Source organism: Sabethes cyaneus, chromosome 1 (genome assembly GCF_943734655.1).
Source record: "Sabethes cyaneus chromosome 1, idSabCyanKW18_F2, whole genome shotgun sequence".
Taxonomy (NCBI): domain Eukaryota; kingdom Metazoa; phylum Arthropoda; class Insecta; order Diptera; family Culicidae; genus Sabethes; species Sabethes cyaneus.
In genome coordinates this window covers 146,570,524-146,685,807 of record NC_071353.1, presented here as the reverse complement: position 1 = coordinate 146,685,807, position 115,284 = coordinate 146,570,524, and the positions used below count along the sequence as shown (strand labels likewise).

Genomic DNA, 115,284 nt, shown 5'->3' with positions numbered 1-115,284 from the left:
AGTTAAATGTTCTTCTTCATCTGATTCCGCTTCTTATGCTTGTGGTTATGTATTGTCACATGCCCTTTTAGCTGTGCTTTCAGGTGAAATTCTTCACCACATTCTGGACATCTAAAGATCTTTTCCTGGTGTCTCCGCCGGTTACAGCGTGTTTTAAACCATGTGTCGCAGAGGTCGCACTTGAACGGCTGCTCGGCACTGTGCATAGACATATGCCGCGTAAGCTGACTTACGATTGGAAAACCTTTTTTGCAAACCGGACACCGGTGCAGGCGTTCCGAGCTGTGCCACTTCAGGTGCCTCGTAAGTGAATCTTTCAAATGGAAAGCGGTACCGCAGACGTTACATGTAAAGTTTTTTTCCGACGTGTGTTTTAAAATTTTATGCGGGCCCAATGTTCTGGATGTACAAAGTTTGCCACAGATGTCACATTCGAAAGATTGCGTTGTGGTGTGAGTTTTCATATGCTTCAACAGATTGAATTTCCACTTATATACATTGCCGCAGATATCGCATTTCAACGAACCCTCCGCGTTGTGCCGTTTCAGGTGCGTCTTCAGCAACTTTATCATGTGGTATTCTTTGCCACAAATGTCGCACTTGAAATTCTCTGTTATGTTGTGTTTTGTAATACGGTGCTTCTTCAGTGATTGATTTGAAGCGTAAGCATTACTGCATAAGTCACATTCGAACTGTTCCGGTAGAGGTAGGTGCTGCTTTTTGTGAACTTTGAGACTACTGTTATGGCTGAATCGGGAACTACACTGGTCGCACTTGTAAGGTTTTGGCTCAGATGTGTGGGTTATTTTGTGACCGTGCAAACCGCCACGTGACTTGTATGATGCGCCGCAGATGTTGCAAATGTACTTCGGTTGACTGTTACTGCCAGTAGGAGGGTCCGCTGCCAAAGTGCGCGTGTTGCTGCAACAGAAGAAAAACGATTGATAGACTGGTGGAATAAATACGTCCTCTTTTGAATGGAACTATCTTATATCTTGGGGGGCTGTGTAGCCGCAAGGTTACCGAGTCTGATTCAATAAGCGAAAAAAGTCTTGGGCTTATACCGTCTTTAGACATTACCCTTCTTTATCGACAGACTTCGTAGCCGGCTATCAGAGTACAGGAAAATTACGGGGCCAGTGCAACGATCCTACTGCCAGAGTCCTACTGACTCTATCTAACAAGCACCGCCTAGCCGAGATACGAACATACGACGACTGGCTTGTAAGACCAGCATCGTAGCAGCTTTTAATTTCCATTTCAAAAAACAATGTTTAATGACAAAGTTTTAAAATACTAAACATCGAACTAAACTTGCTTTTAAACCGATTAAAACTTTTAAACCTAACACATTCTCAGATACCATGACGATTCATAATTGCGAAAGTCACATCTTCAATTTAGGGCGCAGATTTCTCGAAACACTATCCAGCTTTTTACGAACCATAATGGCGGACGGTTTCGTAATATTTGAACAGCATTTCTGACATTTCCCTAATACATTCATTTTCGATTCGAAAATAGGCGAAAAAATGGCTGGTAACTTAACTTGTTAGAAAGAGATTGTCAACGTAAACAAAATGGCGTTTATTGCATCCGAAGTACAGTTTAATTGTTCTGTAAACAGGACCGAGAACAGTCAGTCAATTGATACTTGATTTTACAGGCTTTTTGTTGTACTTTTAGGTAGGAGTTGTTTGATCTGCCACCGTTTGCCACCTTGGGAAATATTTAAGCTCAAAGAAGTACTATTTTTCACCAAAAAAGCTCAAAATCTCCGAAACTTTAGAAAATAACATATAATAATGTTCTACAGAAACGTTGATTTTAGCAAGATAAACAACTTTCTAGAACACTATGAACACGTAAAAATTGACCAGAATACGTCAGGGTTTAAAAACTGTTTTAAAGGGTTTGTCCACGAATAACGCTTAATAGATAATTTGCATGAAGATATACAAGTATGGTGTCTTTGACAAAGTTGTTTGTATTAATATTAACAACAACTTTGCTGAAAGTACTACACCTGTATCTCGAATATACGAGAAAATAAATTTCGTATCTCACTTCTAAGGGAATTAATCACCCAAAGATTTCTTTCACAAGAAGGGGCTTATTATACCAAAAAATGTTCCTAAAGACACTACATGCGAAAATCTTCACGTTTCGGCGCAATATCACACGATCACGTATTTCGCTGTTTGAACCACTGTGCATCGGTGCCTTGCGTACTGGGCATCAAATAGACCCTGCAATGGTCCATAACCCAGCAACTCTCAACCATCCCTACCTCCTCGTGGTTTCAGCTGGGAAACGAGCAACCTCGGTGGAGATCGGATAACCAACCCCGGTGGAAACCAAGGTCGTATGCTGACAGGGAATCCTTCGAGCTACGTTAGCCCTCCGGCGATACTGCGGACTTTGCAAGCTTGCAAAGTACCCACGTGCTTTCTAAAAAATTGAAGACATCGCAGCGCTGAACAGAACAGAATAGTTTGATAAGAAGCCTTTTATCACTGACGAACTGACATGACACTTAGAAGAAAATCCATTAAAAACCATCGTCCTGCAAATTTTGCTTGCACACTAGCACCCTCTGTTATGCATGTTGCGGAGTAGCTTGCATTTGCAGGGTTTTATGCTGTAGGGTTTTGTTACATTTGAATGGTTTTATACTGAATAAGCTCAAAGCAACACTCGCGCGCCGCGGTGTGGCCATGTTGCGAAACATGCTTTTTTGAAAAATGAGTGGTTTTTGATTGGACGATGGAATTATCGCGAATGTCTCGTCTGTTTATCTGTGCTTTTACTAATTTAACTAACAAGTACGGTATGTTGCTGCTTCGTCGTAATTACCTATTCCCGTCCTATCCAACACAAATTATTAAAAAGTATAAGGGTCCATGCCTAGTGGCACGGGCGCAGGCTTGAAGTAGGACTACGAATGTAGAGCAATTCGTCTCCCAATGCCAAAGCCGGTGATTTTTGTACGAATTTCATATAAAAGATTCCCCTGTTGCGCAGTAACGGAAGGTTGTATTTTATACAACACCTGTGAACCGTTGACTTTATCTCGGTATATCTCGGGAATCTAGCAATAAATAAAATTATTGTTTTCAGTAAGGTTGATCCGCAGACAAAGATCTTTCAAGTGGTGGAAAAAGTTCCATAAGTTTTTCACCAAGTGGCATTAGTATTCGAGAGAATTCCGTTACTTTTTAGCATGCCTATAGATCGGAGTTGACGCGGGTAACGAAAGGTAAAGGAGTGTGTTCTTACATGTGAGAAATTCATAATTTCAACTCTTCAGCTAATTTAAATAGTGGACCTGAAAAGGTCCGTTTGTTAATCTCGTATTCTCAAATTTCTGACTCGTGGTGTCCATTGTCTACTTTCGTCCATGAGATAGGTTATTGGTGTGTGGATTAATGGTGGGAATACTGTTTATGGGACAAACGCTACTGGTAGAATCTGTAATCAAGATAGACTTTTATGTTTATGATGTTATGAGTCGCAAGCTAGCTGCTTGCCGATGTGTTTCCAACGAAAGCCGATGACCGAAGAAGGTAAGGAAAGGAAGTTTAACCCATAGCTCAACTCGTATATATTTCTGTCATCCGTGCTAGGGAAGCACTGACGTGGGAAGGCAAAAAAATGCAAATACTGAAATATTAAATATTCGACTCATATTTTCTCAATTATTAAACGTCTGTTAGGGAAACATGTAATCTACTGTGTTGTAATGGATTTTTTGAAAAATTTCCAATCGATTGATACCAATATCTCTAGAATCTGTTGACGGACGACTGAGTTATAAGCGTGCAAACTATAACCACTCTTCGTTACATGTTCCCTTTTCGTTTTTCTAAAGTGCACCCCAATATAGAAATCAAAGAAGTAGTCCTACTTCAAAAGTAACCCCGTTAGTTTGCATGAGGAAGCGTTCAAACGAACGGGGATCCAGTGTAGTTGTTCTCGAAGCGTCGAGGTAGAATAGTGTTCTAAGAATCTTGTTACATTGGCCTCAGAGAAAGCAGAACAAGTATTATTTCAACAATAGACTAAACACAGACTAAAAATATGCGCTGTGCGTGTCAACATCCACTAGCCTAGGACAGACTTTTTATGTCACTTTCTATGCAAAATAAACAAATTTAGCACAGAAGTTGTGCATAAAACTGTTGTGCTAAATATCCGATCAATATCAAAGAATCCAACAAATATTGATAAAGATCAATTAGGTGGTGAGCCCTTCCGAAAGTCGATCAAATCAGTCCAACCGTTGTTGAGAAATGTGGTTTGGCAAAGAGCGGGTCAGTCGCACATTCATGAAATTCTAAATTTCGAAACTCTGTGAAACTTGTGCGTAACAGGTTGGTTGCACGTGAGTCAAAATAACGTGCCATCTTTCAGTTCATTTGTGCACACGTGATGGCATTGAATAAAAATGTGCCAGCTAGGGTAGATGTTCCAGTAATGGAGGGATTATGTCGGGGGATAGTGTTTAAAGACAATTTGAACGCTCGATTTATCAGTTTCCAATTGAACTACATGAGAATATGAAGCATCATAATGTTGGCTTTAAATACATACCAAAATTATACCATTCTGCTGGTTGATATATCTAAAATATTGCTTTTCCTGACACCTTGGTTGAATCGGGATAATATAATAAAGCAGACGCAGCAAGGGATTTTTTGCAGGAATTGAATTGATTACGAAGCTGCAATTGAGTGTCCACCGCCCTGGGAATGAACCGACTATATACGTTTATCAGAGCCAGAAATCGTCGGAGTTATTATTATTATTATTATTATTATTTGTTTATTGTATTCATCTAACATACTGTCTTAATGAATAAAAATATCACAATTTTCAAACAGCAAAAACGTCAGATTTAGTTATTCTACGCGAGAAAGTGCTGGAACTTTCACCAAACTCGAACAACTCTTCAACAGAGGCGAAAGCACGTATCATCGATGATATAGGCTCATTGTATCCAAACGCTGTGCGATGAAATCTTGGTTGAAGTAACGTAGCATTCCTAAGGAGCCGCGATGGAATTCTGAGATCAAGTAGCGATAGCAATCGTGGACAGTCGACCTCGTTGTTTAGGAGCTTGGCAACAAAAGTTACCTGTTGAATTTTCCGGCGTCTGGTCAAAGTGTCAAGATTGATTAGTTTGCAGCGATCGCGATAAGGAGGAAGGTTTAGAGGGTCACGCCATGGCAAATTACGCAGAGCAACGCGAAGAAACCGTTTTTGTACTCTCTCTATTCGTATGTCCCATGTTATTTGATGAGGTAGCCATATAAGCGCTGCATTCTCCAGAATGGGACGTACCAATGAGCAATATAAGGCTTTAAGACTGTAAGGATCGTTGAAATCTTTCGCTATTTTCGTTATAAAGCCTAACTGTCGGTTAGCTTTAGCGATGATAGCTCCTCGATGATTGGCAAAAGTAAGTTTCTTATCCATCAGAACTCCAAGGTCACTAATCTCTTCGACTCTGTTGAGCTTAATGTCTTCTATGCGGTAGTCGAAAATAATTGGTTGTGCAATGCGATGAAATGTCATGACGGAGCATTTAGGGACGCTGACAATCAGTTTGTTGCGTTGACACCAATCAACAAAAGTATTTAGCAATCCTTGTAAACGGTAACAGTCGTCGATACATCTCACTACAGAGTATAGTTTTAAATCGTCAGCATAAACCAGTTTACAGTCACCATCGAGCAAAGATGCAACATCGTTGAAAAATATCGTAAACAGCAAAGGCCCCAGGTTGCTCCCCTGAGGTACTCCACTCAAGTTACCAAACGGTGTCGAAATACATGTTCCCAATTTCACGCGTAGTGTTCTATGGCTAAGGTAAGAGCGAAGCCATTCGGTCAAATTATCTGAGGCTCCCAGATGACGCAGCTTATGCAAAAGTATGCGATGGTCAATTCTATCAAAGGCTGCTTTGAGGTCAGTATAAACCACGTCAACCTGACCTTTGGATTCGATTTGTGTGAAACAAGTGAACGTGAAATTCAGTAAATTCGTGGTAACGGATCGGCCAGGCATAAAACCATGTTGATCTGGAGAGATATAGCATTTTACGCCAGAAAGAATACTTTGCGAGACGATTATCTCGAATAATTTCGATGCTGCCGATAGACTAGTAATTCCACGATAATTACGAACATTTCTTCTGTCACCTTTCTTGAATACGGGGAACATGAGCGATTGCTTCCAGATTTTTGGAAATTTACGCTGTTCGAAAGAGCTGTTAAATATCAGGCTGAGTGGATAACCAAGTGACGTAGCGCAACGGCGATAAACGACAGCAGGAATTCCATCAGGACCAGGAGAAAAAGAATTCTTCATTTTGTTAATTGCAGCCAAGATCGAGGGTTGAGTAACCTCGAATGTGTCCAAATCAACGATGTTAGCAGGAACATCAACAATTGCTTGTTCAATTTCTTGGTCTAAAGCAACGCCCGATGCAAAAACAGAAGCAAAGAATTTTGCGAACTGTTCGCAGGTTTCCGATTCCGAAGACGACTGCTCATTATCCAAAAACGTAAGTGACGGTATAGCTGAATTTTTCCTCTTTGAGTTGACAAAGTTCCAGAAGCATTTTGGATTATGCCTCAAATTAGATTGTACGCGCAGTACATACGATTTGTATAGCCGTGAGTTTAGTTTTCGATAGGCGTTGCTAGAAGACCGAAATGCGTTCTTTGATTCAGTAGAACGATAACGCCGAAGTCGACGCTGATGGGCATTACGCACTCGCTTTAATCTTCTCAATTCAGCGGTGCTCCACGCTGGAGAGTTGGGGCGTCTGCTAACCGGTACGTTCAATGACAACCATTCACAAATGCATGAACAAAAACTTTCAGCCTTATCATCTACGTCACTACTGACAAGTAGTCGAGTAAAGCATCGAAGTCGATTTTCCGGAAGTTGAGACTATGTTCAGCACTGGTGTCAACATTCCTGGCAGCTGCATCACCAGAAAAAGAAATTGACAAAGCTAGAGGAGGATGATGGGGATCAACTCGAAGCAGCGGCGCTACACATTCGTTGATATCGACTGAATCAGAGCTAGTGAAGACCAGGTCAAGAGTTCGGTTGAGATGATTCTGTATAGAATTTTGTTGATGAAGGTTCAAAAAATCCATTCCATCAATAAGCGTGCTGCTACACGGTGTAAACATGCTAGTGTTGCAGCAACTGATGCAGCCGTCGTTAATGGACCAATGCAAGTGTGGTTGATTATAATCACCACATACTAGTATGGTTTCATTTGGTGCTGCATTATCGCATATTTCCCGGATCGATGCAACGTGTTGTTCGAAAGCTGCAACCTCACGGCTTTTGTCCGGCGGCAGATAAACAGCACATAACGAAAACTTCCTTCCATGAATTGTGGTCGTAACACATACCTGCTCAATTGTAGCGCCGTTGCGCGTCTCGATGGTCGAGCTGACGTATTTAGCAGCGACTGCAATTAGAACTCCTCTAAAACTAGTCTTATGGCTGTTGCGGGATGAACGGTCGCAGCGGAAAACATTGAAAGCGGAACCAAACAGTTGCACAGAGTTGATGCAGTCATTCAAACCAGATTCAGTTAAAATGATGACGTCATAACCGCAGTCGATTGAAGCTAGGAATAACTCGTCGATTTTTGTCCTTAATCCCCTCGCATTTTGATAGTAGATCCATACTTCATCAGTACAAGATTCGTGCTGCAACGTACAACAACTAAATGCCGGATTGTTTACAATAACGGAAGAATACTCGCCTTTGGCAGAAACCCGAGGATTTCTACCATCCACATCCAATTGCATTAATAAAACATCATTTGAAGCAGAAACCCAAGGGTTTCCACCGTCCACAGTTGAAAGCATATTCGTAACGTCATCTAAATTACGTCGGGCGGGTTTATACCAGTGATCGGTGTACCTCCATGTCTGTTTTTTGGCATATCGATGAATTCCCGAAACATTAATCCAGACGGCCATGCAGATGGAAGCAACGCTAGTTGTTTGAAATCCGGGTCTAGACCAATTTTGAATGATATAAACGTCAGTTTTGAAGTGTCTGCCCCCTTAGGTACCAAGCGAACGACGTCAACAGAACCATCATCATCAAAGTCGAGGCAACGGGAAACGACTTTCCTAACATCAGCGTCAGTTATTGTTGGGTGAAAATCGGATAGGTACAACCACCACCTTGGTTGAGGCGGAGCAGGTAAAATAGATGGAACCGATAAATCACTAAAGTCGATCGAATTAGTGCCACGATCAGCAGTTTCACGCACAGTTTGCCCATTATCAACACGCCGACGTTTAACTCCAGGTTTCGGCCACACAGGTTCCTTGGCTTGACCATCTTGATTTTGCGAAAACATCAAACGGTCGACTTTGTCACTGAGTGACCCAACTGTATCGCACAGCTGTTTGATTTGGCTATTCATTGCAGCATTCATCGTCGCGGTTGGAACATTACTCATCTTCTCAGCTAAATATGCACGAATACTTCTTCCGTTTAATTCGTCTTTGCATATAGGGCATATAAAAATTGCTTTTCCTTGAGCAAACAAATCCTTATGCGCGCGACCGTTGAAACCGCAACACTGCTGTCCAATATGATAATATGCATCACAGAAGCCACAGCGTACCGGTTCCAAATCGTTTATCGGCAGTTGGCATTCTCCGCATTGTTTCTTCTCCATGTCGCTGTGGCTAGGCTACGTAATAGCAGGCACAAAAGGCGCGCGTTTGTGTATTACAAATTGCAATCACCTCAACCGGAGCCGAAAAACACTCGTAGAATTATTGTCGTAGCCGTCGAAATGAATGTGTATTCCAGCGTCAGTAGATCACACACAGTCTAAACAGTAACACAAATTCAGTAACTGCACAGAAAATTGTATATTACACCAAAATAAATACGAAAAAGATAACGATGATAAAAACGTAAACGTAAACAACACAGCACGGTTGCCAGGTTGGAGTTCTTTCACTTTCGAGGGTAATGCATAATCACTTATTGCCTGCACTCCTGTAGGCAATGGTCGAATTCCGTCTTGGCTCACTAAGTATCCGAGAAACTCGACTTGTGGTAGGGCGAATTGACTCTTAGCAACGTTAATTATCAATCCGTTTTGCTGCAAGCGTTCAAAAACAATTCGTACGTGATTCCGATGCTCCTCCCGTGAAGCAAATGTCATCGATAAACACAATTACAAAGTCGAGGTCATGGAATATTTTGTTCAGAAACCGTTGAAAAGTTTGGCTAGCATTACATAAACCGAACTGCATTCGCGTAAACTCAAATAAACCGAAGGGAGTTATTACAGCAGTCTTTGGAATAACAGTTTCCTCAACTGGAAACTTTGATGATACCCTCTTTCAAGATCAATGGTTGTGAAAATCTTCTTACCGTTGAGTGAATTCAGCAAATCGTGAACGTGGGGTACTGGATAACGATCAGGTGTGGTGACGTTGTTAAGTTGCCGGTAATCTCCAACAAATCTCCATTGGCCGTCTTTTTTCGGTACACAATGCAATGGACTAGCCCAACTGCTGCTAGATGGTCGACATATGCCTAGCTCGGTCATTAACGCAAACTCCTCTTTCGCTGCCTTCAATTTTTCCGGATGCATCCGTCGAACCTTTGATGCTATTGGGGGACCTTTTGTAACAATATGATGTGTGACGTCATGTTGAATTTCAGCCCGAAATGTAGGAGGAATTGTAATTTGCAGATACTCTGACAGGAGGTCATGAAACGGATGGTTTGATCCAATTGTGGTGAGACTGTGAATAGTTGCGGTCGTCATACTACCTGTTGCGTGCAATGAGGTTTTCTTATCGATTAGCACTTTGTTTTTTAGATCGACTAGAAGTCCAAAATGCGCTAGAAAATCCGCTTCAATGATTGCATGGCTAACATCAGCCACTAGAAAGTTCCACGTAAACTTTCGTCGCAAACGTAAACTTCGTTGAATACACTTTGATTTCTGTGCCGTTAGCTGCATGTAGCACGAAGGGAATCATGCCGCCTATTCTCTGTTTTCTTGTAACTGGAATTATCGATACGTCCGATCCGTTAGAATTTCGGGACCGTGACGACGACCGGCTTCTACCAGGAACTGGATTCAGCTTGAGGCGACGTATTTCACCACTAAGAACTTCCACCTGCTCTTTTAAATAGTCGATTTCGTCCATAGCATTAGACGAGGATGATGTTAAAACAGCCGCAGCTTGAGGTTCGTCTACCAACTTATCAGCTATTTTAGCTAGAGAACCATCACTAATTGTCAAAACAGGACGAATGCTGGGTGGCATTCTTTTCAAGAACAGCATTTTTAGTAGCTCCTCGTTTACATTCAGACTGGCGGAATCCTCCTGCATTTTTGCCAACAGATGTGTAGGACGCATGTCTCCGAGATCTGTTGTTCCTACACGGAGAAAAATGTATGGCAAAAACAACCATATCTTAGGTTGCTTCAACCAGCTTTTCGCATTGAAATTTGCGTAAATATATACTTGGTTACTTTGACAAACCGCGATGCTTGAAATTAACTAAAATATTAGTTTGTTTTTGCTTTAGGAATTAACTTCAATTCAACAAATATTTGCTTGAAATAACCAGAATCTTGGTTGTTTGGTTTTGACAGTTAATATCTTTTAGGTAATATCAACCAAACTTTATTGTACGATCTAAACAGATTTTACTTTAAAACAAACTGATTAAATCTTTTAAGTCAAACATTGAAACGTTTGAAACAAACTACTACAGGGTGTCGATTACCTGGAAAATCAGGGAAAACCTGGAAATGTCAGGGAATTTCGTTTTAACCTGGAAAAGTCAGGGAATTTCATTTAAAGTCAGGGATTTTTGGCACTGGAAGAAAATATACCGGCGCTTAGCAACAGTCTGCAAGGATAATATTTATTTCAAGTCTCTGGCACCTTTTTGTTTAATGCCTCCGCGTGTGTCCAAATGAAATAAAATATAACACGTTATTTTTACTCATGTGCATCCTATTTGCTGAGTGTATATTTCAAAGAGTTTCGAAATTTAGAACTTCATTAATATACCTCTGACCCACCTAACCAAACAACGTTTCTCAACAATGGCTGGACCGATTTAGGTTTCAACTGGAAGAGCTCACAGCCTAATTGTTCATTATTTACTGTCTGAAAATTCTTCGATGTTGATTGGATATTTAGTTCAAAAGTTGTGCATAAAAATTTAATTATTTTGTATGGAAAATTATATGAAAAGTCTGTACTAGGTTGGTGGATGTTGACATGCCAAGCGCATATTTTTTAGTCTATACAGGACTATTGTTTGAACAATAATTTCTCTGTTTTCTTAGCGGCCAATTTAGCAAAATTTCTATTTCTATTTAGCAAAAGACCATTACTTGAAACTGCCCAATTTTGCATTCAGATAATTCCGGATTTCCAGTCCGAAATCGCATTGTAACGTATTTTTGTATTGTAACGAAGACTAATCAAACTGAACCAAGATCAGACCGTCATTTGTTTGAAACTCGACTCGACTCGGAGATAGAACCCCAAAGTAGCTCCAAAGTAGGATCGAATAAAAGCAGAACGTCAGGTTTTAAATAGTAGAACGAAGTAGTTTGCTTAATTTTCACTTTGCACATAGGAATTTCGCATAAAAAGATGAATTTGAACTAAAAACGAAAAATGTATTCATCAAGAAATCAAAATTGAAGAGTACACAACCAATTTAAATAAATAAACGCTTTGAAAATAGAAATTAACGAGATATTTTGCTTCTGGATTTTTTCGAAATATTCCTGGAAAAACCTGGAAAAGTCAGGGAATTTTATTTTCGCTAGATAATCGACACCCTGTACTATTGTTTTTTAAAATAAACCAGAAATGAACGCTAAATGTAAACAAAAATGTTGTTTGCAACAACCATTGAAACAATTTTTGCGGTTTTAAACATACGTACGCATTGCCGTTGCAGTTCAAAACCGACAGTCTACCAACGGCATTCGGGTTTATTGTTGTTCTGTACGTCGCAAGTTGTGTGTTACAGCTCACCGGTTCCGACTTAATTGCGACACACAAGTCAAGAATAAAACCAAGTATCGCAGGTCGATTACCACGGTGTTCAACTGCATCAGTAATATCTTACAAGTGTATTTTCGGAAGACGAGACAATTTCATGAAAATAAAGTTATAAATTATCACTAGTATTAAATTTATGTCAGCAACCTGTCGCTGGTGACCCAAATCGACTGCTTCGGCTTTCGGTCCACCTCGAAATCATTCGGGTACGTCAGGTTGTACGGGTTCTCAACAGCCAGATTGTTACGATTTCGCCAGATCTCATCAAATAATGCCGCTCTGCTGGACCAAAGAGATAAACTGAAACCGTACTGTGGTTTTTGCCCCCTCGAAAGTAGACGAATGACCACTCTTGTACCGGCTTCCGATCAGTTTAAAGGTTTTATCAGGCCAAAGTCTCGCCAGATTGTTTCTTTTTCTAGTACCGGCGCTGGGACTTCGAACGCCGTAAAACTAGACATCGACTGATAAAAAAACATACGATAACCATCACGATGAACTGGCGAAAGGGAAATCCCAAATAATCCATCCAATCAATGGAAGTTCAAGTCCAAATAGTTCAATCGCTGGCCAAAGGATTTTGAAATTGTATGAACAGATGCTAATACTCTGGCGTTTGAACTCACACAAACTAAAAACGATGATGCCGAAACGCGACACGTCGGCCACATAGGCAAAGGCATCGTTACACTGACCATCCTGGATATCCACCACCAGATTCATATCCAACGAGTCCTGCCTGACTTGATCCGGTAGCAGAACGTACGTCTACAGCACCTTGTCGGTGTGCAGGTCGAAGGTCAAGCACTTTAAGAGTACAAATTTGCTGCAGAATTTTTAGTGGGTCGATAGCTCCGGCGTCCAGAACCCACAGCCGATCGCTTTTTATCGACGTAAATTCGGTACAATGAAACCAACTTGCTCCACTCCGGATTCCCAGAATCCAATTGTGGGGAGTGGTGTAGAAGCTCCAGTCCGGATGCGGACTGCAGGGAGCGCTGGGATTTTCTATCGGTGACGGCATATAGGATAAACTCGCAGGAACACCAAGATTCCAGCGGGGAGTAGCGATTGATATATCGTTCCATGACGGAATATACCATCTGCATGACACCGAAAGGTCGTATGGCAAATCATGTAAAAAACGTGAGAAAACGGAATGAATAAATCTTTAATGAATGTTACATATTTCGGAACTTACCTCCGAGTATTCATACACGATCCAGGACAAACCATATTTCCAAGAGGTTTATTGTTTCAGTTTTCCTCTTGTGACGACGAACAGACCGCGAAAAAGCGAGCGACGCGACGACCTACACAGCAAAAAATAATGACATCATCGCAATTGAAATTCTGGTTGGAATAAACATGTTTATGGTTGAAAATAAATAAACTTTTAGTTTGGATCAACTGATATTTAATTTGAAACAATGCGAGTTAATCAAGTTGAAATAATGTGTAAAAGTCGTTACTTTCAACTAGAATTCTGGATTTAATGCAAACAAATTTCGATGTTAACGTAATCTAAACTTTAGTTTGGCTCCAACCGAATTTTTGGTTGTTTTAAACTAGCCGCATTTGTAAACGCAAACTAAGAACAAGTTTGTTTTGAACTATTTTTAAGGTTGGTATTTGCGTAACCATAAATTTAGTTTATTTATGCCAACGGTTTAGGTTGATTTAAACTAACACCTCAATTTGAATTCAGGTAACATTAACTGTATTTTGCAACCTAAATTTTGGTTGAAATAAACAAGGTTATGGTTGAAAAAAGCAAACTTTTAGTTTGGATCAACTGATACTTAATTTGAAACAATGCGAGTTAATAAAGTTGAAATAATGTGGAAAAGTCGTTTCTTTCAACTAGATTAGTGAATTTAATTTAAACAAATTCCGATGTTAACGTAATCAAAAATTTAGTTTGGGCTTCAACCAAATTCATGGTTGTTTTAAACTAGCCACATTTTTCTCCGTGTAGCAACTTTTCGAGTCGAGCCTGCGGGAATAGTGCAAACCGAGATGTTAGCCGTGCTTTTAGCGCCCGATATTTCTGGTCTGCTGGAGGATCCGATACTAAATCTGCGATATGACATATCACTATTTGATCAACTTTTGCCACGATATGGTAGAATCTGGTGTCATCTTTGGTTACGTTTGCCAAAATGAATTGAGCCTCTGCCTGCGCAAACCACATTTCTGGATCTGTCCTCCAGAATTCCGGCAATTTAACAGACACCGAAGCAGCATTCCGGCCAGCTTCGACGTTTTCCATTTTATTTGAGGTTAGGTAGCACTATTGAACGTCGTCAGAAAAACGCCCGAATAGAGCACGTACTCGAACAAAATTCGATCGCGAATCACGTCGGGGTCACCAATGTGGAGGACGGAAGCGGCCGCAAACGGAAATCGTAGAATAAAATACACTTCATTTAATGACGCAACAAAACACGTGTATTTCACTTCAACTCCACGAATATAATAATCATCTCTCTCTATATATTCTTCTCTCTCTGTCGAGCGATTCTCACCAAGTTTTACAGAGTGACATCCAAAGGGGTGCACCCACAAAGCTTTCCGGTTTGAAGATAGAGTACTTCATATATAGTTTGAATTGCCTAAAAATGCGGTCAAAAGAATACTCCGACAGTAGATTATTAGTTGAAATAAATGTTCTTCCTAGCTTAACTACTACCTTATAGCTTATAGGACCATCTACATTCTTGATGACCTGTTTCAATCTGTTTGGGACGTGGTTTGGGATAAAGTTAACCAATTTCTCAAATATTCCTGTATGAATTGCTAACCATTTTTTACAAGAGCTCGAATGATCTTCAAATCTGGACTGAATGCTGATGTTTTGATAACGCTAGCCTCAAAGCTTTCCCCGGTCATACTAAATTCGGTTCCACAAACCGGTCACCGGTGCGGCCGTTCCGAGCTGTGCCTCTTCAGATGCCGCGTTAGCTGGTCTTTCATATGAAAATTTTTACTGCAAACGTTACAAGCAAATTTTTTCTCCAACGTGTGTTTTATAATTTTATGCCGCCGCAGTGAATTGGGCGTACAAGTTTTACCGCATACGTCACAGTCGAAAGATTGCGTTGTGCTGTGAGATTTCAGGTGCCACTTCAACTGTCTCATTATGTAGTACGCTTTACCGCAAATTTCGCATTTGAATTTCTTTTCCGACGTATGCTCTATAATGCGGTGATCCTTCAGTGTTTGTTTTAACGCGAAAGTTCTGCTGCAAATCTCACATTTGAACAGCGGTTTGTCGGATTTGTTCTTAACCATGCGCTTCTTGCGCGTTTTTGGCGTTCCAGCGTTGGCACTTGACAGTAGGTGTTTCTTTTTGTGAGACTTGAGACTACGCTTATGAGAGAATTGAGAACTGCACTGGTCACATCCGTAAGGTTTTGGCTCGCCGGATGCGGTTTTGTGGATATTCTTGTGCAGGCGTAAACCAGCGCGGGACTTGAATGATGCACCACAGATGTCGCAAATGTGTTGCGGTTGACTGCCGCTGCCAGTTGGAGGGTGCGCTTCCAAAGCGCGCGAGTGGCTGCAACAGAAGAGAACCAATTGATAGACTGGTGGGATAAATACGTGTACTTTTAAGCGAAACTAGCTAGCTGAGCATTGCAAGTCGGCCGCTGAAATATGATCATCTTATAGAAAAAAAGTTGAAGTTAATTGGGGAAAACCCTTCCAATTTAAACCAAAACCGGTGATGGGCGCTAGCAGCAAAACCAATCCGGTTTAATTATCCTTGATCCCGGCCACTAACTACAACTTTTTGGTTGACTCTGGAGCAGAGTTGCGGAGTGCTCTAGCCAGAATCAAGCACAAACTTGAAGCACTTCGGAAAGAAATACAGCTTTTTCTAGAACGCGGCTTTATTCAATCGTCAAAAAGTCCATCCCAGGTAACCAATAAGCATTTAAGTCAATTATTTTTACTTCTTTACTACGCGATGCTCAGCCTAACACCCATTTCTTTCCTTCAAGTGTTTCTTCCTGTGCAAACTAAGAATGTATTTTCGAGCGAACTGCGAGCTGCACTGGTCACACGACCGAGTGAATCTTCTTGTGGCTTGCTAAAGTACGCTGCAATTTGTACGCCAAACCGCAGATGTCGCACTCGAACAATTTTCTCCCCGTTGGTAAACACGCAGTTTTATGCTCCTGCAGTGTTCTGGGTGTTTTACACATTTTACCACATATGTCACACTCGAAAGGTTGCGCTGCGGTGTGCATTTTCATATGCGCCACAAGACCGTTTTTGTTCTTATACCCATTGTCGCAGATATCGCATTTGAACGAACGTTCCGAGCTGTGAACCAGCATATGTTCGGCGAGTTGGGATCGGGATCGACAGCCCTTCCCGCAAATATCGCAGTTGTGCGCCAACTCCGAGCTGTGCAGCTTCAGGTGCAACTTCAACTGTTTCATCATCCGGTACTCTTTACCGCAAACAATACATTTGAAATTCTTTTCCGCCGTATGTCTTATGATACGGTGATCCTTCAGTATTTGATTGGACGTGAAAGTTTTACTACATAAGTCACATTTGTACGGATTGACCGAGTGAATTGTCTGGTGCTTAAGGAAACCGCTTCGCGATTTAAACGATACACCACAGATGTCGCACCGCTCCGAACGGTGAACCCACATATGATTGGCGAGTTTGGATCGGAATAGAAAGCCTTTTCCGCAAATCGCGCACTTGTGCACCAGTTCTGAGCTTTGCCTTCGCGTTCCGGAACCGGAACGTGACCGACAGCGTGTCTTTTTGTGAGAATCGAGATTACCCTTGTAGCTGAATCGAGCACTACACTGGTCACATTTGTAAGGTTTTGGCTTAACGGATGTGATGGATGAGTGGATTTTCTTATGCCGACGTAAACTGTCCTTTGACTTGTATGATGCACCACAGATGTCGCAAGTGTGTTTCGGTTGACTGTCGCTGCCAGTGGAAAGGTCCGGTTCCAAAGCGCGCGAGTTGCTGCAACAGAAGAGAAGCGATTGATAGACTGTTGGGATAAATACGTTCACTTCTAAGTAAAGTTGTATCCTAGAAGGAAGGTAAGTAGAAGGTTATACCACTATGGATCACCCGGAATGGTCGCAGTGGTTCAGTTTTCTAACAAAAATAAAATACGAAAAGGCTAACGTAGAACTACGTTAAGCTCTGTTGATACAGATTTGTTGATATAAAATTAACTCCTTTTTTCGGCTGGCTAAGGAGTGAACATGGCAAATACATCACATCTCTGTTCACTAACTCCACGTGATGCCGGCTGGGGTACACTACCTTGATTGTCGTACGCAGACAGGGAAGGTGTAAAGTAAAGGGTGAAAATCCGTACCGATGATAAATGAATGGCTGGAGGGGTGAAAACATGCCAGCCGTGAACGGAATGCTTTGGGCATGTACCGCGGGGTTCTCGTACGGTCGATCTTTGTTGTCCCTTGCGTTACGTGGGAAGAACATAGAAGTTCCGGCCCATCTTCCTTTTGGAGATTACATCAAGTGTGTTGTGTTGTGGGAACTATCGAGCGATCACCGTTCTCACCGTGCTGCCTACAAAGTGCTCTCCCAAATCATCGAGGGATGGTCAACATTAGAGCAGATATTTACACTGCGGCAGATTCTCTAAAAGGGTTGTGAATACCGAGTTCCCACGCATCATCAACCGGAAAGAGCATCATGAAAATCATGGACGAGAACAGCTTCCCCAGGAAGCTTATCAAACTGATTCGATTTACGATGGATGGTACACAGTACTGTGTTCGGATTTTGGGTGGTCTGTCGAGTTCATTCAAATCACACAGAGGGCTTCGTCAAGGTGATGGTCTGTCAAGCCGACTGTTCTACAAGGTGTCATGAACCGAGCGGATATCAACACGCGGGGCACGATCGTCAACAAATCTAGTTAATTCGTATTCTTCGCCAATGGCATGGGCATTATCGGCAGAACATCTGTGGCGATGACTGAACAGTACAACTGACTAAATCACGAGGCAGAAAAGATTGGATTGCAGGTTAAAACGTCATGTACTTTACATGCTGACCAGCGGAACCGAAACCGACGCCGCTTGGGCAGTAGTGTTTGAGTGTTAGTGATTGACGGTACGATGACCAGCCGCGAGATTCGGAGGTGTATTATTCTCTATTCTCTCTGGCTAAAGCCGCTAAAGCTGGACGGATACGACGGACACGGTATGTTGTAAGAATGCTGGACAACTACCCTGCAAAAATGGTGTTTGCTTCAAATTCGGTAGAAACAAGAGGATCAGGGGCGCAGCGAGCAAGATGGAAGCACATTATAGACTAAATAGGGGACAAAGTAGGAAGGATTTTTTATAGGGCGTTCCCTTAAGCAGGCTTTTCCTTATATTTAGCGGGAGGCATGTGCCTGCATTTTCAAATATCAACAACATAATTTGGCAAAAACAACATATCACTTCTTCATAAATAGATATTGAATGTACATCAAATAGTTTTAGATAGAAATAGTTTAAAATTACCTGAAACTATCAGCTTTAAGGTCTTCACCAGTTGTTGCAACAAGAGCCGCTGAATCAAGTGCTTGTTTCACAAACGGTGTGCCATCTACGGAGGTCGTCGTCTGCATAGTTTCACAGGAGTAACCGTTAATTTTGATTGGTTCTTCCTTTACATCTAACACATCGGTTACGATCAACTCTTCAACTTTTATCGCAGTGGTTTCTTCCAACTTTATTGAAGTTGAATTTTCCATTTCGTTTCGCCTTCTCGCAACCACTATGACAATACACTTCCAAAAGCACAATGTTCAATGGTGAAAATTAAAACTTCTGATCTCGCTAACATCGAAAAACTTGCTTTATATATGTACGTAATTTTAAAAATTAGATTAAATATTTAATAAAACCAGAGTTAAAACCGCGACCCAGTAAACATCAGTTACATCAACACTTTCTCAGCATAAACATAAACATAACGTACACGCTAAGCGAGATTCAACGCAACCAATAATAAAAATAATCTCTGTTTAGGTAAAATCAACTGTGAATTTTATAGATTGAACGAACAAAACTAGGAATAAAACGCCGATCGGCGGTAAGGGCGGTAAGGTCATACTCGATCACTCTGCTGATGATTACATTACAGTAACTTATTTAAATTTAGCTCACAAATGTCAGGTAATTAGTTTTTGTGTAAATTTATATATTATATGAATAGTTTATTTTTTCGACATTTTTATATATAATGTTACGCGTAACAATCTGTAACAGAAATTTAAGGAACCGCTCCTCCTCCTGCGTTACGTAATATTTGAACGAGACCTAAGCCGCAAAATTACAAAAAAAATCGTTAATGGAAGAGCACACGCTTCCGATTTCTCTTTTGCATTTAGCTTGCATGCTTAAAAGGTTACTAGCTGATAAACTTTGTATTGCCACAAATTAAACTGTGCTGTATACCGTGACCGCTCCTAATTCTGCGCAGCTCCTAATTCTGCGCATTTTTCTTTATACAAGTTTTTTTTAACATTTTGCATAACTATGATCATTGCGTTATTTTTTTTATAAATGTCTGTTGAATACTACGTCATTATTCACAAACGGGCCATAATATTTGAGAGCGAAATAATTTAACGTCAAACTGATAGTATTTTTATATGGCAGAAAACATCGTTGTTAGCACCAACGCTAAGATTGTCCTTCTAGAAAAATTAACAAATTTATGATCGAAAATCTTTGCAATCATCAAATTACCCAGCATAATTAGAAAGAATAATTAATTTTAGTCACGTTTTAGACAAAAAGAGTGATTGCATGCATTGCTTTCCTTAGAAAAATGCGATGCAATAATGCGCAGATTTAGGCACAGATTTTTTATTCATGTTCCAAATTCTGTGCTGTAATGTATCCTACGAAGAAATCGCGAAAGAATACGCAACCTCACCCAAATGGCTGAGGTTTAGAGGCATGAAAATTCAAGTAGAATCTTTAACTTGCATTTATTGGAATCCTGTGCTGTGCCTCGGGGTCCGAACCTACGAGCGCCAATTCATGAAACCATGTCTTCTTTTTTTTTAATGTCCAACCTTATGGGGCTGTCAGAGCGTGGGGAAGTGGTTTCTATATGAAAACACAATTATTAGTATTAGTCTAAAGTGTAATGTTCAGTATGCAGAAAACCCAAATCAATTCGTCCTTCACGTTATCGAGAATAAAATATTTAAAATGAGGCAATCAAAATGATAACAATATTCCTTTGCCACCCGAACAGCATAAGAAGGCCGGATGATGGATCTAATTATGGTAATGGCTAATGCCGGATGTTTTGGTGTGCTTTCAGCGTATAAAGACATAAACAGCATGTCAGGAGTATTTATTTTCACTTTTTGGGTGCGCAGAATTAGGAGCAAACATGTGCAGAATTAGGAACATGGACAAGAGAGTGCGCAGAATTAGGCACCGTGGCTAGGTTTACAAAACAAAAAATATACTCAATTGTTGGTCGACTTATAATTCCCATATTTTTTACCAGATATTATAGACCGTAGCACTACACGTTGCTGCTATCCACGTTGTTAATTTAAATATAGAATACTTGGAATAGCGGAAGAATCATAAAAATATCTTAACTGCACAGAATATGGTACGTTCACGGTACATAAATTCGCTATGTAATCACAAATCTCTTGTACTCTCATGAAACTGTCATTTGGAAAGTTTGTGCAGATTCGGTGAAAACTTTTGTCTATCCTTTTCACTCTTTAACAAACCTGTGCACCGACTTCACAAATAGAACAAAGTTGGGAAGCACCGTTTCGCGCACATAGCGAATTGTAAATCTCGGACGGATGGCCTTTGTCACGCAGGATCTGGAGCTTTGCCTCAAGTTTCTGACAACTTCGACCTTTGATGATTCATTTTGGCAGTTACGTCAACAATGAACCCATCGGTAGTTTAATAAACGAATTTTCAATTTTTCCCAACGGGGTAACAAACTGACAGCCCCCATATATAAAAAACGTACCTCGAAATGCTGGTTCCTGGTTCCGCTGCAACCCTTTGAGTGTGGTGAATAACTCGAAATGATACATTGCATAAATTTTCTTTCAATTGAAACCCCACCCACAAACGAAAATTTGTTCTACACTTTGAAGCTTGATATTTCTGCTACCAATTGGGTATTTTAGTGGTATATCAATTTTCGAATATTCTGATAAGATACGATGCCACTGTATCGTCACACGAAGACATCTTCAAATTTGACTAGTGGAAGTAATAAAAACAAAAACAAAAAAATTTGGGATAAGACGATAGCTTATAAACAAACCACTTTTCTTCTTAGCTCGCCTTAGACAACACAGTGAAAAGAAACACTATGGTCATCGGACGATGCAGATTTCATATGAGAGCTGTCAAAAGCTCGGTCAAAATGAAGAGCTCTATCAGAAAGATAGAAGAGAGGGAGAGAACTTCTGACATCATGCCAATCAATCGGTTTGGTTGATATCTGTCAAACAGCAAATCATTCTATTTTTAATTTCTATTAATTTTTTCATCAATAGAGGTTTTCCGTCAGATCATACCCCTCCTTTTCTTATTTTTTTCTCAAAAGTACTCCCAATACGAGTGACAATGGTTCAAAAATATATTTTTTTCGTTGACTCTAGAATTTACTACGATTTTTTAAACAATGCAAATTGCAAGAATGTTGAGTTTCTTTTCACCAAATCACGAATGTTGAGTTTTAAAAAATTCGTTTCGGCTGCACTGTTTATCAAAATTTTCAGATTTTCTGGCAGCATTGCATAATAGTTTTTGACATATGTGTATCAGCGGTAGAGTGAAAAGGATAAAACGAATGAAAAGCTAATGATTACCTTCTTTTTCATTTCGTTTGTTGCTTGCCACAAGAGTAAAGAGTGGCACAAATGGTTTCGAAGTGGTGAAAATAGAGGACACTGGTACAAAAAGGCATGTAAGACATCCGAGAAGTGACCGGTTGAAATATACGTATTTTAGTTTTTCATTTTTACAGTAGTTAGAGGCTTTAATAAAGAAAATTTTATATGGGTATCATTTCTAAGAGTCAAAACCGAACATTTAGTGAAAAAAAAATTTTTGACGGAAAACCTCTATTGGCCCACGTGTATTTCAGTTTTTGTAAAAATGTTAATTTACAATTGAGAAAAACAAGACTAGTTCCATTCCAAATGTGTTTTTCCCAAAAAGCACCGGCAGAAAACTTATGAGAATTATCAATACTTTTCCATTTTTGGCCAACGATAACGACTGGCTGCATTTGACAGTTCGTACTGGCTGCATTTGACGTTAGAATTTTTCCTCTTCGCGAATCTCTCTCAGGTTTCAACTAGTCGGCAGCATGCAACTCAATCTTGGGTTACTCGTCGCCCACGCCCAGGCTTTTCCGAAGTCGCAAATCGCAAGACCAAATTGAGCCATCTCGCACGTAGGGTCCCTCTGTTCTGGGTGTCCGTAGGGTTGTGAAATAGAACCGTTTTCCTTATGACTGTCCGGCCCACCGTAGTTTACCGTATGCTTCATCAGATGTCCGATGGTAATCTCCCCAAGTTGTGTCTGCTGCTCGTGATTCATATCCACCTTTTCGCGTGGTTAATGGCGGATAGTGGGCGCAACTTTTGGAAAATATTTAAATGCTTTTGGCAACTTTGCTAACTTACGCTTGACAGTTTTGCAAGGGGAAAATGTTAACTTGACGTGAGCAGAGTTGCCAAAAGCATGTTATTTTTTCCGATAGTTGTACGCACCCGCTTACGAAAAAGTCGGATGCCTAGCAGAAATTGAACAGAACCAATATGGCGCCGGCTGAATTTGACATTCAGAACCGGTTCATCTTCTTCGTTTTTCGCTCTACTCTCTTTATGTCAGAACAAGTGACAAGAGATGACACGCGCTGCTCGTTGCAGTTTCCGATTCTATAGGTAAGGAAATTAGAAATTCATATCTGCAAACTTCAGTTTTTGTTCGTATAGCCACACTAAGCAAATCAAACAATCTGCATCTATAACTAATCACAAAAATGTTTGTTTTGTTTAGTGTGATACATTAATAACCAGACCTTTTTTCAGAAAATTGTTTCCAGTACCGGTGTTCTTTTGTGCGCTATTTATGCGCTTTATGTGTGTGTGATAATGTAAATAAAAAGCTAGAAAAATAAATATAAATTTGGTTTAACGTAATTTGTATGATGACATTCTATCTTTAATAATGAAAAATAATACAAAAAAGGAAAATCAGCCGAACCGGTTCCTGCACCGGTTCTGTTCGAAATGACTGGCAGAAATCGAACAGAACTCGGACAGAAAAATCAAAACAAAACCGTTAGGCGAAATTTCTGCCCGAAACGGTTGTTGCATTTCTGCTAGTTTTCACGGGTGACGGCGGCCAGAAATCCGGCAGAATGTCTGGCAGAAAAAGTTTTTCGCTGCCAGATTTTTGTTCGATTTCGGCCGGGCGCGCCTAAGCGGGCACAAGCCGTAAAGCCCTATAAATGTATATCTTTATAAGGCTTTAACTAGCCGCCATTAGGCACGCGAAAAGGTCGATACACGCAAATCTCATTTAACGTCCACTATTATGGAGCGTAAGAACAATCGGTCGTCAAAGGGTGCTCGTTAATTCAAATTTTTGACGTAAAACGAGACGACATTAATTCAAATTCCGTACGTTAAAATATAGACGCAAAAGGAAATCACGAAAAATAAATGGACATAAAAAGAGACTCCGCCGCTCTCCGCTTCTAGCTTTTGCTCCGTCAAATATCGTTCGCAGGTGCGGGCATGTCCTCCGTGAGTATCGTCAAATCCATAAAAACTACCGATCTAATAAGGGCTATGTACTTTGTCAGCCTCGTACGGTGGCTATCGTTTGCTAGCGGATGGAAGCGTTTTGGACGGGCAAAGTAGACTCGATTTTCTGCTTAAATGCGCAAGATCTCCTTATTTGTGTTAACCGCGGCCACCAGCGATCCCAACGATTATCGTCCACGAAAAGTGCACGTTTGTCTCTTTGAGCATCTACCAATCATGTATGGACTGCGACGCATTTACTTTTACCCCAATCCTACTAGCCTACTAGTTTCGATTTTCCTCGCCGGATCCTCTTCTCGAGGGCGATATTGAAAAGCAAGCAGGTTAAGCTGTCAACTTGTCTCGACTTTTGCCGCGCCTCGGTCATAACATCTGCACTGCATTTCTTTTTGCTATAATTGCTATTGAGTGAGCGATATGCTTATTAAATTTTATGCGTGCTTGTGTGTAATAGGGGTTATCCTTCCTTCAAAGCTTACTCTACTTTCCCCGCTCGTTTCTCGCTGCCAGTATTGTGCTTTGCAAGAAATCTTTTCATTCTCGGAAAGTTCATAGCAAGCTGTCAAAATAATTCTGTATTGAGCGAAGCTGACGAATTTTCGTTAATTGAATATCGATATTTTTCACATATCGATACGTATACTCAGCTGAAAGCATAATCAGCAAAATTGTTCGCATCACGTGACGAATCTGCATTTTACATTTGTTTTATAGCACTCCGTATAACGTGTTAACATTTACAAAGCTGTTATATGCATGCCGAAATTAACTATTTCAAAAAAAACTATATCGAGATTTCGTCCACGAATATCGATACCAGTTATATCGATACATTATCGCCCAATGCTGACCTCGCCAAATATTGAAGGATGTGCTTTTGTCCAGAGCTGCCATACAAATAGATTAATTTCTATTGTTTAGATATTTGCAACCCCATTCCGTACTTCTTAAATTTTGTTACTATTTACACATATTTTTATACTTATGATATTCAATGAATTTATATAATACATATTTTTGAATGTAAAAGGCTAAAAGACGTTTTTTATGTAGTTTTAGTTGCTAAAGCATCAGTAACAATTGCGCAATAAACCAAAATATATTTGGCCACCTTGCCTTGTTCTCGTTGCGGTGATTGACGATGCGGGTTACCGCCGCAACAGGATGAAAATTTATGTAAATAACCGCAATATTATCTCGTATTATAGAATTTAGGATTTGTCAGGCCACGTCAACACGGAAAACCGTGTTTGTGCATTATCTGCCATAGCTGGTGTCGATCGACCGCATCGTATGCCGCATTGAAATTAGTTAAGATGTGATGCGTTGGCATTTTGTACTTCCAACATTTCTGCAAGATCTGTCGGATGATGAAAATCTGGTCCGTAGTTGCAGGAGCCCGCCTGGTAATTCCCTACGAAATCCTATGCTATCGGTGACAGCTGACATAACAGGTTCCAGGAGAGATTGCCTTGTACCGCAGCGTTTACCAGTGTTATTCCGCGATAGTTGCAGCAGTCTAGCCGATCACCCTTTTAGATGGGTAGCTTTCCAGTTCTGGTAGGTTCTCATCTCAAATCTGGGAAATAACCAATGTAGAACTGTTACCAGTGCGGTCCTTGCCAGCGGCTTTGTTGGTTCAGCAACCCGGTTTCTCGCTTGACTTCTTAGAGATCAGGTACTGGGACATTACTATCTTCCATTCACTCCTAAGCAGGGAATCAAAAATCACTAACGCACAAGAGACAATGATATTGTCCCTACTTCAAAATGTTGGGACAAAGTGTGATGAAAGTTTGTCACTATTGCATGAAAGTAAGGATAACGCCCTTTTTGTAGATGGGACAGACTACACCTCCTATCCACTCCTCCGGTAGTTTCTCCTCCTTCCAAATTCTTGAAGTTATCCAATGAAGCTTTTACCCGCCATTATTATTACCGTGGACGCACCATACTTGACGCGGGTCCAAAGTTGACGCACTTTTCAGAAATTTTCTATAATAACTTATCTTGACTATTAATATTTCGCAAAAGTGTATCTTTGACACTTTGTTTACACTTATGAAACGCATTCATGCCATAAAAAGCTTTTGATTGGTCATTTATAATTGTAAATAAAAAATAAACAGAAAGGGTGTTTGTCAAATGCGCCATTTTTTCCTACCTTAGCACAAACGCTAAAGAAACACTCAACTATGTTTTATATTTTTTACGCGTAAAAGTGCTTTTTTGTTCTAATATCTTCGAAAACTGTTAAAACTTAAGTATTATTAATATACTAGAGGACCCGGCGCGCGTTGCTACGCCATTCTAAAAAGTATAGTTACTATATATATAGTTCGGCGGATACAAAACCAGGCGAATTGGCATCCCTGATTTATGAAATTAAATTTGAAATTATGGTGAAATGTGCAGGTTTTTACGAAAAATAATCACTGGCGGGTGTTGAAAATGACTAGTTCTATGAAAATAAAGTGTGTTTTTTTAACATTACTCCTGCATTTTGGATTTTGAAAAGCTTTTGGCTCCGCTTTTGACGTTTATTTGGCTCCCGATTTTCTATCCGCCGAACTATATATATAGTAACTATACTAAAAAGGGGATATATGCATAATCCTGAAGATTTGATTAATTGTAATCTTGCAACCAAGAGCTTTCTTTTTGACAACCCAAGATATTCTAAATCATGCCGCGAATTTCTAATCCAACGCGTCAGAATTTGTGACTCGAGTAGCAAGTCCAACGTAACGATTTGGGTTTTATTACCAACCCTTAAAATGGTAATGTTGGCAAAATCGTAATAAAATATCAGTGTAGTTCGATTGAAATCAGTTGAAAACTGGTCAGAAACCATAAACTTAATGTAATCTCAACATTATTTTCTTCATATTTTCATTTCAACAGTGTAATTTCTCTTCAATTTTGTTTTTAAAATAAGTACTTACTTACTTAAAAAATAAGTATCTTACTTTTATTTAATTTGACCCATTATCTAGGCTTCACCGATTTATTCTTAACAATTTTGTTCCAAATTTATCTTATATTTTAGTATGGACGGCAACACTCGCGACTTCGATTACTTTTTGAATATTGCAAAAAATTCTGTTTAATTTGTATGAGAGCCCACCCCCCTTCCAGAGGGGAGAGGAATCTCAATACGCCCTAGAAAAAAATTTTGCCTCCAGTAACCCCCAAATTCATTTGCTTGATTAATAGTCGAGTTATGGGGAAATTTGTGTTTTATTTGTATGGGAGCCCCCCTCTTAGAAGAAGGAGGTTTCTCAATCTACGATAGAAAAAAAATTCTACCTCCAGAAACCTTCACATGCCAAATTTGGTTCCATTTACTTGCTTAGTTCCCGAGTTATAAAGAAATTTGTGTTTCATTTGTATGGGAGCCCCCCTTCTAGAGGAGGAGGGGTCTCAAACAACCATAGAAAAAAATCCTGTCCTTAGAAACCCCCACATGGCAAATTTGGTTCTACTTGCTTGATTAATAGTCAAGTTATGAGAAAATTTTGATTTATTTGTATGGGAGCCCCCCCCCCCCTCTTAGAGGAAGGACGGTTCTCAATCTACCATAGAAAAAATTTCTGCCTCCAAAATCCTTCACATGCTAAATTTGGTTCTATTTGCTTAATTAGTTCCCGAGTTATAAAGAAATTTGTGTTTCATTTGTATGGGAGCCCCCCCTTCTAGAGGAGGAGGGGTTTCAAACAATCGTAGAAAAAAATCTTGTCTTTAGAAACCCCCACATGCCAAATTTGGTTCCATTTGCTTGATTAATAGTCAAGTTATGAGGAAATTTTGGTTTTATTTGTTTGGGAGCCCCCCCCTCTTAGAGGAAGGAGAGTTCTCAATCTTCCATAGAAAAAAATTCTGCCTCCAAAATCCTTCACATGCTAAATTTGGTTCCATTTGCTTAATTAGTTCCCGAGTTATAAAGAAATTCGTGTTTCATGTGTATGGGAGCCCCCCCTTCTACAGAAGAAGGGGTCTCAAACAACCAAAGAAAAAGATCCTGTCTCTTGAAACCCCCACATGCCAAATTTGGTTCCATTTGCTTGATAATTAGTCAAGTTATGAGGAAATTTGTGTTTTATTTATATGGAAGCCCCCCCTCTTAGAGGAAGCAAGGGTCTCAATCCACCATAGAAAAAAAAAACTGCCACTAAAAACCTTAATGTGCAAAATTTGGTTCCATTTGCTCCATTAGTTTCCGAGTTATGCAGAAATTTGTGTTTCATTTGTATGGGAGCCCCCCTTTCTAATGGGGGGAGGGGCCTCAAACCATGCTAACAACATTCCTCACATCATACGCAATGTGTATGCCAAGTTTCATCAAAATCCGTCGAGTGGTTTGCGAGTCTATACCGGACACACGAACAGCATTTCATTTTTATATATATACACTAGAGTGTCCCGTAGAGTAGAGTTTCCGAGCTAATGACACGCGCAAGTTTTATGAGAAGGTGAACCAAACTCGAAAGTGCTACACACCGAAACCTGACATGTGTAGGGACGAGGGAGGGAATCTAATTACAAACGAGCGCGAGGTGGTCGACAGGTGGAAGCAGTTCTTCGATGAACACCTCAATGGCGAAGTCGCAGAAGGAGGCGGAACGGAAATTAACCTAGGAGCGCCCATGGAAGATAGTGATGTCCTAGCACCTGATCTCCAAGAAGTCAAACGAGAAATCAGGCTGCTGAAGACCAATAAAGCCGCTGGGAAGGACCGCCTACCGGCAGAGCTTTATAAACATGGCGGAGAAACGCTAGCAAAGGCTTTACACTGGGTTATTTCTAGGATTTGGGAGGAGGAAAAGCTACCGGAGGAATGGATGGAAGGAGTGGTTTGTCCCATCTACAAAAAGGGTGATCGGCTAGACTGCTGCAACTATCGTGGTATTACGCTGGTAAACGCCGCCTACAAGGTACTCTCCCAGATCCTGTTCCACCGTCTATCACCGATAGCACAAGGTTTCGTAGGGAATTATCAGGCGGGTTTCATGGGGGCTCGCGCAACTACGGACCAGATTTTTACTATCCGACAGATTTTGCAGAAATGTCGGGAATACAACGTGCCCACGCATCACATCTTTATTGATTTCAAAGCAGCATACGATACAGTCGATCGAGACAAGCTATGGCAGATAATGCACGAATACGGTTTTCCGGACAAACTGACGCGACTGATCAGAGCTACATTGGATCGAGTGATGTGTTTCGTACGCATCTCTGGGACACTCTCGAGTCCCTTCGAGACGCGACGAGGGTTGAGACAAGGTGACGGTCTATCCTGCATGCTGTTCAACATCGCTCTTGAGGGGGTGATCCGACGAGCGGGCATCGAAACGAGAGGCACGATTTTTACCAAGGGTAGCCAACTTCTAGGCTTTGCAGATGACTTCGATATCATTGCCAGGAACTTTGCGACGGCGGAGGCAATCTACGCCAGACTGAAAGCGGAGTCTAGGAGAATTGGGCTAAAAATAAATGCGTCGAAGACCAAATACATGAAAGGAAGAGGCTCAAAGGAAACAAATGCGTGCCTCCCACGGACGGTAACCGTTGACGGCGACGAACTGGAAGTGGTAGAGGAGTTCGTGTATTTGGGATCGCTGGTGACCGCGGACAACAACACTAGTAAGGAGATCCAGCGGCGCATCCAAGCGGGAAATCGGGCCTACTTTGCCCTTCGTAAAACGCTACGATCAGGAAGCATACGCCGCCGCACGAAGCTAACAATGTACAAAACCATTATTAGACCGGTAGTTCTTTATGGACTTGAAGCCGTGACGCTGCTGACGGAGGACATACGCGCCCTTGCCGTGTTTGAGCGGAAAATGCTGCGGACGATATTTGGCGGAGTACAAACGGAAAGCGGAGAGTGGCGGAGGCGTATGAATCACGAGCTACAGGCACTGCTTGGGGAGACTCCCATCGTACATCTAGCGAAAGTTAGCAGGCTACGGTGGGCCGGACACGTCGTAAGGATGCCGGACGACAGTGCGACGAAAATAGTCCTCTTCAACAACCCCACCGGCACCAGGAACAGGGGGGCCCAACGTGCACGATGGCTCGACCAGGTCGAAAACGATTTGCGACTTCTGAGACGACTAGGAAATTGGCGACGAGTGGCCCAAGACCGAGTTGAATGGAGACGAGTGCTTGAAACAGCACGAGCCACCCCGGCTCTATGCTGCTGAAGAAGAAGAAGACTAGAGTGTCCCAAAATAGCACTATGTCAGAAAACCCGGGGGCTCACCCCTCGAATGATAGCTTAGGGTGTCACAACAAAACTTTTATATGACGTCAACATTGGTTGCCGCGATTTAGGGGTCGCACATTGGAGTTTAATGGAAAAATGGCATTTTTCAGGAGTAAATTCAAAAAAAATATTTTTAGAAATGTTATAATAGATGAAACAAGGTACCTAACTATTTTTTTCACAATCATTGGGACCTAATACATCCATAAAAAAGTTATGGTGGCATGTCTGGAGTCATATTTGGTTACAAAAATTTATTGAATTTGGCAAAAATTTAAAATTTTCGAAATTTCATTTAATTAAACGTCAAAACAGGGTATCAAACAGTGTCTTAGAGCAACGTAGCTATACTGTATAGATGGGAAATTTTATGACGAACAACTTTGCCGAAGAAAGTAAGGATGTATCTTTAAATCTCGCTGAGATATTCACCGTTTTCTGAAGGCGGAACAAATCACATTTCTGTAATTTTCAAATTTTAGCAGTTTCAGGTGCAAGAGGTAAATGAAAAAACTTGAACTGTTTACTCTAAACGTCACTTACGTTTTTGATAAGAGGAAACATGCACCTTCCAAAAAATTTGGCACCATTTAGGCTCAAGTATCACTTCTAAAAAGGGCGTATTTATTTTAATAGGTGCTATGTTTGAGAAATTGTATCTCCTGAAACTAGGTTTGCTCCATAATGAAGCCTAAGCGTGAGTTTTTGAAAAATGAATTTTAAACATGAAAAAATAAAGACTGAAAAAAAATTCACTATGCTCCAAAGTCAGGAAAAAATGTAAAATTAAAATATTCAGGAAATGGTAACCTCGATTTATTTTTGGAAAAATAGTGGTGATTTGATACATTTTGAGACTTTTTCTGAAATGGAGCAACATTTATCAAAGGATTTTGTAGAACAACGACTTTTATGAATATTTTGTAACCTAAGATTTTTATTATATTTCTTATTACTATTCTTATATTTCTCGTTATACATATATGTAATTTGAATTTTAGAACAACTTCATATGTGCTTGACAACACGTGTTGTCGTAATTAGCTTCTAAACGTTCACGTTCACTTGTGTTGTAAGTAGCTTCTAAATGCAGCCGTATTTAGGATATTTAAAAAAAAGTTTAAAATATTTTATATTTTTATTATAAACGTGCCGTTTTCATATGTTATCCGCGTTATATTACCATGTTAGCAACTAGAATTAATATTTGCCTGAATACACCTTGCTGATTCTACCATCTACTGATAGTACAAAAAGGGTCAAAACAAATTTCAGTGTTTATTTTTTCAGTTTGAAAAATCAATTTTCTACAACTCACGCTTAAGCATCATTTTGCAGCAACCCTAGTTTCGAGAGATACAATTTTTCAAACATAGTACAGCCTGAATTCGTTAATTGGGCCACGACTGCACTCCAGCTGATTCGCTAATTGGGCCGACTGACAGTTGTTAGAAATTTCTAAACTCGAAAATTTCATACAATTTTGACATTCAAGTTGTCAAATAGCCCAATTAGCGAACACCCAATTAACGAACCGCCCAATTAACGAACCACCAATTAACGAAACTTTGCTGTACCTATTAAAATAAATACGCCCTTTTTTAAAGTGATTCTTGAGCCTAAATGGTGCCAAATTCTGTGGAAGGTGCATATTTCTTCCTATCCAACACGTAGGTAACGTTTGAAAGACATACTTCAAGTTTTATCATTTACCTTTTTGACGTGGAACGACTAAAATTTGAAAATTACGAAAATATGTTTGGTCTAACCTTCAGAAAAACGTGAATACCTCAGCGAGATTTAAAGATACGTCCATACTTTCTTCCGCAAAGTTGTTCGTCATAAAATTTCCCATCTATACAGTATAGGTACGTTACTCTGAGATAGTGTTCGATACCCTGTTTTGACGTTTATTTAAATGAAATTTCGAAAATTTTAAATTTTTGACAAATTCAATAAATTTTTGCAACCAAATATGACTCCAGATATGCCACCATAATTTTTTTATGAATGTATGAGATCCCAATGATTGTGAAAAAAATAGTTAGGTACCTTGTTTCATATATTATAACATTTCTAAAAATATTATTTTGAATTTACTCCTGAAAAATGCCATTTTTTCATAAAACTCAAATGTGCGACCCCTAAATCGCGGCAACCAATGTTGACGTCATATAAAAGTTTTATTGTGACACCCTAAGCTATCATTTGAGGGATGAGCCCCCGGATTTTCTGACATAGTGCTATTTTGGGACACTCTAATATACACCCCTATTCTGTATTTCGAACGAGTCTTTATTTCGTTCGACTTGCTTCGAACGAAATGTTTTGCCCATTTGATTTTGCTGGCGGAAATTTCGTTCGAAAGAACTTTCGTTCGAAATACCAAGTCGTTCGAAATATAGAATAACGGTGATAGATAGATAGATTGTACACGTTATTCGAACTGTAAAAGCTTTTAAGCTTATTTCTGGACAAAAATGTTTTGCGTCAAATTAGGCTCTTAGTGTTTCTTATTATTTACAGAGTAAGATATAAAAAGTATGTCATCTATTCCGACACTAAATATCTCGTAAGTCACCAAGAAAGATATTGGTTCAACAGTTTACCGTCTCATTAGTTACAGAGGGCACAGTTCGTCGGAAAAAGCTGCAGAAAACACTTTCCCAGGGCAAACATATGGTTTTAGCGTTGGAGAGGAGGTCCTATAAACAGTAAATGACTTGACCAAACTCGTGACTTGACCAAACTCGTGACTTTGACCTTGAAATGCGGTCAGGCGGTCCTTCTTCATTACTTTCCCTTACCGTCCCTTCATCAATTGTAGAATCATCGTTTCAAAAGTAAATGACTTGTTTTGCTTATGAGTAAAATCAAGTTCCCTAAACGGGTAGGGCAATCAAAAACATTGGTTTAGGTTAAATTAGGACACTTTTTTCGTTTGTCTGACCGATCCAATCCCGCAGTTACTGCAGTTTCCGGTAAGTGGCTAATTTAGTTTTTCCTGCGACACCCTGAATCTTGATACTTTCCTAGCTGTCATTCAAAACAATGTACAACTGTTTTAGGAAAGTCATTTCCAGAATTTTCATTGTTAAACTCAAATTATGTCAGATTTTTGAATAGCCTGGCTGTGTTTGCTATCGGCTGTGGGCTGTCCCAATTCTTCCAACGTTTTCGCAAAAACTGGGGTGAAATATATCCACACAAATAACGAAAACCTTGTGTAACTATTTAAAATAATGCGCAGTTATCTAAAATACAAAATACATCGTCGTTTTTTTTAAATTATACTAATTTTTCAAGTGCGTCAAATAAGGAACATTTCGCGTCAAATAAGGCACGTTGCAAAATTCATGCGTCAATTTAGGAACCCCGAGCGTCTCACAAAAACTTGACAAAATATAAAGAATTCAATGCATATTTACTGTTTGTTTATTTTTTACATATTCTTTGCTAGTCTAACTATTACTGTGCAAAACCTTGACTTTATTGGCCAAACCGTCATTTTGTAATTAATGTTTAAAATTGAAAATTTCTTAACCGCGTCAAATTTGGTGCTTCCACGGTACTGCCTTTTCCATCGTATTTGAGGTTATCCAATTATCAAATTTTGAGAATGTTCGGATTTATCTTTGTTGAAATGCACCACCCTTTTGGAAGCAACCTTTAGTAGCAGTTCAAACTGCTTAAATGTAGTTAACATTTCCGAAATAACTTGCATTTGGTAGTTTTTCTCCAGGTCCTCGTGCTACTGAGGTTTGGTACAAACGAATTCTTCTTCGCAATCAATTTTACAGGCCGTACACTTTCAATTTAGTATAGATAGTAAAGTTTAAGTTCACTTACTTTATAATTTAACTAGTGTAAATTAGCCGTAAGCAGAACCAGCTAGTTCTAAGCCACAGCTAGTTCTGAGCAGATCAATCGATTTGTTTACATTTCCTAGCCTAACACCCATTCCTTTCCTTTAAGTGTTTCTTCATAAGCAAACTAAGAATGTATTTTCGAGCGGATTGCGAGCTGCGCAGGTCACACGACCGAGTGAATCTTCTTGTGGCTTGCTAAAGTACGCTGCCATGAATACGCCAAACCGCAGATGTCGCACTCGAACAATTTTTTCCCCCTTGTTAAACATATAATTTTATGCTCCTGAAGTGTTTTCGTTGTCTTATACATTTTACCACATACGTCACACCCGAGAGGTTGCGTTGTGGTGTGATTTTTCATATGCGACTCAAGACTATTTTTCTTCTTATATCCATTGCCGCAGATATCGCATTTAAACGAACGCTCCGAGCTGTGAACCAGCATATGTTCGGCGAGTTGGGATCGGGATCGACAGCCCTTCCCGCAAATCTCGCAGTTGTGCGCCAGCTCCGAGCTGTGCAGCTTCAGGTGCGTCTCCAACTGCTTCATCATCTGGTACTCTTTACCGCAAACAATACATCTGAAATTCTTTTCCGACGTATGTGTTACGATACAGTGATAGTTCAGTGTTCGACTTGATGGGAAAGTTTTACTGCATGAGTCACATTTGAACGGATTGACCGAGTGAATTGTCTGGTGCTTAAGGAAACCGCTCCGCGATTTAAACGATACACCACAGATGTCGCACCCCTTCGAACGGTGAGTCCACATATGATCGGCGAGTTTGGATCGGGATAGAAAGCCTGTTCCGCAAATCTCGCACGTGTGCGCCAATTCTGAGCTTTGCATCTGCATTCCAGAACAGTGTGCCTTTTTGTGAGGATTGAGACTACGCTTATGGCTGAATCGAGCACTACACTGGTCACACTCGTAAGATTTTGATTCAACGGTTGTGGATGTGTGGATTGCCCTGTGAGTGTGTAAACCAGAACGTGTTTTGTATGATGCGCCACAGATGTCACAAATATGTAATTTTCTGTTGGGGTTATGTATTTTCAAATGCACTCTTAATTGTGCTTTTAGGTAAAATTTTTTGCCACATTCTGCACATTCAAAGTTCATTTCCTGCGTGTGGTTTTGTATTTTATGATTCTTAACTCTTCTGCCGTCGATGAAAGTTTTGTGGCATACGTCACACTCGAACGGTCGCTCTCCGGTGTGAATTCTCAGATGACACGTGAGGGCATAGTTGGTGGCGAATTTTCGGTCACAGATATCACAAGTGTATTTTCGGTCGTCAGGTATGTGGTCTTTCCGGTGTTTCTGCAAGTCACGGGGCGTCCTAAAGGAGGCATCGCACAGGTCGCATTTATACGAACACTCCGAGCTGTGTTCCTTTTTGTGAAAATAGAGACTACGTTTATGAATGAATCGAGAGCTACACTGGTCACATTTGTAGGGTTTTAGCTCAGCGGATGTGGATGTGTGGATTTTCTTATGCTGACGTAAACCGGCCTGTGACCTGTATGAGGCACCACAGATGCCGCAAGTGTGTTTCGGTTGACTACCGCTGCCAGTGGGAGGATCCGCTTCCAAAGCGCGCGAGTTGCTGCAACAGAAGAGAAGCGATTGATAGACTGTTGGGATAAATACGTTCACTTCTAAGTAAAGTTGTATCCTAGAAGGAAGGAAAGTAGAAGGCTATACCACTATAAATCTCATGGTCACAATAATTTAGTTTTCTATAAAAATAAAATCCGAAAGGGTTAACGTAGAACTACGTTAAGCTCTGTTGGTACAGATTTGTGTTAACACAAATTACCTCCTTTTTTCGACTGGCTAAGGAGTGAACATGGCAAATACATCACATCTCTGTTTACTAACTCCACGTGATGCCGGCTGGGGTACGCTACCTTGTTTGTCGTACGCAGACAGGGAATGTGTAAAGTAAAGGGTGAAAATCCGTACCGATGATAACTGAATGGCTGGAGGGGTGAAAACATGCCAGCCGCGAACGGAATGCTTTGGGCATGTACCATGCGGGGTTCTCGTACGGTCGATCTTTGTTGTCCCTTGCGTTACGTGGGAAGAACATAGAAGTTCCGGCCCATCTTCCTTTCGGAGATTACATCAAGTGTGTTGTGTTGTGGGAACTATCGAGCGATCACCGTTCTCACCGTGCTGCCTACAAAGTGCTCTCCCAAATCATCGAGGGATGGTCAACATCGTAGCAGATATTTACACTGCGGCAGATTCTCTAAAAGGGCCGTGAATACCGAGTTCCCACGCATCATTTGTTCCTTCAGCTCCAAAGCTGCATACGATACCATCGACCGGAAAGAGTGTCATGAAAATCATGGACGAGAACACCCAAGTAACCAGTGAGCACTTAAAGAAGCAGAAATCTAGCTTTTTATTAGCCTATGGTGCACACCATATCGTGCAGCATAGTTCAATATGCCTATAAAAAGCTGCTAGAAAGCCGGTTTTGGCGAAATATCCGGCTACATTAGTGCTTGGAGATTTACAAATGTCATAAAACGTAACGCCTGTTGCGTAACGGTGAAACGTCAAACATAAAAAAATGCGAAAAATATATTGTACATCCTTTTTTATCTTCCCTCTCTGTTATGCTTATATGGCGTACTTTGTTGACGTTTCAAGATTGCTTTTTTGTTATTTTCTTTTTCGGTTAAGCGGGGTACGCTGCTGAAAAGTAATGGGTAAAAAGATAGGACAAGAAATGCTCAAGAAATCGATTTCGTTTACGATTTCTTAAGCAGTACGCACTTCATAAGAAATATTATTTCACGTTCAGATGGCGCAGTTTTACATGCAGGTGAATTAAAACGTCACTTTTCCGTACGGAATAATATCCGGCGCAATTATTACCACAAGAAAAAATGACAGGTGGTTGCTTGCATTGGAGTTGTCAAAATTTCTTCGGTAAATAGCAAGATTTTTTCTTGAGCTGTTTTCTTTTCAGCAGCGTACCCCGCTTTAGAATTGAACCGCCAGCCACAGCCAATCTGTCGATTACGTGTCTTGGAGTGGAGGAGTAGGGCAACGCCTTTACCAGTTGATCTGTAAACGGTAGTTGCGAGTCAGCTGCCAATAGCTCTACTTAAATTACCGAAATTCTTAACTCGGATGTTTGATTTGCTTATCGAGGTATTGTGCTTCCCGAGAAAATATTTCGTTTTCCAGTTTAATATAGTTGTGCGCAAAGGTAAATCATATATTATTGACAGTGTAAGCACGTGTAAGTTTTTTATGTTTATACTCTTATTCTTTGCTTAGATAACATTTGTTTTGTCCTATTACGTACAGACTTACAAACAACACAGTTACAATGTCTTACGTTAACCGAAAATGATAAAATTTAAATGCTGATTGCGTTTGTGAAAAATTTGTCCATGTTTGAACGGGTAAACACGAAGCAAATATTGTTGAAATATTGTTGTTTTTCTCATCACTCTTGCGTTGACAGTTTCTTACGAGATTTCGTAAGAGTGTAAAAGAGATACTTTGACTGCGAGCAACCAGAACAGAGCTGCGCGCAACTGTTAGGCGCACAACTAAACCGACGAAAGAAAAATTTTAGATAATAATCGCAATAGAATGGACGGAAAGATTTTATTTTTTACGTTTCTTCCATAAGTCGCGCTTTGGGAGAATTACCTACCTTTTATTTTCTTTTTATGTGATGGCATACATGTATAGAAATATTTCTTGTAAAATCCGTCTGCATATGCCATATAGATTCGTGTTGATGTTTATTCTATCGGCGGTGCAGGATTGTGCGTAAGATAAAAAGAAGAGGCGAATCAGCCGCAGGCTGAAAACCTCTCTAATATAGAATTAAAAAAAGAGGGAAGCATTTTTTCTTTTATTACACGTACGTTCGCAATGAGAATTCCTGCAAGTGTGAGCAGTGTTCAAAATCTCTTTTGATGGCAATAAAGCTTGCTTAGAGCATCTAATCAGCTTTTCATAGTGCTTCAAGTAAATTTTAATTCAACATTGAGAATGCCATTTTAAAGCTGCTATGCATTGACAATGCTGAATTATATCTGGCAGCATGTAACTTGCAAATATAGAGCAGCTTTCAAGCTTAATTCAGTGCTTAGCGGTTACCTGGGCAGCTTCCCCACGAAGCTTATCAAACAGATTCGATCTACGATGGATGGATGGTACACAGTCAAGGTGATGGTCTCTCAAGCCGACTGTTCTACAAGGTGTCATGAACTGAGCGCGGATATCAACACGCGGGGCACGATCGTCAACAAATCTAGTTAATTCGTATTCTTCGCCAATGACATGGATATTATCGGCAAAACATCTGTGGCGATGGCTGAACAGTACAACTGACTTAATCGCGAGGCAGAAAATATTGAGGTTAAATGTACATGTACTTTACATGCTGACCGGCGGAACCGAAACCGACGCCGCTCGGGCAGTAGTGTAACGATTGACGGTACGATGACCAGCCGCGAGATTCGGAGGTGTATTATTCTCTATTCTCTCTGGCTAAAGCCGCTAAAGCTGGACGGATACGACGGACACAGTATGTTGTAAGAATGCCGGACAACTACCCTGCAAAAATGGTGTTTGCTTCAAATCCGGCAGAAACAAGAGGATCAGGGGCGCAGCGAGCAAGATGGAAGCACATTATAGACTAAATAGGGGACAAAGTAGGAAGGATTTTTTATAGGGCGTTCCCTTAAGCAGGCTTTTCCTCATATTTAGCGGGAGGCATGTGCCTGCATTTTCAAATATCAACAACATAATTTGGCAAAAACAACATATCACTTCTTCATAAATAGATATTGAATGTACATCAAATAGTTTTAGATAGAAATAGTTTAAAATTACCTGAAACTATCAGCTTTAAGGTCTTCACCAGCTGTTGCATCAGGAGCCGCTGCATCAAGTGCTTGTTGCACAAATGGAGTGCCATCTCCAGAGGTCGTCGTCGGTATAGTTTCACAGGAGTAACCGTTAATTTTGATTGGTTCATCCTTTACATCTAACACATCGGTTACGATCAACTCTTCAACCTTTATCGCAGTGGTTTCTTCCAACTTTATTGAAGTTGAATTTTCCATTTCGTTTCGCCTTCTCGCAACCACTATGACAATACACTTCTAAAAGTGTAATGGTGAAAATGAAAAACACTAGACTTCTGATGAAATCGCTATGACGCTATTATCTAAAAACTTGCTATTATACCTGAACGTAATTTAATTTGATTAAAATTCAATAAAACCAGAGGTAAAACCTGATAAAACCGCGACCCAGTAACACAGCTACATCAACACATTCTCAACTCAAGCATAAACAAAAACATGACGTACACGCTACACGAGATTCAACCAATAATAGAAATAATCTCAGCTTAGGTAAAATCGGTAAAATCAACTGTGAATTAAACCTAACTAACCTAACAAAACGCCGGCCGGCGGTAAGCCGAAATTTAAAAAAAAAACAGGTAATGAAAGGCTTGATGGTAGCACACGTTCCCGATTTCTCATTTACATTTTGGTTTCATGCCTATAAAGCTACTAGCTGACCTGGCCAATGGCATATTGCCACAAATTAAACTATGCTGTACATAAAATGTAAATCTCGGATGATCTTTGTCACGCTCTAGATCTGGAGGTTTGCAAGTTTAATTTGGCAGTTAGGGTAACCAACCTATTTTGAACCCCATCAGCAGCTGTACATGATTTGGACACTTACAGTAAAATCAAATGGAAGTGTCCAAATTATGTACAGCTGTTGATGGGGTCCAAAATACGTTGGTTACCCTACCACGTCAACAATGAAACCATCGGTAGTTTAATAAAAGCATTTTCAAGTTTTCCTCCCAGTAAAGTAGAAAACAACTCCATCCATTACGACGCCATAAAAATAAAGCTTATCGCATTAAAATATTCACCTTATTTGTATAACATTTCTATGAAAAATAATTCGTATGGAGGAAGTTCGACTGGATCCGTCCAGGGCACATCCCGAAGCACGTACCTGATAAACCTTTTTTGCTGCGGCTGCCGTCTGCAGTACTGAGCGTAGAAGTGCGTAATACAAAACTCTCTTTGGGACTCTGATTGAATCCCAGATTCTTGTTTGGTTTGGAAATCAATGGAATAGAAGTTCGGTATCCAATTAGAACACCAAGATCCTTGACGGCCGTTACGCGTTCAGTATTCTGGCTGTTTATGGATTAACTGTGTTGGATTGAAGCGCTCTTTCGGCTGTAACTGATTACAGAGCATAAAATTGACTCTACAATGGTCCATAGCCTCTTATCCAGCAACTCCCATCCCTACCTCCTCATGGTTTCAGCTGGAATACGAGCAACCTCGGTGGAGATCGGATAACCAACCCCGGTGGAAACCAAGGTCGTATGCTGACAGGGAATGAAGACTCCTTCGAGCTACGTTGGCCCTCCGGCGATAGTGTGGGGTTAACGATACTGCGAACTTCGCAAGCTTGAACCACTAAAAAACCAAAGCAATGAACTCCGTAAGTAATATAATTCTAATCGGAACAATCGGCATAGACTAAAGTGACCAAATTTTTTTTTGGATGAATGCGGGACATATTGAATGGCTTATTTGCTAAATTGGTTCGGTAGTAAAGATCATTTAGAAATTTGGCACTTCATTTTGGCGATAGCGGCGCTCCCAGTGGCCGTGGATGCTAGCTTTTGGTCGCGTGTTATTTGCAAACAGTATATCTGCTCGGTATATTTTTTTCGCAGTTTAAACACAGAGTTTAAAGTCTCTGTGGTTAAAAGGTAGCGTGGTTCCGAGATATTCGTCATGCAGGAGGAGAAATGAAAGTTATTGTGTGCGGTCACCTGCAGAATCCATCAGCGTCGGCTCGGGAGCTGGCGGGACTGACGAATAATCCCAAAAGAGCTGTGGTGTGAGTGAGTAATTGAGCGGTACATACAAGGAAAGTTTTCCTAGTAAACTCTCAGGACTGTTCGCGAGGCGCAGACCAGACATTGGAGTTGAACTCTTGATCGTCAACTGCGGTTGAGGGTCATTCGGAAAGTCAAGGCTGATCTCGGTATCGGAATGGCTACAAGTGTTACTGAGCAAATGGAGATCCCAACAGAAGCCTCAAACAATAAACAAAGACTAGAATCCGGTCTCATGGGCTGTGCGGCCGGGTGGTGACCAACCGCGATGCATGTGTCTGACTCCATGATGAATAACCTTCAGAGAAGGTCGATTTCAGCCAAACCCAGGGGTTAAATTCTTCATGCTGGCTCGCGGTAGGGCTTGTAGCATATTTGAGATTGGTTTTGTGGATGGATTCGTGATGAAAAGTCGTGACTTGGCAAGAGATCTGTTTTATTGGCATCCGTTTGAGAACCAGTGTTTTGTGACGGATAAGAATTCGGAGATACACAGGGGTAGGTGCCTCACCCGACGGATTTGGCCTTAAAAACTATTTCGAATAAAAAATTAATCAATACGGGACACCTTCCGAGACGCTTTGTAATCCGGGACAAGCCATCCAAATCGGGGACTGTCCCGTATAATCCGGGACGTCTGGTTAGCCTCGCATCTTCTCCTCTGTTGGGTACTCTTACCACTGCGTCCATTATTTTGAACTATTGTGGTATGCCCCGTTTTATTGTTATACTATACGCTTCAAGCTTACCTATCACTTATTGAAGAAGTGACAGGCTGGTAGCTGGAGCGAGCCATGGGCCAATCAGGGATGAGATACGGCAGCCTGCGTACTATTTATGCTCCACGATTGCAGAGCAAGGGTTCCGATGTTAAATATCGTCTTGTACGAAACTGAGACTCCGAAGGTGATATTTACTCGGACAATATCCTGTCGCAAGACCGGTAAGTTTGCTGAGATCTCTCTTATTGAGACTTAGCAACTTTTGAGTAACCTAGGGGTGGATACTCGACGTTATATATTTATTTAGATTGTTTGAGCGATTGTACAGCCACGGGGAGGTTGAGATAGGAGTTGCTGAATAAGAGGCTGTGGAACCTCATGATGCTTCTGGAGCTCATTATTCAACCACTTACCATCCACAGCCTCGCATAGACCCAGACGAGCAAAACGGACTAACGGTTGGAAATTAGGAACATGGAACTGTCGGTCTCTAAATTTCCTCGGAAGTACCCACGTGCTTCCTAAAAAAGTAAAGAGCCGCAAGTTCGACATCGTAGCGCTGCAGGAGGTACGCTGGAAAGGAACGATACTAATGCTCAGGTTGGTCTCAGGAGGAAAAATTCAAACCGGTGATCGGACGATTCAGCGCACACCCGCAAACGAACGAAGACGGCCTAAGACTTGTCGACTTCGCATCGGTGCACCTGGAGATCACCCAACCAGACAGAATCACAAATCTACCACGTTCTGATAGATGGTCGGCACTTTTCTGACATTATCGACGTCAGAATCTATCCGTGTGCTAACATTGATTCTAATTATTACTATTAGTGATGGTAAGGATACGTCAAAAACTATCTGTTGTGAACAACATACGAGACCGGCGCCCGCCACGGAATAATCTAGCGCGACTGAAGCAACCGGCTCTCGCCGAAAGCTACGCGTTATCTCTCGAAACCGCGCTGCCGGAAGAGGGTGAGTTGGATGAAGCCCCTCTTGAGGACTGTTGGAATGCTGTGAAAACAGCCAATAACAGCGTCCTAGACCGTGTGGCATCGAATCGACGTAACGAATGGTTTGACGAGGAATGCCAGCATATATTTGCTGAGAAGAACACAGTGCGGGTACAAATGCTGCGCAGAGCCACCCGTCGGAATGTAAACCGATACAAACAGAAGCGGAGACAGCAAACCCGACTCTTCCAGGAGAAGAAGCGCCACCAAGAGGAAAAGCTGTACCGCTTTCACGTCACACGGAAGTTCTATCAGAGACTCAACGAAACTCGCAAAGGCTTTGTGCCGCGGACCGAAATGTGCAGAGATAAAGATGGAGATATCTTAATTAACGACCGTGCGGCGTGCGGTGATCGAAAGGTGGAGGCATCACTACGATGAACACCTTAATGGCGTGCAGGTGGAAGACCATGACCGAAGGAAGGAAGTGACCACATTGGTGACCAGGAAGTGACCAAAAGGATGGCATTGGAGCGGAACTTATTAAAATGGGCTGGTCGGCGGTCTGCATCAACTGACTGTCAAGATTTGGGATACGGAGCGACTACCGGAGGAGTGGAAAGACGGGGTTATTTGCCTTATCTACAAGAAAGGTGATAAGCTGGATTGTGAGAACTACCGAGCAATCACTATCCTGAATGCCGCCTACAAAGTGCTGTCCCAAGTCATCTTCCATCGACTATCGCCAATAGCCAATAGATTTGTGGGAAGTTACCAGGCCTGCTTCATGGAAGGTCGATCTACAAAAGAAAGGATGATATGGTCAACACGATCAAATGCAGCTTTGATGTAGGTATACATCGTGACAACTTGTGCTCGAGCATCTTCCGTATGTTGAAGACAAAATGCGCTGAACTACACCAGATTTGTACAAACTGAGCGACCAGGAAAAAAGCGTTGCTGATCAGTTGAGATGTATTGCGCAAAACTTCTGTGCAACGAACCACCGATAAGGATCTGGAATAATTTCGAGCCAGCCCAACGCGACGTAAGGAACGGAAACATATAGGATCTTTTCTGGTATACAGGAAATGTTTCCTGAAGAAGTGATGGGTTAACAATACCCTGTAGAAGTTTATAAAGAGTAGATGCGTTATATCGCACACGTTTGCAGGAGGAGCGAACTTCAGAGCTTCCAGCACGTCAAGGGCTGAAGGACAACTACTAGCGAACTTTGGTGTGTTTAGAGAACGGCTGAGCAAAAAGAATACAGATGTCCTTAGTATTGCTGGCTGATCACCAAGTGACGTTTGAGCAGGAAGTCCATGCGTTTGTCGTTAACGCGTGACCAACATTTTATTTCAGTTTCACTAACTGAGATGAAGAAGTCGTCGACTTTGATGTGGAATCTTCTAAAACGTTGATAGTATAGACGGATAAGGTCAGATTTTGACCCCCGCCTCCGTCATTCAGCCCATTCGCTGCGCTAGAAGCATGAAACAATTCAGGAGAAGAATGGCTCGAGACTGAATCGTACTTGCTTTGGATAAAGCGATGGAATTATGATATTATCAGAGGAGCAGGATTATTTAATTTTAATCGTTTAAATATATTCGGAGAGAGGATATTCCTGCACACTAACAGTGGTTGAATATTTCTCGGAATATTTCCTTTCGATATACAAAACTTTGGAGAAATAATTTCGTCCTCAGTGAAAACTTTGCATACCTTGAATGCGATTATTTCTTCGGAAAAACTGTAAGTAGCCCTTCACAGTTGAAATCCTTCGACTCGTCGGAGGTGTGTATTTTCCGGTGGTTACGTACTCCACCCAGTGTCTTGTACGGCAGGCCACAGATGTCACATTTATACTTTATCTGACCGCGATGCTGCTGCATATGCTCTTTGAGCCCGCCCTTGAATCGGAATCCTTCCGTGCAAAACCGACACTTATAGGGCAGTTCCATGGTGTGCGATTTCATGTGATCTTTGATGCCACCCTTGTACACGTACCGTGCCCCGCATAGGTCACATTCGTAAGGTTTCGGAACAAGGTAGGCGTGTTTTTTCTTGTGCGATCGCAGCGTACTCGCTCTTTTGTATGTTGAACCACAGATGTCGCACTTGAACTGTCGGGCATCGCTGTGACGCCGCATATGTTCCGAGAGCCTACTGCGAATTTCGTACCGCCTTCCGCAGTACGAACACTTGTAGGGCCGATCTGTTGGTTCTGAGTTGGTATCTTCCTGGTCGCTTTCAGCGCAGTCGCTCTTCGAAACGGTCCGTTCGTTGTTGTGGGACTTTTGCTCACTTTCGTTCAGACGAGGTTTTGTTTCTTCTCGTTCCAAGCAATTGACCTGACCGCTTTCGCTACAGATGGTCTCCGAAATGGCTGTATGAATATTTTTGTGAATTTCTCGAGCGAGTTCCCCTGCCGAACGAATTTCCTTAGAAGTATCACACTCCTGGGGACGGGCCTTCTCTGCATGAGTTTTTCGGTGATCTTTAAGACTATAAGGACACACATAGGATGCCCCACAAATGTCACATTTAAACAGTCCATCGCTGGTGTGGCAACGCACATGCTGAAAGAGCCTACGTTTAAACTTAAAACCTTCTCCACAAACCAGACACCGGTGTGGACGGTATGTGTGGTGCCTTCTCAAGTGGCTTTGCAACAGTTTAGTCGTGTCGAACGGTTTACCGCAGAATTTACATTTGCAATAACCTTCCCGCTTATGTTCTTCGTGTCTATGATACTTTACAGCTTTCTGCGTGAAAAAAGTTTTGCTACATATGTCACACTCAAACGCTCCTTGCGACTCGCTGTGAATCCTTCTGTGTTTCGTGAGAGTTAACATTTTGTTGAATTCCATACCACAGATGTCGCAAACGTGTTTACCACCCTGGTCCTTCGGTACATTGCTATGATACTCTCCATGTTCTGAACCAACACCGTGGCCAGTTTCATCGGGTGACCGACACCTACCGCTCACGTTACGCCTTTTGTGCATAATCAGGCTTTTCTTCGAGCAAAAATTAAGCCCGCAGCGGGAACATTCGAACTGCCGATCCGCCAGCAGGTGCTTTTTTCGATGACAAGTGAGGCTACTTTTCTGAACGAACTGCGCATCGCACAGGTCACACCGGAAAGGTTTCGGCACAAGGTAGGCGTGGGTTTTTCGGTGTGAGTTCAGAGAACTGCCCGTTTTGTACGATGATCCACAGATGTCGCACGTGTGCGGTCGTTCAGTGCTGTGACAGCGCAAATGGTTTTGCAGCAAACTCTGCGTCAGGAATGCCTTTTCGCAGACGGAGCACTGGAAGGAACGGTCCTTCTTGTGGCCCCTTAGGTGGGCATTAAATTGTTTTTTCAACGAAAACTCTTTGTCACACGTTTCACATTTGAATTTTTGATGCCGCACATGATTCGCTTTGTGGTTGCCCAGCTGGACGGTGGTGCTGAAAGACTTGTTACATAAGTCACATTTATAGGGTCGTTCACCGGCATGGGTCTTCCGGTGCAGTGAAAGGTAATTTGCTGTACCACATCCTTTGCCGCAGATATCGCAAATGTATTTCGACTGGCCGCTGCCATCACCACCGGTACGTTTTGGCTTCGAAATATCCGTGTTGCTGGAACAGAAGAGAAGTGAAAGATAGATTGTTATGGTACAAATTGGAGTGGGTCATTTTGATGAACGTTGGAAACTTTTGATCAATTAATAGTAATTTATTGTGGTTAAATCACACGATACACCGTGATTCAAGTCAGTTAAATAGGCTCAAAAAAATCTAAGGACTCTAACAGTAAGAGCTTCTACAAGCCTGCCACAAACGTCTTACACTAAAAACTAGGTTCGTTCGTCTGTTCTTCAGACGGAACGACCGAAGAATGGTGGCAAACCATCGCTACCGTAGTAAAACAGCACGTCGAAAAACAATTTAATTTAAAGATAGCGAAAAACAATATTTTTGTTGTCTTGACACAAAACAAAATGATGAAAAATTGGCAAAGAGGTAACGAAGAAACAATAAAAAACGGTGAAACACCGATAAAAGACAATGAAAAGATAACAGCAACAAAAATGCGACATAGAAATAACACAAAGACAACGAATACTAAAAAAGACAACAAAAAAAAGAACAAAAAAGCGTCGAAAATACAACAATAAGATTATGAAAAAGCGACGACGAGGCAGCGAAAATACGATAAAAAGGTAAAAGACGACAAAAATACGATGAAAGGATGTCGAAAAAACGACAGAGGGGCAACAAAAAATACTACAAGAGATAATGCAAAACGACGAAATGACTATAAATAGATGTACAAAAAGCGATGAAGAGACAATAAAAAGACGTTAAAACAGCAACAAAAAACAACGCGATGAAAAACGATTAGAAAGCGACAGAAACACACAAAAAATGGTGAATATACGACAGAAAGAACAACAAAAAGACAACTTTTTGCTGTCTTTACAACGCGCAGGACGAAAATTATAAAAATAAACGATAAGACAAAAAACAGCGAATACGAAAATGAAAATGCGATGCAGACGACGAAAAGATGACGACGAAAAATTAGCGACAAAGACAAAACAAAAACACGATATTAAAAGCGTCAAAAGCACGACAAAATAATGACAAAACGGAAAAAGGTCCTCAAAAACCATCAAAAATAGAAAACATGACAAAATTGTTCATTAAATAAGCGACAAAAAGACGATAAAATATGCAGAAAAAAGACGACTAATCTAGGACAAAAAGACGACAATAAAACAACGAAACGACAGTGAAGCAAACAACATACTGGTTGTCTTTTTTAATATGCCAGAAAAGGGCACTGGGTTAAAAGGCCACTGCAGCGATAGTCTTAACGATCGTCATTCGTGATGATAAAAAGACAACACAGAACGATGGAAAGATGACAAAAAAAAACACAAAAAATGCTAAAACAAAAAAGGTGACAACGACAAAAAACGAAAACGAAGACAAAAAGTTACAACCAGACTACGGAAAGGTAATGTAAAGATAGCAAAACGACCACGAAAAGACGATAAAAACATGACAGAGAGTCGGCGAAAGGCATCGAAAAATAAACAACAAAAAGATAACAAAAAGAACGCAAAAAACGACAAGACAGCAAATGTTGCGGTCCATTTGCCGACGACAAAGAGACGGCAAAAAGACAGCGAAAAGATAACGAAAAAGTTATGGCAAGTAGACGAAACGCTGATGAAAATAAAAGACAAAAGACGCCAAAAAATGACAAAAAATGTCAAAAAAAATGATAAGACTAAAAACACATGCAGAAAAAACGATGAAGAGTATTGCAATTTTCAAAAAAACGCACAAAACCGTAAGCGTGCGAAAAGATTCTTAACTTTGGGCGTTTGGGTGGTTTGGTGCCACCCTTTCGCGAAGTGGCTTTCCTCGTTACATCGCTTGCACAGTTTGGACCGATCGGAGGCTTTGCATTTTCCCGTCCGATGGCCGGAACCCATGCACATGAACACGCCGTTTGCCCATGAGTGCACACACGAACCGACCAACCTTGATTTTGCCAGAAGCCAATATTTTGCTGGCGGTTGCCTCTGGCTCATTGATGGTTGCGATTTGCATATCACGGTATGCCATTCGTAACCTAATGTCTGAGGGCGCCACCTTGATCTTTATTATTGATCGGACACCCATAGTACTCGTTCTCCTTTTCGAAAGCAACTGACACCTTCCAATGTTGATTCGCATGTTATACGCACTGAGTATTTCGACATCTGAAGTTACACCGGGATGCAATAACCTCGGTATTGGTAGCCCCTGACCTCCCCACTGCAGTCAAGCCATTCCTGCCAGCAAATAACAGCCGTCCCGGATCTGCATGTGGATCCATATCCACATGCCCATCCACATCCACATTCCATATCAGGTAAGTGCAAAAACTCCGATAACAATTCTATCCGTTCTACCAGAATGTGCGTGGATGTTCGAACCATCACAACACAGTCGAACTTCGATATAATCGCTTCAACAAACCAGTAGACACTGCCAGATCATAAAGTTTTGTAATCCGGCTGGCAGCAAAAATGTATACCAGTTATCGACATTATTGACTGCTTTAGGCGTAAAGATAGTCTTACTGACTGTCCGTTGGTAAATCCTCTGTTAAGTCTCAATCTAGCTGCAAAAACAGCCATTAACAAGCCCAAAGCTTGATGAAATCACCAGTTTTAGATGTTTAGGAGTTGAAAACAAGTTTTTCATTTCTAATAACAAAACCTTCGTTCAGGCCAAGGTTTAATATAATGAGCTTTAACAGGAAATTAGCAGTCATTAGCTTTTCGTCGGAGAGTCCAATTTCGGAAGCAGCTTTCGGGCCCAAAGGCGGGGTTCTGTTTATAGAACTGTATTCACTGCATTCTTCTTTTCATTTCGAACACAGCGAATATTTTTTCACGAACAATTTTTTTGTTTCAAACAAAAAAAACTGCTTTTGAAATTTACAGAATCGATGACGACTCATCAGCCTGAAATTATCATTTGGGCATCAACCTCAATGTTTTTCCCGTAACTTATGAGACTGAAGCAACTGCCATAGTTTGATCGGGTGGATCACGGTAGCTTCCTTGCAAGGCTTGAGAGCCTTTCTGCCAGTGGTCACACTCATACCTAGCACACCGTAGGTTTAATGCGAAAATTGGACTTCCGAGTTTTGCAATCGCGACGTTCTGCAACATCTCTGGCGTACAACAGAGGAGCAACCTTGGACCGTGCTGCTCTTTTCTATTTTTGTAAATGAGCTATCAGCTCTCCTGCCAAAGATAATTTAAGATAACCCGACCCTTCAAAAGAATGTTTCGTCCTAGAAAAACGAAGGAATCGCAGGATTGCGAATTAATTATTAGTTAGCACGAAAATCCCAGCTAATTTTTGAGATTGAAAACTCCGGACTTTCGGGTACATTTGGAAATTATAGTTTAAATTTAACTGGAAATTAGACTCAAAATCGGATTTGAAATTAGACTTAAATTTTTGAGTAATTTGTACTGGAAGTTTTACTTGGCATTAGACAACATCGGATCCAAGTCAGAATCTGAAGTTTTTAAATTTTAATTTAAAGTTTTTAAATAAATTTGACTTGAGATTAGACTTGGAACTGCATTTGAAATTAGACTTGAAAATGGAATTCGAACTGTACTTTAAACTGGAGTTGAAATTAGAGATTAAATTTGACTTAAAATTGGAATTAATTTAGACATGAAATTGGGCTTAAAATCGGACATGCAATTAAACTCGATATTGGACATTAAAATAGACTTAAATTTTAACTCATTTGAAAGGGGGTCAGTCCCGGCCTAGTGATTAGCATTCACGCCTCTCACGCCGAGGACCCGGGTTCAAATCCCAACCCCGCAGAAGTCACGAATGACGTAAGCTGTTAAAGTGATTATAATCGAAACAAAAAAAAACTGATTTGAACCTAAAATTTCACTTCAAACAGGGCATGGTAACGAACAGATGACGAGACAGCAAGTGTTAGTTGAAATTTAAATTGTCATTTTTCGTCTTATTTTCTCACACACCTTACCTCTTTTCTGTTCCGCTTTTTCTCTTTTCCAGTCCCGTTTTTCACTTTATGTTCCATTTTTTCACTTTCCTTTGTACCATTTTCTTGGTTTATGCTCTTACTTTTCATTCATTTTTCCTCCGTTCTCTCTTTTTACTTTTTCATTATTTCGTTTTTCTTCGTTTCCTGTTCGATTTTTTGATTTTTAGTCTTGTTTTTCCTTATGCTTTGCACTTGTTTTTTTCTCTCTGAGTTGCCTTATACGTCTTCCGTTTTTTCGTCCATTTTACCTTTTTCTTTACTCCATTTTTTCCGTTGTTTATTTCTTCTTTGTCTGTCATTTTCCAGTTTTAGGCCCATATTTCTCCTCTTATATCTCACATACAAAAAGTATGAACAAAATAACCCGGGGAGGTCTGAAATAAAAATGAGTTCGTAGTCAATGAACAGCCTTTATATAGCCAGTATCGTTTCTATGGTTAACATTCGTTCACAGGAGTTCGGCTGGTGCGGTCGTGTATTGAAGTCAGTCCGTAAGTGAACAAGCGTAGTGGAAAAAATAAAAAAATTGCGTTCGCCGGTCGAGTGCTCCAAGGAGTTTTTGGTTTTCGAAGTCAGCTGTGTGGGGGGAAAAATGTGCTGGGAAGTGATGAAGTCGTTGGAATTGTCCAAATTTCTAAAAGAAAAGAGTACGAAAGGAAAAATTTTAAAATAAAATTGCGTGTCAGTGGCACTGAAAAGTGGAAGGGAAGCGCAAACGAAAAAGTTGTGCATGCAAGGAAATATGAGTGAAAAGGTCACAAGCGATAGCGAAAACAACAGCCTAGCGCGTGGGTTGATAGTGTTACGCAGTGTGGGTGAACGCATAGCCATTTTCATCAGAGACTGAAAAATTCTCCACAAACTGTCATGACATGCGATTATGTGCTGCCTTGGCTCGGTGTGAGTGAGTGAGTGGAAGATCTGAATTTGTGGGAGCGTATGTAAGAGTGCGTATATAACAGAACCTACTATAAAGGCTAGTAAGTATTCGCTCTGCCAGTGAAACAGTGGAGCCATCTACACTATTCGGTCGCGTGAGTGAACGAAATGTAAACATTGAACGAAAAAATTGCACGTATTTTACTGGTTAAATTCGTGTACTCCAAAATAACGTTTGCTGTTTTGTGAAGTAGTGTCTTAAAGTTTTATTATTCAGGAATCTGTTTTCGAGGAAGGTACCGAAATTGATACAGAAGTGCGAGAGTGGCAGGTACTTCAATTGATCGTGTATTTTCAGTTTAGTTTATAGTACAAAGTTTAAACGAAAAATTAACAAATAAAAGTATACACTAATCTGCATAAGTGTGATTGAAATAGAAACAAAATAAATTGTTGTTTATAGTGGTACCTAAGTTTTTATTCTTTTCGTATTAAAAACCAAGATATTGCCCTTGATTTGCACGTAAATTTGTTTATTTTAACATAGGCAATGATAGAAGTTTCGAATAAAGATATCTTTTGTAGCAAAATTACAGTTCGCCAGTCCTATTTTAAATAATAAATAATATTTGTAGATTGTATATTAACATGGATCCCAACAACATTGACGAGGAATCTGCGTCGAATCAGCTGCCACGAGCCAAAAACGTCAGTCGAATGGTTTGCGTTGTACCAGGATGCTTACAACGGTATGCTTCAGGACATTCCTTCCATGCTTTTCCTAAAAAAAGTGACAAAGAGCGCTGGAAAATTTGGGTTCATAATCTACGATTAAAGATTGAACCAACGGCAACTGCTAGGGTGTGCAGTTCGCACTTCAGTTCTAGTAACTTCATATCTCCATGTAAGTACTTTGAAATTTTATGATATGCTGTGAATTGAATTGTGAATGAATTGAGTTTTTCGACTTTCAGTAAAACCTCGTAAAACAAATCGCTTAATATTGAAATCCGGAGCAATACCTGATGTAAACTTGCCGCAGCCATATATGAGCCCTGCAAAAAAATCGCTGGCTGTGCGACGTGCTGAAAGGGCTACCAAACGAAACGCAAATAAGAAGTGTTCGGGAGATCTTTTACATAAACTGAACAAAAAAGTTGATGTTGCGGTACAATCTGATATCAAAGAATGTATCGATACGGCTACGCAAGTGAACACACTCGATATTGACTCTCTATTTAATGGACGCCAACGAGCTATGGCAATCCAGTTTAGGAACAATGCCGAATTTACAGCTTGGACTGGCTTGAGCTCCCCCGAAATGGTTCGGTCAATTGTCAATGCTATTGAATCTTTGTCGATGTACAAGGCAAAAACACATTCGAACGTACCTCTCGAGGAACAAGTTTTGATAGTTTTTATCAAGATGAAAACTAATTTGTCTTTTTCTTCTATGGGTTCGTTATTTAATTTAAACTATCAGACAGTATCGAAGAAGTTTTTCGACACAATTCCTTGGATTAAAGCAATATGCATTCATTTGATACCGTGGCCGTCTCAAAATCAAATTAAACGAAACATGCCACATTACTTTAAACCAGATTATGAAGATGTTGTTGCGGTGTTGGACTGCACCGAAATCGCAATCCAAAAACCGAAGTGTTTGCACTGCAGAATAAATAGTTATTCTCATTATAAAGGACGAGAAACCGCGAAATACTTGATTTCTGTAACACCAGGTGGTACAATCTCATACGTTAGCCAAGGATATGGCGGGAAAAGCTCAGATAAGCAGATCGTCATCAAGGAAAATATTCTACGCAAATTCAATGCTGGAGAAGCTGTAATGACAGATAAGGGATTTCTTATCGATAACGAATGCAAAACGTTAGGAATCAAGCTTATACGTCCACCGTTCATGTATTCGCAACGGCAATTGAGCCAGATAGATGCAGAGGAAAATAGATCAATAGCTGCTGCTCGAGTACACGTGGAAAGGGCGATACAACGCATTAAGCAATTCGGCATTTTGAATGACAAAGTGGAAATACGTTTCTTACCTGTTTTAGATGATCTGATGGTTATCGCTTGTGCTATGACCAATATTTCCAAACCGATTCTCTCTAGCGGAAGATTTTGAGCATTTGATGACTTTCTTTTAAATTAATGTCGCCTACTTTTTGATTCATTTCTGAATAAAACGTTGTTTTATTTATTTAGTGAGTTATTTATTTATATCAAAGGCATCCCTTGTCGGTTTTTGAAAGTGGTTGAAAACAAATACTTAAAAAAAATATTAAAATAAACTTCCCGCAACAAATCTATCATTGCTTGGACATTAGTCTCATTAAAAGAAATAGTTTAAACATAACAATTATCATTGCTTCAGAGGTGTTGATGTAACCTTACGTAAAACCGCTGGGTACTTTTTCTGCTCTTTCCCCAACGCTGTTCCACATACGCCACAGTTAGAAGTGGTACAGCTGGCTATCTGAAATATCACTTTTCTTCAAAATTTTATTAGCAAAATTATATCGCCAGCAGATGATTCGGCTCAGCCATCATGTGCTTTACGCTTTCCCAAGCTTGGCAATGATAACTTAAGTTCAGACAAGTCGCGAAACTAGTGTCTCCATCGCCGTGGGCATTGTGAACGTCAACCGGTAATATATGTTTAGCCTGAAACACTTGTTCACCTTCGATAAAAAGTCTTCCACCTTTCGGGGCCAGCATACGATATCCGAAAGCAGAACTTTCACCGTCAAGTTTTCCTTATGAGCGGCCTGCAGAACACTAATTTCAATGAGAATTTCTACATTAACGTTACATTCTATTGTAATAGATTTTCAATGAGCATCAGTAATACACTATTAAGTATCAATTGTGTTTTAAAGAAATTCAAATTTTTAATATTTATATAACAAATTTAAAGATATCTGTAAGGCAGAAATTTTAACTTCGCAAGACACACATTTTTAACACTAAAAATTTAGCACTTTCGAGTCTCTGTAGTTTTACTATTAATGTAAAATATAGTTGAAAAAGGTTTAAACTTTAATTTCAACGTTACCAATTATCCATTTTGAATTTCCAATGATATTTTTTCCGTTCGCAAACATTAGGACAAAAATTCACTCTTTGTTTACAGTCTACTTCACTCACGCGAAACGTCAGATTCAGTGCTGGCAAGGCGAATAAGCAGAGCTTGCTGATCGGCAGTGTCCACAACAAAATGGAGGCACTAATCCCTGATCGTAACAGAATGGAGAGGTACACATATTGGCGCTAACAAGCCTTTGGACAGACGGTTGAAGTTTTCGACTGGTAGGGTAATTTGGGGGAATTTGGACACCTAAGCAATCACCTATTATCTGTGAAGAGAATACTGGCTGTGCGCACACTTCGAAGTGCGGTGGCATAACCGGTGCAGAGGCTGGTTTATATATGCAAAGGAAAGCTGCAAATAAATCACGTATATCTCGCGTTACTTTTCATTTCGTCCAGTAACAAATGTAAACAGATCCGGTTTATCACAACAAATTATTGCTCTTTTTAAACTCCATGTTATACAAAAACACCTGCCCAAATAGAACTATTTTGAGGTTAAAAAATTAGCATTATCAAAATGTCCAATGTGCACATTCGAATTACGGATGACTGACTGTTACTTCGGTCGTTCTCATCTGATGTCCAAAGTGCAAAAAAAATCAAAACAAACCCAATCTGTACATTGGACGTTTAGCAAGTGAAAGTTTTTTTTCGCATTATTTATGCATTTTAAGTGAAACAAGCGGCCTAATATTGAAAAATAGCCTCGAAAATAGCGTAGCACGGCAACGCACGTATTTTACGGTGATCTCGCTTAATTTATGTGCAATAGCCTGGAAAAATAAAATCGTCCAAAGTACAGCATGAGATGGTAAACAGTCCAATGTAACTTTTTCCATAATAAACCAAAACTGCTTAGTTTTAATTAGATTTTTAAAATCTCCGTTAAATATTGAATGTTATTATTCATCAACCACGTTGAGTGAATGACTGAAAATTATTTCATTTTGAAACAATTTAAAGTTCAATTCGAAGAACTTCGATCTCGTTTTTCTCAATATGGTGGAATTGTTACATTGGACGAAATCAAAAGTGACGCGAGATACCGTGGACCCCCGTTCGTTTGACCGTTTTTAATCTGAACACTTTTTAATTTGAACCCCGTTGGTTTGCACGACGTGCAAATTAAAAATGGTTCAAATGTCATTCTCAACATGGTATCATTTCCTTATGCAGACAATGCACATAAACACGATTTGTTTGTACTGGTCTAGCATATTTAATCAGTTTCACAATCTGTTTCCCAACGATTACGATAGATATTCGATCGGAGAATGAAATATTCGCTGCTTGCAACTGCTAACTAGATCAAATCATCAAAACAATAACAAAGAGCAAAGCGACCAGTTCATACGAGTTTCAGCATATTTAGGGTGGCCAGTTGTTCAAATTAAAAAGTGACCCCGTTAGTTTGCATGAGGAATCGTTCAAACGAACGGAGGTCCACTGTATATCGGATCGAATCCCGATTTCGTTGATTTACGTTCGCACAGTAGGCGTTGAAACGAAAGAGCGCGGCACCGACAGCTCAGACGGCGCTAAATAGCGGAGTGGTGAGGAAGTATATTTAAGTATTGGTAACTGGCTTAGCAAGGCGGGTGAGTGTTGCCAGTATCGTTGACACGTTCCATACAGGTATTTATTCTAATAATAATATTTAATAACCATATTGGATCAGCGGTACTGGTGAGCAAAATATCCATATTAAATTCACCTTCAATCACATGTTAATTTTTTATATTATTGAAAATTACCACATTACCAAATACATACAAAATATTGATAATATCGGTACAAACGAAAACATAATAACATCTGCATACAGCAACAACAAGCCAGACGAAAACCGGCAAGGGACTTCCGGTTTTTTTTTTTGTAGATTAGTGCTAGCTCAAGTGGAGAGGAGAGAACTATGGCGAGGACAGGAAGGATGAGAGGACTACAAAATAAGAAATTACTTAACGGAAAAATGAAGGTATGACATAGAACTTTTACCAGAATATTATTATAACCTTACTATATATCATATTATAATTGCTATGATTGTTATGAACAGCATAATTGTGGAAGGCTGGATGATGGAGTGGATTGCCAACCGGAGTCCTTAAGGTCTGAAACAGTTATGCCAAGTTCTTCTTCTCACAAACAAGCCATCACGTGGGTTAAAGCTGGTGCAGCGAAATTGATTATTACATGGAAGGATCCTAATGTTGGAAGGAAAATCTTAAAACCCCGGAATGCGCACAAGTGTCTTTGCTTGTGGGTCCGCCAAACCCCTTTTGGTCCTTCTATAACAGCATTAGTATTCATTTGATAATCAAATTCGGATCTACTGTAAGTCTACCCACATACACTGGCAAGTCCTTGAAATGATGGTGGATTTCCCTCTTACTACTACTACTTACTACTACATATTTCTCCTCTTATATCTCGTTTCCTCCCATTTTGGTTTCTCCCATTTCCAGTCCCGTATTCCTTTTCTTGTCTCGTCTCTTTTTTCTGCCCGCTGCTTCCTCTTTTCCTCTTTTTCTGTTTCTTTTGCTTTTCTTTTCCTGTTCCGGTTTTCACCCTTTCTTGAGTCCAGAATTTCCTCGGTTTCGTTTTTGTCTATATTCTATATTTCGAACGGATTGGTATTTCGAACGAAATTTCCGCCAGCAAAATCAAATGGGCAAAACATCTCGTTCGAAGCAAGTCGAACGGAATAAAGGTTCGTTCGAAATACAGAATAGGGGTGTATATCTCGAGATCGGCTAAGAACACCTCGATGCGATGAGTGATTCTAATGTGAAAAAAATCTGCGGAACACGATGAAGTTGGAACTATTCTGATCAAATTGTACTCATTGAGAGAAAAACGTAAATTTAGTTTTCAAATCGAGTTAAAAAATATTTGGGCTCAAAAATAGTATCTTTTTCGAATTCTTTGGGTAATTGGCTTTGAAAATGTGAAAATTCCCGCACCACGATCTAGTGAGGTGGCCCCGGGAGGCCCTGTAGCCGCAAGGTTACCGAGTCTGCCTTGACAAGCATGTGGTCGTTGGTTCGAATCCTTGTTGAATCAGGCCATTCGATGTTAAGTGACTTTAGCATGGGTTTATGCTCAGGCCCCTTCACATCATTTCTACTGCTTACTGCATTTACTAACAATGAAAACCTCTTGCCAGAGTAAGTTAGATTAGTTGAAAAGTAGGGCGTAGAAGAAAAAAGGGAGTTAAAAATACCGACACTTTAAGCACGGATAATAAGCAGTTCGCTCACTCTATAGCGATACTGCAAAAATAACGAAGTGCGGAACAACACCTGGATGTAATAGGTCAAAATGCTAGTCCTAGTGATAACCCAAGTAACATTTTTGTTATATAACATCTTATTAAACTATTGTACAGGTATTTCCAGTTGAATAAGTGCTCAATAAGCTATTATACAACAAAAATGTTACTTGAGAATAGCAAAGCAAAGCCTAGGTGCTAGATTCCGTTATCGAAACTTGACCTTCTGTTTTTGTACGACAGATTTCGCAGCCAGCTGTTACAGTACAGGACAATTGCAAGGCCAGTTGCTACGATCCTATTGACTCTAACAGCCTCTCCCAGCCGAGATTCGAACATACGACGACTGGCTTATTAGGCCAGCGTCATACCTCGAAGTCAACTGGGAGGATGTGTGTGGGCAGTGATAATATCCATACCAAAAAAATGAGGTGGTCTAGACTCCGTACGGTCAAGCGAATCACACCCTTGTTCCGGTCATGAATGAGGAGTTCATTGCCGGTTGCCACGGGGCTAAAAACGAAGAAAGCGCCCGGTCCAGACGGGATTCCGAACAAGGTACTGAAAGCGGCGATCCAAGTATACCCTGATACTGTTACCGAAGCCGGGGAAACCACCAGGGGATTCGTCATCGTAATTTCCGGAAATATAAGCAAAAGAAAATAAGAGGGTTTGACAAGAACGGGTATTTTCCCTCAAAATGGAGGTGCCTCCTTTCTGACCGAAAACGAATAATCTGGCAAAGTTTGATTCAAAGCCGTGAGGGTCGATTATCATGGGACTCGGACACTTGACGTGGAATGACCCAAATGTAGCCAATTTATGAGTTTCGCTGACGACATCGACATTGGACACATTCCAGAGTTATGGGACACAATTAGCACCCTTTCGACGTAGGACTACGTCTTACGGCAAGTTTTGAGATAGAGTGTCATTCCAAAAAATCGAAAAATGCGAGCGTCACGAAAAATGAAAGGTTTTGAGCGCTAATAGCTCAGCGGTTTTCCGATCGATTTTCAATATTCTTACACCAATCGATCGGAAAATCTTCTAAGAATTGACCCAAATGAAGAAAAATATGGATTCTTGATGTTGAACTATTGTAAAATTGAAAATAATGAACCTATGTTTTACCAGAATTGTCGCTTTGTGATTGGTTGTAAGATCCTTTACAATTATCTAAACCTATACCAATTTGATATCTGTGCTTGGGAAGTAAGCCAAAACAAGTGACAAAGTTTCCTCATTTCAACAAGATTTCTTACCACCGCGGTTAAACCTAGACCATTTTGATGTCCTTGCTTGGGAAGTACGCCAGAAAGAGTGACAAAGCCCCCTCGTGCCAACAGATTTCTTACGAACGCGATTAAACCTAGTTCAATTTGATGTCTGTGTTAGGGAAGTATGCCAGAAAAAATGAAACAAGTTCGTTGTCCCAACAGATCGCAAATTCTTTACTGCGAGACGATTAAACCTAGCCGAATTTGGTATCTGTGTTGGAAAAATGAACTACAGCTGTAGTGTACGGTTATAATACGACTCTGTATGAATACGCATGCTTGCCCCATTAGAAGTGTAGTGAAAAGATGTGCTGTTGATAAAATAGGATTGAATTGGTAAAATCCCTTCAACGTGGGGAACCATAGGTAATAAAAACAATCTTTAATTTCAGTAAGGTAGCAAGAAAGCAATAGTTTGTGTTCTTGATTTTGTTAAATTGTTTTCAAATGCACAATCTTTTGAGAATTGGGTCCTAAAATTTGAGATAAAAATATTTTTTTCAAAAGAACGATAAAGCTCCACGTTGTTACTATGAGTGCACAGCTTTTTCTTTTGCAAAACACACAGTTCAATCAAAAATTAAAAAGCAAAAAATAAGCTACAATTTCTACCATGACATTACAGATCTATCTTGACATTAAGGAAAAAGTATCCCGCATTTTGCACCTTACTGGACACCCCAGTCTAAAAGTGCGACTGGCACAAAAAGTGCGACAATGCGAATGCTGTGAGTAAGAAAGAGAAAGAGTGACAACTGCAATGTTGCTGTTTTGTTTTGTCATATACATTAGCACTAGAGAAAATAATCTGGATTAATCACCTCCTCGACATCGCTATCTTGGTCTACAGAGTTTGACAGTACCCCCATTAAGTTGGACCCCTCAGTATTGTACCCCAAACAACAATGGCCGTCGCATTGATTTTCTATGTGATTTTCCGCCCAGTGTTTTTGACTTTTCAGATTCAGTCACAGAAAAATGGCGACGTGCCGGGGGGTCGGGATTAATCCAGGTACAGCTGCAAAGCACAATATATTTCTGGCAACAAGGATAACTATTTTTCCACAGGCAATCCTGGTTTGACATTAACTTTGACAGCAGTGAAACAGCCGATCATTTTGACAGTTCACCCAGAGATGCCAGAAGTGAAGACATGTCTTCATTTTGAAGACATTTTGGTTACAAAAAAGTGAAATGTCTTCACTTGAAGACATGTGAAGACATGTCTTCACCATGCAATTTAAATGGGCGGAAAGCCGAAAGCAGACAAATGAAGACATTTTTCCTTGATTCGTGAAGACTTTTCAAAAAATCACCTGGCATCTCTGAGTTCACCTTGTCTCGGTTAGTTTTGCAAAGTGAACTTTGCTGCTTACTCATCGCGATCCGAGGGTAATGGCTTCAAGAAACTGCCAGTTGGCTGCTTTTTGCTATCAATCGCTTGGCTTTAAGCCTAGTAAAGCGATCAATAGCTAGGACCAGAGCGGCCCGCTTTCGTTGCTCCCCATCTATTTCTAGTTTTACGCAGTGTTGCCACATATTCATCTGTACTGAAAGGCAAAAAAATCTTTTTCGTCTGTACTTTTGCTTTCAAAAATCTGTACCACTAGGTTTATTTGTTGCATAGGAAAACCTGGTTTGTTAGCTTTAAAATATACATAAGGCGCAAATTACTTATTTCTTTGACGATGTCTGTACATATTCTTACTAAACTTAAATACAGGCACGTTTTATTTCATTTGCATGCGTGCCAAGAGATGCTCCTCTATTGATTTAAAGTAACAATACTGAGAGAAAAAGATGGGTTTTGACACCCAAAAAAAATCTGTACCTATCTGTACTTTATGACAAAAATCTGTAATCTGTACCGTACAGAATCTGTACCAAAACAATTGGAAAAATCTGTACTTTTCCAGGTAAATCTGTACATGTGGCAACACTGGTTTTACGTCACCGATTGTATTCCCCTGCCGCTACAGCCGATTTCACTGCATCTTCACTGCAGCTGGTTGCTTCCGCTGCTGGTTTGTCTCCGCTGCTGCTGATTATCCTCCGGTGCTGCTGCTTACTCCTCGAGACTTATTGTCAAAAGAAATAACGAGAAATGCAAAGCGGCAGCTAACGGCTGTAAACACGCAGTTGCATTTCTGTTCTTCCTGTACGAGAAGTTTTCATCAACCTCTCCAACTGATACTAGTTGTTAATGGAAAGTTCCACAACTAGCGGCGTGTTAATCAAAATGTGGACAACATTGATATAAGCAAGTGTGCTGTGGCTGGTGCCAAAAGAAGAAATGCTGGAGTTTATGCTCAGAAATCCTACATCGTATTTTAAAAACTTTATGTGTTTTTATAAAGGATTTAGGATAGACGCTTGTAATCAAAATGAAATAAACACAAGACGTAAACAAAACGGTGTTCGTGACATTTGAAGACAAACTATGGTTTCTTTTTATAATGCGTGTTGTCTTGGCACAACCACGCAGCGCACTATTGATAGTTGGTTGCCCTATATAAGGTTGCCTAGAAAATTAATTTTTGTTTAAAATTTAAGAAAACAAAAAAAAACGTTTTTTGACGAAAATAAGCCAAAAATTTAAAATCTAATATCGAAATATGTGTTTTTTGACGAAAATAAGCCAAAAATTTAAAATCTAATATCGAAATATGTGTTTTTAGCATTGTAGCACCGTAAATACAAAAGATACAGCAAAACTTTGTTCAGCAAAATTGTAGATAATAACTTGGTCTATAAATGATTCATATATCACATTGTCAAATTTTGCTCCGCTGAGACGGCACTATCAAATGAATCAAAATTGAGTCAAAGTGATCGAACCATCCTTGGTTTTTAGACCTAACTTTATCGATACAGACTAAAAACGAGATAGGGCTTTAGGACCCAATTGAACGTATGCAATGTTACTACTTTGATAAATGTTACATACAACGCATGTAGCATGTATATATGTTGCATATAGCATGTATACATGAAGAATCGAATGATTACAAGCATGAATACATGCTACTATCACTACAAAGAGACTTACGTAGTCCTGCGTCACCTATATATGCGGTCGTGTCTTGTACACAACCCCTCTGATTTTTTACTGTGTGAATTGCCTTCTGTTTCACCAATTGTTTGGCAAATACCATGTAAAACAATTGATTAAAGAGAACCTTATTTTCCATTTGAATACCAGGGATTTGATGAAATAGGAACTGATTTGCATAGTAGGGATGATGTCCCGTAACGCTGAAATGCGTCATTGGCATAATAACTGCAGTAGACAAATACGGAGACATATTCTTACTGGAAGTCGTGCTTACTACGGACTGCACAGGACCCTAAGATCTGGAAAGCTTCACCCCTGACTAAATCTCGACGGGGACTTAAAAGCACTGGCCGTTTTTGAACGTCGTGTGCTTAGGACCACTTTTGGCGGTGTATGTGAGATTGGTGTATGGATGAGAAGGATGAACAACGAGCTGGTGCAGCTCTTCTGCGAGCCCAGTATCCAAAAAGTTGCTAAATCTGCAAGCGTACAATGTTGTAAGAATGTCGGATAACAACCCCGAAAAAATGGCGTGCGCCTCGAATTCGATTGGTACCAGAGGCAGTAGCGAAGAATTCGCAACGAAGCAGATTTAGATGAGCCAGTAGCAGATAGGCGGATACCAGCTTCCGCGAGATCCAATGGAAGCTTGGTAGGCTGAAGATGAAGCACTCTTACTAATTTTGACGTAGGATTACATCCTGCTGGAACTGGAATGAATTCTGGACTGGACTAAATTGGAGAGGGTTGAAAGGACTCTAGGCTGGAGACTACTAGACTGGACTGGAGAGGATTCGACAAGATTGGACTTAACTATGGATTGGAGTGATTCAATAGCCAGCAGACGAGGAGCAACGGGTAATATTTAGCAGCACTTTGGAAGGGAAGGAGTATATCATGAAACGAAAATTGGGATCAACTTCAAAATTGGGAAGAACGAAAAATAAAATTTCAGCAAAAGAAGTTTTTGGAAGGATTTTCTTCCATGAGTACATGAAGTTTGCTCGTCAATTCGTCATTTAACTTTAAATTTAAAATTTAGCATAATGTGAACAAAATTTGTATTTTTAAATATTTATTCAGTCCAACATTTTCGGTTTGAGACTAGTGGACCTTCATTCCTTTTTTGAATCTGTTTTATTTCTGTTACAATAGACTTGTGACATATTTTTTTCTGAACACTCAGGAAGTATGAACTTTCTTATGCTTTCTTAAAGCGCTAGGTGATTTGTACGACGAACCACAGATGTCGCATCGATACAGTCGCTCATCGCTGTGACAGCGCATGTGCGCTGCTACGCTGCTTTTCTGTAGGAATCCTTTTCCACAGATCGGACATTTGTGTTCAGGATCCGTGGTGGTGTGAATTTTCAGGTGTACCGTTAGCGATCCTTTCCAGTAAAAGTCTTTGCCGCACAGTTCACATCGGTATTCCATTCGGCGATCGGCGCTGTGAATTTTCAGGTGATCTTTTAACTTTGAGTCGAAATGAAACCGCTTATCGCACACTTCACATTTGAACGTTTTTGTACTAGACCCGATGACAGTATGAGCTCTTTTATGTTTACTTAAACCACTAGGTGATTTGTACGACAAACCACAGATGTCGCACTTGTACGGTCGCTCATCGCTGTGACAGCGCATGTGTTCTGTTACGCTGCATTGTTGTAGGAATGCTTTTCCACAGACAGGGCACTTGTGCTGAGGATCCGGGCTTTTTTGTTCAGGATCCGGGGGTGGATGGGTCCGGTGTTTTTTCAGGTGTTGCGTTAATCCTCCTTTCAGGCAGAAAGATTTGCCGCACACTTCGCAGTCGTATTCCTTCCGCCGATCGGTGCTGTGAATTTTTTGGTGCGCTTTCAGTTTGGCGTTGCTGTGGAAGCGCTTTTCGCACACCTCACACTTGAAACGCCCTTCCGATCCATGTTTGACGGTTTTATGTGTGTAAAGGTTATTCTTTGAACTAACAATTTTGCCGCAGATGTCACACGCTACCTGTGATTCCTTCGGGTTGTGAAGTCGTCTGTGTCTGACGAGATAGCTTTTAACAGCGAACTTTCGATCACACATATCACACGCGTACTTCGGCTCTTCCTCGTGACTACTGGCAGCACTGTTCGTGTTCGAAACGGATATACGGATTTGTTTTTGTTGCCGTTCATCAGCTCGGATCGTCTCATCCAATAATGTGGCATCACTGGAACGGAAGAAAGGCAATTGATAGATTGTAGGAAATTAATGAGAGCACTGCTTTTAGCTTAGGTTCGTTGACAGGTGTGAATGTTTGGATAGGTTCAAATTGCATGCAAATCAAGTTTTCTGTTTTGAAGTATAACCATTTGAATTTTATCTTTTATTTGCATCATGTTTTCGTTAACTTTTCGCGTTTTCGCCGCATGTTTTTTATCTTTCGTATCATATTTTTGTCGTCTTTTTATAGCCTTTACGCCATCCTAAAACCACATTTCCATCGTCAGTTCGTCATTTGTTGATTTGTTTGTTCTTCAATTCTATTGACATTTGTTGATTTATTTTCGCCGCTTGTTTTGAATGGCTTTTTGCGAATTTTATCGTCTTTTTTGTTGCTGGTTTTGGCACCTTCATTTTGGCATCGTCATTTTGTCAAATTTCCTTCGTGTTTTTTGTCATCTTCTTATCGTTTTATGGGTTTTATGGGTATGAAATGGGGAAGGCATCTAGGAAAAAGCACCCAACATAGGTCTAGTCATTCCAAGCTCCTAATCTAGCACTTCCACATGGCCATACATGGTAATACTTCAATTTGTATAATTGAGTAGCCAAGCTAGGAGGTGCTGGTCGTGGTGGTTTTCGGTTCCTAACCTTACAGCTGTAGTTTTAGGCAACCAGTAAACCACACGACTTTATTTTCAAGTGTTATATTATTTAAACTAATACTTTTTGCAGATTAATCTATTTTCAGAGAGCGAAATACTGTTCTTGCCGTCCTGTTTATTACCGAGACAATCAATAGAGTAAGGAGGGGTAAAAGTGCGATTCAATGATTTATCGGTGCAGATTCCGAGTAAATTGACTACATTGGCATGGATAGGTGACTACTTTGACTTTGGTGGTTTTGATGTAATTTTTTGTTATACGGAAAATACGGTATCAACAGGAGGATATTACTTGTTGAAAATTTGTAGCAGCGTTTTACATCACTCACATATTTGTTTTGAAAATACGGTGAAAACAATTTACAAAATATATTTCGCTTTTCCATAATTTAATCAAACCCCTTCAAGTGCCTAGCGGGGTAAAAGTGCGATACACGGACGGGGCAAAAGTGCGATTTATGGACGAGGCAAAAATATACAGCTAATTATATACAGCTTTGGGCACCATATTACAGATACTAGAAATGGAAGATCTGCAGAAAATTGTGTTGGTGAAACAAAAAACAAACTTTTGGAAAAGTTTCGATCTAATACTTGGAGGCTGCAATACACCAGCGCAAAATAGGAAAGGTGTAAATTGAGAATATTCCTTACCGAAACATAACTTAGATTGAAGATAATATGGTTTTGTTAGCTACTGTTGTGCTAATTTCATGGATTCGAGGTTCGCACTTTTGCCCCGCTAGTGGGGTAAAAGTGCGAATCTGCACTTGATCAGAAGAAAGAAGAATTTATTTTGCAAAATACTATTACCACAAATGATTTATAGTTGAATGTGAAGACATTGAGTTGCATTGCATCACTAAAAAATATATTATGTTGTTGTCCTTCTTTATATCACACGAAAATTGATGACAATTTCAAACATCGCACTTATGTATTCGCCTTCGCCCTATTCTACTGCCACAAAAGAGGATCATTAGCACGACAGTCGTGAACTGTCGCAGTGGTCTTTAAACCCAATGGTCTCTTCTGGCATATAAATGGAGACAACTTTAAATGTTGTTTTTTATTGTGGTTTCGTCGTCTTTCAGTCCCATATTTGTTGTCTTATTTGTATTTTTTTACGCTTTTTGTATGATTTTTTGTCGTTTTTTGTAGTGTTCTCTGTATTTGTTGGGTTTTTTTGTTGACGACTTTTTGACATTTTTGTCACTGTTTTGGCGTCGTGATTTTTCCGGCATTCTGTCGTATATGCGTAATTTTTCTTCGTTTTTTTACATGTTTTGTCGTGTTTTCACGCCTTTTTAACGTCTTTTCTAGGGTCTTTTTATTGCTGATTTGGTGTCTTTCCGTCGTCTTTATCGTACTTTCATGTGATTTCCGTCGTGTTCGTCGAACTCCGTTTTTGACATATTTCGTCGATTTTTTAGCCGTTTCTGGTGTCTTTTTTGTTGCAGCGTTGGCATACTTTCCTCGTCATTTTGTCGATCTTTCTTTTTATTTTCTTTTGTTGTAGTTTCGCCACTGTTTTGGTACCTTTTAGCGCCGTTTTGTTTGCTCTTTTTACTACCTTTTCATCGCTCTTTCGTCGTCTTTCTGTATATTCGAAGTTCATTTTGCATGTTTAGTTGCCTTTTAACGCCTTTTTGTCATCTTTTTTGTTTTTGTTGCCGCTGTTTTGGTGCCTTTTTGGTCGTTTTGTTGTTTTACAATGTTTTTTATCACCATCTTTTGTCGTGTTTTTGCTGTATTTACTTCGTATTCGTCACTTTTTATGATCTGTCTTCAAATCTTTTTGTTATCTTCAAATTGTTTTTTGTTGTCTTTTTACCATCTTATTGTCGTCTACGGTTCAGTTGGTGGCTGTTGTTTTTTCCTGCTGTATTGGCGTCTTTTCGTCACTTTTTTTTGCCATATTTTCGACGGCTTGTTTGTTGGCCAGACAAGATGGTTTCATTTTTAATGCCTTTTGTAGCCATTCTAACGTCGGTTTGTTTTTTAACGCCTGCTTTTGGTATTTTTTGGCACAATTTTTCGTCGGATTTAGGCGTTTTTGTCATCTTTTTTGTTTTTGTTGCCGCTGTTTTGTTGGCTTTTCGTTATCTTATTGTTTTGCAACGTTTTTGACACCATCTTTTGTCGTGTTTTTGCTGTATTTACTTCGTATTCGTCACTTTTTGTGATCTGTCTGTTGTCTTTTTGTTATCTTCATATTGTTTTCTGTTGTCTTTCTACAATCTTATTATTCTCGTTTACGGTTCAGTTTGTTGACATCTGTTTTTGGCATTTTGGCTGCTTTTTCGAAGGCTTTTTACTGTTTTAGTCATGTTTTTTGTTGCTGTTTCGTCATTCTGTCGCATGTTCTTCATTTTTTCATTGTCTTCTTTTGCATGTTTGGTCTCATTTTGCATGGTTTTTAAACGGTTGTTTTGGCGTCTTTTCGTCACCTTCCTCGTATTTTTGTGACATTTCCGTCGTCTGTTTTTCGTTTTTTGAACTCTGACATTGGCCAAAAAAAGCGACGAAATTTTAGCGACTTTTTGCCGTTTGCGTCGTTTTTTCTTGCTTGCTATTTTGGCGTCTTTTCGTCGTCATTTTTTCGATTCTTCTCATCGTTTTTTGTCGTCATTTTGCCATTTTTCCGTTGTCTTTTCGTTGCTTTTTTGCCATATTTTGGTCAGACAAGAAAATGGTTTTAGTTTTACTGTCTTTTGTCGTCTTTCCAACGATATCGTCTTGTTTTTTTACGTCTACTTTTGGTATTTTCTGTCACATTTTTTCGTCAGATTTAGGATTTTTAGTCAACTTTTTGTTTTTGTTGGCGCTATTTTGATGCCTTTTTGGTCATCTTGTAGTTTTGCAGCGTTTTTTGTCACCATCTTTTGTCGTTTTTTACTTTGTATTTACTTTTTACTGTATTTACTTCGTATTCGTCACTTTTTGTGATATGTCTGTTATTTTTATGTCGTTTTTTTGTTGTCTTTTTACCAATTTCTTGTTTTCGTCTTCGGTTCAGATAGTTGACATCTGTTTTTACCATTTTTGGTTGCTTTTTTGTCGTCGTTGTTGCTGTTTCGGCTTTTTTACAACTGTACAACGCCTTTCTGTCGTATGTTCTTAATTTTTTCGTTGTCTTTTTTTGCTGTTTTTGTCTCATTTTATGGTTTTTTAAGCGGGTTTTCGTCGTATAATTTTTTTTGCTGTTGTTTTGGCGTCTTTTCGTTGTATTCATCGTATTTTTGTGATATTCTTGTCGTCTATTTTTCGGTTTTAAAACTCTGACCAGACACGAATGCACCGAAGGTGTAAATTGTCTTTAATAAACAAACAAACAAACAAACAAACAAACAACATAAAATCTGACGTTGGCCGGAAAAAACGACGAAATGTCAGTGACTTTTCGCCCTTTGTGTCGTTTTTTTTCTTGCCTTTTTTGCGCTTTCTGTTACCTTTTCATCGCTTTTTTTGCGGTCATTCCGCCCCGTTTTTCTGTTGTCTTATCTTTACTTTTTTGCCATATTTTCGTCGGTCTGTTTGTTGTCCAGACAAGAAAATGGTTTATTTTTACTGCCCCTTCGCCGTTCTTTTGTCGTCTGTTTTGTGTGTTTTGTCGCTTTTTCGAAGCTTTTTAATCGTTTTTTGTAGCTATTTTCCGGCATGTCATCAACTCCTCATCGCCTTTTTTGTAGCTATTTACAGACACTTAGTCGTTTGTTATTGTTATTTTATTATTTTTCTGCTTTGGCGTTCATTTCGGCGTCTTCTCATCGTCTTTTCGCCTGTTCGTCATTACTTTTTCGTCATCTTTCGTCATTACTCATCGTCTTTTCGCCTGTTCGTCATTACTTTTTCGTCATCTTTCCATCGTTTTTTCGACGTCTTTTTGCCATCTGTCTGCCGTATTTCTGTCTTATTTTTATGGTCTGTTTGCCCCCATTTCAACGTATTTTCGTCCTCTGTTCGTTGTTTTTTTAACGTCTACTTTTGGTTTTTATTTATTTATTTCAGAATTCTTGTAGAGTAAGCACTTCACCTTCTTTGATTCTATAATCGGTATTCATTTGACCACATATTATTACTATTTGCTATTACTGTTTGCCATAATTATCACGTATGCTTGTTACATTTGTTGCTATCTAATTTGCATTTGAACTTCTTTCATTTAACCAATCAACGCACGTGCGATGAAACCGCCTATGGGATTGACTATTTTCAACGTCAGCTAGAAGATAGTTCCATAAGTTGATTGCTTGCACAAAGAACGAGTCTCTATAGTGAGCGGTATTTATCCGAGGCAGCAAAGTTCCTAGTTCGCGCACTTCTTACTGGAATCAAATGTTCCGATAAATAACGAGGACGTTGGCAGATTATTTTGAAGATTGTAGAACAGTAACGTAACTTGAGAAAATGCTTAAAAGAACATCCAAGTGGCTTGGATTTACTGGAAGTTTGCTAAATTGGTTTGACTCCTATCAAACTATCTAACGAACTATGCAAGTAAGAACGGATCACGAGATTTCCGAGCCGTTCTCCGCTTATTATGGGATCGCCCAAGGCAGTCATCTGGGTCCGTTGGTTTTTCTGCTATACTTTAATGACGTGCACTACTTGCTACTTGTCTTATTTTCGTTGTTCGTTTTTCTGACGTTAGCCGAAAAAAACTCGAAATTTCAGTGACTTTTCGCTGTGTCCGTCGTTTTTTTCTTACTGTTTTGGCGTCTTTTAGTCGATCCTTTTGCGCTTCTTGATATCTTCTCATCGTTTTTTTTGTCGTTACCGCCGCTGTTTTACTGTTGTCTTTGCGTCACTTTTTTGACACACTTTCATCGGTCTGTTTGTTGTCCAGACTGTTTTTCGTCATTTTATTGTTGTATTTTTTTATATTCGTCGTCCTTTTGCCACCTCTTTGTCGTATTTTTGTTGTTTTCGTGATTTTCTAGTTTTTTGCGTCTGTTTTTATTTATTTAATTGCTTAAGATTCATCTAACGCTGTTGTCTACTTGTCTGTTTTTGTTTCTTTGTTGTTTTTTCGATGGCTTTTACCGTTTTTGTCGCCTTTTATCTTATTATTTTGGCGTCTTTTCGTCGTGATTTTGTCGATTTTTTTGCCCTTCTTGATATTTTCTCATCGTTTTTTGTTGTCATCGCCGCTGTTTTGCTGTTGTCTTTTCGTCACTTTTTTGGCACATTTTCGACGCCTATTTGGCCAGACAAGAAAATGGTTTCAATGTTAGCGGTCTTTCCGTTGTACTTTTGTCGTCTTTCTATCGTTCTATTTGCCATCTCTTCGCCGTCTATTTTGTCGCCATTTTGAAGCTTTTTAATCGTTTTTAATAGCCGTTTTTCCGTTTTTGTCATCTTCTCGTCGCTGTTTCTGAATCTATTTACAGACATTTCGTAGTTTGTTATTGCTTTTTTTTGGCCGCTGCTCTGGCCTTTTTTCGCCTATTCATCATCACTTTTTCGTCATTTTTCCATCGTTTTTTCATCGTCTTTTTTGCCATATTTCTGTCGTCTTTTCATGGCCTGTTTGCCTTCATTTCGACGTATTTTCGTTTTCTGTTCGTCGTTTTTTTACGTCTACTTTTTTTGTCGCATTTTTCGTCGGATTTAGGCGTTTTTATCGTCCTTTTAGTTTCGACGCCTTTTTGACACCTTTAACCACGTCGTTTTGTTTTCTTTGTCCTTTTTAGTCTTGTTTTTAGTCTTTGTTTTGGCATGTTACTGTTGTCTTTTCGACACCTTTTCGCCGTCTTTTTGTCATCTATCTGGCGTATTCGTCATTTTTCTCGTCTCTTTTTTTGTTATTTTTGTTGCCCGTTTGGCGTCCTTTGATCGTATTTTCGCCATCTTTAGATCGTTTTTTTGTCTCTTTTCATCGATTTGCTGTCAGATTTTTTCGTCGCTTGTGGCGATTTTGATTGCTCACTTCTTTGTCGTCTTTCGTCTGTTTATTTTTCAATGGGCTTTCCGTCAGTTTGTTTCCGTCGTCTTTTTGCCGGCCCTCCGTCGTGTTTTTGTCGCCTATTTTTGTTGTCTTTTCGTCACGTTTTTTGCCATATTTTCATTGACCTGTTTGTTGTCCAAACAAGGAAATGGAGTCTTTTTTACTGTCTTTTCGTTATTCTTTTGTCGTCTTTCTATCGTAATTTTTTTTTTGCTGATCTGGCGCCTTTCATTGTATTTTCGTCATCTCTTCGTCATGTTCGAATCTCGGCTAGGCGGTGCTTGCTAGATAGAGTCAGTAGGATCGTTACACTGGCCCCGTAATTTTCCTGTACTCTATACAGTCGGCTGCGAAGTCTGTCGATAAAGAAGGGTAATGTCTAATGACGGTTTAAGCCCACGGCTTTGCTTTTTTCGTCATCTCTCTGCCATATTTCTGTCGTCTTTTCATGGTCTGTTGGCATATTGGCGACGTATTTTCGTCCTCTGTTCGTTGTTTTTTAAGATCCGCTTTTGGTATTTTTTGTCACATTTTTTCGTCGGATTTAGGTGTTTTTACCGTTTTTTTTTGTTTCGACGCTTTTTTGACGTCTTTGATTTGTTTTTTTTTTGTCTTTTTAGTTATACTTTTTTGTCTGTTTTTTGGCATCTTACTGTTGTCTTTTCGCCGCCTTTTTATCATCTTTCTGACGTATTTGACATTTTTTGTTATTAATATGGTAGTTTTGGCGTCCCTTGATCGTATTTTCGCCGTCTTTACATCGATTTTTTGTCTCTTTTCATCGATTTGCTGTCAGATTTTTTCGTTGTCAATGTCAATTGAATAATTGATCACTTTCCTGTCGTCTTTCGTCTTTTATTTCAATGGGTTTTTCGCCAATTTGTCTTTACCTTTTTTTAATGTTTCCGTCGTCTTTGTGCTGTCTTTTTGCCGCCCCTTCTTCGTCTTTTTGTCGCCTATTTCTGTTGTTTTTTTTTGCCATATTTTCGTCGACCAGTTTGTTTGTTGTCCATACAAGGAAATGATTTCATTTTAACATTACTTTACTTTTTACTTCATTTTTTCATTTTTATTTTTTCCGGCTCTGGTACCTTTTCACTGTATTTTCGTCTTCATTTTTTTTATCATCTTTCCATCATTTTTTCACTACCTTTTCGTCATTTTTTTGTTATCTTTCTGCCATATTTCTGTTATCTTTTTGTGGTCTGTTTGCCATCATTTCGACGTATTTTCGTACTCTGTACGTCGTTGTTTTTTAACGTCTAACGTATTAAACATCTTTTTGTCGTGTTTTTGTTTTCTTTGTTCTTTTTAGTCATGTATTTTGTCTTCGTTTTGGCATCTTATTGTTGTCTTTTCGAGACCTTTTCGCCGTCTTTTTGTCATCTATCTGGCGTATTTGTCAGTTTTTGTCATGCTTTTTTGTTATTTTTGTTGCTGTTTTGGCTTCCTTTGATCGTACTTTCGCCATCTTTGCATCGCTTCACCGACGTGTTGTCATATTTTTTCATCGTTTATGGCGATTTTGATGGATCACTTTTTAGTCGTCTTTCCTATTTCGTCAGTTCGCCAGTTTGTCGTCACATTTTTGTCATGTTTCCGTCGTCTTTGCGCTGTCTTTTTGCCACCTGTTTGTCGTCTTTTTGTCGTATTTTCATCATTTGCTAGTTTTTTTTGTGCCTGTTTTTGTTTCCTTGTTGCTTTTTCGGTGGCTTTTGCCGTTTTTGTCGCCTTTTTTGTTGTTGCTTCGGCGTCTTTTCGTCGTTTTCTTGTCTTCTTTGAGAAATTGAGTCTTCTTTTGAGAAATCTTGATAGAAATTGATGATATATGCGAAGAAATGTTTCCGTCGTCTTTGTGCTGTCCTTTTGTCGCCCCTTCTTCGTTTTTTTGTCGCCTATTTATGTAGTCTTTTTTGCCATATTTCCGTCGGCCTGTTTGTTGTCCATACAAGGAAATGGTTTCATTTTAACTTTACTTTACTCTTTACTTCATTTTTTCATTATTTTTATTTTTTTCCAACTCTGGCACCTTTTCATTGTAGTTTCGTCTTCATTTTTTTATCATCTTTTCACTACCTTTTCGTCATTTTTTTTGTTGTTATCTTTCTGTCATCTTTTTGTGGTCTGTTTGCCATCATTTCGACGTATTGTTGTAATCGTTGTTTTTTAACGTCTAACGTCTTTTTTATTTCGATTCGATGCCTTTTTGACACCTTTAAACATCTTTTTATCGTGTTTTTGTTTTGTTTGCTCTTTTAAGTCACGTATTTTGTCTTCGTTTTGGTATCTTACTGTTGTCTTTTCGACACCTTTTCACCTTTTTTTTGTCATCTATCTGGCATATCTGTCAGTTTTTGTCATGCTTTTTTGTTATTTTTGTTGCTGTTTTGGCTTGCTATGACCGTATTTTCGCCATCTTTGCATCGTTTCACCGACGTGTTGTCATATTTTTTCGTAGTTTATGGCGATCACTTCTTAGTCGTCTTTCTTCTTTCGTCAATGGGCTTTTCGCCAGTTGGTCGTCACCTTTTTGTCATGTTTCCGTCGTTTTGCGCTGTCTTTTTGCCACCTATTTGTCGTCTTTTTGTCGTATTTTCATCATTTGCTAGTTTTTTTGCGTCTATTTTTGTTTCTTTGTTGCTTTTTCGGTGGCTTTTGCCGTTTTTGTCGCCTTTTTTGTTGTTGCTTCGGCGTCTTTTCGTCGTTATCTTGTCTTCTTTGAGAAATTGAGTCTTCTTTTGTGAAATCTTGATAGAAATTGTTGATATATGCGAAGAAATAGAAATGACAATATTTTACTTTTCTCCCGTACTTCAACCAGCAAAATGTAAGCTTTACTATGAATTTGAATTTATCGCGCTCACCCAGAACCGGAAGCCCGGGGCCCGGGCCAAAGCCTTGCGCAGGGGCCATGCTAATCTTCTCTGTATCGTTCCAATTTTTGTATATGTCCAGCTGAAGCTACGTGACGTGAGCCAGAGCCTGAGAGTGAATAACATTATACTATCAATGAATGTTATGATGAATGGTTCTAACTGCCGTAAAGTCAAAATTGCAAGTTTGAATTGACACCATTGAAGAATTAATGTAAGTGTTCCCTTTTTAATTCACCTTTTTTCTTGAATTTTATGATAATCCGTAGATACGAGCACTTGATCCATAGAAAATTCCTAAATCCGTAGAACTGCGGATAAATCCGTAGATTCGGCTTCATTAGTTGGGGCTGGTACTTCTTCCTCGTTGGTTGGAAGGCGTAGTATAATGTGTCAGAGATGTTTTCAGATAACGGAAAGATATACGGTGGTGCGCTGAACGTCAGCTTCGATAGCTACTTGAACTTTTATAATCTCAACAGGAGGAGAGAAGAAAATAAGTGAATTCCGTCAACCTCGCTCCACACCATGGCGGTTTGTGGGAAGCAGGTGTTAGGAGTGCAAAGTACCATCTACACCATATATATTTGACCTACGAGGACAATTGATAGATGTTGCTAAGCAGACTTACTTGTATCGAAGGGAACACACTTTTTCTCGGTATTAGATAATTCAGAAATATAAACAATAGCGTTCTAGCGACGCTGGCTAAAGGAAGGAAACTACAAAAATTCGAACTGGTCTATTTTTAGTTTGGAAGGGATATAATGCTCAACCGCCACCATCTGCAGACTTACAAGATCGCGCAAGTCCAACCACACAAATAGCAGTTGTAAAACAATAGAAGATAATAAGTGAGGTATTGAGGCTAGCTTAATGGGCGAACCTCCAGCTTGCAAAATACTGCTTCGGAATGTGCAAAACAGAGGATGTGTGCGTGCAAGCAAAATACGTCTGATGATGCTTATGGAAGGGTTTTCTTCTGTAAATCATGTCCTTTTGTTCGTGTTAAAAATGATGCGAAAAAATTTTTTTTTAAAGTATTTATTCAGTTCAGTCTTTTCGATTTGAGATAGCTAGATCTTCATCCTTCGTTATGTATAATGTTTTATTTTCATCACATTTTTTGTTTCAGCGCCATTATTACACGCATAAAACGCATATCATTGATGTGACAACGCACCAGGTGCTGCACTACCCGAAACACTCCAGGAAATCCTACTCCGCAGAGAGGACACTTGTATGCCGGATCTGTGGTGTGATTTTTCAGGTGTGCCATTGATGATTCTGCGCCGCACAGTTCACTTTTGTATTTCGTTCTGCGATCGGTGCCCGGGTTGTGAAATCGTCTGTGTTTGGTAAGACCAGATTTAGAAGTGAAGTTTTTATGACATATATCACAAGCGTACTTTCGCTCTTTCTCGTGACTACTGGCAGCACAGTCCGAGTGAACTCTCATATGTTTTTCTAGCTTAACTTGTTCAGTAAATTTTTTATCACACACGGAACACGCGTACCATTTCTTGCTATGAATTTTTTGGTGATTTTTCAAGTGTGAGTTGTAAACAAAGCGCTTATGGCACACTTCACACTTAAAAAGCCTTTCCGATCCATGTTTGATGCGCTTATGTATGGCAAGATTGTTCTTTGAACTAATCATTTTCTTGCATTCGTCGCACTGTACCTGTGATTCAGCCGGGTTGTGGAGTCGTCTGTGTCTGGTAAGAATACCTTTAGCAGTGAAGCTTTTATGACATATATCACAAGTGTACTTTCGCTCTTCCTCGTGACTACTGGCAGCACTGTCCGAGTGAACTCTCATATGTTTCTCTAGCTTAACTTGTTCAGTAAATTTTTTATCACACACGGAACATGCGTACCATTTCTTGCTGTGAATTTTTTGGTGATTTTTCAAGTGTGAGTTATAAACAAAGCGCTTATGGCACACTTCACACTTAAAAGGCCTTTCCGATCTATGTTTGTGGCGTTTATGTATGGCAAGATTATTCTTTGAACTAATCATTTTCTTGCATTCATCGCACTGTACCTGTGATTCAGCCGGGTTGTGAATTAGTCTGTGTCTGGTAAGACCAGGTTTAGTAGTGAAGCTTTTATGACATATGTCACAAGCGTACTTTCGCTCTTTCTCGTGACTACTGGCAGCACTGTTCGGGTTTGAAACGGCGGTACGGATTTGTTTTTGTTGCCATTCATCAGCACGGTTCGTCTTTTCCAATACGGCGCCATTGCTGGAACGGAAGAGAGGCGATTGATAGATTGTGGGAAATGAATCAGTGCAGTACTTTTAATTGGCAGCTTCGTTGGCAGGTGTGTAGATGAAGGCGTGACAGAAAGAGGAAAGACAGGGACAGCGGAAAAGAAAAACACCGAAACAAGCCAAGAAAAAGAAAACAGAACAGAAAGCAAGGTAAACCACAAGGAAAAGGAACAATAGAAAGAAAAAAGTCGATAAAGGAAACAGGAAGGAATGGAACAGGAACAGCAGGAATGACATAAAAAGGTCAAACTAGATTTAAAAGGAGAAAGAATGTGGGAAATGGGATGGGAAAATGGACAAAAAGACAAAAACTTTAGAAATTCTAGGATTTAGCGAAGCTGCTCTCCAAAAAACCGAAGGTACAATAAGACAGGAGAAAAAACGTGACAAAAACTGGACAAGCAGGAAACAACAAAAGAACGGAAAACAGCATAAAACAAGAAGATGGAGAACGAAGAACTGAGAAAAAAGAAAAAAAACGAGAGTAAAGTAAGAAAACGAAGGAAGAAGCGTAAATTTGACAGAAAAGGGGTAAAAAACGGGAAGAGAAGTAAAACGGGATAGTAAATGAGAAAAAACACCAAAATTATGAAATACCGGGAACAGAACAAGTGGAAATCGATACCGAAAAAGAAAAAAAATGAAAACGGACGACAAAAAGTGATCGGCAAAGAAAAGCAAACAGGGTCTAATAAGAGAAGGAACGGAGCAGGCAAACAAAAACAACGACAAAAGACTCAAATTGGAACTGAAAATCGAAACGGGATTGAAAATGATTAAACACGAGACTAGGAATGAGAAAAAATGGACTTGAAAACGAACAAAAACGGAAGAAAAGTGGTAAAAAACGTAAAAGAACAATAAGGACTCTGGAAAAGTATGGAAACGGAACAGAAATAAGGAAAAGAAAACAACGAACAAAAAAAAATTAATAAATGGGACAGAAAAAAAATAAAAATGAATGAAGAAAAATGGATCAGGGAACGAAAAAAACGGAAGAAAAGAGGCGATAAACGGAAAAGAACAATAAGGGAACGGGCGGAAAACGGGTCCGGAAAAGAAGAAAAAAGGTACTGTTGAAGAGGAAACAACGGGTCAGAAAAAAGAGAAAACGAGAGAAAAGGAGTAAAACGAGACAAGAAAGCAAATATGGAAAAATAAATACAAAAAATAATTCGAAATCCAAAAGCGGAAACAATAATAGAAGATAATCGTTAGAAGAACAATAAGGACTCTGGAAAAGGAAGAAAACGGAACAGAAATAAGGAAGAGAAGAGAAAACGAACGAAAAAAATTAAACCAAAGAAAAAGAGGCAAAATGGGACAGAAAAAGAATCAAATAAAAAAAAAGAAGGCAAAAAGCGATCGGAAAAGACAAACGGAATGTGACAGAAAAGGTGGAAAAGCAGAACATAGTAACAGGAACGTCACAGACGAAAAGGAAAAAGTATAAACGGGACAGAAAATGACCAGGAAACGAAAAAAAACGAAAGAGAAGAGGTGAAAAACGGAAAAGAACAATCAAGGAACTTAGGGAAAGGGCGAAAAACGGGACCGGAAAAGAAGAAAAAGAGTCAGAAAAAAGTGAAAAGGAGTAAAACGAGACAAGAAAGCAAATATGGAAAAATAAATACAAAAAGTAATTCCAAAACCAAAAACGGAAATAATAATAGAAGATAACCGTTAGAGGAAACGAGGAAAAAGAAGTCAAATGGAATGTAAAAGAAGAAATATGGGACGAAAATGCTAAAACGGTACAGAAAAAGAAAAACATGAAAAACAGACAAACGAAAAAGGTAAAACGAAAGGCGTTAAATGAGATATTAAAAAGGAAAACCGGAGGGGAAAGAAAAAAAAGGATTGAACAACGGATTAAACGTGACAGGCAAACAGCAGTGAAGAGGAAAAACGGTACACTCGAAGACGAGAAGATGAAAAAGGAGAAAACGAGGAGAAAAGCAGATAAAAAAAAGTTAAAATAACACGAAAACTTTCAAACGGAAGAAAGGAAAACGAGAAGAGAAAAGACGGAAACGAGAAAGAATTTAATGAAACCAAAAAAAAAACGGTACAGAAAACGAGAAACAACAGAACAAAAAGTGGAAAAGCGGGATTGGAAATGAGAAAAAACGGATCAGAAGAAGCGGAAACAAAAGGCAAAAAAACAGAGGAGGGCTTAAAGAGGCAGAACGGGACAGGAAAAGAATAAAGAATAAGCAAACTGGATGCAAAAATCGATCGGAAAAAAAATCAGGATGTGACAGAAAAGCCGGAAAGGCGATACATAATAACAGGAATAACAGCACAGACAAATACGGAGAAGTGAATTAAACGAAAATCGAAAGCGAAAAAAAGAAAAAAGTCGAACTGGGATAAAATACGACAAAAAGATGAGACAGGGGAAGATGAAAAATTGACCTGGAAACGAGAAAAAATGGAAGAAAAAAGGCAAAATACGGAAACCAGCAATTATGACTTAGGAAAAGGATGAAAAACTGGACAGGAAAAAAAAAAGAAAGCGGAAGGCAAGGAAAAGGTGGAAAAGCAGTGCTTAATAATAGGAAGAACACCACAGACCAAAAGGAAAAGCAAAAAAAACAAAAATCAAGACCGAGAAAAAGAAAAAAAAATGAGACACAGGGGAAGAGAAAAAATGAACCTTGAAACGAGAAAAAATGGAAGAAAAAAGGCGAAAAACGGAAAGGAACAATCAGGACTAAGCAAAAAGACGAAAACGGGACCGGAAAAGAAGAAAAATGAACAGAGGTAGAGGAAACAGCGGTCAGAAAAAAGGGAAAACGAGAGAAAAAAGGGTAAAACAACACAAGAAAGGAAATACGGAACCGAAAACAAGCGAAATCAATAGGGAAAATAGGAACAGCGAAAGAGAAAAGGAAAACCGATAGAGGAAACGAAAAAAAAAGAGGTCAAACGAAATATAAAAGGAGAAAGATTGGACATAAGTGTGAAAACGAAAGAGAAGAAGACGTAAAATGAGAGATTAAAAAGAGAAACCGGAGGCGAAAGACAAAAAAGGGATTGAAAAACAGATTAAACGTGAAGGAAAAACTGCAGCAAAAAAAAAGAAAAAATGACAGTCGAAGACGAGAACGTGAAAAGAAAGGCAGATTCAAAGTTAAGAGGTAAAATAAGACGAAAACTTACGAAATAAGGGAAAAAGAGAAGAGTTAAAATAGAAGAAAAACTTTAAACGAAATAAGGGAAAAAGAGGAGTGAAAAGATGGAAAGAATTTAACGAAACTAAAAAAATGGTACATAAATATCCAGCCAAAAAACGAAAAAAAAAGTGAAAAAGCGACCGAACCTCGTGTTTTAATCGACCTTGAAATGCGGTATATTAATATTTTTTGAAACGGTGATTCTACAATTGATTAAGGGACGGTAGGGGAAAGCAATGAAAATTTTTCGGTAAAGGAGGGGAAAGAGCGGCAAAGTGAGGTAGGGGGAGGGGTTATTGGTAGCTATGCTTTTAACAAGTTGTCGTTGTGACTCCTACCTTTTGTCCAATGCTGAAAGGTGCATGAGTCGAACCAAGCTATAATCTGAGATTATAGAAAGAAAAGAAGAGAAGAGACAGGGAAGGCGTGAGAAAACGGGAAAGAAAAAGATAAAAAACAAGGCAAGAAAAAGAAAACGGAATAGGAAACAAGAGAAACCAAAAAGAAAAAGAAGAATAGCGAGAGAAAAAGTCGATAGAGGAAACGAAAAACTAAGAAAAAACTACGAAACGATGACGAAAAGTTGCAATAACAGCAACAAAAAGAATAATAATAACGGTAAAAAAGCGGCTGAATTTCATTTCACAAAAATGCCGAATACGGAGGTCAATAAACAACCAACAAACAACGAAAATGCGATGAAAAGATGGCAAATAGACCATTAAATGACTTCAGAAATGAAGAGAAAAAACAACGAAATGACGGCAATCAGACGACAATAGGATGACCAAATACAGCAAATAGAGGACAAACGTAAAACGACAAAAAATAGTTAAAAAACTTTAAAATATGATGAAATGACGATTGACGATGCGCATAGTAAAGAAGCACAAAAAACAATGCAAAAAAGAGGCCAAAAAGATAACGAAGATATGACAAAAAGACGACGAAAATACAGTAAAAAGACAACATTTTTGTTGTTAGCTGAACAACAAATAGGACGACGAAAGAATGGCAAAAAAGTAACGAAAAGACCACAAAAAGCGACGAAATAACAAAATGACACTAAAAAACGACAAAAACGGCAAAAAGCTGCCGAAACGAGTCTCGAAAAATGTCAAAAATACACCTTAAGAAACGACTAACAGACGACACTAATACGATGAAAATATTACAAAATTAGTATAAAAAGAAAAGATCCTTGGGCTTAAACGTCTTTCTAAGACTTAACCCTTCCTTATTGACAAACTTCACAGCCGGCTGTTAGGGTACAGGACAGTTACGGGGCTGGCTAGTGCTACAATCCTACTGACTCTGAAAGAGATGAGAAAGAGGCAGCGAATTGACAGTGGCAAAGTAACGACAAGGTGATGAAAAATTTATAACAAGTTGACGAAAAACGCAAAATAAGCGACAAAAATATCCAAGAAGACAATAAAAACGAAGAAAACTTTAAATAGGTGCAGAAAAGGCGACGAAAAGACGACCGAAAGGCGATAAAACAGCGACAAGAAATGTCAAAAAACACCGCAATAAAAATAACAAATATTCGAAAAGAGATAACAAAAGGCCCGAAAAGCAGATGTTAAAAAGAACGAAAAACGGCTAACAGACGTTAAAAGGAAAACATAAAAACGACAAGAAGACGACTGCAAAAGGCGACAGAGCACACATAATAAAAAAGACGAAAAATTAGAGACAAAAAAAACGAAGAAATTGAACGGAGAAATGTAGGATGAAAAAAGGGAAACACAAAACTTGAAAGGCGAATGATAATTTATTAAAGCTTTTCGCTCTTCGCTCTGATGCACCAGCTTTGTTAACTTAAAAATACATCCGTAAGTAGAAAAGTTGAAGTTTTACTGTCAAATCATCCTGAACAATTTGGTTTACAGCGACCGTAATAAAATATCCCACAGAATAATTAATAAATTTTGTGCAATCTCCGTTGGTTTGCAGCATATGCGCATTAAATTTTATCGCGTTCATTGATATGATAGGTGGATAAAATCAACGCGCCATTAAAGTTTTACAATTTTCGAAAACTGGTTTGAAGAAAAAACAAGTATATTCAACTAGTCAATCTCAATTTCTAGCAAAATCATTTCTGTTGCTTTCTGTGACAGGAAAATCTGATTGTTAATAACTTTCTTTCTGCAAAACAATTTGCTTTGAAGAATTTTGTTTTGCGAGCTAAAACAATTTTTTTATTTTATTTTATGTACAACTATAAATTTTCTTTATTTACGATTCTATTATGGTTTTATAGCGGGCTATAAGTATCCTCTTGGTGTTGAGTAATACCATTTTAAAACCCGAGGTAATGATTAATACCGCCATAAAATCCTCATGAAACCCAAGAAAAGCCAGATGGCTTTAGAAGTGTTGCTGGGGAGGACCCCAGCACCCAGCATGACCAGGATTTGAAAGCGATGACCACTCATAAAGGACTAACAATATCCGTGTAGTTCTGCACATGAGGGCTGATACACGATGCCAATCGTAGGAAACTCCGCAATTCCGTTACGGTCTTAGGTTCACGAAAGGATCTAATGCTCCTTATCTCTTCTTCGTCAACACGAAACCGAAATTTTCGTCGAGTTTTATCAAACTCGCACTTCACGCTGGAAGATTTCGGGAGCACAATTAACTCCGAACATCAACCTGGAGAATCTGAACATACCACTCACGATGAGAAATGTAATGAGGTCACGTGTTTCGCGGTGCAGCTCGAAATGATGAAAGGCGTTACTCAAATCGAGTTTTGCAAAATGTGTGGATCCGTTGCAACGTTACATTCATTTTTTCTATTAGAGGAAGATGGATATAGTCACGTTTGATCGCCTTATTTGGTGCTATCATATTTACTGAAAATTAGCTTTTCCCTTCGCGACTACACACGTTCCGCTGATTCTGTTTGGAGCAGCGATTATCTCTTCAATTATACCATGGGACTCACTTCTTCAAATCTGTGCCTTGCCGCATCCTTGAAAGCTACCGGAGCATTATAGTACGCATTCCTGGCAGGATCGCCGCATTCGGGCATTCAACCCGCGCATCTCACCTCTTCTTACAAGATGAAATTTTATTTTATTTAATTCCATTTGGCCGGCCGCCAGCACAGCTAGGGTTATATGGGAAGATGAAATTAAAAAAAAACTTAATATAAAAGCAAAGAAGAAAAAGCCTAACTTACAACACCCTTCAAAAAAAATTATTGTTGAATTTGCCACTTATTATATTTATTTGGAGATAAAAGGCGACTTGTCATGCATTCAACTGATCACAAGCAAACGAAATTCTGAAAATAACTCTTTACCATGAAATTGTGAGTGAGTTTGTGGCAGAGGGTAATTTCTGTATCTGATCATTCAAAAGGTGCAACAGTTCGGCATCATTACCACCACTTGTATTATTCAAATACTTAACAATCAACACAATTAAGAACACTATTTACTGGTACCTGGTTAAGTTACCTGGTGAGCACAGATGGATATCCTAGCACATCCCCCTCCATATCATTGACTTTTCTCTGAGAGGAAGCACAAGTTTCCGATTCTTTCAGCATTGAAGATGATTCGACTCGTAGGGTAAGCCTAAGAGCAACTTTGCCTTCACGTAATTGCTGTTTTTATCTTTTCAGAAATGTGGAAAACTACCCTTCCCATTCTAATCTGTTACGTAAATTTTTCATCACCCGCTTTGTTGTGTCCTTCTGGACCCGTGGGATTCTCAGCCTGGTGATTTTTTTCGAGACGATAGTATCGAATTTTCCACCCGAAGTACCTCTACTTCTTATTCATTTCACTTAACTTTCATAACATATCATGAGACTATTTTTCTGAGTCGCTCTTTTTAACAAACAGTTTCCATTGACATCATGGGATCAACCATTTTAACTGCCAAAAATCCAAATAAATCAATAGCTCAAACCTGTATGCAACAGCTTATGCATATAATCTGATACTTGATTCATACTAAGTAAAGCCATCTTTTCGACAATGATCATATAACACTATTTTATTTGTCTCTGGTCGTATAAAGCAGTTTGATCCGTCTATGGTCTAACCGGTCCATATCTTTTTCTTTTACTTCTTCTCATCTGTTTCAACAATGATCATACCAAATCATTTAATTCATCTATGGTCGTACCGAACCATATATATCATTCAACAATGATCGTACCAAATCATTTAGTTCATTTATGGTCGTACCGAACTATATACATCATTCAACAATGATCGTGCCAAATCATTTAGTTCATTTATGGTCGTACCGAACCATATACATCATTCAACAATGATCGTACCAAATCATTTAGTTCATCAATGGTCGTACCGAACTATATACATCATTCAACAATGATCGTACCAAATCATTTAGTTCATTTATGGTCGTACCGAACCATATACATCATTCAACAATGATCGTACCAAATCATTTAGTTCATTTATGGTCGTACCGAACCATATACATCATTCAACAATGATCGTACCATATCATTTAGTTCATCAATGGTCGTACCGAACTATATACATCATTCAACAATGATCGTACCAAATCATTTAGTTCATTTATGGTCGTACCGAACCATATACATCATTCAACAATGATCGTACCAAATCATTTAGTTCATTTATGGTCGTACCGAACCATATACATCATTCAACAATGATCGTACCATATCATTTAGTTCATCAATGGTCGTACCGAACTATATACATCATTCAACAATGATCGTACCAAATCATTTAGTTCATTTATGGTCGTACCGAACCATATACATCATTCAACAATGATCGTACCAAATCATTTAGTTCATTTATGGTCGTACCGAACCATATACATCATTCAACAATGATCGTACCAAATCATTTAGTTCATTTATGGTCGTACCGAACCATATACATCATTCAACAATGATCGTACCAAATCATTTAGTTCATCAATGGTCGTACCGAACTATATATATCATTCAACAATGATCGTACCAAATCATTTAGTTCATTTATGGTCGTACCGAACCATATACATCATTCAACAATGATCGTACCAAATCATTTAGTTCATTTATGGTCGTACCGAACCATATACATCATTCAACAATGATCGTACCAAATCATTTAGTTCATCAATGGTCGTACCGAACTATATACATCATTCAACAATGATCGTACCAAATCATTTAGTTCATTTATGGTCGTACCGAACCATATACATCATTCAACAATGATCGTACCAAATCATTTAGTTCATTTATGGTCGTACCGAACCATATACATCATTCAACAATGATCGTACCATATCATTTAGTTCATCAATGGTCGTACCGAACTATATACATCATTCAACAATGATCGTACCAAATCATTTAGTTCATTTATGGTCGTACCGAACCATATACATCATTCAACAATGATCGTACCAAATCATTTAGTTCATTTATGGTCGTACCGAACCATATACATCATTCAACAATGATCGTACCAAATCATTTAGTTCATCAATGGTCGTACCGAACTATATACATCATTCAACAATGATCGTACCAAACCATTTAGTTCTTCTATGGTCGTACCGAGACACATAAATCATTCAACAATGATCGTACCAAATCATTTAACTCATCTATGGTCGTACCGAACCATATACATCATTCAACAATGATCATACCAACTCATTTAGTTCATTAATGGTCGTACCGCACCATATACATCATTCAATAATGATCGTACCAAATCATTTAGTTCATCAATGGTCGTACCGAACTATATACATCATTCAACAATGATCGTACCAAACCATTTAGTTCTTCTATGGTCGTACCGAGACACATAAATCATTCAACAATGATCGTACCAAATCATTTAGTTCATTTATGGTCGTACCGAACCATATACATCATTCAACAATGATCGTACCAAATCATTTAGTTCATTTATGGTCGTACCGAACCATATACATCATTCAACAATGATCGTACCAAATCATTTAGTTCATTTATGGTCGTACCGAACCATATACATCATTCAACAATGATCGTACCAAATCATTTAGTTCATCAATGGTCGTACCGAACTATATACATCATTCAACAATGATCGTACCAAACCATTTAGTTCTTCTATGGTCGTACCGAGACACATAAATCATTCAACAATGATCGTACCAAATCATTTAGTTCATTTATGGTCGTACCGAACCATATACATCATTCAACAATGATCGTACCAAATCATTTAGTTCATTTATGGTCGTACCGAACCATATACATCATTCAACAATGATCGTACCAAATCATTTAGTTCATCAATGGTCGTACCGAACTATATACATCATTCAACAATGATCGTACCAAACCATTTAGTTCTTCTATGGTCGTACCGAGACACATAAATCATTCAACAATGATCGTACCAAATCATTTAACTCATCTATGGTCGTACCGAACCATATACATCATTCAACAATGATCATACCAACTCATTTAGTTCATTAATGGTCGTACCGCACCATATACATCATTCAATAATGATCGTACCAAATCATTTAGTTCATCAATGGTCGTACCGAACTATATACATTATTCAACAAAGATCGTACCAATTCGTTTAGTTCTTCTATGGTCGTGCCAAACCACATCGCTGCCGAGATGGTATACAGTCAGCGCGATGCATGTTCTGATGCTGAGATAAGCGATATTCTGTACCAAGGGCATTCAATCCCCACATACGCAGGAAATTACGTGGCGACCGGTCATGGCAGAATGATCCTCTGGGATAAAACCACATAGAAAAAGTAATCTGTTAATGGCCTTTTCCTTACGCAAAGGAAAAACACGGCTAAATTAAGGTGAAAACAAGACAGAAAGATGGAGATCATTCAAAACTAGAAAAATTGAAACAACCTAGAGTTGTCAATCCCGGTAAACGTTTTATTTCGGGTTCAAACGTCGTTCAAAGTTAGAACATTCCTTCCCGGACAGTGTGCTCGCTTGTGACGGGTAAAATTATTCTGTCGCGTGAATTCTGCCCCGCACCGGTCACACTTGAACGGTTCCGAAGCAACGACGACGGCCCGATGGATTTTCCTATGTTCTCCCAAATTGCTGGTTGATTTGTACGACGAACCACAGATGTCGCACCGGTACGGTCGCTCACCGCTGTGGCACCGCATATGGTACGCCAATCCGGACTGCTGGAGGAAACGTTTACCGCACAGCGGACACTCGTACGGCCGATCCGTGCTGTGCGTCTTCTGGTGCACCGTAAAGGCTGATTTCATGTAAAAATCTTTACCGCACACGTCACATTTGTACTCCTTGCTCCGATCTGAGCTGTGAATTTTTTCGTGAGTTTTGAGCTGTGAGTTGAAGTGAAACCGCTTATCGCACCGTGCACATTTGAGCGTCTTTTCCAATCGATGATTGATGGCCTTATGTCTGCTGAGATTCTCGCTTGAGCTAACAGTTTTGCCGCAGATGTCGCACTCCAGCTGTTGTTGCTCATCCGTGTTGTGACGTTGCCGGTGTTTTTTCAGATATTTTTTCGAAGTGAATCTTCGGCCACAGATATCGCAAGCGTAGTTTCGTTCTTCCTCGTGACCGGCAGCACTGTTTTGAGGAGGTTTTGAGCCGAAGGTATGGAGCAGTTTTTGTTGGGCACCCTCAGCACGGCTCGTCTCTTCCAGCACGGCAGCATCGCTGGAACAGAAGAAAAGCCCATTGATAGCTTGTGGGAAATGGATCAAAGCACTACTTTTAGTTTAGTCTGGTTGGCAGTATCTTTTCGAAACGAAAATGAGGAACACAAAAACCCATTAAGATCAGCGAGACAAATAACTATAACTATATGCTTATAAAAGGTTTGAGACATTCATCATTTCAAGCATTCATCATTAATCAAAGCCAACGTTTTATTTTCGTTTCAAAAAACTTCGAACATTTTGTAAGATTTTGTATGATGCGCCACAGATGTCGCAGATAAAAATTCCCTAACCTGATGTGTCAATGCATATGCCCGATGACCGTATCTTTACGCTTTATGCTTGCGGGGTTATGCTTTTTCAGATGCTGTGTTAATTGTACTTTCAAGTGAAACGTTTTACCACATTCCGGACATCTAAAATTCTTTTCCTGCGTGTGCTTCAAGATTTTGTGATACTTCATTTGGGTCGGTTGAATGAAAGTTTTGTGACATACGTCACACTCGAACGGTCGCTCTCCGGTGTGAGTTCTCAGATGACACGTGAGAACAGAGTTGGTGACGAATTTCCGGTCACAGATATCACAAGCGTGTTTCCAATTGTTGGTTGGTGGTTTTTTACTGACGACGGACATGTGCGTTTTCCGGTGATAGTACAGGCCACTGGATGATCTGTAGGATGCGTTGCAGATGTCGCATGCGAACGGTCGCTCATCACTGTGACTCTGCATATGCTGCGCAAGCGTTTGTCCAAGGTGGAAGCGTTTTCCACAAGCCGAACACCGATGCCGGCGTTCCGAGCTGTGCTGCTTCAGGTGCCTCGTTAGGTGATCTTTCACAGGAAAAGCATTGCCGCATAAGTCACATGCGAATTTCTTTGCCGATGTGTGTTTTATAATTTTATGATCCTGCAGTGTTCTGGGCGTCTTACAAATTTTACCACATATGTCACACTCGAAAGATTGCGTTGTGGTGTGAATTTTCCTATGCCTCGTAAGGTACTGTTTTTCCTTATATCCATTTCCGCAAATATCGCAAATGTGTTTTGACCGACTGCCATCAGTAGGATCAGTGTGCGAGTGGCTGGAACAGAAGAAAAGCGATTGATAGATTGGTGGGATAAATTATATACAAATCGGTTCGACCATCTCGGAGAAACGTTCGACTAATTGGCACCTAGTAAAAACACATTTTTAAACATAACTTTTGAACTGCTTATTTGTTTTCAACAAAACTACCCTAAAAATGTTAAAATTGGACTTTAGAGTAACTTGGACCGGAAGTTTTACAATTTAGCAGGAAGTTTTAGCATTTCCTGATTTTATTTGAAATTGGAATTTCATTAGACTTGGAATTACGCACGAAATGGAACTCAGAATTAAATTTGAATTCGAACATAAATTGGATTTAAGTTAGACTTCACATTAAACATGAAATTCTATTTGAAAATAGTCTTGAAATTAGAATTCAAATTGTACTTCAAATTGGACTCAAATCAGAGTTTAAATTTGGCTTGAGTTTGGATTAATTTGAACTGGAAGTTGTTCTTCAAACCAAACAAAGGACACTAAATTAATATTTTTTTGAAACGATGGTTCTACAATTGATGAAGGGACGGTAGGGGAAAGAAATGAAAATTTTTGGTGAAGGAGGGGGAAGAGCCTTGTACCTAAAGGTACAAGGTAAAGGTACAAGTACCAGCGAACCACATGCCCTGGAGGGTGTTGTGGGTTCGAATCCGGTTATAATCTCAGATTACAGCTTGGTTCGACTCATGCACCTTCCAGCATTGGACAAAAGGTAGGAGTCAAAATGACTACTTGTCAAGCATAGCTACCAATACCCCCCCCCTTCCTTTCCGCTCTTCCCCCTCCTTCACCAAAAATTTTCATTTCTTTCCCCTACAGTCCCTTCATCAATTGTAGAACCATCGTTTCAAAAAAAAAATATTAATATATGTATGACCTCATTCCAAGGTCAAGACTAAAAATCTTGAGATTAGTCTACACTAAATTACACAAGAAGTTTTACGTAAAATTGGGATTCACATTTTTCGTCTTATTCTCTCACACGTTTTACTTCTTTGCCGTACCGTTTCTTCTTTTTGGTGCCTCAGTTTTTCTTCTTTTCTGTCGCGTACATTCTGCATTCGGTTTTCCCTTTTCATTTTTTCTCTTCCGCTATCCTTATTCTTTAATCAATTTTTCTTTTCTCATTCTTTTCCTTTTACATCCCGCTTAACCTCTTTTTCTTCGTTTCCGGCTTTTTTGTTTTTCTTTCGCTACTCTTCTTTTCCCTTTCGGTATCTCTTGTTTTCTGTTCCGTGTTTCCTTTCTGGACTCGTTATTCTTCTTTTTCGCTCTCGTTTTCCTTTTTTTCAGTTCCGCTGCTTCCTCTCTCTCTCTCTAATCCCTTTCTCTTCTCATTTGTCCCATTTCTTCTGGTGTCCTAATTTTTCGGTTCCCCGTTTTTCTTTCGCTCCACCTCGTTTTCCGGCCCGTTTTCCTCTTTTCCTGTCTCATTTTTCGTCATTTTCTACCCCGTTTCAGCTTTGTTAAATCCTTAATCTTTAATCCTTTTTCTTAACTCTTTCTCTATCCAGTTTTCGTTTTCGTGCTCTTATTATGTGCTGTTAGTCATACTTTTCTGTTACGTTTTGTTTGTTTTTTGTTCTCCTTTTTTTCCTTCTTTTCTATCCCGTTTTTTCTCGCTTTTATTTCCTTTTTGTTTTGTTTTCTGTCTTAATTTAGGTTTAATTAAAATTAAATTGACATTTTTCGTCTTATTCTTTCACACGTTTTCCCTCTTTTCTGTTCGTTTTTTTAGTTCAGATGAAAAACGAATCTTTTTCTCACGTTTTACATTTTTTTTCTGTATCGTGTTTCATTGTGCTTCATTGTTTAGCTCGTTTCTTGCCCACCTTTTTTTGTTTTCAACCTTGTCTTTCGTCCGTTTTATGTTATTTTCTTTCCCGCTTTTTGATTTCCGTCTTATCTTTTTTTTTGTTCTTAGTTTACATCTAAATGTTTATTTATTTAGGAAGGGAAATGCCCGCTAAAGTTATAACGTTCGTTCTCCAGTAGGCACGGCCGTTTTAGTACCAACAGATTTACACCAAATGATGTTTCTAACATTCTAACTGTGTTTTCTTCTTTACTTCCCGTCTCTGGTTTTCCTTTTTTCTTTTTTTTCTGTTCCGTGCTACCTTTTTCTTTAGTCCGTTTTTTATGTTTTACTTTTTTCGTTTTTTCTCCACCTTTTATGCCCCAACTTTCTGCTTTTATACCTTTCGCTATCGATTATCTTTTTGCTTTTGATTTCTCTTTCTGTTCTGTATTCCCTTTCTTGTCTCATTTTCGCTTCTTTTCACTTTTCTGTATTTTCTTTTCGCTGCCTGCTGTTATCTTTTTCGGTTCCGTTTCTTTTCTCATTTCTGTCCCGCTTTCCTGATTTTTCTCTGTACTATTTTTTGTCTTTTTGCCTCCGTATTTCTCCTCTTTTCTGTCTCGTTTTTTTTTTGTAATTCTCTGACTTTCGATTTTTTTCGATTCGGTCCCGGGATGTGTCTTTTTTTAACTCCATTTTTGTTTTAGTCTGTTTTGTTCTGTTCCCTTTTCTGTTAGGTTCTGTTTATCCTTTTCCATTCTATTCTTTCTGCCTTTCCATTTCTTTTCTATCTATGTTTTTTCCTTGTTTTGTTTCTTTCTCTCGTTTTTGGTAGGTACCTTTTTCTTGATTTTTGCTCAAAACGAGAGCAAATTTTTCCTCCTTTTCTCTCATCTTCCATTTTTTCTGTCCCGTGTTTCTGTGTTTCCTGTCAAAAAACTATCCATTTTTGTTTCTTTTCAATCCTGTTTTTCATTCGTTTCTTATTATTTTCCCGTTTTCCTCTTTTTTTATTTCCTCTGCTTAGTTCCTTTTCGCTTGCTCCGTTTTTCCTTTTTGATGTTCTTTCTTCCTCTTCCGTGTTAGCATTTTTTGAGTTCGTTTTTCCTGTTTATATATTCTTTGTTTATGACATCTTTTTCCCGTTTTTCTCGTTTCCTCTATCGATTTCTTTTTTCTCTCTCTCTCTCGCAATTATTTTTTCTCTTCTGATTTCTCTTATTTTGTGTCCTGTGGTCTCTCGTTTTCACCCTCCTTTTACCTTTTTTCTGTTCGCCGTTCCTTTTCTTTACTTAAGCCCTTTCATCTTTTTTCTTTCGTTTTTCATCATTTTCTGTCTCGTTTCTGCCGTTTTCTATTCGACTTTTGACTTATTTCTTTTACTCGGTCCCGGTTTTCGTCTTTTCTCACTTATTAACTCTTTTTCTATCCCGTTTTTCGTTTTCGTCTGTTTCGTTCTCTTATTATGACCTATTTTTCCCTTTTTTGTCTTCCGTTTTAATTTTTCCTGTCCATTTTTTATTCTTTTTCTGTCCGATTATCAACTTTATTGGGTTCCGGTTTTCGTCTTTTTTTGCTTTTTTGCTTGTTTTCTATTCCGTTTTTCGTTTCCTTCTGCTTCATTCTTCCTCTTATTATGTTCTGCTTTCCTCACTTTTCTGTCTGTCTTGTTTTTGTCATATTCTGTCTGATTTTTTCGACTCTTAACTTCTTTTCTATCCCGTTTTTCGTTTTCGTTTTTTCCGTTGTTCCTCTTATTATGTCCTGCTTTTTCCACTTTACTGTCTAACATGTTCTGTTTTTCTTTTACATTTGTCTACCGGTTGCATTATTTCTGTCCCATTTTCCTCTTTTTCTGTTCTCGTTTCTCTATTTTCATGCTCCCATTTCATTTTCTTCTTTTCTATTCCGTTTTTATACTTTTTTTCCGTCCAGCTTATCCCCATTTTTTTCGTTTTCTTGTTGGTTTTTCCATCTTTTCTCTTCCGTTGTTCATCTTTTTTCTGTCCAGTCGCCTCGTTTTTTGCTTCGTTTCTCTCGCGTTTTCCTCTTTTCCACATTTTTCTTTTTTAATGTCTCGTTTTCCCTCCCATTCTGTTATAATTATTCTTTCGCTTTTCTTTTTTTCCTGCTGGTTAGGACATCGCAAATTATTTTTTAACCTTTTGTCACCACCCCCTCTCCTCACCCCGTTTGACATTGACTTTAAAAATCGTGAGGGGCAAAGTAGAGTTTGTTAGACATAAGTAAACTTGTTTGTGAAAAATCAATGGTCAATTGTGTTTACTGGTTAGACTACGGCAAAAAGGCCAAATATTTTCATTCCTATTGCTTTCCAAAAAAAATAGCAACAAGAAGTGCCACAAAGGACGATAATAAATGACAAAAAATCACTGAAAATAGACAAAAAATTATACCAAGTCAGATGTCAGATGTTAAAAATAACGAAAAACGACTAACAAACGTTAAAAAAATAACAAAAAACCGAGGGGTCAACACGGTGCCAGTGGTTAGCATTCACGCCTCTCACGCCAAGGAGAACTCGGATTCAAATCCCAGCCGCTGTGTCTCAGTATTCAATACTCGTTGTCTCACTCTTCCCACCTATTGGAGAATAAAAAGGAAAAAAGATACTTGCACATTTGTGGTTGTAACTAATTTAGCTTATAGCCAGAACGGCTGAAACGTTTATTTTTTCAGACAATTGGAAGGATGTACCTTTCACATGAATTAAAGAGCTCGTTGACTATTACCAAATTTTTTTTTTAATTTTTGGAAAAAAATTATTTCACTGTAGACTCTCCTAATTGGTTGTGAGTTGTGATAATTATTAGTGACAGTGCTTCATGCTTATTGCACTACAGTGACTTGCTAAATAGGATCTTAGCAAATCGATGCGTAAGAGATTTGCTGATCGATCAGTACAAAAATATTGAAAATTGACCAGGAAAACGCTGAATTACTAGCGCTTAAAATCTGACCACTTTCGTGTAATTTTTTGGAATGATACCCGACCCTCTAGTAAGATGTAGTCCTACTTCAAAATGCTTTTAGGAGGGGGGGGGCTCCTATACAAATGAAATACAAACTTCCTCATAACTCGAGAGCTAATTAAGCAAATGGAACCAAATTTGGCATGTGGGGTTTTTGGAGGTGGGAATTTTTTTTTTGTGAATTAGGACCTTTGCCTTCTTTAAGAAGGGGACATCCCATACAAATCGATTTATATAACAGGCTTATGTCTGTACCGAAAACCAGGTCTCGGACAGTACATCATAAGAGGCTTATCGGTTACTAAAAACAGGTTCCTACTTTCGTAGCAATGGGTTGTAGTATTCTCAGTCACCTCACTGGTCGACTGCTGGATTGCTCAACTGGTTGTCTAGACTGCTCGACAGGACTGGTCTAGACTGCTCGATTTGATTGTTCGACTGGACTGCTCGACTGAACTGTTCGATTCGACTGGTTGACTCAACTGCTTGATTGGACAGATCGACTTGACTGCTTGACTGAACAGCTCGAGTTAACTGCTCGAGTGGACTACTCGACTTAACGACTCGATTCAACTGCTTGACACATTTGCTTGACTTACTACTCGACCCGACTGCTCGACTTAACTGCACGATTGAACTGCTCGGCTGGACAGCATGATTTATCTGTTCGACTAGACTGCTCGACTCAACTGTTCGATTCGACACTCGACTCAACTGCTCGATTCAACTGCTTGATTCCACTGCTCGACTAGACTACTCAACTCAACTGCTCGACTCGACCACTCGAATGAAGTGCTTGATTCAACTACTCGATTTAAATATTGGAATCGGCTGCTCGACTCAACTGCTCAACCCGATTGCTCGATTCAACTGCTCGACTAGACTACTCGATTTGATTGTTCGACTCAACTGACAACTTAATTCAACAGCTCGACTAGACTGCTCGAATTAGCCACTCAACCCGACTGCTCGACTCAACTGCTTGACTTAATAGTTTGATTCGTCAGCTCGACTTAACTGTTTGATTCAACTGCTCGACTGGACTACTTGACTGAACTGCTCGACTCAACTATTCGACTTAATTGCTCAAATGAACCACTTGACCCGACTGCTCGACTAGACTGCTCAACTCAACTTCTCGACTAGACTACTCGATTCAACTGCGCGACTAGACTACTCGATTCAATTGTTCGACTGGACTACTCGACTTAACTGCTCGATTAAACTACTCGACAGGACTGCTCGATTAAACTGCTCGACTCAACTGCTCAGCTGGACTGCTTGACTGAACAGCTTGATTTAACTGCTCGACTATACCGCTCGATTTGACTGCTCGACTCAATTGCTTGACTTCTGTTTGATTCAACAGCTTGACTTACCTGCTCGATTCAACTGCTCGACTGGACTACTCGACTCAGCTGCTCAACTGGACTACTCGACTCAACTGCTCGAATAAACCGTTCGACTGGACTACTCGCCTCAACTGCTCGAATGAACTACTCGACTTTACTGTTCGACCCAACTGTTCGACTTAACCGCTTGACCCGACTGCTTGACTAAACCATTCGGTTCGACTGCTCGACAAGACTACTCGATTCATCTGCTCGACTGGACTGCTCGATTTAACTGCTCGATTTGACCACTCGATTAAACTGCTTGACTCGACTACTCGACCGGACTGCTTGACTGAACAGCTTGATTTAACTGCTCGACTAGACTGCTCGATTGGATTGTTCGACTAGAATGCTCGACTCAACTGCTTGACTCGATTGCTTGATTCGACTGCTAGATTCACCTGCTCAACTCGATTGCTTGTCGCGATATCTATGGTCGATGTTAAATCGGACCGGACCAAGTCGCAAAATTTTAAAAAATTTGTTAAGCCATTATTGCGGAGTTTCGACCTATTTAGAGTCCCACGCGAAAATTATTAGCGTGGTTATTTTCTGAGTTTACCACGCATGTTTGCAATTTAGCAATTTGAACCATCAGTTTTTCGTTATTGCCTCTCCATTGCACCCCTCCTTGCTTAACAAGCATATTTTTAATGTATTTAGTAAGTACAGAATAATTATTATTAAAAATCAGAGGGGTTGTGCACAAGACACGACCCCATAGATGACGTAGGACCACTTAAGTCTCTTTGTAGCGATAGTAGGATGTATCCATGTATGTAATAATACGATTCTTCATGTATACAACCTACATACGTAACGTTTATCAAAGTAGTAACATTGTTTAGGTTCAATCCTCAACCGATTTTGGAGTTATAACCATGAATTGATTGAATCTTTTATTAAAACGAAACCAAGTCAGTAACTAAACCAAACAGTAAATAAATTCTTATGATCTGTTTCTACGTTGAATAGTGCTTTTCCTCTGGTAATCGGAGGACGGTACGCGCGAGTTTTCAAAAAGTTGAAAATTTTGCGCAACTTTTCTGCGGCTTACAAAAGAACAATTTACAACCTGCAGACGTTTTGGAAGTCGCATAAAATGTGGCCCGTGACCAGTAAACTTATTCCTGCCATTTGTTGGTAGTCCGCAACGGCGAAAAGTTCAATTTTTCCCTCGTTGCCTGTGTTATTATGGTATTAACAGGGCAAGAAAATATAATAAACTCTTCAATCGTTGCGTGGCCCTTGAAAGGACCGATTGTTTGATTATCATAACTCCAGCTTGCAATAAACTTGCACTAACATACTTAACGTAATTCTCTGTTCGGTAAATTGGAATACCGATTACCGCTAACCAGGCACGGCTTGTTGCAACGGACCAACCGGAAAGCCTCAGCAGCTATGGGATCAACGAAACCGTTCGTGTATGGTCCTGAATCATGATGAAATACCACTCCAAGTGGCCAGCTGCAAGTGACGTGGGATGCTTCTGGTCGTTTTGTTGTCGCGAGCAGCATATTTCCTGCCAATTCCAGAACTTTAGCAGCCAGATATTCCATCACGGCAGCGAAATGAGTGCTTCAGCTCCAACGCACGGTCAGCCGCCGATTAACACGATCGACTGGGAACTGCAAACGTGCACGAGTCGAACGTGACTTCTGTTTGCCCTGGCAAACGATGTTGGCAGTAGCTCAGCTAGCGTTTGAATAATGCTGTTCGCCGGCTTATCTCGTGTTATGTACCAGAGCAAGCGACAAGAACCGGCCACACCTATTTTTCATGGTCCTTCATTCTATCATCTACGTTAAATAAAATAGAGCATTTCAATTTCAGTCTGAACAAAAGAGCAAAGTTACCAGTGAGCCGTTCGCCTTTTGCTGCCAAAAAAAATTACGCTACGTATTATTACTGTATGTTCGTATGTTCGAATCTCGGCTAGGCGGTGCTTGCTAGTTAGAGTCAATAGGATCGTTGCACTGGCCCCGTAATTTTCCTGTACTCTAACAGCCGGCTGCGAAGTCTGTCGATAAAGAAGGGTAATGTCTAAAGACGGTATAAACCCATGGCTTTGCTTTATTATTACTGTAGCATTGGTGATGAATAAATTTGTGTTGCTAAGATGCTAAGATGCAAAAGATGGTACTAAAACTCTATCATTTTATTAAACCCAAGGTTTCATTCATTTTGACGCTAGACCGAACACATTTACTTGGAGCTGGTATATTTGTTGGCTGCTTCTTATCTTCCGAGACGGCCAACTCAACCAGCGTCCAGCAGCAACAAGCGAACAGAAGCGCGAGAGGTGATCGGTTAAAATTATTTGATAAGTAGCGAACAATTAGATCAATCTAAACTAAATAGAATTAAAATCAGTGAGTAAAAATTCCTTAAATCTTCATGAACATATGTTTCGTTCTTAAAAGAATGGTTTTTCGACGTGATATGTTGGAAATTTAAGCCTTCTTTTCCGTCTTCTTGGGCAGCAACAAAACAGTCTGGATGTTCGGAAAGACACTTCTCTGAGCAGTGGTGACACCGGACAGCAATTTGTTCAACTCTTCGTTGTTGCGGATGGCCAGCTGCAAGGGACGATAATTCTGATCGTTTCGTTGTCACGAGCAGCATATTTCCTGCCACTTCCAGAACTTCAGCAACCCGATATTCCTTCACGGCAGCGAACCTCGCTTGTTGAATTTGCATGTCTTCGTTGCCTTATCCGTGGGAAGCAGCAACAGCTGAAGCTCAACAATTTTCGATCTATAGGGCGTAAATTAAATAAAATCATAAGGAAGCTTAACCCATAGCTTATATCGTATATATTTCTGTCATCCGTGCCAGGGAAGCACTGACGAGGGAAGGCGAAAAATGAGTGTAGAAGTTAACACTTCTAGCACGAAACAGAAATTTTTCGAGTTTTTCAGGCTGTAGAGCCCACGGACAATTGTTTTTATAAAACAAATTTAACTGATTTCCTGCAAATACAAATTTCCTCATAACTCGAAAACTAATCAGGTAAATGGAACCTAAAACCTTCTCGGAGCAAGAGACAGTAAATCGACGCCGTTAACTTACGTGCCTGTTGTCATTCATATCAAAAAAGAAGGATATTCGAATGGCACGTCATATTTGCGATGCGATGCGAAGAACGTGCTTTGGCTTTAATGTTATTTGTAACCAATGGCCCTTTTAAAGGCCACAAGCGAGATAAAGTAAGATAAGTAAGAAGGCGATGTACCTATGAACCCCCGTTCTCGTATTTTCAAAGCCACCATTGCATTCAATGAAGAATTGAATCTGAATATTTCACTCTTCTCTTTTACAGATTCACTTAAACCAGTGGTGCCCAGGCATAGGCATGGTGCGGGCCAAACGAGATCGCCCCATGAGGTCGCGGGCCGCAAATTCCTCTGGCCATCCCTGCGCATAACAAAATGCAAAATATGCGGCAATAAAAACCATTTTCTGGTAATTACCACAAGATTTAAACCGGAAAGCATTCGGAACTACAAAATGCACGAGGCATTATGACTGATTTGAGTGATCCCTGTGTCATCAAAAAAGTTACTCATAAGTTCATCATCTCTATCAGTCCGCGGGCCGCACAAAACATCTTGAAGGGCCGCATGCGGCCCGCGGGCCTCAGTTTGGCCATCACTGACTTTAACAAAGGCACTCACAGATTCTTATAAACAAACATATGCCAGAAATGCAGTTTACATTAGTCTTTGATCTAATAATCTGATACAGTTTTACGGCTCCTATTCGTACAACCCTTAGGGCTGTATACCTTGTATTTTTAAATTAGAAATGAAATGAGAAATGAAGGAAGAAACAGAGGGATAATACAAAACTTAATTAACTGGAGCAATGATGCAATTAGGTTAAGGCTTTAAAAACAAGGATCATTAATAAAATCAAGCGTTTTATTTTGGCTTCGACAAATTTTCCGGTCGCAATCTACTAGTGGTTCACACTTGTCTTATGACGCGTAAGACTAGTGTTTCGCGTAAATTCCATATCGCACACGTCACACTTGTAAAATTTGGATCCACCATCGATGTGGGTTCTTCTATGCCGACTGAGGCTACTGCTCCGCGTGTATACGGCATCACACAAGCTACACCGGTGATGTCGGTGCAACGGTTTCGGACCGCCAACGGCGGCAACGGATGTATGGATTTTCCTATGCTCCTGCAAATTGCTAGCCGATTTGTACGACAAACCACAGACGTCGCACTCCCATGGTCGCTCGTCGCTATGGCAACGCATATGAACCGCTAATCCGGACTGTTGACAGAACCGTTTTCCGCAGACCGGACACTCGTGGGGATTATCCGTGCTGTGCGATCGCAGGTGGGACGTTAGGGCAGATTTTAGGTAAAAATCTTTCCCGCAAACTTCGCATCTGTAGTCGCGACTCCGGCCCGAGCTGTGCATCTGTTGGTGCATTTTTAGCTGTGAGCTAAAGTGAAAGCTCGCGCCGCACACTTCACATTTGAGCGTTCTTTCCAATCTGTGTCGCAAATATTTATGTTTTTGTAGTTTGGTGCTTGAGCTGACCGTTTTGCCGCACGTATCGCACCCGAACTGTGGCGAGTCGTCCTTGTGCAGGCTCCTGTGCCGGGTAAGGAAACTTTTCCGATTGAACTTTCGATCACAGATGTCGCAGGTGTGCTTTTGTCTTTGCAGCTGACTGGCAGCACTGCTCGTATTTGAAGTGCAGGATGCAGGGATTTGTTTCGGGTGGCAATCATCAGTAACACCGTTCATGTCCAATGCGTTGGCATTGCTGGAACAGAAAAAAGGCGATTGGTAGATTGTGGCAATAAACCGGAGCACTACTTTTTGAGGGGTTGTTGCAAAGTATAAATTACACGCAAATTGTCATGAGAGAATACCGGTAATTCCGGTTCCAGATGATCATGCTGAATTTCATACTCACTGCAGCAGAAATAAAAATGATATTCATCCTTAACAACTTTACTGATCAAATAAACAACGAAATGATTAATATTCATCTCAGTAAATTAGATTTCCGTAAAGTGATTCTTTTTATAACTCGCTCTGATAACTGAAACCGTTTATTGACAAATAGAAAAAGAGCTATGACAAAATTGAATTCAGCAGATTAAAGCAGCTCCAATTTCCGTCCTGCCATCTTTTTGTCTTGTCAACCTTCTGTCTTGTAAACTTGCTGTCTAGCGATCTTTCTGCTTTGCCAATTAGCTGTCTAGTCAACTTTCGGTCTTGCCAATTTTCTGTCTGCTGTCCTTCTATCTTGTCAGCTTTCTGTTTTGCGAAGTGTCTGTCTTGCCATCTTTCCTCCTTGTCCATTTTCTAGCTTGTTAACTTTCTGTCTTGCCGTAGTGCCGCAGTGAAAAGATGTGGATTCACCTCGAAGTATCACACTCTCTAGCCACGTATTCGTGCTTGATGGCCATCACGAGGTTCCTTGCATATCGAGGCTCGCCATTGGAAGTGTATTCTCGCACAACGGCACAAGCAACAAAGTGGTAGACCAAGTACGCAGGATCAACAAGAACTGCGCAGGAGACTTGACGACATCGACTCGAATGAAGTAGAACTTCTATCTCCTAGCTTCACCCAACGTGGGTGGAGTCTGGGAGAGACTCGGCCGTTCCATGAAGGATGTGCCGGAGTCCATAGACGATGGAAAGTGACTGATGGATGAAAGTCTAGCTACCGCGATAGCCGAAGCTGCGGAATTTGTAAATAGCCCAACTACTTTCTGTGTGGAATCACCCCAGAGGAACCGAGGCTCAATGCACCACCCGTCGACCCGACGTTTGAGGTCCAGCTTCATTAGTTTTTAAAATATCCATCTTCAGATATATCAAACGCTTTATTTTGGGTTTCGACAAAGTTTAACCAGTCCGGACTTTCGTAACTGTATTTCAACTTTGAAATTGAATTTAAAATCGGATTTGAAATAGAGCATTGAATTTGGCTTGAGGTTGGACTAATTTGAACTTGAAAAATTTTACTTCAAACCGAGCGTATAGACACGAATGTCGTTTTTTGACCGTATAACATGAAAAAGGCAACAAAAAGACGACGATAAGGCAAAAATGACATCAAAAAAGCAAAAAAAAGACGACAAAAAAGCAGTAAAAAACGACAAAACTTGAAGCGACAAAAAGACGACATAAAAGCAGGAAAAAAAAAGACTCTAGATGGGACCATTCTGGAAAAAGGCGGTCAAAAGTCTTTTCTCGCTTTTCCTGACGTCGAGCTTAGGTGTCTTAGAAAAAGTTTCATAAAAAAGTATTCGGCATTTAATGAAATCTATACCTATAAAGAAGGATTTCTGTCTGTCTGTCTGTCTGTCCGTATGTTCCTTATAGAATCGAAAACTACTGAACCAATCGGGATGAAAGTATGCATGTAGAGGTTTTTTGGGGCCAGGAAAGGTTTTAGTGATGGTTAGAAACCCCTCCCCCCACTAAGAGGGGGGGCTCCCATACAAATGAAACACAAATTTCTGCATAACTCGACAACTAATCAAGCAAATAGAACAAAATTTGGCATGTGGGTGTTTTCGGTGACAAGAATTTATTCTATGGTAAATTGAAACCCCTCCCCTCTTTATAAGGGGAATTATAATTCCTCTCCTCTTTAAAAGGGGGCTTCCAAACAAATTTCCTCATAACTCGAGAACTAATCAAGCAAATGGAACCAAATTTGGCATGTGAAAGTTTTCGAGGGCAAGAATATTTTCTATGGTAAATAAGGACCCCTCCTCACTTTAAGAGGGGGGGCTCCTATACAAACGAAATACAAATTTCCTCATAACTCGAGAACTCATCAAGCAAATGGAATCAAATTTGGCAAGTGGGTGTTTTTGGAGACAAAAATTTTTTCTATGATGAATTGGGACCCCTTCCCACTTTAGGAGGGGGGGCTCCTATACAAATGAAATTCAAATTTCCTCATAACTCGAGAACTAATCAAGCAAATAGAACCAAAACTGGCATGTGGAGGTTTCTGGAGGCAAAAATATTTTCTATGGTGAATTAGGACCCCTCTCAACTCCATGATAAAGAGGGGGTGCTTCTACACAAATGAAATACAAATTTCCTCATAATTCGAGAACTAATCAAGCAAATGGAACCAAATTTGGCATGTGGGAGATTTTCGAGTCTTGAATTTATTTTACGATAGTTAGAGACCTCTCACCCCTGTGGTAGGGGGATATGGACTCTCATACAAATAAAACAGAAATTTTTGCGAAACTCAAAAACTAATCGAACTCGAGAAATTCGAGACTCTTCCATAAAACATTAGTCAATACAAGACCACAAAAACTATCTATAGTAACACTAGATCATTCAGGACGAGACGGTCGCGAGTGTTCCCGGTGACCCGCCGTCGGAAGCGCCGCCCACTGGGGGGCTTGCAAAACTCGAGATTGTGACAAAGATCATCCGAGATTCATGATTTATGTACAACACAGGTTAATTTGTGGCAATACGAAGTTTGTCGGGTCAGCTAGTTTTCATATAATTGGATATTAAGGGGATAACAAATTTGAAATTTTTTTTATAGGAACTAGATAGCATGGTCATGTGTCCGGCAAAGTTGTAGAACTTTGGATTTCATTAAACTTTGCCGAAGATACTAAGTATCTGGATCATATGGTTTGCGAGATATAATTAACTTTCAGTCGTGACCGCCTTAAAATCAGTTTTTTAAACTTTTTGTACACAAAACCTCATCTAACAGGTTCGACATGTTCTACAATCTTTTGGATACTATCAAAATACGTCGGATCCATTGATTTCAACTTTAAGAAGACCAACAGTAAGAAAATCAATGCGGTTGTTACCAGCAGTATACAAACTTCTACAAAAGTCCCAGAACGAAAATAATTCTGCAACAGATAGCGAAACAGACGTGGACGAGGTCCTGTGAAATTAATATGGAACATGTACGAATAATAAAACTCTGATAACTTACTAAAACCAGCATATATGTACGTAATTCATAATTGAAATAATCAAAATGCCCGGCCAGACCCGGCCGAGATTTTTGGCACACTTATACTATATTCTAGGGCGGTTCAAGCGATTCTAACTTTCGCTGCCAGTAGGTGCCTATTTACGGAAAAAATTACTTGTAAAAACGGTAAAATTTATGCTTCAAATCCATTTTAAAGCAACATATGATATTTACACCTTCTAGAAAGTTACGTATTTTGATAGTATTTAAAAGTTTGTAGAACATGTCGAACCTGTTAGATGAGGTTTTGTGTACAAAAAGTTTAAAAAACTGATTTTAAGGGGGTCACGACATAAAGTCAATTATATCTCGCAAACCATATGATGTAGTACTTAGTATCTTAGTATCTTCGACAAAATTTAATGAAATCCAAAGTTCTACAACTTTGCCGAACACTTGACCATGCTATCTAGTTCCTATCAAAAATTATTTCAAATTTGTTATCCCCTTAATATCCAATTACATGAAAATGTCATTAGATGCAGAATACTTTTTTATGAAACTTCTTCTAAGACACCTAAGCTCGAAAACGTTAGGAAAAGCGAGAAAAGATTTTTGACCGCCTTTTTCCAGAATGGTCCCACTGTGCGTCGTCTTTTAGTCGCGTTTTTTATGTCACTTTGTTGCCTTTTGGTTGTCTTTTTGTCTTCTTTTTATCGTCTTTTTATTCTTTTCGTTGTCATTTTGCTGTTGTCTTCCTATCATCTTTTTGTCGTTTTTTATCCCATCTCTTTCTCGTCTTTTCGTCATATTCTTGTCGCTTATTTGCCGTTACTCTGTGGTTTGCCGTTTTGATGATCATTCGTCATTTTTTGTCCTTATTTGTCATCTTTTTGTTGTCTTTGAGCAGCCTTTTTGTCGTGTTTTTACCTTTTTTGTTGTCTTTTTTGTCCTGTCTTTTTCTCGTCTTTTCGTTATATTGTTGCTGTCTTTTTGCCGTTATGCTGTCTTAATTTTGATGATTATTCGTTGTTTTTTGTCATTATTTGTCATCTTTTCTGTTGTCTGTTGTTACTTCTTCTAAGCGGTAATTAACAACTGTTGAATATGTGAGCCTTCAGAGAACACAACAAAAAGGCGATGTAATTATGACTAAAATTTAAAGAAAGGACAACGAAGAGCTAATACTACGTCGGAATTAGCATAAAAATACGATGAAAAGACGCTAAAATAGCGACACAAGAATCACATTATTTTAAAAGCGTCCAAAAGGTGACGAAAAAATGACGGATACACTATAGCAAGACGATGAAAGAACAATAAAAAAACAAAAAAAAAACAAAATAACATGAAAAACAGTGATGAAGAGACGAAAAAGGACGATACAATGACAAAGAACGATACGAATGCGCCAAAACAGTAACAACAACGACAAAATTTGGTAATTAAGCAGATAAAGCAATGAAAAATTTAAAAACTAAACAAAAATCTAAACAAAAAACGACGAATAGTCGACAAAAATAAGTTAAACAGACGGCAAAAAGATTATGAAAATATAACAAAAACACGACAGAGAGACGACAAAAAGACTACAGAAGAAGAAGAAAACAGAAATGACAAAAAAGAGTCGACTTTCTGTCTAGCTAACTTTTTGTTTTGCAAACTGTCTGTCTAGCTAATTTTCTGTTTTGCTGTTTTGTCATCTTTTTGTCTCGCCAAATTTCTGTCTTGTCAACTTTCTGTCTTGCCAGCTTTCTGTCTTGTCTACTTTCGGTCTTGCCATCTTTCTGTCTAGCTAGTATACTGTTTGAATGAAGCGGAACTTCAATGCTCCAGCTTCACCTCACATGGGTGGAGTTTGGGAGAGACTCGTTCGTTCCATAGAGCTTGCTAATTTGCGGTTGTGTTAGTGGTTTGCTTCCCCCAGTTTGAAAAACCCTACAACTGCGTCGTGGAAAAATCGCGTGTACGTATACGCGGCATAGTGTGCGTACGGTAGCTGTCAGCAATCTCAATGAAGGATGTACCGGAGTCCATCGACGATGGAAAGCGACTACTTTTTCTGTGGAATCACCCCAAAAATGAACCGAGGTTCAACGCGCACCGTCCGTCGAACCGACAAGTTTTAAACAAAAACACCATCGTTAACATAAAATCTAATATTTTTATTTTCGTCATGATGAAGTTTGCACTTTTTTTTCCTACATAAAATCATTCAACATTCAGGCACAATCGTTTGCAAGTGGGTTCGCTTATGGCGAAAGAGGGAATCTCTTTTCGTAAATTTTGCCTTGCATAGGTCACACTTGAAAGGTTTTGCCTCAACGGATGTATGGATTAGCCTATGCTTTATTAGACCGCTATAAAACTTGTACGACGAACCACAGATGTCACAGTCGAACGGTCGCTCATCGCTGTGACTACGTACATGCGACACTTCTACAGATATTAGCAGTAAAGAGAGAGGATATTTTCCACGAAAACACAGGAAAAATAATAGAAAACCTAGCATTAAATAACTTTTCATGAAATATAATTCTAGCCATTCTTTGAATCTGAATTCTTGTAATTTGAGGTCCATCTTCATTAGTTTTTTAAATATCCATCCTTAGATATATCAAACGCTTTATTTTGGGTTTCGACAAATTTTACCCAATCCGAACTTTCGGACGCCACTGGATTTCAATTTTGAAATTGGATTCGAAGTCGGACTTGAAATAGGACATTACATCAAGCTTGAATTTGGGCTAATTTGGGCTTGAAGTTTTACCTTAAATTGAACTGGAAATTAGCTTCGAGGTACGATGCTGGTCTAACAAATTGCACTAGCCCCGTAACTGCCCTGTACTCTAACAGCCGGCCGCGAAGACGTGTCGATAAAGAAGGGTCAAGTCTTAGAAAGACGTTTAAGTCCAAGGCTTTGCCGTGTTTTAAACCCAAATTCAAGTGTAGTTAGCCAAATTCTATTGAAACCAATTCATTTCCATTTTTAAGTCCGATTTCAAGTTAAGCTATGACGAAAAACTCCAAAGAAAAGACGCCAAATTGCCAATTCAAAAATTCATTTCTCATGAATCAAACAACCAACGTAGAGCAAACCATTTCTTATGAAAATATTAGTAAATTTTCTCAGCATAGTCACAGCAAACCAACGAATCACCAGCAGATCTAGAGGAAGTCCGTCTTCTGCTGCTCTTCAGAAATAGGAACAAGAAAGGAAAAATGCGGTAGAAGAAGGAAAAACGGAAAAGAGCACAGAGGAAAAACGTGTTTTCTGTATCATTGTTTCGGTTTTCTTCGATTGCTGTTCCATTTTTACTTACTTTCATCCTTGTTGTTCCTCATGCTTTTCACTCGTTTTTTCTTGTCTCTTTTACCCTTATTTTCGTTTCTAGTATTGGGATTTTTCTGGTTTTTCTGTTTTTGGCTCCTTTTTACCCTTTCTCCTCCGGTTTTCCTTTTTATCTTCTGTTTTTCGTCTTTTCTTTTCCGTTTTACCTTTTTCTTTCGTTGTTACTGTTATTCACTTCTTCTTTTTCTTTTCCATTTTCCCGTTTATTTCCCAAAATTCTTCTTTTCTATCCCTTTTTCCCCGTTTTTCTCATTTCCTCTATCGGTTTTATTTTTTCTCTCTCTCGTTATTCTTGTTTTCTGTTTCGTATCTCCCCTGGATAACGAGACAATCCCTCTTTTTCACCCTCATTTTTCGTTGTTCTTCCCGTTATTTCCTCCTTCGATGTTCATTTTCTCTCTTTTGCTGTTCCGTGTTTCGCCCTTTTCCTCAGTTCTGAATTTCCTCTGTTCCGTTTTTCGTCTTTCTTCTTCCGTTTCCCCGTTTCAGGCCGTTTTAACTGTTTTATTTTTTACTCTCGTTTTTCGTCTTTCTTCGCTTTTGAACTCCTCCTCTATCCCGTTTTTTGTTCGCCTGTTTTGCTTTTTTTCCTTTTATTATGCCCTTTCTCCTTTTCTGCCACATCCTGATTTTCTCTTTCATTTTATTTTTTTTGTCTTCCGTTTCAATTTTTTCTCCGCATTTTATTCTCTTGTCTACCCCGCTTTTCCTCTTTTTCTGTTCTCATTTAAACCGTTGAGTTCTGTTTGAAGTGTTGAGTTGTTGTCTTTCAAACTTTAATTGTTGCCTTTTAGTCGTTTCTTCGTCCGGTTTTCGTTAGCTTTGTCGTCGTTTTGCTATTTTTTATCGTTCTCGTATTTTAGCCGTGTTTTCATCGTCTTTCCGTCACTTTTTGCCACTTTTTAGTTACCGTGTTTTGGTGACATTTTCGTAGGTTTTTCGTCAATTTTTTCTCATCTTTTCACTGCATCTTTTTTGTGGTCTGCTCTTGTCCTGTTTTCGTTGTCTTTCAGTCGCTTTTCGGCGTCAGCTTTTGGTCTCTTTTTGTGGTTCTTTCACGGCCTCTCCGTCGTATTTTCGTCGCATTTTCATCGTCTTTCAGTCATTTTTTTTGGAGATAAATTTCGTCATGTTTGTCGCTGCTTTTGGCCTTTCTGCAACCTATTTTCGTTTACATTTTTGTATTTTTTCCATCGTCTGCTAACATTTTTATTGGTTGTTACCATTTTTCACCTGTTTTTAATTGCATTTATATCGTTTATTTGCTGCCTTTTCTAGCGTTATTTGCTGCTTTTGGTGGCGTTTTTGTCACCTTTTCTTGGCATTTCTTCTTGCTACTTTTTTATCGTTGTTCGTCATTTTTTTGTTTTTGTTTTAGCTTGTTTTGGCGTTTTTTCGTCATTTTCCTGTTGTCTTTGTATCATCGTTACGTAGTATTTTTGAACTTTTTGTCATCTCTTCGTTATTTTTCGCTGTCCTTCCGCCGTCTGTTTGCGCTGCCGTCATCGTTTTTTGTCTTCTTTTTGTATCTTCTCGACTCCTTTTGCCGTTTTTTATAATTTCTGCGCCGTATTTTCGGTGTATTTTCAACATATTTTTGTCTGCTTTTTGCTATTTTTTGGCAACTTTTTTGTTATTACCTTTTTCGCAGTCTTTTTTTCGCTTTCTGTCACAATTCAGTTACCGTTTCGCCGTATTTTTGGTGGTTTTTTAATTTTTGTTATCTATTTCCTGTCCTTTCATCGTCACCACAGACAAACAGATATTACACTTGCTGTCCCATTCTTCGCGCACGCTGTAATAGTCATTTCAAACTTAGTGTTGGTTGGGAATATGTCCATATTCGTCAAAGTGGTGCTTTTCAACAAAGAAGGGCAAAGTCCCATATAAAATACTTTCGCTTGTTCGAGGGATAAACTCGTGTCGTAATTTGATATCAGGCAATGTCGATCATAGATGATGCTAGTGAGAGTGCCCACGCAAAATATCTGTGACGATAGTTTTTGTTTTAGTGTAGCCGTAATTATCCCACTGTTTTTCCCCTTTTCTATTCCGTTATTTCTGCTTTTCTGTATATTGCCCGTTTTTCCTTCTTTTCTCTCATTTTTCACCTATTCTCTTCCGTTCTTTATCTTTTTCTGTAAAATATTCTGATTTTCTCTCTTTTCCTCTTCCGTTTTCTTCTTTTTCAATTTTTTTCTTTTGTCCCAGTTTCCCTCCCAGAATGTCACGTTTTTCCTCTTTTTGATCAGTTTTGTAACGTTTTCCTTCGTGTTCTTTGCAGTTTTTTCTCCGTTTGTCCCATTTTTTCTTTTTTACTTATTTTTCTGGAGCGAGGGCAATAGGAAACGGATTACTTCTAGATTCATTGGTAATTCATCTGGGAATATGTTAAGAAAATTTGCTAACAATGAATTTGAATTTGATGTATTCAGGAAACCCAGCTTTGATAGGACTTTTCGGTCAGAAACAACAAAAAATATCATGAAAATTTTGTTATTAAAAGATTAGAAATTGACCAATACGAAAAAAATACTTAAAAACAATTCTATGTGACAGAAGTCGTACGGGAAAGTCAGCGCTAACAAAGACGTGTGAGCTATCTCGAAAAGAACCGGAACTACTCTCTCGACTGTTGACTGGAAAACAACAGAATCAGTCACCAGAAAATAAGCAGCGATCATCGCAGAACAAGCAACCGTCGGCATGAAAGCGTAATACGTTGAATCCAAGAATTCAAGAATCTACCCATCCTCAAGTGTGAACCAAAGTTGTGGTCCATTTTCATCGGTAGTTATGAGTATTCTACACCTTGGCGTCTGGTTTCTCAAATTTAGACCATCTGAAACGGCTACAAAACAGTCACATGAAGGAAGCGCTCGCGAGGCGATTGGCTTTGGCGATTGGGTTAGTTTTTTCAGAATCCGTTCCAGACGTCATCTCTTCGCAAAACTCGAAAAGCTGCTAAAGATTCTGACCCCCAAGAGCCAATCGCCTTGAACCGCCTTTGTCATGTCGATGTTCGATCCGCAAGGCTTACTTTTTCCGTTTACCCTTTTCGTCCGCATGCTGGTGCGAGATTTGTGGACGACCAAGTACGCAACATCAAACGAGAACTGTGCAGGAGGCCTGACGACATCGGTTTGAATGAAGTGGAAACTCAAGCCCTCAGCTTCACCTCACATGGGTGGGGTCTGGGAGAGACTCGTCCGTTCCGTGAAGGATGTGCTAGAGTCACTGAACGATGGAAAGCGACTCATGGATGAAAGCCTGCAACTGCAATAGCCGAAGCTACGGAAATTGTAAGTAGCCGTCCCCCTACGTGCGCCACACAGGAATCCGATCATTCAGGAGTCCTCACTCCCAACTACTTCCTCTGTGGATCCTACAAGTTTGAAACAAAAACACCGTTGGTAACATATAATCTAATATTTTTATTTTCGTCATGATAAAGTTTGCACATTTTTTCCCTTTACATAAAATCATTCAACATTCAGGCATAATCGTTTGCAAGTGGGTTCGCTTATGGCGAGTGAGATTATTGGTTCGTGTAAATTGTAACCCACACAGGTCACACTTGAAAGGTTTTGACTCAACGGATGTATGGATTACTCTATGCGGTGCTAGACTGGCATAAAACTTGTACGACAAACCACAGATGTCACATTTGAATGGTCGTTCATCGCTGTGACTACGCATATGCGCTTTTAGGACGGGCTTTTGAAGAAATCCTCTATCGCAGATTGGACACTCGTATGGACGATCCGTGCTGTGTAATTTTTGATGGCCCTTTAACGATTTTTGTGTGTAATAATTTTTGCCACACACTTCGCAATGGTAATCCCTTTTACGATCCGTACTGTGTATTTCTTTGTGGTACTTTAATTTTGCTCTGACGTAAAAGCTTTTGCCACACACTTCGCATTTGTAATTTTTCTGTTTGTTGTGTGTTTGTTGGTGCTCCCTTAACGTTCTTTGTGCGTAAAAATTTTTGCCACACGCTTCGCAATGGTAATCCTTTTTACGGTCCGTACTGTGTATTTCTTCGTGTTGCTTTAAATTTGATTTGAAGCGAAAGTCTTTGCCACACACTTCGCATTTGTGATTCTTTCTCCAATCCGTGCTGTGAATTGCTTGGTGAATTTTTAGTTGTGACTTAAAGGTGAACCGTCGATCACACACTACACATTTGTGAGGTTTCCCACATGTATGTCTTTTAAGATGTGCGCTAGAACTTGCAGTTTTACCACATTTCTCGCAAGTGTGCTTCTGCTGGTAGTCTTCAGCACGGTTTACTTCAGGAACGTCGCCGGCCCTGTAACAGGAGAAAGGCCATTGGTAGATTGCGGCAATGAATTTTTTGTTACCAATTACCGAGACATGCGACAGTAAGTAGGAAGTCTTCACAAGGCACAAGGGAAAGTGTTTTCAACGTTTTTCCAAATCCCAAGCCATTATAGTTGTATTGTGAAAACATACCACAAAACGAAAGTTAAAATCCAAACACGTAACATACATGCTATACTTCCACAGCTGCTAACGACCCTGGCAGTGGAAAGACTTTTTATCACGAAAACACATAAAAGCACAGGAAAAACTAATAGAATATATATATACATATCATATTATCTAATTGATTTGTGGTAGCCGTACCGAAACGAACGGATCTGATCCGCCATGAGATCTGAAACTAAATTTGCAACTTGCGGTTGACTGGCCTATGGTTTGTCGCCATCATTTCAACCCACCGTCTGCACCGCACATGGGCGATTCATGGGAGCGCCTAGTGCGGACCGTAAAGACAACGATGAAGGCAATGGCAGATCATCCGCATCATCCTATTGATGTAATTTTGGAGACCGTAGCATTGAAAGCGGAATCGAAAAAAAAGGCTCTAACGCCAAATCACTTCCTTTTATATGCCACAAGGACTCAAGCAACCAATGAGTCAAATGGAGTATGAAGGAGAGGGACGAACATTGGCACAATGCTTGGTGGATCTGTTTTGAACAAAAATGTATTGAGGAGTATATTCCCACGGTCACTAGGCGTACAAAGTGAAGCCCGAAAAAATTGGCAGCCCTACATGAAGGCGAATGTAAACCGCATTCATCGCATACAGTTTTACCCCTGGTAGTATTCTTTTATCTGTCAACCCATGGACATCACTACTGAACTGCTGGCAGTGTATGTCTTTCTCAGTTTTCTACCCTTCAAAACAATTCATTCATAGATTGCAGTGCTGAATGATTGCTCGACTAACCTATAAGTCACTTTTCATGCTCTCTCGACTGATATTTGAAATCTCAAAGTTTAGTTCTTTGAACTGCCTGCTTCTTAAAATCAACCAAACCCTAGTTGAAAGAAATTAATTAAAACGGATCAATGTTTACGTTCTTTGATAAGTCGATTCAGCCAATGGGCCGTATGAATAAAACAGTTTGCTTTGCTTTTCCCGGGTAAATCTTATGGAGCAAGCAAAGTAAACTGTTTTATTCATACGGCCCATTGGCTGAATCGACTTATCAAGAACGACTAAAACCAACGCATGATAGCTACATATCTAGGATATCCAGTCCAGCGTTAAACAAAACCCAGCAAAAAAAACACTACGACGGCACCACCGCTTGCACAAGTAGGGACGCTGCAGAACTCTTCGACTCCATGTTCGAAGCCGTGGCACCGGTGCAGCGTCTTAACTGTTTTGCTCATGTAACAATTATCGTAAACGATGTAATTAGCGCTCTGCCAGTGACGACCCGTCCGCATGTTTACCCTGTTCATAGGACAAGTAACAATATTCAGCCGGATAAACATATTTTCGTCACTCATTCATTATTTCGCTTGCACCGGCGCACACGCAATATGAATTTTATTTAGACAGTATGCGTTCTTATTGGAATGCTCGTTATTTCATTGTTTCAAACACGGTATGTAATTTCTCATTGGCTGGTTCAGAGATTTCATTGAACAACTTATTACCATATATTCCTATGGTCTGCGCTTCGATTCCATTTGATTAAGCAAAGAAGTTGACGAGTAAATTGTCAAACACGACGGGCGCGTTGCACAGTAGTTTAAAAGGGCGAAAAGTGGAACTTTTTGCCTAGTGTCTTTTGTTTTCATTTTACCATTTATGATCTTCAGTACTTTTGTTCGTATGATTATCAAACTGTCAAAAGTTAGTCATGTAAGCTTTCTTTTTCCTTAACTTTAAGAGCCTAAAGCGATAACTTTGTAAGGAAAGGTCCTAGAGATTTGCAATCTTCTGCAAAAACATGTGTTTTGAGTCTTTCAATAATCGCCTAAAACCATATACTCTTGTAAAATGCAATCAACATACGCTAAATATGAAAAACTAAATTTTAAAGAATTTTCAAGGAAAATGCTCTATAGCTCTGCACTCGACAGAAATAGAAATGTTATTTCTTTAGCAAAGTTGTTTGCCTTGATATTTTTCATAACTTTTCCGAAGAAACTATGTCTATATTTCCTAACACAACAAAGCTATTTTTTTATTTTCATTATAGTAAGTGATGACTATCTTTTGACAGTTTGAGATTAAGGGGGAACAAAAGTGCTGAAGACCATAAATGATAAAATGAAAGCAAAAGACACTAGGAAAAAAGTTCCGCTTTTCGCCCTTTTGGCCCACTGTGCGTTGGCTCAACGATCTCATTGAATAACCATACCAACACATCGCTTTCTAGTGCCAATTCAGTTTCAATGAGAAGGAAGTAAACGCAAAAGAATATGAAACAACTTCTACTCGATATGAAAATAGAACGGGTTTGCCGCATCTGTCTGCATCATTCGCAAAATTGTCTCATTTGGTGGTTCAGCGATGCCATTGAACAAATTACTGCCACATACCTATTACTTGTGATGTTCGGCAAAGCTTTTGTTCTGCAATTCATTCGACAGTAACCGGTGGCACTGATTTTCAATCGTTCTTTCACGTCTGCTTGGAAATCCACACATTCTGGTTATCGACAAGTAGATTACTGAGTGGCTTTGTTTATATCAGACAGACCGCACGGCATTCGTTGCAGTGAACTCCGCTCGCTCATGAACGTTCCTTATTACTTCCGGCGTACCCCAAGGAAGCGTACTCGGACCACCGCTTTTCAATCTTTTCATAAACGTCTTGAGTGCAGTTGTATCATCTCCAGTACTTTCGTTCGCCGGTGATTTGAACATTTTTCGAGCAATAATATCGGTATAAATATAGGAATGGATGGTACTGTTATTCCCGGTTCTTGTTCCTTTTTAGGTAAATTCGAAAATGTATCATGGATCAAATAATGTTTATTCTTGATTTAATATTTATTTTGTTTAACTATTGAGTACGTACCACAAGTACCACAAATGCATTTATGGCATCCTCAGATAGGCTTCAGATTGCTATTAATTGTTGTGTTCGATGGGTATTAAACCTCTCGAGATATTCCAGAATTTCACCTTTCTATAGCCAAGTTTTTGGTAGTTCGTTTTATGACTTTTTGAAACTACGTTATTGTTTGGCCGTGGCTTCATCAAGGGCCTTGAAATATGTCAGACAAATTTGAACCATTTAGAAACGTTAGAATTAAGAGCTTCATTGTTTTTATTTTAATACTTCCGCATTAGCGCAATGTCTTCATTGTACGAGCAACGATTCTATGGAACCAACTTCCAATTGCTGTAAAAGAGAGATCAAGTCCCAAAAAAGGTTCCATCTTGAGTGTCTTGGTTGACTGATAATTTAACCACCCTAGTGAAGTATTACGTATTAGAGACTTATAATTAGTATAATATACAAGACAAAAATCGGACGGTTTCAGTGGCTTTTTCAACAAAGTTCCCTAACGAGTCCCAGAAAGTCTATTTAAAAAAAAACTTCAAGCTAACATCAGATCTCGACGTTTTATGCATTTTCAAGTTCTTTGGCGTCAAAAAAATCGAAAACGCCGACTTGCCGTACTCCCCACATTTGGTAGTTTTTCAGCTTGCATACAAGTCAAGATTGACGGCTTCGCGGCAGCAGTAAATCAACTCCGATTGAGCTAAAATCACAGACAAACAGACGAGACACTCGCGTCAATTCCATGTTTCGCAACATGGGCACACCGCGGCGCGCGAGTGTTACTTCGAGTTTTCAGAATAAAACCATACAAATGTAAAAATCCTACAGCATAAAACCCTGCAAATGCAAGCTACTGCAAGCGACATGCATAACAGGTGGTGCTAGTGTGCAACCAAAATGTGTAGGACGATGGTTTTTAAAGGATTTTCTTCTATGTGTCATGTCAGTTCGTCAGTGGTAAAATGTTGCACCGGGTGTTTTTTCATGGTAATGAACATTTTGCATTCGCACCCTAAATGTTCCGCCATAACTCTAGAACGCCTTGACCGTTCTCCGCCAAACTTGGCACACCTATTCGTGTGCCTTGCCGTAAGTGAATCAGCATCAGCAGCGACGCGCCCAGGAGGGATATATGGACAAAAGTATTGTTTCTCTTCAGTTCAGGTCAGTCGAAATAAATCGGCTGATGCTTAAAATACTTACTTCGACAGAAATCCCAACAACCATACACAAGTGGACAATCTGAAGTGACCGTAGAGAGTGGATAAACCATATAAGTTCGGGGTGACAAGTAACAACGAATCATTGAAAAGTACAATTTGACTTAAAACAATCTACGGTTCGAAACAGACTTTTAAAATCTAATATTTTTATTTTCGTCATGATGAAGTTTGCACATTTTTTCGCCTACATAAAATCATTCAACATTCAGGCACAATCGTTTGCAAGTGGGTTCGCTTATGGCGAAACAAATTAGATCTATGCGAAAATCTTGCCTCGCATAGGTCACACTTGAAAGGTTTTGACTCGACGGATGTATGGATTAGCCTATGCTTTGTTAGACCGCTATGAAACTTGTACGATGAACCACAGATGTCACAGCCGAGCGGTCGCTCATCGCTGTGACTACGCATATGTTTGTACATATCGGACCTTTGAAAAAATCTTTTACTGCACAATGGACACTCGTGTGGACGATCCGTGTCGTGTGTTTTTTGATGTCTGTTTAATGTTGTTTGTGCGTAAAAAGCTTTGCCACACACTTCGCAATGGTATTTCTTCCTCCGATCCGTGCTGTGTATTTTTTTGTGCCGATTTAATGTATCTTTGAAGTAAAAACCTTTGCCACACACTACGCAATGGTGATCCCTTTTACGATCGGTAATGTGTATTTCTTTGTGGTACTTTAATTGTGCTCTGATGTTAAAGTCTTTGCCACACACTTCGCATTTGTAACTTTTGTGTTTGCTGTGAGTTTTTTGGTGGCGCGATAACGTTCCTTGTGCGTAAAAATTTTTGCCACACGCTTCACAATGGTAATCCTTTTTACGGTCCATGCTGTGTATTTCTTTGTGCTGATTTAAAGTTGATTTGGAGTAAAACTCTTTGCCGCATACATCGCATTTGTGATTTTTTCTCCGATCCGTGCTGTGAGTTTCTTGGTGAAGTTTTAGAGTGTAGCGGAAGGCAAACCGCCGATCACACTCTACACATTTGTGAGGTTTTCCACATGTATGTCTTTTAAGATGTGCGCTAGAGCTTGCAGTTTTACCGCATTTCTCGCAAGTGTGCTTCTGCTGGTAGTCTTCAGCACGGTTTATCTCAAATACGTCGCCGGCGCTGGAACAGGAGAAAGACCATTGATAGAGTGTGGCAATGAATCGTAGCACTATTAGTTTTAGTAGTTCGGTTACTAGTTACCAAGACATGCAATAGCAAGGTGACATCACAAGGCAAAAGGAAAAGTGCGTTGACCGTCTTTCAAACCCATTGAAATCGTATTGTGAAAACACACCACAGAACAGAAGTGGAAGTACATGCGACACTTCTACAGATATTAGCAGTAAAGAGAGAGGATATTTTCCACGAAAACACAGG

The 115,284-nt window shown here is 39.5% G+C and overlaps 3 protein-coding genes and 1 pseudogene across 3 annotated transcripts; all 4 read right to left on the bottom strand.

The window, feature by feature from the left end:
- Positions 1–34,273: 34,273 nt before the first annotated feature.
- On the bottom strand, positions 34,274–39,394 carry LOC128746387 (gastrula zinc finger protein XlCGF26.1-like). The gene is made up of 3 exons (XM_053843438.1): positions 39,344–39,394; positions 38,987–39,258; positions 34,274–35,720 (listed from the first exon to the last, which is right to left on the bottom strand). The coding sequence occupies exons 2-3, from the start codon at positions 39,217–39,219 to the stop codon at positions 34,274–34,276; spliced, it is 1,680 nt and encodes a 559-aa protein (XP_053699413.1). The 5' UTR covers positions 39,220–39,258; positions 39,344–39,394.
- A 5,062-nt stretch (positions 39,395–44,456) lies between these two features.
- Positions 44,457–86,870, bottom strand: LOC128746386 (zinc finger protein 62 homolog). The gene is made up of 4 exons (XM_053843437.1): positions 86,867–86,870; positions 86,091–86,781; positions 63,178–64,113; positions 44,457–46,353 (listed from the first exon to the last, which is right to left on the bottom strand). The coding sequence occupies exons 1-4, from the start codon at positions 86,868–86,870 to the stop codon at positions 44,457–44,459; spliced, it is 3,528 nt and encodes a 1,175-aa protein (XP_053699412.1).
- On the bottom strand, positions 73,616–73,691 carry LOC128733236 (U6 spliceosomal RNA; annotated as a pseudogene).
- A 186-nt stretch (positions 86,871–87,056) lies between the features above and the next one.
- LOC128746385 (zinc finger protein 883-like) lies at positions 87,057–112,541 on the bottom strand. Its single transcript, XM_053843436.1, has 4 exons — positions 112,439–112,541; positions 112,215–112,323; positions 97,992–98,819; positions 87,057–87,837 (listed from the first exon to the last, which is right to left on the bottom strand). Exons 1-4 carry the CDS (start codon positions 112,539–112,541, stop codon positions 87,057–87,059), a joined length of 1,821 nt encoding a protein of 606 aa, XP_053699411.1.
- Between the last annotated feature and the right edge of the window lie 2,743 nt (positions 112,542–115,284).

Coding starts and splice junctions, on each gene's coding strand:
- LOC128746387 (XM_053843438.1), bottom strand. CDS start 39,219: ATGGAAAATTCAACTTCAATAAAGTTGGAAGAAACCACTGCGATAAAG. Junction 35,721..38,986: donor CTTAAAGCTGATAGTTTCAG/GTAATTTTAAAC, acceptor CTTCTGTTGCAG/CAACTCGCGCGCTTTGGAAG.
- LOC128746386 (XM_053843437.1), bottom strand. Junction 64,114..86,090: donor GAACCGTTCAAGTGTGACCG/GTGCGGGGCAGA, acceptor CTTCCGTTCCAG/TGATGCCACATTATTGGATG. Junction 46,354..63,177: donor TGTCACAGCGATGAGCGACT/GTATCGATGCGA, acceptor CTTCTGTTCCAG/CAACACGGATATTTCGAAGC.
- LOC128746385 (XM_053843436.1), bottom strand. CDS start 112,541: ATGTTCAAATCACCGGCGAACGAAAGTACTGGAGATGATACAACTGCA. Junction 112,324..112,438: donor TCCGAGTACGCTTCCTTGGG/GTACGCCGGAAG, acceptor GTCGATAACCAG/AATGTGTGGATTTCCAAGCA. Junction 98,820..112,214: donor CCGAACATCACAAGTAATAG/GTATGTGGCAGT, acceptor TTTCTGTTCCAG/CAATGCCAACGCATTGGACA.